The 102,522-nt window shown below is 46.8% G+C and overlaps 26 protein-coding genes across 26 annotated transcripts; 11 read left to right on the top strand and 15 right to left on the bottom strand.

Moving 5' to 3' along the window:
- Positions 1-3,205: 3,205 nt before the first annotated feature.
- On the bottom strand, positions 3,206-3,517 carry N7446_005634 (uncharacterized protein; the record flags this gene model as incomplete). The annotated part of the gene is made up of 1 exon (XM_058514382.1): positions 3,206-3,517. The coding sequence occupies one exon, from the start codon at positions 3,515-3,517 to the stop codon at positions 3,206-3,208; it is 312 nt and encodes a 103-aa protein (XP_058371560.1).
- A 4,961-nt stretch (positions 3,518-8,478) lies between these two features.
- On the bottom strand, positions 8,479-9,584 carry N7446_005633 (uncharacterized protein; the record flags this gene model as incomplete). The annotated part of the gene is made up of 4 exons (XM_058514381.1): positions 8,479-8,730; positions 8,798-9,019; positions 9,088-9,387; positions 9,432-9,584. The coding sequence occupies 4 exons, from the start codon at positions 9,582-9,584 to the stop codon at positions 8,479-8,481; spliced, it is 927 nt and encodes a 308-aa protein (XP_058371559.1).
- Positions 9,585-10,830: 1,246 nt separating this feature from the next.
- Positions 10,831-11,103, top strand: N7446_005632 (oxidoreductase; the record flags this gene model as incomplete). The annotated part of the gene is made up of 1 exon (XM_058514380.1): positions 10,831-11,103. One exon carries the CDS (start codon positions 10,831-10,833, stop codon positions 11,101-11,103), a length of 273 nt encoding a protein of 90 aa, XP_058371558.1.
- A 2,953-nt stretch (positions 11,104-14,056) lies between these two features.
- N7446_005631 (kinase domain-containing protein) lies at positions 14,057-14,541 on the bottom strand (the record flags this gene model as incomplete). The annotated part of the gene is made up of 2 exons (XM_058514379.1): positions 14,057-14,394; positions 14,454-14,541. 2 exons carry the CDS (start codon positions 14,539-14,541, stop codon positions 14,057-14,059), a joined length of 426 nt encoding a protein of 141 aa, XP_058371557.1.
- Positions 14,542-19,531: 4,990 nt separating this feature from the next.
- On the top strand, positions 19,532-19,931 carry N7446_005630 (uncharacterized protein; the record flags this gene model as incomplete). Its single annotated transcript, XM_058514378.1, has 2 exons — positions 19,532-19,802; positions 19,876-19,931. 2 exons carry the CDS (start codon positions 19,532-19,534, stop codon positions 19,929-19,931), a joined length of 327 nt encoding a protein of 108 aa, XP_058371556.1.
- A 50-nt stretch (positions 19,932-19,981) lies between these two features.
- Positions 19,982-20,437, top strand: N7446_005629 (uncharacterized protein; the record flags this gene model as incomplete). Its single annotated transcript, XM_058514377.1, has 2 exons — positions 19,982-20,128; positions 20,168-20,437. 2 exons carry the CDS (start codon positions 19,982-19,984, stop codon positions 20,435-20,437), a joined length of 417 nt encoding a protein of 138 aa, XP_058371555.1.
- Positions 20,438-28,594: 8,157 nt separating this feature from the next.
- Positions 28,595-29,064, top strand: N7446_005628 (uncharacterized protein; the record flags this gene model as incomplete). The annotated part of the gene is made up of 3 exons (XM_058514376.1): positions 28,595-28,605; positions 28,667-28,808; positions 28,960-29,064. 3 exons carry the CDS (start codon positions 28,595-28,597, stop codon positions 29,062-29,064), a joined length of 258 nt encoding a protein of 85 aa, XP_058371554.1.
- Positions 29,065-35,135: 6,071 nt separating this feature from the next.
- Positions 35,136-38,164, bottom strand: N7446_005627 (uncharacterized protein; the record flags this gene model as incomplete). The annotated part of the gene is made up of 3 exons (XM_058514375.1): positions 35,136-37,102; positions 37,167-37,287; positions 37,343-38,164. 3 exons carry the CDS (start codon positions 38,162-38,164, stop codon positions 35,136-35,138), a joined length of 2,910 nt encoding a protein of 969 aa, XP_058371553.1.
- Positions 38,165-43,202: 5,038 nt separating this feature from the next.
- Positions 43,203-43,601, bottom strand: N7446_005626 (cupin domain-containing protein; the record flags this gene model as incomplete). The annotated part of the gene is made up of 1 exon (XM_058514374.1): positions 43,203-43,601. One exon carries the CDS (start codon positions 43,599-43,601, stop codon positions 43,203-43,205), a length of 399 nt encoding a protein of 132 aa, XP_058371552.1.
- A 3,386-nt stretch (positions 43,602-46,987) lies between these two features.
- Positions 46,988-48,428, bottom strand: N7446_005625 (alpha/beta hydrolase; the record flags this gene model as incomplete). Its single annotated transcript, XM_058514373.1, has 2 exons — positions 46,988-47,939; positions 48,415-48,428. The coding sequence occupies 2 exons, from the start codon at positions 48,426-48,428 to the stop codon at positions 46,988-46,990; spliced, it is 966 nt and encodes a 321-aa protein (XP_058371551.1).
- A 6,923-nt stretch (positions 48,429-55,351) lies between these two features.
- N7446_005624 (uncharacterized protein) lies at positions 55,352-58,010 on the bottom strand (the record flags this gene model as incomplete). The annotated part of the gene is made up of 2 exons (XM_058514372.1): positions 55,352-57,852; positions 57,911-58,010. The coding sequence occupies 2 exons, from the start codon at positions 58,008-58,010 to the stop codon at positions 55,352-55,354; spliced, it is 2,601 nt and encodes an 866-aa protein (XP_058371550.1).
- An 824-nt stretch (positions 58,011-58,834) lies between these two features.
- Positions 58,835-59,234, top strand: N7446_005623 (uncharacterized protein; the record flags this gene model as incomplete). Its single annotated transcript, XM_058514371.1, has 3 exons — positions 58,835-59,029; positions 59,065-59,130; positions 59,178-59,234. 3 exons carry the CDS (start codon positions 58,835-58,837, stop codon positions 59,232-59,234), a joined length of 318 nt encoding a protein of 105 aa, XP_058371549.1.
- Positions 59,235-59,258: 24 nt separating this feature from the next.
- Positions 59,259-59,864, top strand: N7446_005622 (uncharacterized protein; the record flags this gene model as incomplete). The annotated part of the gene is made up of 2 exons (XM_058514370.1): positions 59,259-59,348; positions 59,421-59,864. The coding sequence occupies 2 exons, from the start codon at positions 59,259-59,261 to the stop codon at positions 59,862-59,864; spliced, it is 534 nt and encodes a 177-aa protein (XP_058371548.1).
- Positions 59,865-59,948: 84 nt separating this feature from the next.
- Positions 59,949-60,706, top strand: N7446_005621 (uncharacterized protein; the record flags this gene model as incomplete). Its single annotated transcript, XM_058514369.1, has 2 exons — positions 59,949-60,263; positions 60,353-60,706. The coding sequence occupies 2 exons, from the start codon at positions 59,949-59,951 to the stop codon at positions 60,704-60,706; spliced, it is 669 nt and encodes a 222-aa protein (XP_058371547.1).
- A 1,020-nt stretch (positions 60,707-61,726) lies between these two features.
- On the bottom strand, positions 61,727-62,017 carry N7446_005620 (uncharacterized protein; the record flags this gene model as incomplete). Its single annotated transcript, XM_058514368.1, has 1 exon — positions 61,727-62,017. The coding sequence occupies one exon, from the start codon at positions 62,015-62,017 to the stop codon at positions 61,727-61,729; it is 291 nt and encodes a 96-aa protein (XP_058371546.1).
- A 283-nt stretch (positions 62,018-62,300) lies between these two features.
- N7446_005619 (J domain-containing protein) lies at positions 62,301-62,964 on the bottom strand (the record flags this gene model as incomplete). Its single annotated transcript, XM_058514367.1, has 2 exons — positions 62,301-62,695; positions 62,742-62,964. The coding sequence occupies 2 exons, from the start codon at positions 62,962-62,964 to the stop codon at positions 62,301-62,303; spliced, it is 618 nt and encodes a 205-aa protein (XP_058371545.1).
- A 4,207-nt stretch (positions 62,965-67,171) lies between these two features.
- Positions 67,172-67,750, bottom strand: N7446_005618 (uncharacterized protein; the record flags this gene model as incomplete). The annotated part of the gene is made up of 2 exons (XM_058514366.1): positions 67,172-67,690; positions 67,742-67,750. 2 exons carry the CDS (start codon positions 67,748-67,750, stop codon positions 67,172-67,174), a joined length of 528 nt encoding a protein of 175 aa, XP_058371544.1.
- Positions 67,751-71,463: 3,713 nt separating this feature from the next.
- Positions 71,464-72,585, bottom strand: N7446_005617 (FPP/GGPP synthase family protein; the record flags this gene model as incomplete). Its single annotated transcript, XM_058514365.1, has 2 exons — positions 71,464-72,411; positions 72,469-72,585. The coding sequence occupies 2 exons, from the start codon at positions 72,583-72,585 to the stop codon at positions 71,464-71,466; spliced, it is 1,065 nt and encodes a 354-aa protein (XP_058371543.1).
- A 944-nt stretch (positions 72,586-73,529) lies between these two features.
- On the top strand, positions 73,530-74,473 carry N7446_005616 (tyrosine-protein phosphatase; the record flags this gene model as incomplete). Its single annotated transcript, XM_058514364.1, has 3 exons — positions 73,530-73,895; positions 73,952-74,259; positions 74,329-74,473. 3 exons carry the CDS (start codon positions 73,530-73,532, stop codon positions 74,471-74,473), a joined length of 819 nt encoding a protein of 272 aa, XP_058371542.1.
- Positions 74,474-75,855: 1,382 nt separating this feature from the next.
- N7446_005615 (cytochrome P450) lies at positions 75,856-77,807 on the bottom strand (the record flags this gene model as incomplete). Its single annotated transcript, XM_058514363.1, has 7 exons — positions 75,856-76,043; positions 76,095-76,196; positions 76,250-76,533; positions 76,586-76,707; positions 76,766-77,100; positions 77,159-77,341; positions 77,399-77,807. The coding sequence occupies 7 exons, from the start codon at positions 77,805-77,807 to the stop codon at positions 75,856-75,858; spliced, it is 1,623 nt and encodes a 540-aa protein (XP_058371541.1).
- A 598-nt stretch (positions 77,808-78,405) lies between these two features.
- Positions 78,406-80,009, top strand: N7446_005614 (uncharacterized protein; the record flags this gene model as incomplete). The annotated part of the gene is made up of 4 exons (XM_058514362.1): positions 78,406-78,462; positions 78,512-78,815; positions 78,869-79,608; positions 79,656-80,009. 4 exons carry the CDS (start codon positions 78,406-78,408, stop codon positions 80,007-80,009), a joined length of 1,455 nt encoding a protein of 484 aa, XP_058371540.1.
- Positions 80,010-82,888: 2,879 nt separating this feature from the next.
- Positions 82,889-84,022, bottom strand: N7446_005613 (uncharacterized protein; the record flags this gene model as incomplete). Its single annotated transcript, XM_058514361.1, has 1 exon — positions 82,889-84,022. The coding sequence occupies one exon, from the start codon at positions 84,020-84,022 to the stop codon at positions 82,889-82,891; it is 1,134 nt and encodes a 377-aa protein (XP_058371539.1).
- Positions 84,023-85,242: 1,220 nt separating this feature from the next.
- On the top strand, positions 85,243-85,721 carry N7446_005612 (uncharacterized protein; the record flags this gene model as incomplete). Its single annotated transcript, XM_058514360.1, has 2 exons — positions 85,243-85,299; positions 85,350-85,721. The coding sequence occupies 2 exons, from the start codon at positions 85,243-85,245 to the stop codon at positions 85,719-85,721; spliced, it is 429 nt and encodes a 142-aa protein (XP_058371538.1).
- Positions 85,722-86,758: 1,037 nt separating this feature from the next.
- N7446_005611 (uncharacterized protein) lies at positions 86,759-88,689 on the bottom strand (the record flags this gene model as incomplete). The annotated part of the gene is made up of 3 exons (XM_058514359.1): positions 86,759-88,337; positions 88,386-88,536; positions 88,602-88,689. 3 exons carry the CDS (start codon positions 88,687-88,689, stop codon positions 86,759-86,761), a joined length of 1,818 nt encoding a protein of 605 aa, XP_058371537.1.
- Positions 88,690-98,740: 10,051 nt separating this feature from the next.
- On the bottom strand, positions 98,741-99,843 carry N7446_005610 (uncharacterized protein; the record flags this gene model as incomplete). The annotated part of the gene is made up of 2 exons (XM_058514358.1): positions 98,741-99,286; positions 99,337-99,843. 2 exons carry the CDS (start codon positions 99,841-99,843, stop codon positions 98,741-98,743), a joined length of 1,053 nt encoding a protein of 350 aa, XP_058371536.1.
- Positions 99,844-101,105: 1,262 nt separating this feature from the next.
- On the top strand, positions 101,106-101,702 carry N7446_005609 (uncharacterized protein; the record flags this gene model as incomplete). Its single annotated transcript, XM_058514357.1, has 1 exon — positions 101,106-101,702. One exon carries the CDS (start codon positions 101,106-101,108, stop codon positions 101,700-101,702), a length of 597 nt encoding a protein of 198 aa, XP_058371535.1.
- Between the last annotated feature and the right edge of the window lie 820 nt (positions 101,703-102,522).

Here is a 102,522-nt window from a genome sequence, read left to right as displayed (position 1 = left end):
GTTGGTCGGATGACATGGTACAGTGCCGCCCGTTATTGCCTTCCATATCTAGAGACAGAGAGATGCTCTTTTAAACCCTAATCACGTGATGAGATAAACCCAATATGGAATCGATTAAATTACGCGTTTTGACTATACGTAGTACTGGTACCTGATTTGAACCCATAGTTGTACCGATACAAGTCTCTACTAGAAGGCTCCCCGCAAACTAAGCAAACCAGCGACCATTAGTAATCTAGCAACTTCCCTCCTCAATCCCTCAGCTGCCTCACTGCACGGGTTTGACGCTGCCTTTAGTGTCAATCTCTGGTCAAGTTGGTAGGCAAGGCTTGACAGTGGGATTTGTTTCGTGATTACCATTGCTTATCGCCATGTGGCGGATTCCGATGTTCATTGGGCATCAGGCATACCTGGCTAACCCCTTACGAGTACAGCTCTAGCCCTCCTCTGGACATATTCGACATAGCCTATAGCTCTTTTGATGACGATACAGATCAATCTCGGATAATCGACCCATTGGAAACAATTTGGCACGACGCCCCCACTCCTGGTTTGTATAAATGCCTGCAATAGATACCGATGATCACTGTGTTAAACAAAGTGCAAATTGCAGCGTCTCCCGGTCACCCAATCAATACATCGCGCTAAGGTCTTGGCAGTGAGACCAGGAAAGAATTTCTGTGTTCTGCTTCAGGCGACTTCGAGAATCACACCACATACAACTAAAGTACCAAGTAAATCTCTGCGTGTTCTCAGTGTTAGGTTCTGTTATGTATCAATGGACACTGAGGTAGATGTCGTTTTAGCTCCCAGTGCGTTCTGGCAGCTATCATTGGGAAAAAAAAGCTAGAGAAAGCGCTTCGACGGAAAACTGCCCCCCATCGCCGGGTAACATCTGATGATGTTATGCCTCCATGGATGCTGCCTTTACAATAAATAGTGTAGATACACGTTGATCCAAGTCTCATCGATGTATCGCTTCTGCCTCTTCATATTACCCATACCTGGGGAGCACAATGCCAAGGTTATTAACAGCAGTGAGCGTGTCAGGGTATTCGCGTCCAAGCACATTCTCTCGTGCTTTGGACAACGGCGACAAGCTGCGTCCTACGAATGTCGTGCCTAACGATAGCCAAGGTTCAAGGAATCGTGCATACCTGCCTCGCACAGCCTCTGTTCATTACATAAATAAGAGAGTCTACTTCCCATTTAGCCCTTTGTTTAGCAGTGACTTCACGTATAGCCTCAGGAGTGGGATCCTGAGTGTTTGCAAAATATGGTCGATTGAAAAATGAGTATTGATTAGCCATTTTGTAAGACGCGTAGCATTTAGGAGAAATAGGGGTAAATATGGACAAAATGAAATAAAGGAGGTTTCTGCATAAATTTATTATATAATCCTACTAACCACAGGGTGATGGCTAATAGGGAGACTTAGCGAGGTAAAAAACGTCCGAAGGGCCCATATATAGCTTTCCGTTTGCTCGTCTAGCATAAAGCATAATGCAACTGTGAAGGATAAATTCGAGGGTGTGATGCCAATTATATGCAATAAAGGCATCTTAAAACGATTCGTTTTATATGTGCAATCAAGTACGAAAACCCTATTATATTTGTTAGCCAACTCGATTGACGTAGGGTGGGCAAACATAAGATAGGTCATATGGCCTGTAGTGTCCTGTACAAATTCATGCTTCCATTGACGCTGGATTAGCTGCTCTCGGAGATATTCCATAGACGATTTATCACCGAGCTTCACCTGGTTATAGATATCACGAGGGATCACAAGCTGCGTTGGGGTATCCTTTTTGATAAGACCAATGATATTGCGTGGATTTGCACGGGTAGAAGCAAGGTGTTTAATCGTTTGCACCTGCTGGGGGGTCAATTGCCGTGCTGTAGGGTGTGCTATCATATTGGCGTCGGCCGGGTGGTTGTGGGTGGAGTTTTTGACCTGTAGATACCATAGATTATCCTTCTTTTTGGCTGCATATAGAGAAAAGGGGCATCCAACTCGCCTGGTGCTGGTTTTGCGGCGTTTTGATCCCTCGGGAGCATCGACGTGATCACGATATTGCCCCCCCCTATCGCACTGGATATAGACGTATTTATCCTTCCTGGACCCTCCAATGCACGTGGCATAGCCCTGGGTAAGGGCATGCTCTAGCACTGAAGCAAGTAGCTGCTCTCGGGTGCTGAATGTGCCTTCAGGTGGGGGCAGCATCGCTGCAGCACTGGCCGAAGGAGCTGCACTGGAGCCAGTACCGGGTATCGCAGTGGGCATGGTGGTGGGTGAAGCAGTAGACATGGTAAATTCGAAGCCAGCAATCTTGGTAGTAGATGGGATAAAAATCCAACGGAATTTGATGCCTATCTAGATACTATAGCAACCGGTTGCTATAGTACCGTACTGTGGAATTGAGTGGTTAGGTAAGCCGGGCGCTGACATAACCTTTTGCTCTGTCTGTATCAATTTTTCTGCTGTCTGTATCAATTCCCCAAGCTCCACTGCTGATATAATCACCACCTGGCAGATTGAATGATCGCATGGCATGGGTTCTGAGTCACGTGCAATATCCCAATTCCCTGTCACAGAGCAAATGGAGCCCTGTAAGAAGGGGCATGTACAGTACAGAGGAAAATAGAGAGGTGGCATTAAGATGATGTGAAAGTCAGGAACGGATTCTCTGGTTCCAGGGAACCAGTAAATCCACTTTTGGGAGCACCCGTAGTGACCTGCACGACATACATCGCCGAAGTCTACTGGAATGTACAGTATGAATGGCAGGGTGCCCCTTTGTGTACATGTCGATGAATACTACAGAGCCTGTGGAATAAGGCATGCAAATAGCTAGTTAGTTACGTACACGCCTATTCACTCCTCTGCTTACCCCATCCTCAGTTCCACCCATCCTCAGGTTCCCCAAGCATCAGCCCCTGTTATTTTTGCCCGCAGAACGATTGGCTGTCAAGATTTGGCCCTATTGCGACTATCGCCTTCCATATTCCCTACTTCGCTGCCACATTTTGTGTACCGTGTCCCGCCAAGTAGGGTCATGAAGATAAAGGGCCTCCATGATTCGATCTTCCATCACTTTTGCAAAACCATCGTAGCCAGAGTGACCCTCCTTCTTCAAACCCTTCTCTGTCCGCTCGCACATGTCCCGTAATGTGTGGACAACATTTTCTCCAGAGTATCCTAATATTAAAGTACTGCCAAATATGTAATAAATGTTGGAATCGTCCTTCCTGTAACCAGCGGCATCTGCGGCACCAGCGGTATGCGGCACCCCCAGCCATTGCCCCAGCTTTTGTTCACATGAGTTGCCTCGCGACCATATACAGCCAAAGCATAGCAGACTTCAGCGGGGACACCAATGATGACATAGTAACCTTCGCGATTAAACCAGAGACGGACGCCGTTAAGGTCGCAGTTGGTTCCCTTTGGACGACAGTCCACGGTGGCAATTCTCCATCCATTGTAAGTGTCAATTTGCGGAGGTTTATGGTGTGCCATTTCGTCGGAGAAAAAGGTCAAGCAGCAGTGAATCAATGGAATAAGGGGATCAAATAAATCCTTTGAGAGAGGCAGAAAAACAATCGGTCGTACAACATTGAGGAGACCGGGCCTCTCTTTATAGTCAGCATTGGTGAATCAGCTAGAGAACGGTCTAGTTCAAGCGCAGCTTTTCAGCTGCCAAGTCTTCATTTAACCACCTACCCCTTTTTCTTTAGCCATGCAGCCAAGCCAATGACGTTTGCTTTTGCGTTTCATCTGGCTTTAGGAGAAGCAAGAACAAAGAAAATTTAGATTGTTTCCCCACAAGACGCCACTCCTGTAAGAGCTATCACAGCCCTCAAGCGATCCATTCGCTAGCAAATGAGGGACTAGCACCACTACCCCACATAGCAGTTGGTGGTCACATAGATTGTAACTTTGGGAGACGCACACCATGCTGAGCATGAAGGCAGCCGAACTACCTTCACCCTATCTCGATTATACCAAAAAGCCGACGCAGTAATTTTTTTAGCTAAGAATTTGCACGCTACAATTTCTTTCAGAATAGATAAATGGTAGTCTCATATCTGTTCTGTCATGAATGTGGTTTTCTTCCTTTTTTTTTGGCCTAGTTTGCTGACAGCCTATAAACAGCCAGCTAACGGTGAGGCCCTCGCTACAGGGTAGACCGTTTCTGATGATGCGTCACAGACTCTTTATTAGGAGGTATCAAAACCTAGTGGCGCAAACAGCCCCCTCGCCCACCACCGTTCTCCACTACAGAGCACTGATTTTGGTATCCAAGAGAGGCCCACGAACCTTCGAACCCCACTTAGTAGTACATCTTGGCAGGCTGAGGATCTGACACAAACGAGCTGATTAGCGCCACTACTCACGTAACATGCAGACATGTCGTCATTTTCAGCTGGCTCTGGCCGCTGGAAATCATGTGGGGGCCCCCATTACGGATGACTCCGCGTTTACAATGTCTATCTCTACGGAGTACATGGGATAATGTCTGCCAAGTGGGTCGCTCACCCTGGTGCTCAGTGATTGCTCAGTGATCAGGGTTGAATCGTTTTGGTCGGTACACCTGGGGGGTCGCGAGGTATACCGTCTGCACGTGACTCCGGAGCTAATGCACAGTTGGCCCTCGGTGGCCGTCAAGAAGTGGGTGATTGCAGGATCCGTAATAAGGAAATTGTCATGGGGGAAAATTTATCAATCATTGCCTGGTTGGTTTCTGTGATACGGGATAGGGCCGAACGTCTTTAGCTTAGCCATCCGGTGTCAGCGTTGTTGACAGTAGAGCGCAGAGTCAATGGGAGTATTTTTACGGAGACAACAACAGGGTGGAATGATCATGCACGAGTCAAATAGCAACAAGTAGTGGTGGTGGCTATTTGACTCCTGACCCACAACCTTGGCGATCATAAATAGGTGCGAGAGGCCCAAGTTGAGGAACAGAGTGGATTCACTAAAAATCTCTCCAAATCAAAGAGGGTAAAAAGCAGGAGAACTGGGGATACGCATTGAGTAGGGAATGGCAGGTAGCAGACCAATATCTTCGGACATCGTGATCTTGGATGGAGACGGACGGGAGGCGGGCTACACCTCCCGACATATGTACACATACCCTCGTATGGGCTCCACACAAACGTGGGGTTATGCGTGCCAAGATTTTCAGGCCTTTTTGGCATTCGTATCCGTAAACTAGTCTTCCCTGAATGGTGTGACCCGCAGGGGTGATGCACATCGGAGTTCATCATGAGCGGACGAGCGGGCCGGGCAGGGCCGATCCTACTAGTGAGAACAGACACCGGTGGGGATGCAGATCCCCATATCATTGATGGATCGATCATCTGGCCAAGACTCCGGTTCATAGACCCTTCTCCGTCCATATCGCATTCTGCGTCCGCAGATCGGAAAGGGGGATCTCCACCCCTGCTGCGAATGGTCTGCAGTGCTCTCTCCACTACATCCCGGTGGATGCCCATATGCCCATCCAGAGAGCAGGTCTGTGCGAGACCATTAAGGAAGGACAGGTGTCAGACTGCAACACACCCCAGCGAGGATGGGACCTGCCCAGCGGAGCATCCCTTTCACCGCATGTCTAAGGCCATGCCTGTGGAGCTTCTCCCCGCTCGATGCGCCGGATGATCTCATGCTACCATTCTCAGCTCTGCCTTCTCCGCGCCACTTTCGATCATGGTGACTATCACGAGGGGGACCACCAACAGGATTAACCACCTTTTGCATACGCTATCACTCCATCTGTCCCCCACCCCCAAGGTGATTCTGTTAGTATGGCTCAGCTGAAGCCGATCGAATCTTTTCAAAGTCACTACGGCGAGTATGATGTATCACAACCAATACTTAATACACTTCCATCGAGGAAAGGACACTGATAGGACCAAATCATGTCATCTAATTGGTTAGCTCAACGAAAGTGATGGTTGATCAGTACTCGTACGCTTTAGTTCGGCAGTGTATGCTTAGAGGTAATAAAGGTAAGAGGCAAGGGATCTCTTACTCAAGTTGACCCGTGGAGATGGAGCTGCTGAGTGAACTCCAGTACGGCAATCCACTGATTGCCTAAATTAATACTACTTCTGTTTTAGTCCTCGATGCGGAAACAAGGTATTCAGTCCATACTGCACCTCTGGACAACATAGGAAGGTTCCCGCCTCATGGCCATCGCATACATGCTGGGTGTGAAAACACCTCATAAATGTGAGATTCATTGCACCAATTCCATTCAGCAAGGAGTTGAAGCCAATCGGTAGAGCTAGGCTCCAAATCCATACTTGTCAAGGCCCACATCACCAGTGCTAAAATCGGCCACTCCTGCTGGGAATCCGAAAAACATATCTTGACTCCACAAGAGACGAGCGGCGGTCGAACTCAGAACATGGCCAGGGTGATTCAATATTGGCCGAAAGCCTAGAGACGGTGTTAAATAGCTGAGGAGAAGGGTGGGATAGCTATCAATATTTTCCCTGTGGATTAGGTCAACTCCAAATAAAGGGCTGACTGCATGTGGAGCTCTCTGTATTTTGCTGCAACTGTCAGCCGATTATGAAGTTTTCTTTCATTGCTGTTGGGGGGAATAATAGAGCTCTCGATGTAAACGATACATGGACGGAGGAGTGCGATGTAATCCTGTGTGATAGGGCAGGAGACAGTCGTAAAACTGATCTGACCTGGTCTATGAAGAGGGGCAGCTGAACTGAAGTAGCTAGCTGAAGTGTGGGCCGTATAATGGGGATCCCCAAACTTGCGTAAGGGGTCAAATATACATTTATGAGAGCTATATCCTCGACTGCGAACATAGATCCAAATCTTCCATAATTCCCACGCTTTCCAGGCCATGATCCCCGGACGGAAGATGAATTTTTCTAACTCTCTACACCTCTTCAGCGTGCTGATAGCAACGGCCACAGCCGTCAGCGAGCCTTTGGGAGATCAGAACCCAATCACTCCGCCTCCTACGGCTGAAGCCAGTGCCCAAGTTAACTACGCAACCACTGAACTGCGAGTCAACGACAACCTTCACCACTGTTTCTACTGTTCCAACTACAACTACTCTTCCTCCGATCACACTCCCTCCAAGTACATGTATAGGCGTCTCCGAACAGCGTGTCAAAGTTGTCATCGCATATGTACGAGGGGTCAACAAGCGTTGGCGATGAAACAGGGGCATCAACGACGTCCATAAGATACGTGTTGCTGGAATCTGCCGGGTTCAACAGAAAGTCAACAGATAAGTGAATAGTTACTAGGTTGCTGCGTTCGACCCTTGGCCTTTGGTGGGAAAATAGTTGATCAAACGGGAAAGTGTGTGTGCCGGACGTTGTTGATTAGTGGAGAGGCACAAAATCGAGGGTAGGGAAAGGCATGGTCAATGGGAGGGACTAAAGTGGTGACAGACGAAAAAGTAACCTCTGATAGGAATAACCATCCGGATTAATACGTAGCAGATACTGTATCCACACAGGTGGTTGTGGGTGAAGAGGCGTGAATTCCATGGTCAATAGCGATGAACGATTGAGATGCTGACGAGAATGCCAGTGAAGAAGCAACTGCTCGCAAGGTCAAAAACAGAGGACCCAAAAACAGATGAACACAAATCTGCTGTTTAACCACTGCCCTCCGAAAAGGGAGGACAGTGAGGGTTGAAATCGATTGACGCTATGCAATAGAGGAGGGCTTAATACGGGTCTTGGCATGCTGCATAGCTGACTAACACAAATCGATCACGGGACGCAAAATATAGTCATACAGAATTATAGCCAAGTAGGCCCCGCCGATCTATCCGTGAACACATAGCAGTGCCTTGTGTTTCGTGTTAGTCTGCGTCCGAGGAAAGCTGCTCCGGGTGAGGGCATAAAGATGTCACATATATTGAATTTACAAGTTAATGCATACTTGAAACTATTATTTAATTTACTCACGAAAGAAATACCCGCGCAACTGTCGGAATAGCTCTCAATATAGACTAAGATTTCTTGGCAGTGGGGCTAAATAATCACTTAAAGAGTGTTGGCTGTTGCACCAGTTTCGGGACGTGCTGTACCTTCCTGCAACAAGTGAACACCTGACCACTTTACCGTTCCGATAGCAGTTTTATGCCCTTCACACTCACTTCGCAGTTTGAGAGGCGATGAATTTTTCGTTGTCGAAACTAAGTTTCCTTATTGGCCTCAATATACCCAATGAGATCGTCGTCTTGGAACGAAGAATAAATACGGTCGAAGATCATGCATTGATAAGTGCATGTGAACAGGGACTCTCTTGATTCTCTACATAGGAGGCGCCTCGTAGTACCTATCGCATCAATTGGGGGCGGCCAGCCTGAGACAAAAGAAGGGTAACTAAGCTCAAAGATTACGAAACATGGGACCAACAATGAATAAATGAACGCCTCCAAACAATATAGTTTAGTCACCAACACAAGCGTTTCTCCGGACTGTATTCGCTTAGATATTCCTTGTGATTCCTGGTTGAATATTCTCCAAGATGGCCATCAATTCCTTGTGCACACGTTCTTGAGTCTCTGCGCCCTGCTTGCTTCTGACAAAAGCACTCGGCTCTCTGACTCTGCACTCGCTCATATACTGTCCATGGCTTTCATCTCCAGCGGCTGCGCTGTGGACGAGTGTACGTCCACCAACCTCCGTCGTTCGCGCAACTAGTGCCTTGGCGAATGCGAGTAGATAGCTAGCAAGTCCCTATAACTTGACTAAGCAATTTATCCGAGAAACGGAATAAAAAGGTTGCAAGGAATTGTGATCATACCTTGACATCTTTGTCGAGCTCTGACTCGCACAGGCCGGGGTGGACATTATTAAGAATTATGGGCTCCGCGGCGTGGGGACTATCCTTCATTGCTGCAGCAATCGAACGGACAAGCATAACCTCCAACAACTTCGACACGTTGTATCGATCGTTCATGTTGGATTTCTTCTTATTACTCAAGGCGTCGAAGATTGAGTCCTCATGCCGTTCGCGGAATTTGGCCTTCGGGTCGTTAGATTCGAAAATAAGAACTGATAATCACACGCGAGGGAAGAAGGCGGGGTTCTTACATTATAATGGACAAAGGAGCTGGTAATAACTAGTCTCGATATTTGTCCAGTCCTTGCTTGCGACCTCCGCAGGATTGGGAATAGATTCAGCGCTAGTAAGAAGGTCCCGATGACGTTGACCTTAATGCTGATCTCAGTTCCTTCAGACTCCTCATAAGTATTGCTTAGAATACCAGCATTTTCCACCACGACATCCAGCCTATCCAATGAATTGCACCTGGAAGCGAAGGCTTTGATTGAATCGTACTTATCCATTTCTAGCTGCCATACCTCGATGACGTTTTTTCGACCCGAGGAAGCCTCAATAGAGGCTTTAGCAGCTTCACCCTTTTTACCGATCTCACCGCGAGAATGACTTGTCCCGCATCGAGTCGCACGAAGTGCCGCACCGCTTCATATCCCAGGCCGGTGTTCGAGCCTGTCACAATGATGGTCTGGCCTGCAAAAGAGGTTTGGGGAATAGGGATTGATTCCAATTGCCCGCGAAAGGCCTCCATAATGTAGTACGGAATATCCGGAGTATTCGATGTTGAACGTTGATGTAGAAGTAGAATCTCCCCAAATTTCTGGGGGACGAAACAGTTATATACCATCAATTCTACGAAGGGATTTGTCATAAAAGGCTGACCTTGGCGTGAATACGGGGAGCTACCGAATATTACGAATTTGGAAGGCGGGTTCCAGAGTGCTAGGCATTCTGAACCACCAGTTCATGAACTTTAAGTCTCGTAATTATCACACACTAAGGGCCAATACTGGATCGTGACCGGAGTCGGGGGAACTCATTTCTCAGCATTCTCGGTTTGGCCGATCTCGTTCAAATTAAACAGTCAATCGTGAATTGTTCCTATTTATCAATTATTGCCACTCCCATATTACTGGGAAGGAATTAACATGCCCCCCTAAAACACAGCCCACGCTCCTCGGCCTCGGGCCAATTATCTATCCTATCTCCCCTCTCCTCCCCCCCGGCGCTGCCACTACACTAGGCCAGGTTATAACTGTACGGTACAGTGACTACGCATAAATTTCTAACGCGCTAGTTCCTCCACCCGACATCATTGTTAGGATAAGTCATTGCTCTGTTCGGAGAGATCACGTAATCTTCCTGAGCCAAGGTTCAACTTCAATGCCTTTGGCCCATTCACGTATGTACGCACGTTCATCATGGAGCTGTAAGATCGACACATTTGTGGATCAGATATTGAGTACAGTTGAAAGTGGCATTAGCATACGCCGTGAATAGACTTTACCCGTCTAAAAGACCAGCCTCGACTCGGACAAGTCTAGGGTCTCCCATAAAAAGGGAAGCAAAATAAGCAGATGTTTTGTGCTGCTTTTTCGGGGGCTACGCGTCGAACAGGGCTGATTCCGCTATTCGGAGACCCGGACTCGGAGCGTGGAGGTGTGGATAGCGTCGCGATCCGACATTTATACCTCCGAATCCTACCTATCCTAATAGCCAACGAGGACTGCATTTTTCAGCATGATAAGGCGCCAACGCACACAGCACATATTGTCCGAGACGCCCTATAAGGTCTAGAGATTGAAGTCATGGAATAGCCTCCACATTCGCCTAATTTGAACCCTATTGAGAACCTATAGGCGTTGAAGAAAGCTGAGATTTACAAAATTCGGCTTGACCTAATTCATATAAAGAATAATGAGAAGGGGGTCTCCACGCAGATAGTCGAAAATGTTGAAGCTGGCAAGGCGCGTTCTATCGGCGTTAGCAACTACGGTATGCTCCACGTGGATGAGCTGGAAAAACACATTAGAGAGCTTGAAGAGCAGCGAGGTGGTAATGGCAATGGAGGTATCATTAGCATCAACCAAGTCGAGCCACACCCGTGGCTGTGCCGAAAGGACATCGTCGAGTGGTGTGTGCGCGCGGCATCGTCATGCAAGCGTACTGCCCTGTTGTGCGCGGCAGCCGCTTCGAGGAATCCTCGGTCAAGAATCTGGCAGACAAGTACAACAAGACCCCGGCCCAGATACTCATTCGCTGGAGTCTAGACAGGGGTTTCATTCCATTACCCAAGAGCGTCACACCGTCACGCATCATTGAGAACGCCAATTGGAGACGACTGAGTACAGTCCTGTTGCATGGGATTTTACCTCATCTAAGCTGGAGGATTAGGTTTGAAGTGAAACGGATATCATGAAGCACACAGGCTATTTAAGTACCGACTTATCCACCTCACAATGAAAAGAAGCAATCAATCCAGGGGCGATTAGTCAAATTATTTCAAAAAATAATTCATTAAACTTTGAATCTTCACCTTGCTACTAATAATCTCTGCTAAACCTTGTGAGAAAATAACATCGACTCACCTTAAAACGAAGGCAGGCAGGACACAAAAGCCATGAAACCAGACACACAGGCTCATGAACTGGCCGGGTATATGAGGGTAGTAGACTGCTGCTGATAAGCCGCATCGATCGTATCTTCGAAAAGAACGGAGTCCACAACTGGAAGGAGCCGCTGCATCGCCCGCGAACTTTTGTAGGCCGCGAAATGCAATTTCACATCTTCCCGATCAGGTAATTCAAATAGATTTTGAGCATGCAGGCGCATCGATCTAGGCCTTTCTCTCTCCCATGGTACCCGGTGCAGGCAAAGCTTATCAACTGAGAAGAGAAGTTCTTCCGGTTCGGGCTTTGACCCATTCATAGCCTGGCCCCAAGAAACAGGATTCCTTTGAGAAGACTGGTGACTCCCGACTCTTTACCAGCAAAGTGCACAGGCACAGGTGAAGTATCTAGGTATCCACTGATGGTACTGGACGAACTGCTCGTTGCGGCGTAGTGACCGAGTCTCTATGACGCGTGCACACACTATTTTTCGCAGTCAGTAGTTGCTTAGTGAGCAGGTCAGAGCGCTTATGTAATGCTCAGTGAGCGAATCAGGGCGCTCAGGGGCGTGCTTAGATCTACTCAGTGAGTAAAAAGCGGCAAGGTCTGAGCACTAATACGGAAAGAGAGCGCTAAAAAATGGCAGAGGAAATCAAGTACATAGATTGATCTCTCAGAATCAGTTTCAATTATTACTTAGAATTAACCGTCATACAGTACAATAGCGTGTGTCAAGCAAAAGTGCGCAAAGACGCTAATCGAGCAGCTTGGATTAATTATAACTACAGGTGCTTGCTCGCTTCGTAAGGTACTACGTATTTGTTCCGACCTTAGCATGCTCATGACTAGATTCTCGGGAACTATATCATATAAACGCGAGCTCTAATTAGTCGTGTTCTCGGGCGCCCGATCATAGTACGTTTCATGATATAATCTATGTAATTGCTAGTGCATATCTAGTACTGATGGGAAGAATATATTTCAGGTAAAACTGGCACAGTAATTTCCCAAACTACTGACTTTCAGCTTGGTCTATGATAAGTAGTCAGATTATGTATCCGATACAGAATTGCCCCAATCATTCTCTCCGGTGGCTTTCACTGCCCAAGGGACAAAGTTTACTGCACCACTAACTGAACGATTCATACGTTCGAGCGGCACTTTATCACATGCTTTTAAACCTGGTAAGTGTGATTCTGAAGAGATGTTGCCTGACCATAGTGTTACAATGAGGGGGGCTCTGTCATTGAATTCGACCATTGCAATCGGAATTGGGGGCGGTATGCCAGCTTCACCATGTGGTCAAGCTAGGGACAAGAAATAGTTCGCGAACTGGAAAGAACGTAGATTGATATATCTATCAGTTGAGCGAGCCAAATTAATCATCTTCTTCGTAGATACATTAATACTATATAGCCAACATCACCGCAATCGCTAAAACCCAGCCACCCACAGCAGCCCCCAAGGACTTCGTCAGCGTAAAAATGTGAGAGACGGACATGTTGAAATATCCTATTCTGATTGCCACATAACATTTACTATAATACAGTACTCATTACTGTACTTAGCCATGCTACTTTTAGTACTCAACGTAGGCTGTATTTTAACGTCAGAGTCAATTCATGGCTGAAAAAATGAACACCATACACACCTATCATTATTGCGGCAGTTGCGAAGGAGCTTTTGTTAGTAAGCATTAGAGGATTAGGTTGTGTTGTCCACGGAGGAAGTAGAAAACTAATAGATTAGTCCCTATAACCTAGTCAATCGCCCTGAGAAAAACGGCCCCACCTGACTGTCAATAGAAATGGATAAAGATGTTTGCTGAGGCCCAATGAAACAAACAGAAGACTGTTCCGAGGCACTTTGTGACGTGCTATATAACAGGACTTTGCCCCGCATCAGCTTTGCAGACGTGTAATTGCCAGTTCTCGGCCATCTTGGGGCGTAAGCGCAGAAATCTTGTTATACGCATATATTCATACAAAAGTTCAGAGACTATCTTTGACAATGGCCTTAGAAAACGGCTTACATTTAAGATAGACGGGCGCCCGTTAATATCAAGTATAACGACACTCACACTATCTTGGCTGCTCGGGTTTTAGGACAAAGCATATCCGTCGGCGCTTCTTCTGTCTACATGGGCGCGAGCAGCCTAATGCTCCTCATCTGTAGGTTGGGCACTTTCCTGCTTTTTCTGCCTTTCCCACGCGGGCAACGCCCACTTCACCATATACTCATACCTTAGGAGTTAGTCTGCTGTAGGTCGTTCTGCCGGCTCAAACGCCATCATAGCTCTTAGCAAGTCATCCAACGTATTTAGTTCCCCGCCTACAACGTCCTATTCGCACGTCTGCTCTGTCTCACCACGGCCCATGTCCTAGAGGCGCTGGCGTAGAGGCCGGAAAACGGGAGTGCCGATACGGCGGAAGTCATCGACCCATGACCCATCCTCCTTGAAGAATTCGGAACGTTTATGCCAAGAGTTCCACCATCTCTAGGGCGGTTAGCCCAGCGTATTGATCATTTCGGCGACAATATCATCTCGGTCCTAGGAAAATGTTTCGAAGAGTGGACGCTCGCCTAAGACCTCGTACAAGTTGACACCTAGGGTCTATATATCAGCTGCGGTGGGCTGGATAATAGGTTCGTCGAAAAAGTCTTCTGGTGGAGAGTAGAGAGCTAGGGTATGGAGAGTCGGTGTGGGTGTGTCTGCCACAATAAAGGACGTTCCGTAGTCCGAGATGATGATTTCCGGATTATGCACCTCGTTGGCAGGCATGCTCAAAACCATGGAATAGATGGCATACGGCGGTGCGTGTGGTTCACCAGGCTTCCCATCCACTCGGCGGATAGGAACCTCGTAGGGTTTACCGAAGCGCTTGTATAGCTTATCTACGCTTAGGCTGTCAAAGTCTGGTACGCGTAAGAGAAAGTTGCGTAAGTGGAGATCTGCCTGCGGTTAGTATGTGGCATTAGTAAAGGTATATGCACAGCATAATTATCCTCACCTCCGTGGCATATGCCGTTTGCATGCAAGTAAGACAACCCTAAGAGGAGCTGCGCGGCAGTGGATCTAGCAGCGTCCGGTGGAAACATGAAATTTGTGCTGTCCTCCTTGGACTAGGCAATACTACCACCAGCAGGCTCTCCGACCAAGCACCGATGATGTCCGTTTGGACCATAAAACGAGAATTAGTCCAATAGCGGCGGGATGAATCGCTTTCCAGGATGAGTACGATCGCACTTCGTCAGGTAATACAGGACTTCACCCTCGTGACTATCTATCGATGCTCTCGCAGTCAGTATCTTTAGCGATACGTAGCGCCCGCGTTGCTGATCCCGGGCTAGCCAAATTGTTAAATATCCACCAAAACCAAGCTTGTGAACGACGGTGTAGCGGCCACTACAAAAAGTATCCCCGATGAGAGTTGGGTGGTATCCACCGGGCACATAGTCCTCGAAATATTCAACATCTACCTTAGGATGGTATATATCTTCTATTGGTAGGGCTGACGAGTCAGCCATGGCATAAAGGCATCGAAAAGGGTGTGGCGACGGAAAGGCTTTGTGATAATGGCTGATCTTTGGTGTGAATGGAAATTGGCGCCTGAAGATATTCTGATTTCGTCGACGAAGTATTGCGAGCTGGCAGAATAAGCGAGAGAGTCTCTAGCCAGGGTTCATGTTCATGTTCTTGTCCTTATGAGAGTTAATCGAGTGACGCGCTGTTACTAGCAGTACTAAAAGGCGGTGTGGGACGGATGACCTCGCTGCCAAGGCCGCCAAAACTCTCGATCATCTGCTTCGCCTCTTCCGAGTGGACTGCTTCACCGTGGCACCTACATGGCCAACATTGAATTCTCTGATTGATTAGCTGTAGCCAGGTCTTGTGGCAAGCGGAGGCGGCTAATGATAGGCCAAACCTGCTCCTCCTCACTGATCCTTATCGACTCTGAAACTCCACTACGTAGTCTTCTCTAGCAGGAGTATAGCGTAGATGATACAGCTCAAGCCAAAAGAAAGTATCGGCGGCTAAGAAAACAACGAACTTGAATCTTAGAGAGGTCTGAATGGCTTATAAGGGATATGCTGACTGCTCTATCTTCTGTCCCATCATTTCTCTATTTCTATATCTTACCTCTTCTGGGGCATATCCTTCCGTATATAAATTTGGCCCCATCAGCCACACTGCTGCCATGGCTACACAGACAATCGAGTATATCTAGAAGATCGCACGGCCAAAGAATGAAGCCATTGCTCGGGCACTGATGTATGCCGCTTATACGACGGCGATTTAGACAGACCCTAACACAACGAGAGTCTTGATTCGGTAAAGTCAACTCTTTTTGGTGTCATAATCCGGCTGACATGCCGGGCTTTTAGCTCTTACATTCATCCCACGACTCGAACCGGAGGCGTTTACGTCAAGGACAAATCACATATCACGGTGTCCGTGAAGAATCCACAGACGATACAATCAGGACAACACCAGTCAAGCCATGGCTACACACCACACTTAAACTCTTTCGACGTAAATAGAGTCTCTCCGAGCAGCATTATCAAGAGCGACAGCACGGGTGCGTCATGGCCAGCTTCGATGGAAACAAGACCAAAAGAGTCTTTCTCAGGACCACCTGCTCTTCTTAGTCCGAAAAGTGCATTCATCGTTTGGCCTTCCGAAGAAACGGGTGAATGAAATCATGATCGAGAGGGTTGACGCTTCTCGGCTTAGAGGGCTATACTGGGCTATCAGCATGCTAGGTTGGTTTCATAACCAAGTAGCTGTGCTTAGCAGAATAAACCTGACCTCCTGCTTGGTATGTACTGTGGTATATTTGTGGGGCTTCTCTCTCTCACTCAGATAGTCTTTCCCTTCTGCATCCATTTACACATCCACATGCACTCGCTTCTCCTCTTCCGTACAGCTACTCCGTACACGGTAACGCAAGATATGTCCTTTCAAGCGCCTGTTCCGCCAGAACAACTTTGTATATAGGGCATAACCTAACCCCACCACCCTGCAGGAATTACAGCCAATCACTCCCTGTAGAGGCCCCAGACATTGTGACTGCGACGTTAAAAAGGAGGTACTTGATAGACTAAAACGCTACATCCTCGCATTTTACGCAACTGGGTATCGGTTTCTGACGCGCGGAGGCCCGCCTGGTGCCTAGCTCATGTCGGGTTGTTTGGCTCCGGGATAAACGTCGAAATCAACAGAATCGAATGTTCGTACGGTATCGTCGAGTGTACATACAAGATAATTTCCTTTTGGATATCTAGGTCTTTACTGACCTAAGCCCGCAAAGTGTATGAAAGTTTGGGGTTGGATAAGTATTAGAGAAACCTGTAAATCAGAATCCCTAGAGTTAACAAGCGCTGTACTGTAGTACTTAGGTTCGTAAACCTACACCGATTTCTTTTGCTCGCTTCCTATCTGAGGCCCTGTATTGAACGCCTTGAAATCGAACTCAGGCCCGCTATGTCGTCAATGAGCCAGAGCAGGGCCAATCGTAGATTTTCTTACAATAGCAACATAAAATTACATCTTATGGTTTTACCGTTGGATGATAATCTCAATCGCGACTGTACTACATGGGGCATAATACTGCGGCCCTCGATTTGGTGCAGCTTGTTCAATACTCATCCGCGCTAAGCTTTGGCGATGGGGCCAGCAAGAATTACTCAGTGTGCATTAGTCAAGCCGATTTCAAGAATCACTATAGCTCGTTGTTTGTTAGACATCAACTTCTGTCCATTGCGCCGGGCAAATCTCAGAAATCTCTAACGAGCAAAGTTGCTGCTGCACCATCACACCATTAATTGGCCAATTTTGTGTGTTAAGTCTACAATGTAGTCGGGTTTGCTTGCTATTGTTGCATGGAACGCTGTTGATCTAAGGGATGTTAAGTATGTGGATGGCATATTTCGCTTGACTATGCAGCCTGTCAGGCGTATAATGCCCCGCGGAAATTTGACTAAGGTCGCGCTTGTAGTCGTCGAGCTTTAGATGAAGACACCGCAAACCATGGACGGTTTGATGGTTGCAAGGAGTTAAACAGGCCTCCTCGCAATTGGTGGATTGCGGTGAACATTTACAGTAAGCTAGTCGGAGGTAATTAATCCAAAGATTGTCTTTTCATCGCGAACAATTATTCATCTCCACTTCTAGCACAAACATTTCTAGACAGGGACCTACGTCGTCATCAGGAACCCTACCAAGTAGCCTGGTATATATGACCACAAAAGACTGTTTCCCCTTTCATCTATCCTAGTTATAAACGTCTACCGCCAAAACTCTACGGCGGTTATATTTTTCTCATTGAAACAGTCACCACTTGAGTCATCAACTTCGCAAAGGCACGGTATTTTCACAAACGAACACGCTACATTCTTCGATTCCGTCCACCCACTTTATGATGGAGAGCATTGAGGAAGAATTCGTCTATTCCCGATATGGCCAGGGATACTCTGCGGATACGGATACCATCCGTGAACATGAGTATCCTCTTCTCAATGGTATGGCCTAGCATATGATATTACTTGATTATCTGTACTGACTACCCTTTTTTCACGGGTTGTAGGAACAACTTATCTAGACCACGCCGGAACAACACTCTATGCCAAATCATTTATCGAGTCATTCTCGGATGATATGATATCCAGTCTCTTCGGAAATCCCTATTCGATGTCTGTATCATCACGACTGTCTACAGAGCGGACAGACGACGTGCGACTCCGAGTCCTCTAGTTCTTCAATGCAAGCCCCGATGAGTTTGATGTGGTTTTTGTGGCAAATGCGACAGCAGCTATTAAGTTTATTAGAGAATCTTTTCGAGATGACCCTAGGGGATTTTGGTATAGGTACCACGTTGATGCCCACACTAGCGTGGTTGGTGTTCGGGAACTCGCGGATATAGGCTATCAATGTTTCGATGATACCGATGTAGACGCTTAGATCTCTGAGCTAGACACAGCTTAGTCGAAAATTCCCAAGCTGTTTGCCTTTCTAGCTTAATCAAACATAAACGGTCGACGTCTCCCACTTTAGTGGTGCGGGCAAATCCGTTCCGCTGCTAACGAAGGAAGGAATATATTCACCTTGCTTAATGCCGCCTCGTTTCTATCAACTACTCCTCTTAACCTAAGTGATACAGCTACCGCTCCGGATTTTACGGCGCTTAGCTTTTACAAAATCTTTGGATTCCCTGATTTAGGGGCTTTGGTTGTCCGGAAAAGCACTGTATCCGCACTTAAGCGACGAAAGTTTTTCGGCGGGGGTACCGTGGATATGGTGATAGTATCCGGAGCATAATGGCATGCCAAAAAAGAAACCTCAATCTATGAGCGGCTTGAGGATGGCACCCTTCTATTTCACAGCATTATTGCACTTAATGCCGCCCTAAAGACGCACAAACGTCTGTACGGGTTAATAACGAATATTTCTTCCTATACTAGGTTCCTCGCTCAGAGAGTCTATAATCGACTCTCTATATTGAGACACTTCAATAGCATAAAGGTCTATGAGATATACCAATCGAGTTATAGGAACCTAACCCTCCAAGGCCCGATCATCGCTTTTAATATGAGGAACAGTCACGGCGAGTGGATCCCTAAGTCCGAGGTAGAAAAACTAGCAACGGCACACAACATCTAACTACGTTCTAGTTCTGTCTGCAACCCTAGAGGAACGGCCATGTCTCTTGGATAGGAAGGAGAAGAGCTACGTCGCCATTATGCCACTGGTTTACGCTGCGGTGATAACCATGATATGTTAGGTGGCCGACCAACTGGCATTTTGCGTGTTAGTCTAGGAGCAATGAGCAATCTAAAGGATATAGACTCACTAACAGAAGTCGTCGAGGAGTTTTATATAGAGAAAGTCCCTCCTTTGGTGTCATTGAGTCCTCCGATGGATACAAACAATACAATCGCCCCTTAGTTTTATGTTAAGAGTCTAACAATATTTCCCATCAAAGGCTATGGCCCGTTCAAGATTCCTAAAGGCAAGCGTTAGGAGGTCAAAAGAGAAGGGCTTGCATGGGACCGAGAATAGTACCTCGTTCATCAGGTGACCGGCTTTCCCATGAAGCAGAAAGAATATCCTCAGATGGCGTCTATATATCCATCTGTTGATCTAGAACGCGGCATACTCCGCATCACCTATAACCCCAAGGCCACAGATGGTCCATTCAGCCTCGAAATTCCGCTTATTTGGGATGCCAAAAGCACGAGTGTTATGAGTTCTCTAGTGCGCTCGAGTTGTCGAAAAAGAGTACCCAGTGCCTACGAGCCTAGCTCATGCCTTCGTGCCTACGCCTCGCCAGTGGTCTCGGCATTCTTTACAGAGCTCTTAGGTGTAGCTTGTACTCTCGCGCGGTTCTCTTCACTTGATACAGAACTCAATATAAAACCATCAAACCTCGCTAGTATCTAGAAGAATCGGTTCCGGAGGCTTGCTACCTTGGATTCCTCTTCGCGTGTAGACCGAATACCGCGCCAAAATTGCCAAAAATACGTGCTCGTATCAAACGAAATGTCCATTTTAATCGTATCCAGGTCATCAGTCAACCATCTCAACAAGATAATCAGAGCAAACTCCAAGCCTACCTCTGGCGTGAGCAAAGCCATTAGTGCAGATTTGTTTACGAGCAACATCGTTGTTGCTAAGCGGGCCTGTCAAGTAGCTCGTGCTGAACGCCCCTACGCCGAAGACCACTAGTCATCCATTCGTATTAGGCAAGACCAACTCCTCTTGGATACCATTGACCCTTGCCAGCGCTGTCAGATGCTATACGTTGACCAGCCTACGGGCGTAAGACGCAACGAAATATTTGCTGCGCTGCCTAAGATGCGAAAAGTCGATGGTAGAGTTCAATTTGGTAGATACGCGGTAATGTCAACAAAGGAAGGCGAGAACATTAGGAAGGGCCCGGGTAGCAGGACAATTATAGTGGGAGATGTGGTGTTACCAACAGAGCAGAACCACTGAGCGCCACAATAAGGAGCTTCCTCCATTTGCATCTTTAGTCTTTTTAGTTCGGAGACATATATTAGAACATTGGCCACTAGTATTCAAGGAATTCTGCGAAATAGTTGTGTGTATTTGCTTTGACCTTGTCATATTTCGAAGATTCCTACTGATGATAGGCAATGTGGGCCGCATTCAAGGAGAATTGTTATTGTATATATACTTCGCGAAAAGGCCAACAGAAACTGTTATGTATTCGGGAGTTTATAGTAATAGTAGGTAGCAATGGCTACCTATGTCCAAGGTATCTCTTATCGCCCCAATATAGCCGAACGCAACAGATAAGATCAGGGTACAGTCACTCCTTAAAATCGGCTTGACCAATACACACTAAGTCTTTTTAGCCCCACCACTAAGGCGTTAGCCTAGAGAAAGTATTGAGCAAGCCGCATCAAAGTGAGGCCGCAGTACTATGCCATCTGTGTTCTGCCGCTATAGTCAGTCACGAAATTGGCTTGACCGATACAGACTGACTAACTCTTCCCTGGGCCCGCCGCCAAGACTTTAGCGTAGTCAGTTGCTTGACCAAGCCGTATCAAAGTGAGGGCCGCAGTTCTATGCCATATGTGTTCTGCCGCTATATAGTACAGTGACATTAAGCTCTACCATTTAACGGTCAAAGTGTAGAATGTAACTATACGTGGCAGGATATAGGACCATACTAAAGCATTTTCCTATTTCCCTTCAGTTTTTGTGGTCTACTCAATGACTTATCTGCGCTAAAGCCTAAGTGACAGATGCAGAAGAGAGTTACTTAGTGTTATTAGTCAAGCTGATTTCGAGAATGACTGTAGGGAAAGCGTATGGTTCTCAGCAAGGCTTTTGGAATTGATATCTAATGGAAGATACGACGACAACATCCGGGTTTCTCAACCAATTAGAAACTCCTCCCGTAGTTCATCCGACATATTATGAGCGCTCAGTTTACGGGAGTGATGAATTCGAAGAAAGTGATGAATTCGAAGAAAGTGATGAATTCGAAGAAAGTGATGAATTGGACAGGGAGTATTGAATTGGACAGGGAGTGATGAATTGGATAGAGAGTGATGAACTGGATAGAGAGTGGTGGATTCGTAGGAACTGATGGATTCGTAGGAAGTAATGGGTGAGATGGAGTGAGGAATTGAGAGAGGATTACGCCATTTCAACTAGGTTTCCTTCAGCCAAGTTGCCCCGAAATTATCAGGAATACTATTCATAGCACCCCCGCAAGCTCGAGGGGTCAAGTAAGGAGAATGAACAATCGTGTTCCTAGAGCATTGGTGTCGCGAAAAATGGCGTCGGTGACAAATGAATGACAATTTGCAAGTTCGTACTTTCTACGTCATCCCTTCGCCCCCTGTGGCCCCTGCGGGTACTTAGGGAGATCACAAGCATACATGAGTAACTCGTGGTGATGACATAACAGGTGCACAAAAGAACAAGCAGAGCTTGTTTATCTAATTTTCGCTGGACATGTAGAAACCAATTCCTTTTCAACGCAGACGTTTCTTCTTAGAGTTAAGGATAGCCACACTGACCCATACGTATTCCCAAACAGCTGTTTGTCTTCCTTCTAGTTTCTAGGAGTTTATACCAAGTTCCTGGGTACTAAGGCACAACAGATGATTCAAGACCTGCTGAGCAAATCCCTCCTAGGAACTCGAGCTTCCGTTTTGAGTGATTAATACCCTATCCTGATGACTTCGCAGGATATCTTCCCCTCTATAGATATCATAACAGAGCTTCAAAATTAATGACGCAAACTGTAATTCGCTGAGAACATTTAAAGGTAACAACCTCCCATTTCTGAATGTAATTAATTTCACCCCATTCCTCCAACTACACTTGAATATTTGAACATTAGGCTCAACGGCACCAGGATGTCTTCGCAACGAAAGATTTTCCTGGATACCCCCTTACCTCAAAGCATGGATGCAGGTTGGTACTTTGGTTTTTCCTCGTGCCCTAAGGTAAATTTAGGCTAACAGGCACAAATTAAACTAGCTATACAACCTCCAAGGCCGTTACTAGACACAATTATCGCGAAGATCTATAACGAATTCACGATTGTTCAACATCATTGCTACCAAAAAGACGGCATGCTTCGGGCTTACGAAAGAGCCTACGAAAAGCAACATCTTGAATTAAACGCCCAGCTTTGCAGCATGTCCCGGTATATCGAAGAACTTGAACAGAAGAACCGGAAACTTAACGAGAAAATGAGTGGCATGGAACCTAGGAGGACAAGTATTGAACAGGCGAGTTCTGATCAGGGGAAAGGCTTCTAGGGGTAAAAGGGCTTGCTTATGACAGAGCAACATGGAATGTAAAGACATCGCTAGGTCCCACATCTTGAAAGTACAAGGTACAAATCGGATGAATCAAGCAAGGGGGGCTTTTGGCCAAATGTTTATAAGGAAGTTTTCAGGTCGCCTTAGAAAAAATCTTTGTTTAGTTGTATCGTATAAACAAGCTATTTTCAGGCAAAATTATTCAAGAGCATCTGGAGTTCCACTTGGATGTCCACTGGACGTACATGTAGCATGACAGCCTCAATAGACAATGTAACTGGTTGTAAGGGCCTAATGGGCCACCTGGCTATGAAAGCCTCTCATACATTGATTCAAGGCCATGGAGGGCCAATGTGAGGAGTTCAGCATCTTAATTCGCCGGTGATCAACTATCACAAATCCGATGGCAGTAAACTATAGCCGACTAACTGCTGTTCCAGAGCTTGCGCCAAATGGTCATGGTTAAAAGGCAGTGGCATGTGAGATAAAGGACGAAATCAAGTGGCCGTGAGCACCGGTCGCTAGTTGACGGCCAAAGAGCCCAGCTGGCCTATGAGCCACGGACCATGGGCTAGCTAGGCTCTTTGGGCGCCAACTAGCAACCGGTGGGGCTTACTAACCTAACAGGCCAGGGAACACGCGGCTACAGTGCCAATTCGATCATGAATAGGGTCTCTTAGAGCAGAAACTCATTATTAGAGCGAGGCTACATCATCCGGCACGCTTTGATCACTACCACCCGCTAGAGCACGCGAAACAGAGCCTATGTTCTCCTTATTGCGAGCCACTTCATGACCAAAAGCCACAAAGATGGTGTTCGTACCATCCTAGACAGCCGTATCAAAGCACTGCGCAGGGACAATCGTGCGAAGGTTTTGGTCATAGAAAGTTGCCGGAACTTGTTCCCTCGCTTTCTCCTTGGCGAATATTTCCACCGGTCCTAGGTCAGACGGATCGACCGTTATCTAATTAATCACGTGATCCCATCCACCCCGCCTATCTCTTCCCCTAAAAACGATACGGACTTTTTGATTCTCCCCAAGCTGTGGCTCATAATCAACAGTCTAGGCTTTAGATTGTTCAGCACGTGCGAGGTAACTTTCCTCACTATCGTCTATGTCCATGTCGTTTGACAAGGTCGACTAGTTTGTGTCGTTCCACCGTTTAGGAGCTAATAACCCCTTTTACATTGCATTCGCTTCACCAGGATCCCCGGAGTCTCCTTGTGAAGTAGCAACGTCACTCTAGTTTGTGAAATCAATTTGCGTGATTGCCCTTAGCTTCTTGACTTCTTTCCGGGGGCGTCGATGACCGAACAAGATTCCTCTCTTTCTGCCCGACGGCCCGTCTACCATCATATGATCGGAAGCTCCAGAGATACCCGTACGTTGTAGTGTTTCGTCACGGCGTCGTTTAGGAATATAAGGCGCTGCTATCGTGTCATTCTGCAGACTCTCCCTAGCCTTGCTATTATATTGAGATGCGACAACATTCTCGGATATAGGCGGCTGTTCTCCAATTACGTGTCTTTCTACCGGTTGATCGGTTAGCGTTGTTAAAGTGGGTGGCTTATAGTCCTCCCCTGCCCGGGACTCCACTAGAGCAGCCTAAACTTCGGTTAATATATTCCCTAGTATGTCGTCCGCCGGTGGCTGCTTAGATTCTGGATGCTCAAAAATCACTCCGTTTCGTTTGGATTTCTGTCCGACATACGTAGGTATTTACGACTTAGGGTCTGTTAGGCTTTCGGGAGATATCGGTGCACTTATCAGATTTTCTAACAAATTGGTCTAGTCATCCCCTACCGGGTTTGCTTCGTTTGCCAGGATATTCTTAGTTGCCATTTAGACAGTGCTTAGTTCAACAGCCTACGTCGAATAGTTGTCCCTATTCCCCGTGGACTCCCGAAATTCCTTATTCTCATCACTCCCGGGGTCAAAAATATCCGCGGAGGTCGTAATAGTTGCATCCTAAGGGGTCTAGCTTTGCGTAGATACGCCCTAGTCTTGTCCATCAGTTAAACCGGCTTCTTCCTGGTTCTGACTAGCCCTTAGCGGCTCAAAAGACATCTCTATAAAGTCTATTTAGGTCACTAGGCTGATTAGACGCTCCCGGTTAGATACCTCGCTTAGCTGCAATAGCTTATCGATCTATCGTTCTAATACGTTATATGGTTGCTTAGTAATAAAAGGCTTGTCTTGCTTTTTCCGCTATGTTATATCATAAGGACTCTATTTGGCGTCGCTTCGACTCCTAGGACGTACTACACTCTTTGTTCTAGACAGCATATAGGCAGAGGGAGAACCGACTTATTGGGGGACCACTTCTGTTGGTTCTAGTTCTCCGGTTTGTTCTATATTTGCATGCTTATATGCATCGTTTGTTGTCATTTCTTCCTCGCGTTGATTACTCTATTCTAAATGTTCTTCCGGGATGTGCTGCTTAGTAGCTATGGACGTTAAGCTTTGGCTGCCTGTGTTCTGCATCTGCTCGTGCGCAATTTTAACAGATATGAGGTCGTCGGCTGGATATTCATAATTTAGGTCCCCCGCAGACCCCGTGCCTATGTCGTCTGATATCTCCGTGTCGTTATTTATACTAAGTTCAGAGCTTTGCTACAAACGCTCACTGTAATCGACACGGCACGCTTCCTCTTCTCCTAAATGGGACGACCGATCTATACCACTTGAACTATCGTGCGCACTGCTGATTCTTACTAGAGAATTTCCTGACGCACGCCATTTTAACGGCTCTTGATAAGAGCGAGGCAATTGGTGCTTTCGGCTCTTATGTTCTCGCCGCCTCTGCTTTTTTCCTTATAGGTTTTGTCTCTCTCGCGTTTCTCGACGGCAGCCACGCCGATTTGCTTTTCTAAGCTTTTTCCGATCAATTACTCGTGAATATGCTCGGCTTTGAGATATCTCTTCTTTACTAGAACGTATGTTCGCTTCAGAGCTTTCCTCGGTGACGAAAAGCGGCGACATCGGACGCTGATCTTCGGCACTAGGGGGACTGAATTCTAACTAGTTAAAGAATGTGTAATACACATATTGTCTCATAAACAAAGTGGAGACTTTTTTGGTGGTCGATGGCCATGCAGTATAGAGCTAGTCGACGAAGAGAAACCAACGGTCTTGCCTCTAGGCCTTGGCTTACGGATTGCTATATCGAAATCTGACCTTAGTCTCTCTATCGTCAATAAGTCCCCTCTTAGGGTCGCAATCAAGTGGCGAAGCCTATTCAAAACACTCGGCTACGCGATCCACGAGGGAGTCGAAAACGTCGTTGTCATATTTGTATTTCATATAGTTTCGAGCCTTCAGAAGCGCCTCGCGTGCAATTTGTCGATCAGGGGAATGCTTTAGCAGAGCTTTGATTTGGTCAGATTGATACCCTAGCTTCCGAGCCAGAACAGCCAAGTCGTAAAGGACTCTAGGGTCTGCTTTCTCCTAACTCTTCACCACCTAATCCTGGTTCTCGGGTTCTTTAGCTATTTTGGGATAATAACGCATTGTATATAGCCAAATTTGTCGATAGGCTAGTTCGGCAAGATCGATCCTAAGGCTTTTGCAATGCTGAAATTTTGTTTCGGACATCTAGACTAAGCAGTCGCCGCCTTTAGAGGGTGGCTGCGAAAATGCATTTCGCATTGCGCGTTTGATAGTCGGTTGAAATTTGTTGAGCGAAACTAGTCGCTTTAAGCAATTTGCGGAAGACTCTAGATACCACACATTCTAGAAAAAAGTGTAAAGTGATGGAATAATGCGTTTCCTTGATTTCATTTTTTTCTAGATTGAGGCACGCTTAACCGAAGTGAATCCTAAGAAAGCCTCGCCGCCAAAAACAAGCCCTTTTGTAAGTTTTCTGTCTTTGTTTGAAACTCTAGGAGCTAAGAGCTACAATAATTGTATTGAATAGGGGTCGATTTTCAACATTTTTAAACGCTTATGCTTTACCAAAGACGCCTAGTAATCGTACAAATCATTCAGACCGTAGACTAATTCCTACATTCATTAGATTTAGAGACAAGATTCTGCACTATATAACTAACCTTATCGTAGCTAATAGCTAAAGCCCGGGAGATTGAGCAAAGTTTCATTCCCTACTTAAGTAGAGCTAGCAGTGCCAATAGAGAATTTACTATAGCGCGAACATCATCGTGGGATTCAAGTTGCTACAAACGCTTTAGTTTGTTTAGTGAAAGACGAGCCTTCTATCGTTTCTCAAAATAGGCATTTGCCTTATGTTGATATTGGCGAATCTTACGATATATTTCGCCATCTATTAGGGTTTTCTCGTTGCAGTATTCATCGATGAGAGTTGCTTTAAGCGAGGGGCTTATGTCTATAAGTTGTTAGTGCCACGTACCGCATAGAGATGCTCTATTTCAAATTCTGCAGCAGTCTAGTGTCGGCCGATTTTTGAATCCTTACAGCGATTGATAAGCTTCGAGATAGCGAAGTCCACGTACCATCTAAGTATAGATTTACTATCCACCACTAATCGCAGTCTGCTAAAAATTCTTCACCGGCCTTTAAACGATGCTGTCCATGCAGGCATTTCACTTGCCCACTAGAAAACTGTAGGTAAGGATATTCATCGGATATGTCACTCATTAGTTAGGCAGCGCTCGTTCGCGACTTTTGGAGTGCAGCATCGAGACTGCCGCTCGATACGACGGCAGTGACATGGTTAGGAACATCTAATCGTCGACACCCTTCTTTACTAAAGACTTCGCATAGTCTATCCACGTTCCTTAGATCCAATACCCGGCAAATAGAATTGTGGGGCACAATCTGGCTCAAGCTGATTAGAGCTATCCCTCGGTATTTCTTACTTCGTTCACTAGTCACACGACGTTCATGATCTGTGTACATAGACCGTTCTATGACTAGAATTCAGCTGCTAGTCAGACTCATATTAGCGGGGTAGGGGAGGGTTGTACCTATACTTATCGTTTTCCTCGGCCTCAGAAATGCGAAATAAAGTCACCCCCTTGTTTCCTTCCCCTTTATTGAGTGATTAATTCAATTCGTTACCGAGCCTAGTCGCCCCGAAAAGTGATGGCTCGGTCACATAAACTACCAAGGATTGTCTATTTATTAATTAATATACAAGTTAACTCCTCGAGCTACAACTAAGAGCTTTTCCAAACCCTTATTCTTTAGAACCCATTTATCCCGAGCAATTCTATAACAGCCATGTCTGAGCATAGCGATAAGCGTATTACAATGGTGGACTTCAGAGGAGCGGTGAAAGAGTCAGCTTAGTTGAATAGGACAATACAACAGCAGCAGCGTGATGATACAAAAAAGAAAAATTATTCTGCGCTTAGTAAGAAAACGACGAAAGTCATCAGGGGAGGCCCGAAGAATTTCGGGTTAGCTTAAATAAGTGAAAACCACCATGGTTCTCATTCTTGTATCGTGAGATATAAGTCTCCTTAGGACATATATCGGCGAGCTCTCTCTTGTATAATTGCGGGTAAGGTGACCATTGCCACCTATCGTTCTAACCTATCACGAGTGATCGCCTTTAGGGAATACAACAAGAAAGATGTGGGACAAATGGTTGAGGTGTACGACCGTCTTTATCACCAAAACATTTTGTCTGCACAAGAGTGCTTCATAAACGAAGGCTCCATGTTTGCCCTAGTGGACGACTTACCCCTCACTTTAGAACACCTTGTCGGATGCCGTACCCTTTACCCGTCTAAATGCGAATTAGCCTCAATACTTTGGCAAGTATGTCACCTTTTGTACTTCAAACACGGGAGACTTATTTATATGCGAAGACCCTTAACGGCGCTAGTTACCTTGGCGAGAATGGTTGGGAACACTAGTCAATGACATGCCGGTATGTCCTTTTGGGCCTAGATGGTGCAATCAAAATTAGTACGTTGTTCTCATTTCTCTAGAAGCTTATTACTGAGAGCTTTCCAAGCGAACCTTGAGTCCTGCCAAAAAAGAATACCTAGTGAGACACAAAGCACATATATAAAGTCTCTTGGTGGTATTTCTATAGAGCTTATGCAGAAGTATACAAAAGATAATGGGATGGTTGGAGTTGATGATTTAGATCGATAGCCCGTGGATTCTGACGCCGTTGGCTTTCTCTCGGCAATATCTACTACAACATCAATAGAAGCCTTGAAGTAGGTAATCAGTGCTTCAGTTCTATTGTTGTTATATGTCATGTGCTAATCATCAGAAGAATTCACTTTTCATCAATAAGAATCGGTCCCGGGGGAAACTGGTTCTGCTAGCGCGAATAGTTATTCTTTCTGCGAAGATCTTCTATTCATATAACACCTGATCCTATCCCGCAAGCCTATAAAGTCTCTGCCGTTTGCTATTCTGAATTCTGAATTGTAAATCCTAATGGTTATTTCCGATCTTGAGAGCTCTAAAAACGCCTCCCAGCGCAGCAATTCTAAGTGTAACTTACGAACGAAGCTAACGAATTCCGACCAATTTGTTGCCCTTTTCTATTTCTAAACTTAAAGTCCATAGGTGGGACCTTTCCGTGCCCTTGACTATAAATTAAGCAATCTTTATATGTTCTTCCCTTTCGAAACCAGAACGAAAACAGAAAAGATTCGGTTAGCTGTTCTCCAGTTAAAACTATAACTGAAAAATGGGTACAGTAGGAACATATAATTCAAGGGATATGAATACTCAAGGTTCGTAGATAGTAAAATTAAGTAGACTTGCATGGTAGCGCGCGGTTTGGCCGTAGAACACGCAAATTGTTAGAGTACTAGATTCGATGGCAACTGCTACCTACACGGATCGCACTATAAACGAAGTTTGATACAAATATCTATTTACGAACCAAAATTACCAGACAAAACCAGGCAACTGACTGGTGGGTGGTTGCGGGGGCCGGGGGGGGGGAAGAGGAGGGGAGGAATTGGAGTGGGATGTTGGATGAATTGAATATTTGCCCAATTCGCGAAGATAAAATATAGGTGGTATTTGCTCGTTTCACTACAAAATACTTAAAGAAGATCTTAGGCCTAGCGCAGGCTCGTAGAGGTACGCGTGAGGGCTGAGGAAAAATGCGTGTCTACGGAGAATATTTCCTCGTGGTATTCAGCTCGTCGCTGACAATTGCTCTTGAGGTGCTGTATATAAAACCTTGAACGCTCCCTCTCAACACGCTGTTTCGTAACATGTTGTATTAACGTGTATTTTGAGGCATAGGCTAGGTAATCATTGAATATAAACAGTGTGAAACATATAGGAGATGCGGGATAGAAGAGTCTGCGCGATCATGCCACGGCACTGAAGGAGAGAAGAAGGGGGCGCACTTAAGCGCAGCACGGCGCACTTAAGCGCAGCACTGTTAGTCTGTGAAATTTCTTTAACACTTGAATCGTCTTTTCATTAATACCTTGTATTAATAGACCGATTGGTTCTGTAGGTCTCATTTGCATAGATCAGAAATTCAATCTACATTAACATTCAACACAAGGATGATGACTGTGGCATGATATTTAAGCAGACAACTTCCCAAAAATGGACTTCAAGCCCTATCTCAATTCAAAATAAACTATGCTTATTCAAGCTAGCTAGAAGTCTGTTTCATGCAGACTTAGTTTCCGATCCAAGTGTCTACACACAACTCCTCTTAACTCGTCTCGCACTTAAGGGGAGGCGGAAACTACAAAGTCATCAATAACCTGATTTATAGATAAGGACAAGAAATGCTAACCTAAGACAAGTGTTTTGCCTTGTTCCTCACTTATGTTTAGAAGTCTGGCAATATGTTTCCTAGAGGCCTCTTCCGAAACAATATGTTCGTAATTAGGGCTAACGTTAAAGACAGACGCACGCCTATTGATGCCGAATGCGTCTCTCGTTTTGCCGAATGCTAAATAGAACGAAATTTTTAGGATCTACTACTAAGTTAATATGATACAAATTGAAACAAGGTGTTAACTCATATAGCCGTTATCCAGGACGTCATTAGCGAGAAGTTCATTTAATAGTGACTACGCGGCAACAGCAATTTCTATCGTCGAAATAAGCGCTTATGATTTGATCACAATAGAGGAGTTCTTACCTTAAGTCTGCACCTTCTAAACAAAATACACGCGACGCATATATAATGTAGATGTGTTATATCCATAAAAAAGCTTTTTTAAGTAAGGGATAACCCCGGCAATTCCAAAATCGGTCGCAATAGCTAGGACACACTCAAAGCCGTCCGTGGGTTTGCTAGTACCGTACGGTCCGCTCACAAACGCAGTATACGACGCAAATCCATTAAAAGCTGCGCAGGCTTAAAGAGACTTTGTGAGTCCTTGTTGCGATTATATAAAGAGTTCTAAGACTTCCTGTTTTTCTGGAGACTAAGACGTCACCATGAACGGATAGGACTACGCCTAGGATAGCAAGCTCACGGTAGGCATCCAGAGGTTCACATATTGACCGGCTTTTACCTACATCGGACGTGGCAGGACTACACGAATCTTAAGCGGCGTCCCCGCTTGGCCAGTACGATTCGATTCTTATCTTCTATTTTCGCGTGGTTCTCGTTTAGATTTTATGTAGGTAATATATGCACGCGGGCGGTGTCGTGATAGAAAGATTCCATTTCGAAATGCGAAGATCGCGACATACACGATTGTCGTAATAGACAGTATCCCGAGTGATATACAAAGGTATATCCGTGAATCAGAAGCCGCGATTGGTAGATAACGCCAAGTGGAGTAAATAAAAAGAGCCGCAAGCAATTGATGTGTGCGGATAAATACTTCAAAGAATCGTCGGCGGATGAAAAGCAAAGAAAGAAGCATAAGTGCGACCATTGACACAGCGCCCTGCAGTAGTTTAGCTCTTATCGGCATGTTTGTGGGGCGTAGAAGATACAAAAAGAGCAAATAAATTGCTATGATTATCTAAGTTCCATTCCCTTTGACTGACCGTCATAGCCAAGGTAATATAGAAGGCAAGGAGCATGCCTGACATCTAACCTACAACTCGATACATCCGTCTGCAAGCTACCAAAGAAACTCCAATAATGTTAGCAAGGAAGCTTAAGTGCGTGGTAGGAATTAGCAAAGCCAGGTTTATAACTGCTAGCGTTCCCGCTCGATAGCCAGCGATTTCTGCATTTGCCGTTCTGAATGAGAGGAAGAAGACATGCAGCGTGGCATATGCAAAACATAATAAGAGATTAGCTCGACTCTAAGGGCCGCAAATGCGGTGGCGATCGACTAAGTAAGGGTAAATCAAATGCTTTGAGATAAAAAGAGATACGACATCTGCAGACTCAGCGAGAAAGGACGCTAGGCGAACAAGAACGAGTATTGATAAGAAACCGCCTATGGAAATAGCACAAAATAACAAGAGCTCCATTGCCTCTCCGGTCTATGGTGTTGGATCACGGCACAATGAAGCTCGCTAGCCACCTTATAATGTTCCACTATACAAACAAAACGCATCATAAATTTGCCTGGTGTGCGCGAGAAAGCTTCTGTTGCCCTCCAGGTATCTACTAAATTAATGCTACATCAAGAAATTGTGCGACCCCTAAGCTGAACCTGAAAATTGGATTTATATTGAGGAACTGATAGTGGCACTTTCAAGTCAATGTGTACCGTTGGTGATATAACACCTATCAGCGAGGGCTGGAAGCTAATGGGTGAAAACAAATAACTGCCTTAAGCTTAGTCTAGAAACCACAGTGTACTTGCCCCCATCAATTAAGTGAATCACATAAAGAACGTCTCGTAAGTCGGGCGGCAATATCACGCATGAGATGCTATTGATTTACACGATGTGTAGGTGCATGAATTACTTATAATATCGTAACCTCTACAGTCATTGACGAAATTGGCTTGACCGATACAGACTGAGTAACTCTTCCCTGGGCCCGCCGCTTTAGCGTAGTGAATTGTGCCGACTTCAACGATTCCAAGATGGTTTGTACAGGCCCTCGCTTTTTGGACGGTTGGTCCCCCCCGACGCTCCCATAAGCCCTTCTTTTCCTCTTCTTGCCTCCCTCTCCTTTCAATAAGTCAGGCTGGCGTCCTCTCCCTGGCTACCGAAACGGCGTCTTCACGTTCTACTTCGACATTCATCACCAATCTCTGCCTCTACAGTCATTCTCGAAATCGGCTTGACCGATACACACTTAATCGCTCTTTTCTGGCCCCACTGCCAAGGCCTTAGTGCAAACCATTTATTGAGCCGGCTGCATCAAACCGAGGGGCTCAGTAAAATGCGCTGCGTATCTTACCGTAATAGGCGACATTAGATTACATTACGCGTATAAAAAGCAAGCCCATGGAAATCCATGGAATTCTATGGTGGATCTCTAAAAACAATGTGGGGAAGGCCACGTTGTGAATCGTCTCAGCTAATTTCTTTCGATTTTAACCAGTACAAATGAAAATACAGTTAATTACTACAGCGTGGATCGAATTCAGTTTCACCAAATTACTCTCATAGTATCTTTCTCGAACCCTCTTTCGAAACATGCTAATCCATTTCCGACTTAGCTCAGTTTCAGGTACTGAATCGTATTGAACTGGAAGACGCGCGCTTTGCACGCATCGGCCCTGAAACGATGAAAGTGTAGGAGATGAGCCACAGCAAATATAGATTGTTGGTGGCTTGGTTGCCTAAGCCCAACCTTTTTGCTCTTTCCGGACTTTCCTGAAGGATATATCTCTGTTCTTCCTAATTAGTAATTAGTCATCATCCATATTTATATCCCCTTTTTTGCTTCGTTGCCATAGCTTAGTAGCGCCCTACGTCTTGAGTGTCATGTCACCACTCGGGGCTCTTTGATTCTTTTTCGAACCCGAAGGCCAAGAGACCCTGTCTATAGTGGAAATACCTCCACAGCTGTATAATGTATCATGTGACCAGCATGAAGAAATCCTAGGGCGATATTAGTAGCTCACATGCCGCCTGAATCTCCAATCCTAAACGCCAGATCTCTTCCTGGGAGGGATCTTCTGTGAATCGACGACAATTACATTCTGTCGGTCCCCATGTTAGCGGGACAAGCAGTAACTAGAAGAGAATCTTCGGTAGAGCGATCAGGGTTATCCCCCGCGGGTTACCAGTCAGTTTCCTATAGATTAACACTATAGTCGGCCAGCTCATAGTGACATGTATTTCTTAAACATATAACTTATTGCTCCAAGTCAGAGGGTATAAAATCATCGGGCTAATCATCTACGGCTAACTAAATAATCAGTAACTATGTTATGGTATAGTTAAAGGATTATAATACACGAAATACCGTAGAGCCGTAATCAAATTCTCCCAGAACTCTGGTGAAGCTACGATCTCAATGCGGGCACTAGAACCAAGCTGCTCCGTCCCATCAAGGCCACAATCATCGTCAACGTGGATCACGATAGGGTTAGATGTCAGAAATATGGTGGATCTGCCTGTGGATTTCTGGGTATTTACCCAGGATATCTTACGATATCAATATCAGACACCTCACATAGAAGTGCATATTACTTCTTGTCAGCATGTCCTACAAAATTGCCAATTTCATAGTTTTTAGTTAGTTAGAGAGCTTGATATTACCGTTCTGAAACCCATACAATATTGGTCACTGATTTCTGTCATTAGATATTACGTATTACAATATATATTCATATATATTCCTGAATATGACGTCATAGATGGTACTCCTGGTAAAATAGCAGCCCATTCCCTGGATTCCTCTTATTTCACTGGACTCTACGACATCATTGACCTGACGGTCCGGAATATTCTTTCTTAAATAAAGTTGATCTCGACATGTGTCTGGACATGTCTTCGCGCAGCCTAGATTGGTCAAGAAATTGCTGAACGAAAGCAATTATTTGAATTCGAGATTGGCTATGAGTTCATTTCACACGTGCTTTTGGAAGAAGCATTACGAACATCTGGGAGGATTTGCTATAGTGACGATGAGTTGCCAGACAATAAAAGACTCGCCCTCGTCGAGGACTCGGTCTTATCAAGTATGCTTTTAAACAGATGGATATGAAAGCGGCAACAATACCGGTCCGACTTCTCCACTGACCCTAAAAGTCCGTCAAGTCAATAACTAGGTACGATTTCTTTGGTTATTTAGGAATTCGTGCAAGACTTGCTGGGATTTAGAAGATTGGGGATTTCTCTCGAGTATGCACAGCAGATGTAGGTAAAATTCTCCGCTTTCCAAAGTGGTGCGAGACACTTTGTGCTCACGACCTGACCTTGGAAGGAAATTGACTTGAAATGTTTGCGACTTCTGCGTTTCCTCGAAAATTCACCAAGAACGATAAAATTCATAGTAAGTCATAGTTCCGAGTGCTAACCATTACAGTACGAAAAACCTTACCTTGAACTTTATAATTGAAATTATATTCCCATAACTCGCAGCCCTTACACATGACTTGTGAAAATGGTCTTGGCATAATACAGTTCTTGAAAAGCCCGGTTAATGTCCATGTACCAATGTAAGACAGTTATCGTCTCAGTCTGAGCATGCTTTTCACGGGATTGAATTGCGTTGGTTAATTTTTTTAAAGCCTTTTCGGCCAGATCTTCCTCGTGTTGAATAAGATCGGCAAGGTAATGCCTCTTCAGTTGATCAGGTGAAAGATCGCGTCCATCTTCCATGCAAGGAGACTGGAACTCAGGAAAGTCCAGCACATTAAGATTAGAACTAGCACGATCCCGCTCAACGTCTGCATAATCATTCCACAGCCGGCCCCATGTTGCAGCGTGGCGGCTGAAATCTTCCAGTAGATACTTCTCGGTGGGGTTTGGACAGATCTCAGTATCCAAATGGCTTTTGACAAGACAAATCATCAATTTAAGAACAACGGCGCTGAACGTATCATCTGCACCAGATCCCTGAGTCCATCGGTAGAAGTTGAGACCTCTTTCATGGCATGAAGCCAGTGAAGCACCGACGTGGAGTTTTTCGACTTGAGCAAGGAGAGCGTAGCGTAGTTCCATAAGAAGGTTCCTACGGTCATAGTGACTTGCGGCTTCAACATGCGGATTCTCCATGATCTGCTTCGTGCCGTATTCGATTGCTTTAACAATTTTATATATCTCTATTTGACCGTGGCAAATTTCCAGGGTGATTGTCTCGCCCTGATGGCCATTGACGGGCTTTTTCGTCGGTTGGATATCTGAACCAACGGGGAGGTGTATGTCTGCAAGCACTTGATGGACCAACTTCTCAATCAACTGTAAAGTCTCTGGGGAACGATCGCTAAGCTCCTCATCAATGAGAGGATCAATAGTGTATATGAATTCCATAAGCTCAAGCATACCAAACAGGATGCGATTGCTCAGAAAGGCTCTCTTGGAATAGTTGAGGCCGATGCAAATGGCTGCCAACATTATTAAGAAGCCTTCGTCAAGATGAACACTCTTCTCAAGCCAGGTAGGTTGTCGACTTCCGCGGAAAAGGAAAACCGCTTCAAGGCAGGTTGCTTCAATAATCCAGGCGGGCAAGTCTGCAAAACATCTCATTTTCCTAAGATGCTCAGCTCGTTTCACAATCAGTTTCATGTCAAGCTGATATAATGATTCAACCTTTGGGGAATATCTCCTTGCGGGCCGTGTTTCCAATAATGCACTCAAAGCAATAGCACGAGACACAGCTAGCAGTCCATAGGCGCATTTCCCATTCCAAGTATAGTCGTTGAAAGGCGCATCTAAGTTCGCAGAGATGAAAGCTTGACCTTTCTGGATGGCCTGGCCGATCTCTTGACTGAGAGTGGCAGATATGAAGGGAAGAGACCATGCAGATTTTAAAGTGATAACTGCATGAGAGGTATCCTCACGGAGACTGATTGACCCCCAAGATCCGTCTGGGTTCTGGCGGAGAAGGATTCGTACCACCGCTTGGAAAAGAGTGAGAGGGATAAGGGCCCCGAGAAGAGTTTCCGATAAAGACTCCACTCGTTCCTCGCTTAATGCTACCAGATAGTCCACCAAGGCCTGAGTGGTGGCAAAAGTCGCGTAATACTCGGAATGATTCTGGAAAAAAAAAAACATGTTAGAAATTTCTGCATCCATCGTAGATAGTGAAGGTTGACCTGCCCATTTATCCGGAATAAGCCCGTGGGAGTTACCCCACGTTTCACAGAGATATCTAGCACACTTCTCGATAGAGGCAGTATGCTCCCGCGCCGCTGGGTTTAGTACCAAGGCTTGCAGCACGTGGGCGTTGCTACTGACACTAGGGTCACGTTCGCCACTGAAGGTAAAATAATTATCCCCACCCTCAAACGCATCAATCATATGCTGAATCGAGCGATGAGCTCCAAGAGAGTGGTAGACTGTTCTTAAGGCCATTGCCGTAGAGTCAGGCTCGGGACAAATGATTTCATCTAAATAAGGAGGGGTTAGCACGAGGGTACTCAACGAAAAGAGTTGAAAATAGGCCGATCTTACCAGCCCCAAGGATGTCATCTTGCTTTTCCAGGCACTGCAGGATCATGTTTCCTAAGGTCTTGACAGAATGGGTATCGAGATTGTTTAGACTTAACCCACTATCAACGAAGATGTTGAGGACCTCAATAAACAGTTAGTGTGAGGCATGCTAGCGATATTGAAGACAGATGACATACCCAGTCAATGTCGAAAACTGATGTTGGGAATAATTGAGGCACACAACGGTTATGCTTGACAATACTCTGTTCCACCACATGGTGCAGATAATCCTCCGCTGCAGGGTCCCATTCAGGCGATTCCATTAAATAAACAGCCGTGGATGAAGGGGAGGAAAACATAGATCCATAGACTGTCTGATGCCTCAGTTTGCTGAAATCGACAACCCCGATAAATCCTTCGAGTGTAAACAAGGGTGAAGGCTGAATCAGGCTACTGGGCCTATAGAGGACCTCTAGAGGAAACCGAGAAAGCTTCTCCAGGCGTAACTTGAGAATTCGATCCTTGCCAGGAATTGCAAATGACACTCCTTCTTTTTCCAACTGTTCAATAACAACAGGCAACCAAAGTTCCAATCCTATTGGAAGCCCTGTGTCCAATGCATTAAGCTCCCAACTTGCGAGATTCGAGTGAACAAATTCAATAGCCCGATTTGCCCGGTGCTGCAGGTCCACCTGATCCTTCACTGAAAGATTGTCCGATATACGGAGATGTTTCTTGATGGCTAAAAGACAGACAAAGGTACAGGTGATACGTTCCACCAGTGAGAAAGGGTTTCCCCATCCTCCATCTTCTGCCTGCTCCAGGCAGAGAAAGTCAAAACAAACGGGAAAGGCCCATTCAGGAGCTGTGGGCATTTCGGTTTTTCTCAGAACCATCGAGATCCACGCTGTATCATAGATACTATTGACCACTGTCGAGGAGTGATACTTTTCGTCGTAAGCGGAAAGAAGCTCATTGAGAAGGATATTAGCCTGCAAGACAACACTATTCTCGTCCATTGCAACGGAATTTAAATCGCACGCCTTCTGGATTCGTTTGGGACTGAGATCGGTCCACACAATAGAAGATTGTATCTAACTATGGGTCAATGATTGCCAACTCCAGAATTTATAGCACAACACAGGTGACAATAACCAAAGCGAGGAGGGGAAAAGGCGATCCCTACTATATCGATATTGTCTGATCACGTGTGCGGCCTGGTTCATGCACCTAATTGAAATCACGTCACGATGCATGCAAGAGGGTCTGGAATCTGCAACGTGGTTGCTCGTACGCCATTCGATATGGTAACGCAAAGCTAATAATCTCCACAATGCAAGCTGCGGGCGGCAATTAGTGCTACTCTACGTCTAGGCCAAATTTACCAAACATCATGAAGAGTACATGAATACTTCATTCACTGAATGAATGCTTGGGCACTTAAAAATTTAGCAATCTTACGATTTCAATCCCGTGCTTTGAACTATTCAATACTGGATGGCATGCCTTCCACGTCCCGCGTAGCAACAAGCAGGAGCAAAACGGGGGTACGAGATATAATTGGCAGCGCACAAGGAAGCAATTTGCTATGTGCAGATGCCAAGAGAATAAGTTGAAACGCTGCTACTAATAAAGTTTAGATTGAATTCAGTTAATGGGACAGTGTGGTGGGTGATCCGCCCGGTTGCTTTCTGTCTATTGTTGCACTCACCCTTCTCACCTGACATCGCGCGACCCTAGGGCGGCGCCCACCCATTTCTCACCCTCGCGACCGGCACCCGTCTACTGGCCGCACATAAGCCGCACGCTATATGTTCGCGCTAGTGAATAAATTAACTTAGCCCTGGAGAAACAGATGATCGCCACTTCTGGTCGCGCAATTATGGGTGAGAATGTCGCGAGATCGCCACCGAACAACTACTATTGAAACTATATGGCTCGTAACTCTTCTCTAATCAAAGTTCTCAATACTCAATAATTTTTAGTCACGGTATGGTTTGACTCAGTACAATCTATAGTAAACAACTAGGGCAGTTTGGAATGACCTATACAAAACACGGGGCGCTTAGATGTACTGTTCAATTTCCTATTGCAGATGCCAGGTCAGGAAACTGACTAAGAGGATGGAACCGTAGACGATATACACTACGCTGAACAATGTAGAATGCTACGAGAAGAGGAATACTGTAAGATGTAAATTAATGGAAATCATAGAATAGCGCAGGCCTAGTATCGATGATATTCAAGACAGCTCGACTTTACGCCGTGGCTTTCCAGTTGCTCACCAAGCTTTTAGGACTGCCCAGACCATCAACTCGGCAAATCATGCATACTTTCTCGCGTTTTTGTTAGCAGCGACTTCTGACTTAGGCGCAACGGCATTGTTTTATAAGGGAACCTGACAACAACTAGCAGGCAACTTGGAGGTCTTATATGTTGGCCAAGCCCCAGTATCCTCACCGTGTGAGAATTCTGACGTGGTTTAGTGAGATTTTGGAAAAAAAGGACAGTCAAACCACGCTCTCCGCAGTGGCTTGCATTCATCGACGTCAATAGCCCTCGGTGAACCGTTATTCGTTGAAATGGTGGTAAGCGATTGACAAAGCTTGAGTTGTGCAGTATCCTAAGAGCTCAAAGATCCATCGGAGCGTTGACCGGTTCCGATAGCTCAGGGAATCGTCATCTGTTCGATTGTACGGCGCAGGCGTACAGGGCGGATCGAAATCAGTTTCACCATTTTGTTCTCTTTGATTGTTTCTCAACCTCTATTTTTAGTGACGCCAGGCCTAATATAGTTAGTGCTTGCTTGTAGCCTTTTTCCTTTTCGACATCTCAAGTGCTCTAGGCCAGATCTAGATGAAAGTGGATCTGGCCAAGATTTAAGAAGAACCAAAGAGAATAAAGTGGTGAAACTGATTTCGAACAGACCTGTATCACAAAAAACCTGGTGCTGCGCAATATTCTGAGAGCCTGAAGGCCCAACCAAGTGATAGTCATGTATGGGGTTGGAAGCCGAGCGCAATGGAGCAGGATCATCCCCCTAGACACTTCGCCACTATTTCGATATAGAAGCACAGGGGCCAAGGAGAACATAATATGTCTAAGAGTCCCAATCCATCTAGCTGCACATGTTTCTAACATGTGGGAGGAGATATGTGTGGCAATAGTGTATAAATCGTCGCAGTAAAAGAGATTTTGAGAACAGTAAACGAAGCAATCAGGTAAAGGTAACGTGCAGGTACATTGCAGATATAGATGGCGAACCCTAAAGCCCTGATACACCAGACTCGAAAAGGAAATTCCAAGGCAAGTAAGGGAGCGAATAGGAAGCAGGCGTGGAAGTACGATCCATACATAGTTAAGCCACATCTTTCTGCACGGACTCGCGCGCACGTACATCCGTGTTGATTAGACTGGAAGACGCGCGCCGCGGCACGCTGTAAGCCCTGAAACGGCGTGGCATTAGTGCGAATTGATCTACATTCGAAATCAAATCACTGCCGTCTTTGGTGCACAAAGGGCCATTTCCGGTGACAAAAAACCGAGGGACGGATGATGTTTTGACGTTCACGTATTATATTCCCATTGCCTCTAGCTGTGCAATTAGCTGGGGTGGTGTCACATCCTCAGATGATGTCCGCAAGGGGCGGGGAATCAAAGGGCGACGCTGATGCCGAGCTATATATATATCCACTGTATCTTAGTATTTCTTTACTTTAAGAACCATGTTTCTGAGACATGGCACCATTGGCTCCCCAAGCCACATCAGAATCCACCGAGAAAGGCGTGGTCTTACCTGCTAGAATGTCATGGACAGTTTGACTTCTTATAATAGCTCGTTAGGGTATATAATGGGCAATAAGATACTCCCTAGCAACGCTCGCTTGGGCTGCTTCTGGAATAGACAACGAAAGCGCATCAACAATCTCCTCGGCGCGGAAGATAAAAAAGCCGTGAAGAGCGGCCGTATTAATCTGAAGGAGAGTGCAGTTTCTGCTGCCAAAACGCGTATGCCTTTCCAGCATCCAATTTTCAGCGTGCCTTCTCTGAGAAAAAAGCGAGATAAAAATGCTCCTATAGTCAGTGTCCCAGCTTAGATGCTGCTCTACTGCGTCGGCAAACTCTTGGAGGGTATCGTCTTGTTCCTGTTCGTCCCCTTCACCATCATATAACGTAACCGTATCATCTGCTTCGAGCCCCTCATATATATCATAGGTAGTCACAGAATCCTCATATTGGACTCGGTAGAGAGTAATAGGGACCTCGGCGGGATGGAGGCTGAATGTATTCATACCTATATGCCAATTGATCAGAGGCGTCCTACATACCGACCAGTTACACGAAGGAACGCTTACTGAGCAAGTATACTTTGCGGTACGGCACGAATAGTAGAAAGAAGAGAAGTCCCAAAAACCCGGCTCTTTGATCACTCTAAAGGATAGCACCTCCTCGAGGGGAAAACAATCTCAATATATTTCTTTTACCGCAGGGTTCCATCAAATTTGGTGGTATTCAATGTCAATGCATTGCGGCCCAACCCCGCTTCCAATCCATAAGCAAACACACTGTGCAAACGAATGGCAAGCCAATAACAACAAAATATTATGACAGTGCGTAGCAAGAGCATGCAAGCAATGAATGAGAGTGTACAACGAATAAACAGCAAATATGAAGCACAGACACTAGGGTTAACGAGTCAGCTGTTAGGGTTATGGAGGAAAGAGCCAGTAGACCAGGACGAAAAACGCCAACACTAACCCAAGATGATGAATTCTTGAAAAGGAATCAGAAGAGGGCGTGGAATGAGAGGGAACGGAGAAGTAGCGAATCAGAGGAGGACAGCGGATCGGACTAGCGAATGAGAAGTCGTAATTTGGCTAACAACAGCCAAAAAACTGGTGACGCGCGCTTCGCACGCTGATGCCCTGAAACGAAGTGAAGGGTGTGAACTAGCGGTAAAATATTCATAATAAGACGAGACGGTAAGTAGAGATATAAAAGTTTGTACAATCACGTTGTGATTGGCCGTAGAGGTGCTAGAAATGCATCCGAGAAAGTTTATATATCTGGCACGCGGTGACGTCCGTGACGAGGTATTGGCAGTAAATGAAAGCAGAATTCCTTGAGAGAGTGCCAGGGGGATGGATGGCACGAATGGAACCGGGCACAGGATAAAGTAAGCGGACGGAGTTGCAGGTATGAAAATGTACATAAAAACGCAAGACACGGGCCGTAAAAAGTAATGTAGCGATGTAGGCGGACAATAGAAGTACTCATATAAAAGAGAGGTATCAGCAATGTATACAAGGATCACGATAGCAGAAGCAAGGTCCATCCAGGATCAACGTAGGAGAGCAAGCCAATAGAGCGAAGGACGAGAGCGCTAAGCCGAAACAGGAAGTAATCGAAGGCCAATTGCAAAGGTAAGAAGCAGGAGAAAGAGGCCAATAAGGAAACAAAGTCGGCAACCAACGAGAAGCGAGAAATCGGCCTAGAATGGGCGAATCAGAGGCAAGCGAAGGTGCAAGTTTGGCAGGCCAGCTTTCGCGGCAGCAGCCACGTATCTCACGTGTAGCCGTGGCCGAAATAACCCCTTTCACTCGTTCCTCGTTTCAGGGCAATAATTTGGCTAACAACAGCCAAAAAAATAAAATTTTTGCAGAAACAGGGGTATTCCCGCGGGCGGAGAATCCCTTTCTCTCACTTCGTTCGTTTCAGGGCATTAAGCCTCTTCTTTTTTCCAGTCTCGCACACGTACATCCACGTTGATTAGAACCAGGATCCGGTCTAACCTGCGACTATTCGGTAGCATCAAAGCTCCTCCTATCAAAGCTAGATGGCCCCAGAGCATCACTCCAATTATGCTGGAAGCCCTGTGCGACTACCTCCTCGAAAAGCCGGATTTATACCTTCATAAGATGGAGCTCTTCTTTCTTGATGAATTCAATGTATTCGTACCAAATTCCACAATCATAAAATTTGCAGGCTGGTTAAATTGGAACATCTAACCCAACGCTGCTTTTTATTCAATCCCTGTTGTCTTTTTTCCAGAGAATTCTAATCCTTCTTCTCCCCGTACTGCTCATCCGTCACCGCATCGTGCCAGGTCGTCTTGCCTAAGGCGACGACAAAATGGGTCATGGTGCCACCCTTATCTGCGCCATGCCAGTGGGTTGTTCCCGGGGGAGCCCAGATCAGGTCTCCGACATTGATACGGCGGGGCTCGGCGCCCTTGTCGCAGATCCAACCTGAGCCGGCGACAACCTTCAGAAATTGTCCTTCTTCGTGAGTGTGCCAATAGGTACGCGCACAGGGAGTGAAGGTCACGTTGGTGATAGCAGTGGTGTCATCCATATGGAAAATGTCGAGATAAACATCGCCCGTGAAGGTGGTAGTGGGCTTGAGGATTGACTGGCTGCCTTGGGAGGAGCTGGGGATAATGAGTGTTTCAGGCATTCTTTCGATGTTATCAATTTGACGTCGTTTCCACTATTGAGTTTATGCATGTTAGACTGGAAGGCTAGGTGAAAGGAGCCGGAGGTAGTAAAGAAATTTTTCAGATAGCACTCCGGTGACTAACCTTGAGGACAGCAAATTGAGCACTCCGTAAATACTGTAAATGAAATCCTTGTATTGGTAAGTGCTGATTGTTAGGAAAGAGGTCTTTTATAGAGTTATTAAACCTGATCCCCCCTCAGGATATACAGGAATGATTCCTATCTAGTGGAATAAATTGTGGGGCATAACCTCATAATTCACTAGATTAAATGTAGTGTGCGAGTGGGATAGCTTATAACCAGGCACAGGTGGATAGATCTGCACTTTTCAGGCGGGGTTAGCTATACAGAAGCTTTATGTTTCACGCTAGAATTACTATAGAAAGTGGAATCAATAACATAATGGTTAGTTGGCAGATGATGGTGGATGACAACGGGCCGGAGTTAACGGGGGCACCCTTTAGCTGCAAGCTTAATGTCAGCGTTTAGATTTAGCCTTGCGAGACAGAGCGGCCAAATGCACCCAGTCAGCCCAGCCAAGCGGGGTTGTGGGCGGAGTCTTCTGCTAACACCGCAGGATGTAATGGCAATGCACACCATTCTACGGACACAGACTCGGCCAGCTTCCGCTGTACTAAAGTTACTACAATCTAACCAAATATAGATTTATGACAGTCGGTCATAACGGTCATAACACAGCAATTAGCCCTGCCACTCTACCAGGCTGACCTTGTCCATTAGTGCGCAATTACTGGCTTTATAACGTAATACCTAACAGCTAAGAATCACCAATCATTAATAGAAATGTAATATAGAGAGTTCCTTGTATGCCATTACACACCAGACTCTCTTATTAACTAAATAACAGGGTACTTATGCAGTACTATGCTCAAAAGTGATGAATCATCAGTGCCTCCGTTGCCATTCGGATTTTCTCGGCTCGGCAATTCCATCTGCCCTAAACCTAAAGTCCGATCTTGATGACAGGCTTTATACCCTTAAGGCCGAAAATACCTGCCAGATCCCACTTCTATCTCCTCATTCGTCCATTCTGCGTGTTCCTAGCACCCACGGTGCGTGCTCGTTAACAGCAACCTCTCGAACGTGAGACCATCAAGGCCTAAATATAGACCAGGCTTTATAATCTTTTACCGAACGGATCTCGAACAATCAAAGAAAAGGTCGAAGAGTAGTAAGGACGGATAGACGTTAGAGATATTAGATCCGTCATCTATGCCACTTACACTCTTTCAGTAATAAATACATTTCTCGCTATTATGATAATCCGGTAATTTACGGTACACTGCCCGAACGAATAAGGCTGACATAGATCTTCTAGGTTCAGTATTTCTTGGCACTAGGGTTCGAGAAACATGGGAAGAGTGTGGGTAGTGACACCGTTTATCGGAACTACTGTATCAGGGTAGAAACTCCGCCCTACTCCTCGGCTCTGACGTTTCTTGACAAGAGAGTTTTGAATCTCAGCTTTGAAGCAGCTTAGAATGATATCAGGGCCTTTAGCTCTAGCCATATCGGCGAAAACATTCTGTGCTTCATCGGTGATATCCTAGCGATCTTTTCCCGCGACTGTCTCATCTAGAAAAGGCATTGCATCAAATAAGCTGACATCGTCAAAACCCAACGTATAGTTGTTTACAGCAGATATAAGATCCGACACTGCATTAGTGGTTCGGCAGTTGCGTTTGCCTTCCATAAAGCCGTCCGAGTTTTCCTAATTCGAATGAGGCCGTTCCAGTACAATAAGAACACCACCCTTCAATTCCGATCGCGCCATTTCGAGTCCGAAGCTCAGGTCACATATCGGGTAGTCACTCTCGTCGACCTCTAGAGATGATCCAAAGCTATGAAGAAGCTGAATATAGTCGGAATTTTCCTTGTCCCTATCAATACGTCTTGCCTCACGAATCACTCGCCGCAGTCGAAGGTCAATAGGAACACCTAGGCACTCCATTGTGTTGCAAATATCAGTGAGCTAAGTCAAAGGTATTCAACGAGTATTCTAAGTCTCAAGGATAATTTTTGCGTAAGGCAATGTTGAGCATCGGTAGCACACTTCAGTCTCGTCAGCAGATGTGCGGGGTCTCTTTAATCTGACAATAATATCGTCGGGCGCTATATGGCAATAAGCAATAGAGCGTCCTAGTAAAAGAGGGCCCTAGAACAAAGATCGAAGCAATCACAAAGAGGACAACGTGCAGACGCAATGCATACACGCACGGCGAACCCTAAGCCCTGACACACCAGACTCGAAGAGGAAACGCAAGGGGCGAATCACGGGGGTGCGTGGCGGAACGGACCGTACATAGTTAAGCCTCTTCTTTTTTCCAGTCTCGCACATGTACATCCACGTTGATTAGAACCCTTACTCTCACTTCGTTCGTTTCAGGGCAATATGGCATCACGTGGTATTAGGTGTCGATTCCAAGAGATACGGTACGCGCTAGTTCTACAATAGACCAATTGTCGGCCTGATATCATAGAATGAGTGTAATTCCTAGGACTAGCCGATGTAGCAACTATTTATCCCAGTGAGTGCTTAGCAAGCAGGGAAATGGCTTGGCGAAATGGCCATCTATGCAGCAAATGAGTAAGCAAAATCGGTGCTGTAAAACCCGAGCAAGCTTAGTACTGTAAGGACCACTTTTCTTGACATTAGGCTCTATCAAGTACTTGTAATTTTCCTGCCAAAAATACTGGCACCTCGTAGCCCTTTAGTTCGCGCCTTTGACGACTTTCCTTCAAGCTTGCCCTTAGTCCCTTAGCAGCAATGATTACTAAAGTGGCAATGTCACAATCTCTTTTGCATAATGCGCACTAAGTTAGTCTAGATTGGAAGGATGGTTTTGGGAAGTTAACGCATGAACCAGAAATTACTATGTAAACATGTGATATCCAAATCTCTAGCTTATCGAGGCATTCGTGCTTAAGCCCTCTATTTCCCATTCCAGCAATGTTTCAGAACATGGTAATGTCCGCGCATGAGTCGCGCGGACCGCGGTGGGGAGGGCCATTCGCCAGTATTTTTCACTACTATCGCCATCACCAGCCCTTGGTGGTACACATATATAGCAGTAAGCGAGAAATTTATCTTATCTAGCCTAGGCTACGCGTCAAGCGGAACAAGGCTAGCGGCTGTCAAGCTAAATTTGTATTTTCAGAGATAGCTAAGCTATAAGGAACATAATATATACAGGATAAGCTGTTGGGTTGATCATGAATGGAAGTTGATTCATATTTTCAGAGACAAAAGCATAGACAGATACAGATGCCAAGAGTCAAAGAGGCAGAAGCAAGAGAAACCCTCCCTTGCAGTCACGACTGTATCTATTCAGCATCGCCAAGATGCTTCTTCAAGAATGGCAGAACTTTATCGAGCGCAGCCTTGACAGCCTTCGGTTCGTCATAAAGCTGATAGTGCGACACGCCGGGGAGCACAAGAAGCTCCTTCTCCTTAGAAGCGGCACGACTATAGATCTCATTACCGTCACGATAGGCGCCGAAGCCGCCAGGAATGGAACCAATAACGGCGATGAAAGGACGAGTCATAATGACCTCCGCATGACTGAAAGCATCCCATGCAAGGGCGGCGCTATTGAATGAGAAAAGGCCGCTCGTGGCACCACATGGTTTCTGGCCGCGGCTGGTCTTATAGTATTCTGTCGCCTCGACGATATCAGGATCCGAGGTCATCTTCTTAGCCTCATCGACTGTCGGGGGAAGGAATGGGAAAATATAACGATCGGCACCCTGGGCTTCGAGGGTGCGCTGTTTGGCCATTTTCTCAAGAGAACCAACCGGATCGAAGCCACTGAGGGATTCCCGTGCCAACCGGCCAAAGTTAGCTGCTGTGATGCCGGCGCAGCACTTGAGGCGGTAGTCGGTCATGGTAGCGTTAAAAGCATAGCCACCGCCGCCGCAAACGCCCAGTACGCCGATACGCTCCGGGTCGACATATGGCAGTGTTTGAATATAGTCGACCACGTAGCGGAAGTCGGAGACGCGAAATTCGGGGTTCTCTATGAACCGGGGCTCTCCGCCCGAGGCACCTTGGAAAGATGCGTCAAACGCGACAACCACAAAGCCAGCTTCAGCCATTGCCTTGCCATAGACATTGCCCGAGGTCTGCTCTTTGCACGAGCCAATCGGATGGGCCGACAAGACTGCTGGGTATTTCTTTGTCTCGTCAAAGTTTGGTGGGAAGTGTATGTCGGCGGCGATATCCCACGCAATGCCGGGGATGTTGACAGGCTTGATGGTCCGGCATGGTGGCAGTCGTCTGGGTCGAATGATAGCGTATAAAGTACGGTTAATATTTCTCAGATGGTTTTAACTGTTTTTGTTGCTATACCAATAAGCCGGCCCGTCGCACCTTATAAGTCGCTCGGAGTTAGGAGGAGGGGAGGGGAAGAGGAGGTTTATTTTGGTGGTAGAATCTCGCTGACGCAGTGGACCCCGAATAACTATGGATCAGCCGAAAGTCTTCGGTGTGGTGATATCATCAGAGCTATCCGGCTAGTAAGCGCGCGGCCGACCTCGGGTATACTTCACATGTGAGGAATCATGATGTATGATGTACTGACTCAAGAGGATCTTTAGCCAGGTCCTAGACCGGACATCTCGGGGTTAAAGCAACTCGGCCGCTCTGCTGACATTAATTACATTGAGTCAGTTACGGGAATAGCCGTTGCCTTTCATCATTGGTTGAGTTGATTATACGGTTCCGGATTCGGCCCACTTCGGGTACACTTCACCTATGAAGAACCATTATGTGTGATGTGCTGACTCCGAAGATCTTCGCTTACACTTGATCATCTCGGTGATAAAGCAATCCGCCGATTTGCTCACAATTAAACAAGTCCGTTGTTTGACTTGCCGTTGCCTCAATTGTTGGTTCGGTTCAGTTGATCATGCCGAATTGTGATGCCGGCTTTAAGCATGTGGGGACACGAGCTGACAGTTGTGCCTCTCGTTTTTTTGTGGTGCTTGTCTGTAGCGAAAAATTTTGACAAATCTCCTATATGAAACCCTCTCTACAGAAGCTTTTTTTAAGCTGTTATTTACAACTGTACTGGATTACTGCCAAGAAAGGAGTTCAGGGGTAGAGTAACCATAATAGGTATAGCATGTTTCGGGACAGGGCACGAGAAGGAATCTCTGTGTGCAAGTGGTGAAACTGATTTCGATCCTCTCTGTAGCAAGCGAGCAAGCGGGTCGACCCTATTCGGGACTTCGTGGTTGATATCATTTTCAATATAAAACTGTTGTGGTTGTGTACCGAGCGGGAACTAACCCCGGACCGATGGCGGACCCACCCGCGGGAGGGCCCGAGTCCCCTCCCACAAACACCCAAGAGACCCACGCCAGCTTTTCAGTTGAGGACTTCCAGCCTCGAGTATCGATCGACGCAGGCCAAATCATAGGAAAAAGAACGAGAAATGGCGAAGCTTATACACCCACCGAGGGTACAGGCCGGATCACCACCAGGGAGGTGTGGAAGCTCATCGACAACCTTAAGGACATCATCCATCGCCAAACCACGCTCATCGAATCCACCAAAGCCGACCTAGAGGAGGTCAGACACGACCAGAACGTCCTCCGAGATCAGAATGACAGGCTTCATGAAGAAGTTAGGGCCCTAAGAGCACAAATCGAAGCCAGCCCACAGCCAAACCCGCCTAGAACGTGGGCAGCGATAGCAGCCAGCGGTACCAGTAACCCGCAACCAAACCTCCAACAACCCGAGAAGGACAGGAACTGCGTCCGCATCAGCACGCAGAGATCATTGGTGGACCCGAGAGATAATGAGAATAGCGAAGGGAATGCTTTCGGGCGATACCTCTCTACCGACTCTGCTAACACCTATATCCGTTCAGCGCTGTTAAGCGCACCTTCGACTCAAGATGCACAAGTGGCCGGCATTGGTACCACTAAAACAGGATACTTAGTTCGCTTTAAAGACCCAGGGTCAGCCGAAGCAGCCCGCAACCATACTGAATGGTTGAATGAGCTAGGAAATAATACAAAGCTGGTTAAGCCGCGGTTCGGCATCGTCGTGCACCGCACCCCGACAGAGAACTTCGACCTAGAGAAGGCGAACCCTCAAGCCATTCAAACAATTATGGAAGAAAACGACCTAGCCGAACAAGGCTTCCAAATCGAAGAGTTAGCATGGCTTAAGCGGAAAGATAAAGTTCTGGGAAAGTTTGCGTCGCTAGGTATCTGGTTTGGCTCTGCAGAAGGAGCCGAATACATCCTTAACAATGGTCTCCTTGTTGGACAAAGATATATTGGTAGCGTGGAGCGCCGCGAGATCAAGAAAAGAGGTGCTTCCGATGCCAACGTTTCGGACACTTAGCGTGGTCGTGCAAGGAAACACCACGCTGTGGACATTGTGCGGGTCAACACGAGCGGCAACGATGCCCTACAGGAATCAGGGCCAGATGTCTGGATTGTAGCGGCGAACACCCAACTGGTGACCGACAGTGTGCTTCACCCGCAACTTCCAACCCCCATCAATGTTAGAAACGAACCTACGCATACTACAGTTGAACATCATGAAGTCGGGACCTAGGATGGAAGCACTCATCAACGACCACCAAACCCAAAACTTGGATATACTTCTGATCCAAGAACCCTCGATCACCACCTACCAAACACATGTCAACCACAGCGCCTGGCGGCTATACCGGCCAACCCTCGAGACCGGAGCAGATCGATTCCGAAGTCTAATCTACGTCAACCAGCGAATCTCAACGTCTTCACACCGGCAGATTCTTTGCGATCACCCAGATATTGCCGCCGTCAAGATCTGGACAGCCGAAACTCAACTCCTCCTCTTTTCTGTTTATATCCCATCTGTCCCGCTGGGTACGCCGGATAAGGCGTCGCCAGAACCAGCATTCACCGCCATCCAAAATACGATCACAGATGCTCTACGCGACAGTCGACGATCCACAAGTGTCGTTCTCGCAGGAGACTTTAACCGCCACCACCCAACCTGGGGCGGTAACCACATCCAACCGCGACTTATCGAAGAAGCAAGCGACCTTATCACCTTCTTCCAAGCCAATGGTCTATACAGCTGCCTCCCCCGGGGGACAGCGACATACTGGGCTCTGAATGACCCCGGGAGGAACTCCACTATCGACCAGACGGTGACGAACCGACCAGACCTACTCATCAAATGCCATCTCTACCACGACAACTACGGGTCAGACCACCGTGCCACATACTCGGAATGGAATCTCCAAGCTCAGTGTAGGCCCGCCACTAAGGCAAAGAAAGCGTTCGACCGGGCGGAATGGAACAAGATCGGCGAGGAGGTGTTGCGGCAAATCGGTCCGTGGAAGGAAATCAAAACACGACCAGCACTAGACGAGATGGTGCAGAAACTCATAGAAGCAACAAACGCAGCCGTAGATCGGTATACGCCTAATGTACGCCTGACTCCATATTCCAAGCGATGGTTTACTCCGGACCTCAAGGTTCAACAAACCAAGGCCAACCAGCTTCGCCGAAAATGGCAGGAATCCTGTGCCCAACTTGGACGAGAACATTCTTTATCTATGACCCTCTTCCGAGAGATGCAAGAAAAACGCCGGGCGTGGACCCGGGCCATTGAGAAGGCTAAAGCATCACACTGGAGACAATTCCTTGACGAGGCAGGGGAAGGGAAACTTTGGAAAGCGGCCACATACATGAAACCCCGAGATGCCTGGGGGTGTACCCCAGCGCTGCAGGTCGGTACGAACGAGCTTACTGGGAATGACGAGAAAGCGCAGGCCTTCCTGGATTCCTTCTTCCCCGAAATGAATACGCCCTGCGACAGTCTACCAACCTCAACACCACTGGAGCTCCCGTGGCAACCCATCACTGAGCTAGAGATCCAAAGATCTCTCAAAGCCGCTAAAGGACCCACCGCACCGGGAGATGATAATCTGCCGATGCTCGTGTGGAAACAACTATGGGTATACCTAAAGGGTATCATCACCAACATTTTCAACACATCTATGACTCTAGGCTACCATCCCAAGCAATGGCGGAACGCGAAGATCGTGGTGCTGAGGAAGCCCGGAAAGCCAGATTATTCAGTCCCCGGGGCCTACCGCCCGATCTCACTCCTCAACACGCTAGGCAAGCTTCTCGAGGCAGCAGTAGCCCGTCGACTTTCATATCTCACAGAAAAGCATGGCCTGCTACCGGACACCCAATTCGGTGGGCGCCCGGGAAGAACCACTGAACAAGCTTTGCTGGTGCTCTTGAACGCGATCGACCGGGCGTGGTACAAAAACAAAGTGGTTACTCTCGTGTCATTCGACCTAAAAGGAGCTTTCAACGGGGTCAATCAAACGAGTTTAGATGCTTGCCTGCGGGCTAGGAGGATCCCCGCAGTCGCAAGAAAGTGGATCGCAAGTTTTATGAGCGACCGCTATGCTAGCATAGGATTCGACGACTTCCGCACAGAGTTAGCACCACTAGCGAACGCTGGACTTGCACAAGGATCACCTCTCTCCCCGATTCTGTTTACATTCTTTAACTCCGATCTAGTCGACCAACCTGTTACCTTCCATGGTGGCGCATCAGCCTTTATCGACGACTACTTCCGCTGGCGAGTAGGACGCTCGGCAGAGGAGAACCTAGCCAAGATACAGTCCGAAGATATCCCCCGCATCGAAACGTGGGCGCGACGAACTGGGTCCTGCTTCGCGGCCGAGAAGACCGAACTCATTCACCTGACCCGAAAAAGAGGAGAACACTTGCAGGGCCATGTTATCGTGAATGGCACGACCGTCAAGCCATCGCCCGTGGCTAAGCTGCTAGGCGTGATCTTTGACCAGGAGCTGAGATGGAAGGAGCATGTGCAACAAGCTATCAAACGCGCAACCAAAGTCACTATTGCCTTGAACGGACTGCGACACCTTCGCCCAGAGCAGATGCGACAACTCTACCAGGCATGTGTTACACCAGTAGTAGACTATGCGTCAACGGTCTGGCACGACCCACTGCGAGACAAGACACACCTCCGACAGCTGAACACGATACAAAGGACCTCGCTGATCCGGATCCTGTCAGCATTCAGAACAGTAGCCACCACGACCTTGGAAGTGGAAGCACACGTTCTCCCCACCCACCTGCGTCTCCGCCACCGAGCCCAGAGGACTATCGCTAGCCTCCACACGTTACCACGGGATCACCCCATCTGGAGTGCGCTCTCACGAGCCCAGAAACGCAGGGATAATATAGGCTCGTACGCTCGCTTCCCGCTCGCGGAAGCGATGAAGACCATGAATATCGAGAGGCTAAACGAATTGGAATCCATCGATCCACGACCACTACCGCCGTGGCGTCTCGATCCCTTCGCTGAGATTGAGATCGGGTCTGATCGCGAGACAGCGGCACAGAAGGCCGAGGCCACTCGCTCTACATCCGACGTTGTTGTCTACTCTGACGACTCTGGTCGACAGGACCACCTAGGCGCCGCCGCTGTAGCATTCGACAACAACCAAGAGATACTCGAGGCGCGGCAGGTCCAAATAGGACCGATGAGCCGCTGGTCTGTTCACGTAGCGGAGCTCATAGGCATCTTCTACGCGATCAGTGTAGTGTTCAAGATCGCCCACCAACGCTTGAGGACAGCACACAGGCAACTAACAGCGACGATCCTCTGCGCCAGCCGGTCCGCCCTGCAGGCGGTTCAAAGCGCGAGAAACAGATCAGGACAACGCATCGTTCACGCAATCCTCCAGGCTGGCGCCGAGGTTCTAGCGGCGGGAATCGCACTCCGCCTTCAATGGATGCCAGGGCATTGTGACAATCCTGGAAACGACGCTGCAGATCGATTAGCAAAGGACGCCGCCAGCCCAGGCAAAACCCATCCCTTCCGCCCACTCCTCACCAGAGAGAGGGCGTTCATCCGTCGGAACATCTACTCTCAGTGGGAACAAGAATGGAAATTATCCACCAAGGGTGGTCACTTACGAAAGATCGATAACACCCTGCCAGCAAGCTACACTAGGAGACTATATGGGAACCTGCCAAGAAATCGCGCGTACCTCTTGACGCAGCTGCGCACGGGCCACAACTGGTTATCCAGCTACCGCAAGAATGTTGGTTATAGTGACGACGACCAGTGCGCATGCGGCGCACAAGAAACAGTCACCCATGTGCTGGTGGATTGCCCGAACTTGAGGGAACCTCGGAGAGAGCTAAGGAGAGAAGTTGGAGATGCGTTTAATAGCGTATCGAGCCTGCTGGGAGGCTCAAAACAAGGTGAGAAAGGTAAACCAGACACCGTCTCGCGAGCCAGGACGGTCAAGGCCGTGCTGGACTTCGCCGAGGCGTCACAACGGTTCCGGAGTCGCGCGCCACCGGGGCAGCCTAACAATGGGAACGGCAATTAGGCCACGACAGGCCTTGACGAGGCTCTAAGTTCGTTGTCAGGAAGTGGAACACTCTACATGTACGTACACGGATATATATAGTAGTCGTATCCTGCATATCGTTCGCGAGGGGTCAGGGTAAATGATTTCACACACACACACACACACACACACTCTGTAGCAAGCATAAGACTGTAAGAATTCACATTTCCTTGCTCTGAACGCTCATCAAATACAACATGTATGTTTCAATGTGACTTTCCAAACTGCAAACTGCTGAGAAAGATACTCCAAAAGAGAGAAAGCATGGAGACCATTATGGAAATTGGTATAGATGGATTTTGCAAATCCGTGCTATGCCCCTGAGGGATGATCCATACCACGAAGAACACTAGCAATGGTGTAACACAGACAAAATTGTAGAAAATAATCCAACGTAAGCTGATGATTTCGCGGGCATAGATTCCCCAGAAATCTTCTCGCTTGTCACCTGCTTCTTCGAGTTCGGTCCTTTTTTTTGGCAGCAACTTCAAAATTTCAGAGGAATGGGCTCCCAGCCTTTTACACTTGTGGTGCAGGTGAAGTAACGGTCGCGGTTTGTGACATGCATAAAAACGTTTCGTAAATTCGTGCTCGGAGATTGGGGGTATATTTTCCATCGGTTTTGGCTGATACTCGTAATCGGTGTTTGCATGGTCAGGGAAAGCATCTTTACTAATTGGTGCAAACACGTGGTCATCGAACTTCTCGAACTGTGGTTTATGTTGTCAATTTAAAGTTCTCAGAGAGCCACACAGAATCATTCACCTTATAAAAGTCACAGTGGGAGTACCTCCAAACGCTGAAGCGTCCCCGGAATAAACCTCTCAAACGGAAATATTCCTCTTTGATTGTACCGAAGAATGTATCGCAGTTTAAATTGTCCACAAAGATCTGTGCGAGTCTGTAATCTTCACCCTGTTTTGCGAGGAAGAGGACACGGTGCTGGGAAATGCTTATGTCCAAAGTATTAGCGTTAAGTCCCGATGCTGGACGATGAAGTGAAGGGTCAGAGGACGAGCCGCCCGATTGCTGAGTTCCATGATGTTGATGTGAAACCCGATTGGAACTTTGACTATTGTTTGGGGCGTTGCGAAGGACCAAGTTAGATCCAGGAGATGCCCCATGAGGCAGCATATCTCCGGTTGTTGCGGTTTCCATGGGAAGAGTCTTGATTATGGACTGAACGCGTTTGACAAAGGCATTTGGTACTTCTGCCCATCGCTCTTCACCACATGCCTATGGCACCTATCAGGACCTAATTGACACTTTATAGGGCTGGATATAAATGAGTACTCACACACTGCCATAGTAACCGTGTCTCCGATTCTCTCAGTGGTCTCAGACAACGAGGCAATGGCCACCAATCCCAACGCTCTCCGGTCCAACGCTCAACTCTATGCTGATAGTGGCTGATGAACTTGATAAATCGAGATACAGTTTGATCACAGTCAAATTGAATCTCATGGGGGTTCACGTGCTGTAACTCTGTGACAAGGTTTCGTAGTTTATACCGAACAACATCGCGATGGTTCCGATTATCTGGAATTGACCACCTCGTCACCAGATTTCGAAGCCCAGAGTACAGCGAAGGCTGAACGAATTCTTCAAGCCGACAAAGAAGGGTTTGGTAGGCGGTGCTTTCCAAAACAAAGCGTTTTATTTGATCCACGTGTTGCAAAGATCCCTCCTCATATGGCTCATCTTCGCCAGCTTCCTCGGCAACGGAGTCTTCGTCACTCTCCTCATCAAGCTCTGCTATCTTGTGAGGAGCAGGATCCGAACGTAATTTTTCAAGATAATCTTCCACTTTCCTCTCTAAGGCTGAACGTCTTTCGACTGATGCGATTTCATGTTCTATTTCCGGAACGGGAGGTTTAATGTTCTGCTTTTCGTCGATGTGGTCCATGGCAAAGAGCTCCCGGGTGATCATGGCTGAATAGGAGCTTACAAAGCTCCTGAGCTCTCGGTGCAGTTCGCCCTGGGTCTCTGCCTTGAGATCATTTGCGAAGTGTTGCAGCAATCTCCGAAAGTTGTTTCGCATCCTTTCGAATCCAATCTGTTGTTTTGATACGCCAATTGAAACTAGCGAGAGCAGAATGCCATTCTCATGCAGCAGGGTTGCAAATTCCTGAATGAGAAAGGAGTTTATTTCCCCGCTTCCAGATCCCAATGATCTGGTGCTAGGAATGGAGGCAAGGGAAAAGACTGATTCGTTTCCAGTGGATAGATCCATGGATGAATGGGAATCCACAGAATTCTCATCATCCTCCAAGTAGGGTGAATATTGCCTATTGTGCGCGACAGCCCCTGCCAACAATTCCAGCGTGTCGGCATGCTCTGGCTCTGGCACCTGCTTGCGGGCCTCCATCGCCTGCACCTGTAGCTCTTCTGCCTCCTTCCATCGTCCTTGGTTCGCATATATATCTGCGAGGTTGTTCATGCTAGTTAGGACGTCGGGATGCTCTGGCCCTAGCACCTGCTTGCGGGCCTCCATCACCTGCACCTGTAGCTCTTCTGCCTCCTTCCATCGTCCTTGGTTCGTGTAAGTATTTACAAGGTTGCCCATGCTCGTTAGAGTGCCCGGATGGTCTAGTCCTAGCACCTGATTGCGATATAGAAAATCCTTGGCCGACTGATGAATTAGAGAGACCGTGAGTCCACGGAGAGTCAAAAAAGAGCCACACAGGGCTATAATCTCTTCCAGTGACTCGTGATCGTCTGCAATGTCTTGAGGAAAGTCAATGCAAGACGCTAATTCATCCAATGTCATAGGGTAGCAAACAGTCGCGATAACACTAAGGAGAGACTTGCAGAGTTCGGCATCATCCGAGGCATTAATTTGATGTAGCATTCGCGCATAAATCTCATCAAGGCCAGAAGGAGCTTTTTGTAATGTTTTTATGACGTGTCTTTTCGGGACTCTGCTGAGACTCCCGCATACGAAGGCAACCCAAAGGAAGGTACCATGTGCGTTTGATAACAAGTGTTGTGAAACAGCATTACGGATTTCGGCAGTGTATTTCTTCGTTTCTGTCAATTTGCGAACCTTGTGTTGGATGAAAGCAGTGACGGCCTGCTCAACAGATGTCTCATTTAACTCAAGGCAGAGCTTTGTTTTCTGGGATGTAGCATCAAGAGCATTTTCGATGGCTAGCCAGTTACGGCTGGAAACGATCCATTTGACATGTGGATATGCAGATGATTTCTGGGCGATAAGTTCAAGAAGTCGATTGAGACCGATAGTACATTCATCGAGAGCATCGATAATTAAAAAGGTTTTCTGTAGCAGTGGGTCCTCGAGGATACTATTAAGGATTTCTGACAAAGCTTCCCACGCATTAATATCCTCAAAGACCTGCTTCCCGCGCTTGTCGTACTGTCGCCGTATGTGGGAGATGAGCAATGGCTGCTGATCAACCAACATAAAGATCAGGCCGCGAAGGACTGCAGTGGCTGTGTTTATCCGTATGTCGGTTGCCTGGCAAAAAAAGAAGGAGACGATAGAAGCCCCAAAGGCAGATTTAACCAGCTCGTCGATAATTCCACACAAGAGCATTGTTTTACCCTTCCCAGGGTCTCCTTTGATCCAGAGCAGCTGGCTCTGTTGCTCGTAGCGCCATCGTTTGAAATCGGCATGGTCAAGGATCCAAACATATACGTCTTTCAGTAGTCCACCATTGACCGTCTCGATACGTTCCTTGTCGTGGCGAGGGTCGGTCGTCTGTAAATCCCGGAGGCAGGCTCGGTCTAACCGATTTTCGATTTGTTCTGAGATTGGAAAACAGTATTAGTGGGAATTCCCTAGCATAGCTTCATCTCAACCTACCAGGAGAGAGATTAACGGGGTCAAACTGTAGACTGATAGTGCCATTATTAATCCCTATTTGACGTCCAGAGTTCGTGCCACTTGTAGGCGCCATAGGCATAGGGATATAGGTGAGGTGGTTTGGTACAATGTGATGTTGTTGCCAATCGCAAGCTAAAACGCTTGGCCCTCCTCTTATCAGGTGACCCTTCCTAAGCAACCTTATGTCAGAGGGGGAGTCCAAATAACAGTCTTAGTTGTGATATTCCTATATCTCACCCGCCTGACCCGAATCTAGTTGTTTCTATTGAGCATGAGCAGTGGATAATATGATTGATAAAAGGTTCACTGGCTTCCTGTTGAGTCTCGGCCCAGCTGTCTCAAGATTAATGGTGATACGCTTGCTCGGGGACACGCATCAGGGCGGATTTACTGTTTCAAGTTTTGTATAAAGACGAAAATGATTTTTTTTTTTGTTTTCCCCTCTTACCTCTTATTTTCGAGACCCACTATCGGCTTCCATGGAATTCCACTGAATTCTCGTTGCCTCGTGTAATCTTACGGTGTGACATACTATACTGTACCATACAAGGTGCATTTTATGTTGCCTCAATTTAATACAGTCAGCTCAATGAATGATCGGCGCTAACATCTTGGCGGTGGGGCCAGAAAAGAGTGATTGAGTGTATGCTGGTCAAGCCGATTTCGAGAACTACTATATCCACTCGTTCATAATACCTGATATCCCTTGTGGGCTGATCCCATGACAATGACGTCTTTCATAATCGGCCTCCAGGTATGTGTACGTCCCTTGAACGTAGTCCTGCTCTCTCACTTCTCTAAAAGGATACCTGTTCGGAGTACGGACAAGAGAGGTATGAAGGTGCTTCGCCTAGGGTGAGTTAAACACGCCCTACAGATAGATTGTGCTAATGCTGAAAATAGCTGGTAAACCGTTTTGGCAAAAGACTGGAGCAGATCGGACAATTAATCACTCTCCAGAAGGTACTACTTTTGCAGTGGGCCAAGTCAGACGGCTTTACCCGATGGCACATATTGAGTGCAACTGATAGATCGGTTATTTCATCAACACATCGAAGCAATTGCCAAATTTCGTTCTCTGTCGTGGTCAGATTTGAGGTGAGCTCTTTCTACTCGCCCATAGCGGCTGATAGCTGACCGATAAGGAATATGAGCCAGCCATAAATCCTCTTGCTTTAGATATGAACCAGCTTCGAAAAGTAAGTTTCCGGTTAAAGAGACCATATCTAGCCCTAACTTTCAATAGCTCGTTCGGGACTTCGGGCGCTATTTGGACGATCTCCGGAAGCTGACGAAGCCCTAAGTGTCCACAGTGAGTGCTGCACTCATGAATGCTGGATTCGTAAAGGAATTTTTAGTATCAGAAGTCGCTCAGGATAGTTCTGTATCATCAGGTAATACTAACTTCGATCCCGATGTTTCTCCCCTTATCTAACTGCTCACCGTCATCGAAGAGAACCCCTCCACCGACGCCATTCAATCCGCTTAGAGTCAAACATCTCATCCTCCTGTCGGTCCTTGTCCAACACCCGATGCATCATCAATCTTAGCTGTTTCTCAGTCGTGGATGGATTACCTGAATTTGCCGGAGCACACCAACATTCCTGGTTTCGATAGAAGACTTTCATGCTATCCGAAACTGCCTTCTTTTGGCGTTGATGACTTCGGTTTGAGGCAGCAATCTGTCCTTCTAGAACCCGGACGCCACGTCGCTAGCCAGCCAGAAAGCATGAATGAGCTTATCAGCACCAGAGAAGACTGTCCCGCCGTTCAGATAGCGCTCAATTCCTCGGAGCACACTTTGAAATATTTGCTATGTTCTAGCGATGCTAAGCTCGACGACAACCAAGCTCAAGGCGTTCTCGACGCGAGCGCCCATCCCCTCCTCGCAACGGATCTCGATCAAATACTACGTCCCCTATTCGACTATTAGAATTTGTATAAGTCACTTGGATTGCCGGCGCTAGGACTTCCGGTGCAATAGAGAGGCATAGATGCAGCTGCAGTTTACCTTCGAATGCTTGATAACGACGAGAATTCACCCTATTCGAACCCCATCGCAAGGCGTATTAGGCAGGTATTACTATACTTCAACTACGAAGAGCTTTGCAGACACCCTAACAAAGATATTTCCTGTATCTCGTCAAAAGCCAATACATCTCACGTATTGAATAGCATCCTCGCTGCTTACCGTGACGATCCTCGCTCTTCAAAATCACCGCAGTGCCGCCGCGATAAGATCACAGGCTACTATGTGCGCCGCGGCAGATGGTGGTGGAGGCTCGCTAGTACTCTAGGAGTCGGCATCCTTTTACTAGGCAATACTTCTTTAGTAAACGTCATGTATGTCTCTCGTTGGTTTATCGCGTGGCTCGGCTAACCTTTATGAATAGGTGCAGCAAGTCCTTCACAAATTCTTAGATCAAAGCTTTCGTCGCTTTCTCTCAGAAAACTCGTTTAGGGACCGTGCGTAAATTCGAGGCGTCGGAGTCCATGGTAAAATCTCTTATGCTTGGACAACTTACGTTTGATCCTCACGAATTTCTCTTCAATGCTGATGTCGGTCTTCTCCGCCCAGACGAACTAGCACGCATTCAGAGCGAGGACGAACAAGCATTAGCAGTTCAACTCTCACAAGATTTATGGGAAGAAGTTGATGCTGAAAAGGATGCAATGCGTAAGATGGCGGATTTTCTCGGCTGGGATTCCGACAACGTCGCACTAATCCGACCAGAAACTCCTAATGTCGTGAATCCTAAAAAAGGTACTAGATGAAGCATTAACCGTTAATTCCCCCTCATGTTCTAATGTGCCCGAGTGTTCCTATCTATAATTAAAACAATGGTGCTGCTGTGGTACAGTACGCGCGTGACTCTATCTACTTCTAAAGCTCGGTTGCAACTGCAATGAATGTCAATTTGCATGATTTCGAGTGCCTATGTAGTTATTATAAAGGGGTTCACATGTCTTTGTTTCTTAAATAGAAATGAATAACACTGCAAGCTATCATTTCAGATTGAGTTATAAGCTATCTCAAAGCTTCTGTACCACCTGCTTCCAGTATAAACGCACATCAGTACCTTCAGAAGGCTTTTAGTGCCTTAAGGTATTATAGGAACTTTGTACTCCATATTTCTGCTCACTAAGCTCATACACGTACGCCTGCAGTCTTAGTAGCAAGGTGGTTCTTTCTGAAAATGTTCATGCGACGTTAAATATCATTTGGATAGGACCAAGTCATACTGGTACACCAATATGAAGGGATAATATCAGGATTTACTTAATTGACTTGCTTGTTGCACGATTTAACTAACTTATCTAGCTGTCTGTCCAATTTGTAAAGCATGAGATAATAAAGTTCATATATTTAGCTCTATATAGATCCTGCGAGATGCCCACTAGGCGTCCTTTCGGCCATTCCGTGCTCTCTTGTGAGACTGTCCGATGTCACTATTTTATGCTTAGCTATGGCATGTTTCCCTACTAGCTATAACCAGACTGGTGCTGTTAGACAGGATATGAAAACGACGCTAGCTAGGACACGTTAGAAGCAACGCCGAGCTGTGAGGGCCTATTAGGGACGCCAGGGAGGTAGCCCGTATCTCTCGGTGCGGGAAGTCCAAAGTCGGGAAGCTATGTGGAATGTCCGCCAGACTTCAAACTTAGACCAGACAGGCCCGAGATGGCATCTTGCAGAGCGATATCAGGATCATAAGTCAAAGCCTCTAAAATTAGTCTGTCTGCTTCCTTTGGTGAGAGAATTTTTTTGAGAGCCGATCGCGAGAGGCCAACCTCCTATAACGGAGGATTTCCACCGGAGCCTTCATAGAAGAAACCAACTACGATAAATGGAGACTTATCATGCGTGGAATCTACTTCCCCAACGGCTACCCAATTCAGACCGTGTGTGCCACCAAACCCGGCTCGAATCTTTTTGCGAAGGTTGTTCACAGCCTCCTCCCCTCGGAGGATACTAGGGACTCCGGCAGACTCTGCTCCATCAATAGCCAGTTGACCTCCAGTAGCTGAGCTAGACACAAGACGAATTCTACCGTTAGCGTCCTCAACTACAAAACGCGCACCCATGAGTCCAAGGTGTTAAATCATGCGGATTCTCTCTCCGGTTAATGTATAACCGGGATTTATTGAGCGCACGACCCTTCGAGGCAATACAGCAATCGTGCGCATACGGCTCCCGGCAGATACGTGTTGTAGCTGGAAGCCTGCGCTGTTCGAGTCAGGTTACGAAATCTTCGTATGGTCTGAGTGAGGTTGCGAGTTCGGTGCTTAAGAACTATTTGTCGAGTTTTTAGTGGGGGGTTGCCCATTCGCTTAGATAATGGAATCTGTCACAGTATGCTTTTATCGCCTACATTTGGGAAGGTGCGAGTTCCGGTGACAGAAACATTAGTCTCCATATCCCCAAAAGATCCTGGTAGCGGATGATGCCGAGCTCGGATTCTTTCTGTAATTTGGAGTTTCCCTCTTGTATTTTCTTGTTGATTACGTCAAGCTTTTGAGCCGGCGTTCGGATTTCTGCGGGAATAGGTCCTTGGTAAAGGTTCACACGTAGGTCTTTCTGTAAGCCAAAGTAAAGAGATTGTATGTAAGGCGTGGCTTCTTCATAGGCTTGTTTGTGATACGAGGATAGCTCCCCTTCAACATGCGGCTCGGCATTAGATCCTGCTCCCTGAAAGAAATGATGGTTCCTGTCGAGGTCGCTAGGAAAGCGTTTTTCAATCTCCCCTTCGGCCCACGATACCCCTAAGAGCTGGTTAGCAGAATTTCGCTAACCTCTTATGTGCCTTACTTTTGAATGCTTCATCTGCGCTTGGCTTGTCTGCTGGCGACACAAACCTGTCAGGGTGGAGAATAACCTTCAGTTGCTTGTAATTTATATCGCAGTTATCAGGAATATTTTGTGCACACGCACGCATGATTGCAGTCGCATCACGGGGAACGCTAATGACATCCTGAATCAAACGCTGACGGTCGGAAATACTGATCTTATTTGATCCCCCTGCCTCTGTCATGTCTATGTCGCCTTGTACGTTCCTAGAAGTGGAAGTCGATTGCCCCGGCGGTGATGGAGCGGAAGCTTAGACCGCTACTACGGAAGCAGAGCCCTAGGTCGTTGCAGGAGGCCCTGCTAATCCTTCGACGTCCGAAGTCTGAGTCGTAGAAGGCTCAGGTGCAGCAAGCTGACCTTAGAGGTTAGTTGGGGGACTCTTAGGTCCTCTAACAGTCTCCTGCATAGCAGTCTGCTCGGTAGACATGTTGGAAAACGCTGTTTGTGGTTCAAACCACGCTAGCTTTTATTGTTAAATCTGCGCTAACCATATTAGCGCCCGCGCCTGTTGTCCATGGAGATAACTGACAGTAGTAATAGCTTCTTTGAAGCGAGTTGTATTGTAGCTTCGAGTTGTATTGTAGCTTCAACTGAAGTTAAAGCGCAAAAAGTCTAGGGGTACATAAAGATCGGTACTTTTTTGGGTTTTAAACTTGGCCTTTTTCTGAACTAGACGCGAGAGATGGATCAATTTATATTTCACGAGAAGCTGACCAGCGTGTATTTTCAAGTCCGACTAAAATGTAAAAGCCTCACTATTCAGACTTTGTTAGATAGACACAGCAAGCTAGAAATTGAGCTGAAAGTACTGTTATCTCAACTATCAATACACCCACTATTTTTAGGTGGTATATGTCGATCCACTCATAGTTCTGACTCTATATGTACTACAGCGTGGTGGTCAAGTTAACTACACGTTATCAAGCTATAGCACTAGATCAGCTTTCTCTCAGAACGAAGCCGCACGTTATTGTCTTCGTATATATTAAAAGTAACAAATAGGACATCTGTTAGCTGTTAGCACTTATTATGAGCACATCAATTTTGCGACCTATGTAACAAAAATGCCGCACTCAATATTCGCATGCATGTCGTACTAGTCACCACCCTATATGTAGGCGGCGCGCAGCGCTACTACGTGGTCGGCCATGCACTGTCGAAAGAAAGGCCTCCTGCCACTATGGTTCCAATCTAAAGCAGGTTAACTAAGGAAAGACATCAAAATTCAATTTGAGTAATTTTTTGGTATGCGTAGAAGCATTTGCGATATCTAAGATATGTTAAAAAGTGAAAATAATTTCTTGAGGCCGGATTGCTCCCTATTGCATAGCGTATTTGCTACATAGTGCTTTTGTGCTTAGCGTCTAATGGTTTCTCTATAGAGACTAGTATAATAGCGCCCGAGATCGCCTTCTACGTCGGAAATACATTGATTCTCTTTCAAACCTAAATCACATGATCCGCTAAACCAGATTTGGTTATACTCGTATTTAAATCACGTTCTAATGTTATACGGAATAAAGTTAAACGAATAAGAGCTGTATAGTGTATAATACTATCTAATTTCGGTTACACCCACTCCGTAGCGAACGAAATTAGTGTTAACGTCATAGTACTCAAGGCTTCTTAAGGGAAGGACAGTATGGAATGATTTACGGTAAATCGAGTTAAACTTGACCTACATATAGCTACATCAATCTCGGGGTTTCCAAATCTTCAACCAATCTTGCAAAGCCTTCTGGATTCAGGCAGATACTCAGACCTAACGATATCATGCGAGGGACAGAAGTTCTAGGTATATCGTGCGATTGTCTGTTCCCAATCACCCTTTTTTGACGCTACGGTCAAAGGAGGATTCAAAGTAAATGCGACAAGTTTGCCGTGATCGCTACATATAGATAACTTTTTTATAAGGAAGCTTCTCTATCACATGTTAATCTACCAGATGACGAGCTAGCAACTATTCAACGGGTTGTCTCTTTTCTATACCTCTAAGACTACGAAGACACAGATAGGTCGCACTTTCAAAATCGGAAGTGCCCTTTTGGTAATAATATAGAACCTCATGCAGCTATATAGAACAACCTCGGAGTGTTCATAGCGGCCGACAAGTTTGACATATCGTGTCTGAAAACCCTCGCGAGATCTCGAATTATGGATTGGATCGACAAAAACGCAAAAGGATTTCCATTGATTGTGCGAGAAATCTGGATCACCATTCCGCCTCTTAAGACAGAGCTTCGAGACGCCATAATTAAGTCAATTTCATGTAACGCGCAGGAGTTCCTCGCCTACTATGAAAGTATGGTGATTATGACGGGTATACCAGATGTTACGATTTCAGTGCTTAAAAGAATTGTGGAGGAAAATTCTTCACTCAAACTCAAACTTCAACAGCAAAAAAAACTGTGCGATATCCAGATGACTGGATGCGGGGTCAGATTTGACATATACGTGTACTGTATATATATTTCCACTTGCAAGACTTGTAAGACATGATCACGTCGCCTCAAATATATGTCAATTCTCGATCATCAAAAGTCCACCGGCTCTATATTGGCTCAATGTCCCTGTTTCAGTGCCCCGGACTTCATGACGGAAATCTCGCCAATTACCCATAATTGAATCGTCCATTCATGTGCCGGTATTCTTGTTTGCATAGTAAGGTTTATCGATGCCTCTCGGGGTGCGTTCAGCCCTATTTTTCGTGCACCGCTTCTGAGCTCTAGGCCTTTGGTTGGATGAACAAAGCTTCCGCCTTAATCGCATCGAGCCACTCATTGGACGATGTTCCTGGAATCTGAACAGATCCTTTGAGGAAGATTTTCCGACCCTCGACCTTTTCCGGCCATGCCCTTAACACTATAGGTACAGTGGGTGGGACAGGAAGCAAGAACGATGTGTTGAGATATGCTGTGAATGCTGGTTTACAACAATCGGCGAGAATCCGGTCCATCAAGAACGCCACGTATCCACCGAAAAGTTTACCATCATAATAGCACATGCGTTGTGAGGGGCTTAGGAGCAGTGCAGATTCTACCTCCCATCCTAATTGGTGAGGTTTGAAGACAGGCCGATAACCTTGGAATAAAGAGAGCATCATCTCCTTAGATGCCTTATTTAAGGATGGATTTTAGGGAGGCTTTACAAATCAGAAAGTTGTGTAGCACATTCATAGTGATATAACTCACCACGGACGACCTAGGCAGTTCAGCGCTGATATCACAAGATGCACCGGTTCGATATGTCTCTGCCAAGCAGTGATAGCCACGAAAGGAGCGGAGGAAAAGTGATGTTACAAAGCGAGCATTCATTTTTGAAAGTGGAAGCTGATGACAACAAGATAGGACAGAGATGACTAGAGGAGTTTAGTGCCAATGTGGATACACCTTGTTCCTATCAGATATATATATTAGCAGGAAACTTTTCCCATGTCGTGAAAACAACCGGAACGTTAATAGCATAATTGACCTAGAACCCTGTTTTACTTTTCGCAAATTCGACACAATCCAATTAACTGATTAGTGCCAAAGAAACGAGACGCGCACCAAATGCGAATTGGACACACTACGTTGCGGTCACCAACCGACTGTTAGCGATTAATCCATTCCATCTATAGCAAAAGCATTCGCTTCTTAAGTGCCGTAGTGTAACCCTCTGAATTCATAGACAACATTGAGCTTTCATTCCAAGTCATTTGAATTGTTATTTTTTCTAGAATATGCCATTCAACTAGACATTACGGAAAGCTGGTACCATCACATTTCTCAGTGATGAATAGAGACCAATGATGAATTTCGAACAATAAACGCGCACCATGGTCGAAGAGATTAAAGAAAGGAATGCTTTCTGTGTGCATCGCGGACCCAGCCAATCAGCACACTACAAAGTAAATAAGTTCAAGATGATCAATACAGTTCATAGCCAGCTTCCTATTCCTTGGGCTCAGCTTGTGTGAATATAGCCTTCCGGAGCGACTAGAGAGTCAATAGTTGAATTCACGCGCTGCTTGTGCCGAGCCCACCCGATCCATGACCCTCAAGAAGTACAAATCTCCCTTCCCCCATTAGCTACCGAAAGTCATGAAAAAAGGCGGGAAATTCAGTCTTGTCTTTGTCCAATGAATAGAATTGTTCCTGTCTAGGTGGGCCGTCCGTGACCGTGCAGTCTGTTTTAGATTTCGGCCGACATACGAAGGTCGAATAACTTGCATGCTCCCGCGTGATGTCGTGCGTCATACAATAGGAGTAATGAGGCACCGACCTTGCCAAACCTTCAGAGCTAAGGTCGCTTTGTACCACCACTTAGTACCGGCCCCGGGGAGGAGACAGGCAGAGTCTTTGTTACAGTATCTAGATTGGGAACATGCAATTGATCTCGTGTACTTCCAATTACAAACCATCTTCGGACGTCTCGCCCTCTGTTGCACTCCGAGCTCTATAGAGATTCTCCTCAATACATGGTGGTTGACGACGACAACCCCACATGGCAAAGGTTTGGCCTAAGACCCATCGCGGTAAACTACGCATCGGGAGAGATGGAGTGGAAGCTGCATCTCTTTCGCGGGGAACTAAAGTCAGAGGGCTATCTTGGGTATCATTGCATTGCCACATATTCGTCAAAATCGGGTTGTCGAGCATCCCGAACTGCTCGGACTGGTCCACGAAGGGCACTTGAGCCACATCGGAATCAGGCATGAATGTGGTCACGAATGCGTTATGAGACTCACTCAAACCCGACTCAATCATTTTGGCCACGGAAGAAGAGGCGCCAAGCAAGTCCTTCAATGTCTTCTCATGTTCTTGCCGTGATACATAACTTCTGCTGTCCAGGGTCGCCTCATCAAAGCGCTTCTCTAGATCTTGTGTCTTTTGCTTTGACTCATTGACCTCCGACGCGAGCTTCCAGACCTTCGTTTGTAGTTGCGCTTATGGTCGAAATGATTCCATGCGAAATCTCACGTTCGACATATAGTATGAAAGAGACGGCTAAAAAGTCTTCGGGATGCGGTGACTGTCGTCACTCATAGAAAGGGAAACTGGAAGAGAACAGGGAGCAGGGAACCGGGAACAGGGGACAGGGGAGGAGGAGAGTTTTAAGGGGAGTCGAATTCCAGTTTTGCTATTTTGGTGGAATTGTAGTCTCTTATAGACCATGGTTGCCTATAAGGCGGCGGAGCCCTCCTTCTACCAAGCGCAGACGATCTCGACCAGATCCTACAATCGAGGCCATTGCATCCAAGGAAGCCAGACCATTCCAGTTTCATAGGCAACAACCACGGGCTATAGTTCACTAGTAAGGATTCCCGCTACGCTCGCTGATGACCCTTACGATGCATGCCCACACTAGTCATTAGCCCATTCTAAGCCGTTTCTCTATTAGGGAAGTGATAGTATAATCATGATATAGTGTCGTAGTCGCCTGTCTAGCATTAGCCGTAAGATATAGCACCGACCGAGGTTAGGGGTGTGTGCGGTATTTTCGCTATTGGCCTATATCACCGGGCTATGCTTTCGAATATTTATCGGTTAGTGTAGAGGGAACCGGAGAGACCGACGATAACGACAACTAGGTCGAATTCGTGGCTAGGCAACTAAGAGCTATCCGTGATGCCGGGGGTGTGCAATGTAACTTCGGATAGAGCGGACGAAGCGGGGCATGCGACGTGGAGGGTACACCGGCACTTTACAGATATAAAAAAGGCCGGCGGTATCGGAGACGAATAAGGCTCACTAGCAGAGGAAAACCTAGATAGCTCCGTAGCATAGTACACAGTCACTCTTTTAGGGAAGGAGTAGGAGTATCGAACTAAAGCCACACGATGCCGCTGCGGGCTGGATCATTCCAGTGGTTCTGCTCCTATGCAATTACCATTCCAGCCCGAGGAGCGAGAACAAGCTAGGGCTCGGATCGAGCGGCATCTCCAATAAAATAAAAAGGGCAGTACGTCGGGTTACAATAAGGCGCAGTGGTCGGTGGCGGGCGAGAGGGAAAGAAAGGGGGCGGCGATGAGTGCAAGATAGAGGAGTTCCAGGGAGGGGAAGAAGGAGAAGAGAGGCTGAAAGGGCGAGGTCTGGTCTTTTATGTCGAGGCGACGTCGGGAGAGGTTACAAAGCAGCGTATTAGGGCGCTAAACGTAAACAGGCAAAACGAACCGATACAGTAATTCACAGGTCCCCATATTACATACAGCTTTTTCCTCAGTCATACCTTCCAGAAACCAAAATCATCCACACCCCACCGGGGTGTGGATGCGTATACGAATATCGACAATCTACTAGAATGTCTGTGCCGTCTTGCCTCACCGCTACTTTTATTCATACTGACTCCTCTCAGCTATTCAACGAAAATAATCGGAAATCTATATATTATCGTTGATCACCAGTGATTGAGCTTCATGACGAGCGTCTACAGGTCGCTCAAAAACGCAGAGGAACTCGTCTAATGGACTAACAGAGCAAATCACAGAAGCTGAGAGAAGGATAAAGGAATAGTTGACGTTATATCTCGATCCTGAAAAATAAAAGAGGGAGGAGAGGGAGGAGAGTAGTTATCAAGTGGGGCATCGACACCTCAGATCCCAGGCATACACGCACCCTAGTTAACAGTTAGACCACCATCACTACTACAGAGGGCACACAATGTTGAGCTCATTGACTGCTTCAAGTGAATAATTTATTAATCTGAACCCCAAAATACAGCAGTGGGGTAGGGGGTCATATAATTCCGACAGTTTGGTATTTCCGTGACTTTATACATGAGAACCCGTCATGATGGATACAGACTTCCGAGATCAACAGAAATATCAGCTTCCAGTGGCGTTTCTTGGCACAGAAACAGTGAACTGAGTAGAGCGAATGAAGCTTGTTGTTTCGGCTCATATTACGTCTTTCTTTCTCATCCGCAGACTTGGGCAGGGAATAATTACTCGACGGAACTTCAATGCTGTATATTACATTCAACATTATGTGGTACACCAATAAAATTGATAATAAGTAGAATCAGATAGAACCCCGCTAAGGCACTAGTCAAGTACTGGGGTGGAGATGCATGACGATCGGCAGAGTCAGGCCTGACTAATGCTGTCTATCCACGCAGTACCGATGATCTCCAGATCGAAATTATTGGCGCCTGATAGTCGACATACGTATTCGTGCCTTCTATGCCCCACACTTCCCTCTCGGTGTCACATAGTAACACCCCAATAAGGGCATAGATATGACCTCGGTCTGTTCATCATCACTTCAATAGTCTGAAGTGGCGTTATTTTTATGGAGCTGAAAATCTCCTTAAGATCAACATCGTAAAGTATGTCAGTAGGTACCCGGGTATATTTCATCTCAGGTTGGGGAAGGATAGAACCCAGAAAGCTCTCTTGGACTTGAATCATCTTTTCTCATCTTGTCAATTCTTGGACTTACTTGGATATCTTTCCACCACGGGCCAAGATAAATTCTTTGCTTCAACAAGGAACTCTCGAACTGGATCGAGAATCCCTGTATCTTGCTAGTGTGGCCGCTGTTGCTCGGTAACGTGCACACGTAACCGCGCCTCCCGATCTACTCCCCAGGGGTATATTAAGGAGTAGGAGCGAAGAATATGTAAGTACACTCATACATGTACTTTGTTTAGTTCTTCGTGATCGATCTTGAATTAAATTTGTTACTTAGTGTTCATCACAGTACACCCGTTCGATTATTAGTTTTATTATCACTAGACAACACCTATAATCGAGTCTATCCCATTTTCTGAACCTGGATTACACGATGAGATCAGAAATCTTTATGACCATGCGATTGAGAAGCTCTGTAATGATGATATTTTGCCATGATCAATTTTTGAATCCTGAAGATGAAAACATTGCACCTGATGATGGAACGGATGGGCTAGATATATATATTTGCCCCAACTGCACAGTTGAAGATCAGGACATCGACGATAATGGGCCTGCCCCTGAGCTTCCGTCTAATTCCGACATATTAGGTTATCTACAGTATATCCTACTATGGGTTGGCAACAAAGAAACGAGCACTCAAGCCCATGTACAACAGGTTGAGGGCTTAATCAGCGATTTTAGCTGGATCTCGAGTATAGTGGACCGCATTAGTACTAGTGTGCTCGGAGATATTCAGCTATCATGTATGCCTGATTTGTGCTTGTGTTTGTGGAGCTTACTAAGCTCAACCCCCTATTTATTCTGCACTTTCTATAGTATATAAAAATCACACTCTCAAGTACTTTGCCGTACTAGTCCGTACTGTCCCGCACAGAAGTCGACACAGGATCCAGATGGACGAGAAGCGTCAGGTGACCCTAGATGAGATGATGGGATGGAAGCAAAACTAGTCCTAAATAGGCAATATGGTATACGTCATCCTCCCGCCCATTGTACCATTCGCCTATTGTACATATCTTTTCTTGGATAGTCCAGTGTACTATAAGGGGGAGTTGACTGTATATTGTTTGTTGATGTGAGATGTGGAATTGTGTGGGGGATATGGTGAATAGCCGGGCGGCGAATATGAACATCTCAATATGCAGAGATTTTCTTTCCTAGTCACCCATGCTAAACGATAAGATGATCAGCATACGACTACTTTGACAAAGAAGAAATAGTTTATATATAATGGTAGAAATACTTGCACTTGCATTAACAACAATGATAAGTAACCGCCGATTCCAACTAATTAACTGCAACGCCGACGTGCCTCAGAGCATCTCCATCAAGTTTGGCCAAAAAGACATTGAAGACGTCTTTTTTCAGTCCCTCTGACTCGTCAATACTCTCGATCATACTAATTGTAGAAGCAATCTTCTCGTTCTCCCATTGCTCGAACACATTTTTCAAGTTGAGTTCATCAAAAATAGCGAGCACTTTGGCAACTTCCTGGTCATCTTGGCTTCCATAAAACTTCTCCAGGGTCAATCTCTGATCTTTATTACACCGATCAAGGGCCTCTAGGATGGGCCAAGTCAATTTGTTCTCCTGAATATCGGTACCAGCTTTGCCCGTTTGCTTAGGATCCCCATAGACATCCAAGTAGTCATTGCGTACCTGGTAGTACTGACCGAGGGACAAGGCCACCTTGTACACCTCTTTGAGATTCATTGGCGTGGCAAGCTGAAGATAAACAAGGGGCAGCGACATCGGGGTGTACGAAGTGTAGTATGCGGTCTTTCGCTCGATGATGAACTCGTATTTCTCTTTGGTGAACTGGCTGAGCCCTCCGTAGTGAGGGGAAGCTGTGAGGAGGTCATAAGACTGACCAATCTCAATTTGAAGGGCCGTCTCTCGAAAGACTTCGACAAGATCGTGATACGCCGGGTGATCTTTGAAATGAGTTTTCAGGACGATGAATACCGTCGAAGCGAGGAGGCAGCCGTCATTGATAGACATGAGCCCGATTTCATCGCGGCGATACCAGCAGGGTTGTCCACGGCGAGTCTCCGAGCCGTCCATAATATCATCCCAGATAAGGTAAGCCGCGTTCTGTATCTCGACTAGCCATCCCAGAACCATCAGATCTTGTGTTTGCTCGGTGGTCAACGCATCGACCTTGAGGGCCTGTGCGGTATCAAGAACTGTCCAACAACGATGAAGTTTTCCACCCTGTGTGTTGAGCAGAAGGCACTAGTAGAGATAATTGAGTTAGTTTTGAGCGCGCAACAATGTTTTCCTAGGCTGTACCTTTTTATACATCTCGACAGCCTCGGCAGGGAGCCCGATACTGAGGAAGTAATCCACAAGGGTTTGAGTGAGGGACGCCAAAGTGGCATCGAAGTCGGGGCGAGCAATTTTTGTCATTGTGACTGTATTTGGTTCAGAGATCCAGAGAATAGAATTAAGTAATTATGAATTGAAAGTGCAGCAAGGTGAAGGACACTCTATTCCAACTCATCACTCTTATATGTCATAGATTATGGATTACACAAAAAACATTGGATGATCACTACTTTTTTTAGTTTTTAAGAGCTCAACTCTTCAGCTCGCACCGTTCTCTTATGGAGCCAAACTCAGCTCGTTGGCTTTTTGGAGTGGGGGCGTGTGGGTAGCGATGGAGGGCTATAAAGTTTTACTCTCTAAGAAGGGATCTACGATATCCGGCACTTCAGAAAATGCTATAATGAGATGCGTAGAGAGAGAAGAGAGCTAAGAGCTAGAAAGCTGAGAACAATTGATGAGCTAAAGGAAGGGTCACATGATCAACATACTCCCTAGGCTAGACATGCACACATAATCTATCTATTCACTCGGTGGTGCAGGTATAGCCTTGTTCTGTGGAGCGTCAAAGCACCAAGAACGCGGCATTGGTACGATCAATCTTCCACTTATAATACCAGATCCATGAATCCGAAGTACGCGCGGTTACGGTAGTATACGAAATGACCAATTGGAGGCGTGACCATACGTTCGGGATCTACAACTACTTGACTTGATCACCTAGTATGACGAGTAGTTAGCCCCTGATGGGTCTTGTTTAGCGAGTACCAGCTCGGGATGTTTGTCTCTACTGAATCTAGCAATGCCAATGTCTATCATATCTCACTGCTGTCCAGTATTTGGACAAAACGAAAAAGCTCCGCACTATCCACAAAATGCATAGTTCAAAGGGCGGTGAGAAGTTTCAAATATACCAATGGCGTATCGTGACTTCTATTAAATCAGGTATGTTCCTCAAGATACAGGTGCAGGACCCCAACACTTTCAATCATCTACAAACCCGACATTGCCAAGGCTCTTACCGCGTCATGGATTACAACCACGGTCTTTCCAATAACCCCTTTCTTGAAGTTGATGGAGCCTTTAACTTCCGTGGCGTTGGTGGATACAGAAGCACTCTCTCCCCCGATGCAGTCATACGCGAAGGCTTGATCTACCGCACAGGTCACCTAAGTGATGTGACTAGTGCTGGCTGGCACACCGTGAAGAGTTTAGGAGTTTCGACAATTATCGACATGACCAGTCCCGGAGAAGTGGAAATTTTCACCGGGGCCCCGGACAAGACGCTCAGCCCCCTCGGCATTGAGACGCTACACTTACCTTTGAAACAGGGTGTGTTCTCTATGGCAAGACAAGTGAGGAAGTATCAGGTATATCGAAGCACCGGACCTGAGGTACGTACTTCGCATACGTTGGTGGCTGAAAGGACCAAGAGCTGAACCTATGATAGGTTATCGCAGAAGGATACCTGAACCTGCTGGAAGTAGGATCGGCCATTATCCGACGGGTCCTGGAGCATTTTCGAGACAACGCCGGTGGTTGCCTTATCCACTGCGCGATGGGGAAAGACCGGACAGGTGTTATCGTAGGCTTATTGCTTTCACTCGCAGGGGTTCCACATGATACCATCGCAGATGAATTCAGTCTAAGTGAAGCCCACCTCGAACACTTGCAACCGAGAATCGCCGATATTGTGGAGTCGATCGACCCAAACGAGGAAGACCCCTTGGGGATAGCGAAGATGGCGACGGAGTGTCGGTAAGTTGATGTCATCAGCTTAAACGCTAAGACGTCGGCAGCGAGGAAACAAAGCTAACGCCTCTTCAGGAGGGACGTTATGGCTTTGACCCTCCAATGTGTTGACGAAAGATACGGCGGTATTGGCCAATATGCACAGGATCACTGCGGTTTTTTAGCTGAGGAGATCGCCCGTATCAGGCAAAACATGCTCTGCCCAAAAATTATGCGCTAGAAAGGCTTCCGCTGATGGATATTCGGACTATAGAGAATAGAGTGTACAGATATACCGCATTCAAGTTAAATTACCGTATTTCTGGACTAACACGTTGGAATATGTAGAATAAATTATCCGAAACGCGGGCGAAATGTGGGTCAATCGGTAGTGAAGTCAATTTGGTGTCTCGGATACACTCCGTACGTGTGACGAATAATATACTATTACCGAGAATATTTTATCGCATTTTTGGAAATATGGCTGGCGGATAAGTGGACGTAGGTTTAAATACCCGTTTCTAGATATACACGCTATTATATCGTCTATGAGTGCGTTGAATTTCAGTTGATTCTTATGGTTGAACTGTTGGTTGGGGATGAGGCAGTGGTCGCATCAAAGTCCTTCACACTGTGGGCATACATGCCTAAGAACTAGGTTGTCACAGGGGCATCAATGAATATTCTGGAGACTTGTTAGCTCATATACCGTAAAACTGCTGCTTTGGTACTGTAACAGCCCGAAAAGTAGCAATACTCGCACTATCGACCATGTGGATGGAAGGTGGAGCTGTCAGCTAAACTTATACGAGGGGCCCACAAAAGCGGAGTCACTAAGATTGGCGTGATGAAGATCGGTGGGTCGATAGCTCCGATGCAGAATCTGTCGAGGTACATACTTCCTGTGGATATCAATATGTTTATTGTATTTCGCCAGCCAGTAAAACCCCATGACTGGTAAAAAATAGGGGCAATGAAAGTGACTTTTTCATACAGTGGTGTAACAAAAGTATTTGACCTCCTGTACTTCGGGGTCCCCTTTTTGCCTGACCGCCTTTAATACCGCCTACTTTGTTAGTACGTACTCTAACTCGCGTTTTAACGCGCTATAACATGTACGCTATATTTCAACGCGTTAAGGATGGCCTAGATATTGAGATATTTAAGAGTATCTGTTGGAAATTATGCCTGACAGGATAGCTAATGTTATTAAGTATAAGGATTTGCATACTAGCTATCAAATTGAATTAAATTTACGAGGTTTCTGCCTCGCAGTATTAGGAAAGTGGGTCCTAGGCCTAAGTATTCGAGGTCAAATACTTTTGTTACACCACTGTACCTTCTTATCGGTCGGTACACTGCATTATTCAACAGAATCTGAGGTGATGCGTTTGAGTCACGGATAAGGTACATATGTAACAGAGTTAAATGAACCATGTGAAGGTGTTGGGATCTGTTGTGGTTTTCTTCCTTATGCCGACTAAGGCTTTCTTGGAATTCATTATCTCACAATTAGATACTGGTGTTGACCATCAATGCCTGGATTCGTGACTGGAAATTGTATAGCAGTTTCATACCATACAAAATATGCTAGATATAGTTTTTTTAGCCTCCAATCCCAGCTTACCCTCTCTTGGTGAAATTCAAGAATAGCGGTGCAGCAGCAAGGGTAAACATGTCCTTCCCGTCTTCCAAAAAAGTCTCGTTGGGTTTATCCGGGGCAAAAGAAATGTCATATCGGAGAAGGAGCTCTGCGGTCACTCGCCGAAGCTCCATGAGCGCAAGCCGTCTACCAACACAGGCCCACGGTCCTATAATTTAATTAGCGTGCTTATAATCAATCATAATCCCCCAAAACTGACCTGTATTGAATGGAATGAACACGGATCTATCCTTGACCAGTTCAGGTTTGGTAGTCCACCGTTCAGCAATGAACTCGTTTGGACGCTCGAATGCCCGTGGGTCTGGTGAAACTGGGTTAGGACCAATAACAATTTGCGTCCCAAAATGAACTGACCTCTGAATATCGTGTACAAGGGAACTTGGACAATGGTGTTTCCGGGAACATATGTCTCGCCAATGGTCATACCCTCGGGTGGAGTGAGTCTCTGAAGGCCAGAAGGAACCACTGGATGCAACCTAAGTGTTTCGTGGATTGCGGCATCGAGGAGATCGATCTTGGAGATCGTATCATCATTCAGCTCCTGAAGAGCATCGATCTCATTCTGAAGCTTCTGAACTAGAGCCTTGTTACTGCCAAGGTGGAACCAAAGATGCGATAGAGTTGTAGAAGTCGTGTCACTGGATATGGTAAGCAAAAGTGAATATTCAAAGAAATTGATGGTTTTCTTACCTTCCCGCCACAACAATAAGATAGCCATCTCCATGGAGGTTGAGCATGTCTTGGTTTGACTGGGGGCCCTTCTTGTATGCATCAAGAATCCAAGAAAAGATATCTCGCTGCTCTGGTTCATTCTGTAAATACCGATTAGCCTAGTTTCTCTGCCGAATTACCACGCGATCGTGCACTTACTGCACTCCTTTCCAGGAATTGAGTTTCAATCCATTTCCAGAACCTCAGGTTGTTTGCGTTGAGGAGCGGAATATTCATCAGAATAGGGAATATCCACGGCATATGTTTGAGATAGCCAATGTTTGTCATATCCGTCCTAATGGTCTTTAGGAAGTAGGCCTCTTTGCCGTCGGCAATCATATTGAATGATTTTCCAAAGGCAAGATTTCCCATCACGTCAAATGCATAGTAGCTGAACCACCGCGTCATATCAATTGGACTGGCAATGTCTCGCTCCACGACTCCCACGAGTTGCTGGGCGTACTTTGTAACGATTGGTTCATAGGCGCGGATTGCTATGGAAGGGTTAATGTTAGTGTATATTCTTTGTTGTACAGTCCAAATAAATATTACCTCTGGTGCTGAAGCCGTGATCCCAAACTCTCCGACGACGCGCATGTTCTTGCTTGTCTCTGGTGAATGATAGGCACACTCGCGGGTCGAGCAACGTATACCAAGGACCTTTCGTGGTCTTTGACTGGGTACCGTAAATAGACTGGACAGCTGCTGGGTCTGCGATTGAGAGCTCGGTAGGACCTGAATTCGAGGAATAGTTAGAAACATCACTGTGCCAAAAAGGATTTGTCACATTACCTGTCCGAACATAGTCTCCATATGTCTCATGATGCCTGTCAATCTCCTTGTAGAGATGAAGTTTGGAAGACATCATTGTCAGATAGAAGTTGGAAAACCGAGCAAAGAAAGGACCAGGGAATTTGCCCAGTCTGTGGAAGAATCCTCGGTAGGCCAGCATGCTGCTGTACACACCGAGGATGTGATAGAGCCAAAGCTTTTGGAACTCATTTGGTGAGAAAGGGATGACAGCTTTTGTTTGGCTGTTCAAAAACCAAATGCTAACACTCCCAGCGGCAAAAACAAAGATATACGAAGTCAACAGGGACAGAGATCTAGTATCCCACTCGCTCAAGCGGTAGAACAGATGGTGAAGAGTAATACCACTACCCAAGGCTAAGAGAGCATGGGAGTTCTGAGTAAGGTCCATGGCAACACACTTTCTTTGCTCTTAAGCTTGAAAAAGCCTTGAAAAAGAGCGGTATGAGAGTATATTACTGACCTTGGGAGGGGCTGCAGATTAGACCAAAAATAACAAAGTAATTGTAAGCAAAAACCGTGACCCTTGCTGAAAGCCGAGAAGGTTGATCAATGATAATCGAGATTTCGTTCGTTTAGGACATTCTCCAATCAACGCAAAAATCAGTGTGGCTGCCCCCATGACCCACACGCACGGGAGTGGATCTTCGACAGCAAATACGAACTATCTCCACCCAAAATCTTGGTTTCCACAGTGTTTTGTGGCTGACTGGCCTTGTGAATCTTGGTCTAGATGCTAAGGTTCAAGCTAGTTCTACAGTATGGACAACAGGCCCGCTTTGGAGCCACCTTCACCGTCATTCCCTGGCCCGTCTTTGACGCAATACTATGACTGAAGCATAACCACGTATTCTTAAAGCCTAACAGTCTCTTCTTCATTTCTCTCGACACAACCATTCTGCTACCGCAGAAACCAAGACTTTGGAGCCCGCCTTCTGACCCCTAACCTTTTTTCCTTTATAGCTGGCATTGCGCTGTAAGCTCTCACTATGACGCACAGTACTACGACCGAGTCGTTTGAGACCAGACTGTTTGTCCAAGGAGCAGTATGTAGCCTCCGACTACGAGCGAGATACGGAGCTGACTATGTCTTAGTATGTCGATGCTCAAACACCTGCCCGGTTCAACTGCCGCAGCACTGTCGACGGTTCGATTGTCACCTCAAATGTGCACGAAGCAGTTCAGCAGGATGTCGACGGCGCCGTCACTGCTGCAAGGGCAGCATTTCCAAGCTGGGCCGCTTTTCCCCACGAGAAGAGGGCGAGTATCTTACACAAATTCGCTGATCTCTTGGAGCGGGATGCCGACAAGATCGCCCATTTGGAAGCAGTGTGCAACGTTAAGCCCGTTAAACTGTTCCGTGGGTATGAGCTACCACAAGCAGTCAGCATCTTTAGATGTAAGAAAACCCCCCGTAAAAAGATTCGAAGGCAGGAATACTGATCCGAGCAGATTATGCTGGATGGTGCGGTAAGATACATGGAGAATCGTTTCCTACTAGCAATGGTTTCCTCAACATCGTTCAGCGGGAGCCATTGGGCGTATGTGCGGCTATCACGGCGTTCAACGCTCCTATTATGGGAATGGCTATGAAGGCTGCACCGTGCCTGGCTACTGGTAATACCCTGATCATGAAGTCTAGCGAAAAGACTCCGCTGTCAACACTTTATCTCGGAATGCTGGCGAACGAAGCAGGGTTACCTCCTGGTGTTTTCAATATCATCTCTGGTGGAGAACTCGCTGGTAGTCTCCTTGCGAAGCACATGGGTATTGATCAAATTTCCTTCACTGGTAGTGTTGGTGTCGGAAAGCGGATTGCTCAAGCTGCATCCCAAAGCAATTTGAAGCGTGTTGCGTTGGAATTGGGAGGGAAAAGTCCGAGCATTATTTTCCCCGATGCAAAACTAGATGTGGCCATCCCCTGGTGCGTGAACGGTGTTCTGGTACTATCTGGCCAGATCTGCTTTGCTAGCTCTCGGGTTTATGTTCACGAGAGCATTAAGAAGCAGGTGGTCGAACAGATGAAAGCGTCGTTTGAAAGCATGGATAAATCATTTGGCGATCCACTTGACGAAGATGTTGATTTCCCACCTCTCGTCGACCAGGGCCACTTTGATAGGGTAAAAGGCTTCATTGATCGCGGCAAAGAGGAGGCAACCCTCGTTACTGGCGGGCAAGCTATGTTTGCTAAGGTATGTATTGTCCGATAAAGAGGCTGATCATGGGCTGACTAGATCAGGGTCATTGGATGCGGCCAACAATTTTTGTGGACCCAACTCCAAATGCTGAAATCAGCCGAGAGGAAGTCTTCGGTCCTGTGGTTGCCATCATTGGGTTTACTGATGAAGAAGAAGTCATTTCCCAAGCCAACAATACGCAATTTGGATTGGCTGGTGCTGTTTTTACCCAAGATATCAATCGCGGAATTCGTATCGCCAGCGCGATTTCCAGTGGGACGGTTGGTATTAACTGCTGCGGTGTGCTCGACACAAGCGTGCCTTTTGGAGGATTTAAACAGAGTGGGTTGGGGCGAGAGCTGGGTCAGGACGCGCTCGCAGAGTACACCCAGACGAAAACTATCACGGTCAAGTGAGTCGATCATTCCAAAAGCTCAATACCCTAAGGCGATTCTGACTTTTTTCTCCCAGCATGACATATTGAGGAACGTTACTTTCATGCATGCATATTCGGCCCAATGAGCGAGCTGATACACGCTATCGATCACTCTAGGTCTACCACTCCGCCTTTGACCCCGGACGATCAGCCTGGGATCCAGGGAAGTGTAGTATTGAATTCTAAATACACACTAAATATGTTGAACGCTAGGCCTCAGATTTTGCAGTGCTCTGACTGTCCATTCACGGACCCCCACTGGTGATAAGCCTTACTTATGTCAGCACCAGGGCTGTCAGAAAGCATTTGCGGACGTGAGCAACCCTGTTCGGCCTCGGTTTTGAATACATTATCTGACATACCGCAGTCCTCCAGTCTAGCCCGTCATCGTAGAACTCATACGCGAGACTGACCACCCTCATCACCCGCACTCGGAAGCTCCATTCCTTAACGACTGTTACACAATGGAAGATCTCACGTTGGACTTGGAGGCGGCCGATGAACGCATGGTTCTAGTTTCAATGCAGGATATCCCCAATTGGTTGTTAAATCTGCAACCCGCTGCTCCGCAGACACTTTACCACCCGCCTTACTTTCCTTGGAACCAGTTGCCTGATGCACATGCCCCAACGATGGGAGATTATCTCAGCTCCCAGTTCAGTGCCCAAACAGGCATCTCAGGTCAAGTGGGTGATATCTACAGTGGAGTGTTTTTCTGAGTTTGAAAAGAGATTGTCCATCGTACGTGTAAACGAAACGTTCCTTCCACTCCTCCTCCTAACCATAGGTTTTCAACCATGTCCGTACTGTTAGCTGCACAAGCCGATGCATCGTGAACACCATGCTATGTTCACCTGAAGTAATAAAGGAATAGTCTCTTAGAATCGCAATATCGCTCTCAAAATCGTCATCTACGTCGGGTTCAGACGAGCAATCCGTATCCTCATCACTTGATCTATTCCCAACGTCTTGCGGAAAACCCAAATGGTCATGGTTTCTGTCTATGTCTTGCACCCGTAGAAGATCCTCCGGGATCCCCTGCCAGTCGAAAAAGCTCATGAGAGAAAGTAAATCAGCGGTAGACTGCCTAATCCGTCGAATATAGTCGAACGAAATTTGTTAAGTCAGTAGGATCGAGTTTTTTCCCCTCCTAGTCTTGATCGACGTGTTTTCCCTCGTGATTAAGAAGTTCAGAGTTCCCCCTCCGCGTAGCATCCGTGGCCTCCCTTAGTTGTGATGTGAGCTGTCGACGATCTTGGTCAGCCTTCTTGAAAATAGTATTGCAATTGGCGTGGACAACGTCAGACTCGTCGTCCTGCGGATGCTTTTCCGGGCCACGCGGGGGAAGTATCTGGCAATGGTTAGCGCAATCTGAATTTATCTGATAATGGCAGCTGCATACCGCTGGCCACTGCTGCGTTCTTTGGTTTGAGGATCGAGGTTGATTGTTGGTACGCGGGGGAAACGCTCGAGTTGGCTGAACAGAAGACGCCCCGGCCCGTGCCTTCGGGGCAGAAGTCGCCGTCCGGGTCCGGGGGACAGTGGGGTCTTTTGGCATGATGTATTCCAGGGACAAGTCAAGAGAGTTTGGGGAAATTGTGCCAGCTGGCCAAAGTGAACGGGAAAGCCGTGGCTTCAAACTCTTTTCGTACGTAGAAAATTGTAGTGGTGCAATCAGAATTTATGGGTTGAAATGAAAAGGCTGTCATTAATACGCTTGCAAATCCGGGATCGTGTAAAATGCTGGCAAAGCCTTTGATTCAGCAATTGAGCAATCGTGGACGGTATTACTAAAGAATGCTGGGTTGCAGATCATAGTGACTGCGCATATCACTTGGGACTGAGCTGTTCGAAGTACTGTAACGGGATTTGATTGATTGGGGCTGAGTAATTCGGATTGAGTAATTCCAAGTGAGTAGTAGTTAATAAACTGAATCGGAATTATCCATCAGCCCCAAAACATAATCAGCAGCTAATTCTTGCGCTTACAATTATAAGAAATGCAATATGTAGATTAATATCGCATTGGCACATATCCGCTCCGCCGAGCGCAAAAATTTTCTTCATTTTTAGGATTAAGTGGCCACTGTCATTCAGGAAGCCGAGGAAGAACTTTGAAGCTCTGAACGCAGCCTTTTGATTGAGTCCAAAAGAAGAAGTTTAAAGTGAATTGCCTCATGTAACTGAATCCCTCACATTTAGTCACGATGGGGAAGGCCTTGGAGTATGACATCCTAGTCGGAGTAAATAAGTCACTCATTTCATTCGCGGATCTCTAGGCGGTGAAGCCGGTTAATTGACGCGATTGCCCACCTGTCGAATCTCCACTCCAATTTTTCGAATATTGTTCCCGATGGCAGTTTTATCTATGTAATGCGTCTGTGGACCAAGCTTCGCGGTTCCCACAAGAGTTTGGCGGTTAATGGCAACAGACAAAGGATTAATATGGTGATGAGATCTATGGGTCGCGCTGGTATGCGAACCTTGATGGCTGGCCTAGAGCTGAACTTTGTGATGATTTCTGCTGGTTGTATCTGGAAATGGACGACTCTGGAACCAAGGCTGCCAGATGTCTTGAGATCCGTTCACCTCGGTGCTGCACGATCATTAGATATACAATTTTTCCACTTATTTATGTTACCATATGTACTGATCGCATCCGCTATATTGTACAGTAGCAGTCCCAGAGATATAACGACGACTTGCAGGTGAAAGTAACCGGTAAACGCGACCCAGCATCAAGCATACGGAACATTACTTCCAATCCATTTCGCGTTAAATAATGATAATGCTGAGACACAGATGTGCTTTTCTTGAACAGGTAGATAGGGTGAGGAACTCGCAAAAGTACAACACGTTTCAAGGTCCACTGACTAGAACTAGAATAAATTCATCGTTATCCAACTTTTGCGCGGTATTTATTACGTTCTGAATCGCGTGCGCCGTGTCAAGTCCCGCTGGAATACCCTCGGTATCCTCCAATATTCGCTGTCCTTCCAGCGCCTCTTCCCTTGTTGCGAATGCGCACTTGAGTTGACCATCTTGTTTCCAGCGGGAAAGCTCTGGCCCGCTCGCAGGAGAGTTCATTTCCGGTGATAGTGTGTCGATCTGAAGGATTTGGCCATCATCATTCTGTATGACGTTCGTAAAAGCTCCACTGTACACCCCATGGGATCCAAAGCAGAGCGCTGCCGCGCCAAAAGCTTCCACTGCAAGAAGCTTGACGGAGCTATATCTCGAAAAAGGATAGAAAAATCCAACTGCTGTACCATTTCCCGTGATCGGCGCAGCAACCCAAGTTGGAAACTTTCCACAAGACTCTCCCAATTGACTCATTGCTTGGCTCCCAATGATGGACTGAAAAGTGCGAACAATCCATGGATATGGATGTGGCCCAATATCGGATATTGAAACATAGAAGGCGATTTTGAAGCGAACCGTGGAAGATTGTAGGGCTTCGCCCCTGGCCTCACGAAGTGACATGTTGCCTTTGTTGACTATGATCACTGTGGCGCCCATTCTTTTCATTTCTTGGATCTCGGCATGCCCACTAAGGGCATCTTTTGCGCCCATGTAGATGCTGCAGGCCATTCCCAATGTCGCACACAAAGTAGCGCACTCAATCCCATGATACATGGACGTACAAGCGGTGATAATCTCTGTTTTGTTCATCCTACGCGCCAACAGGATCTGGCCAACAATGTTGTATCTGCTCGGACTTGTGTAGCCATTAAGGTCTTCGCGTTTGAGCCAGACATCGCCACCCCCCGCCAACTGCGTCAACGCAGGAGCCCGATGCAAGGGGCTCGGCTCGTTTGGCAAGAAGGTCCAGTATTCATTCCAGAACTCAACTTCATCCAAGGAGTTCTGGAACAAAGTTGTGAGATTTTGTAGAAATTCAATCTGGCTCTCGGGTGCGTAACGACCTCCAAAGCCACCAAATCGACCACTGATAATGATTTTGTCCTCGTATGAAGATTGACACTGGTCCATTTTGATTTTTAAAGGGGATGAAGATCTAATCGGAGAAACCTTTGGTGGCAACCTGGCTATGAAGTAGTATTCTTTTGTCATGCCTTCATGCTACATGGTAAGGTTGAGCGTTACTCTACCTGCAATCGAAAATTCAGAGCACATGTGATTAACCCACCGATATCACTTATTAGAATTCAGCATGCACGTTCATTAACTTAACTCTTCCTCAATGTGTTCTGGACCTTCAATTGATTTCCCAGTTGCGGCTCGCGACACAACTCAAGTTTAGCAATCTAATATCTCCCTCTGTGGTAACGCCGTAGACGGTGTCACCGCCATTGAGAAGGGACAGGTATCCTCCGTTTTGTCTGTTCGGACTCTAAATTTCATATGGATAGAGACTGGGAGGGGGTTTGAACCAATTTGAATATAGAGTGGAACTCAAGCTTCGTTTCAAACACGCTGGAGCCAATATACTTGAGCACCAAATGCATCAACTGACGCTCAAAACTTTATTCACCAGCATAGCTATATGTGCACCCCAGGTGTGATTGCCTTGATCGATGAACTAGAACCATGGAATCCTTTGCTTCGATATCTTGTCTTCATTATCATCTCGAAGTATCAACGTGATTGTCTTTTCCACTTTTAGTTTTGGTAGCGCTAGATATTAGCCACACTTGCTGTCTGATGTCCTGGTTGGAATGCAGATTTGAGAAATCGATGGCAGTGGCTATTGAGAACCAGCAGGGAGCCTGGGGAATGTCTTCGGCGTGCCGTAGATCTAAATGGTTGTGCCCACCACATGTTAAGCTTAGTTGCCAAGATGAAGCCTGGCGGGTGATTAATCCATAACTGTAGCAGACGTGAGTATAGCATGGTGAAGTGCGATTATTGCTGGGTGCTCTGAGTTAAAGGGAGAAAAAAAAGCATGGTATGTCAATACATTCACTTGTTAACTGGACGGATAAACTACTAAGCAGTTATTTGATTCCTGAAACAGAATCGTCATGCAAGCCCATGCACCAAAATTAGGGGCACATTGCGGATGCAGGTTTTTTCTTGGCCAAACAATCAAACTTTCAAGTGAAATTGCGCAAATATGCTGTCCTAGTGATTAACAGAGTCGCGACATATTCTCCATTTGTCTATAAGTATGGATGCGGTCGTCTAGTGTAAAGAACACACTTTCTTCGAAATCAACCAACTCAGTACATCCGTAAGCGACTGTACACTCAATGGCCAGCTATCGACCTCCTACCCCAAGCCCCAGGACTGTGGAGATGGATCACCCGGTATTGCCCTTATGATATAGCTTATTATGGCCTTAGCTGACCGCTTACAGGAAATCCTTCGCACGATTGCGACTCTCAATGCGCGTAGTGTTCGCGCGGAAAAGATCATCGCGAAGTATGAGCGTGAGCTGGCCATAGAGCGACAGTCACACCGTGAGACCAACAAAGAACTTTATGAGACTTCAAAGGTCGCCGAGCTTCTATACAACGTCAATCGTAAGCTTGGGTCTGCCACGGACTACATCCTGAAACAACAAGGAATGTCGCTGGATGACTTGGAACCCAAATCTGTCGAAGCGTTGATCAACTCGCTGGTACAGCAAGGTGAAGACGTAGCGCGGCCAACTTCCGAGGCTAATGGCGAACGTCTTGCTGGAAGTGCTGGTACCTGTCCAGGAGAAATGAACAGTACAACCATGTGACACTAAAGGGTTGTGGAGCCTGAGACAAAGATCACACGTAATCGGAGGAGAGTTGATAGTACAATATGTAACGGGGGAAATCACGATGACGCTTTACTCGCAATTTCCAATTAACCGGGTAAAACTTATGATACTTTCTAAATAAACCAAAAAGAATATACTATAGGCGCTTTTCTAACAACACTCTTGCGTATTTGAACAACTGGATTTCTAATTTGTTTGTTGCGCTATTACTGTACAGTAGAATTCGAAAACAGTTTACCCCCGGATATTCACGCTTTGTTTCTCGGCCCGTACCCGAAACCACGCTAATCCCTTCTAAGATAAGGTGTAAAATACTGGAAGACGCGCGCGTTGCACGCATCGGCCCTGAAACGAAAACCAGGGGGAATAGGAATTGGAAGCGAAAAGCAGCGTTGAAGTGTTTTGCATGAAGCTGAAATGCGACTGAAATCCAAATGAGCCAATGAAAAAAGAGCTCTCGAGATGACTAATACAGGATGGATAGAAAATCAGTTTCACCACTTTAATGGACTCTTTCTCGAACCTTCTTTCGCATCACGCTAACTTATTACTGATACTCTACCCCTTACCCCTGCTTTTGGCTGTATTCCATTACGGCTGTATATAAAACAAAAATATACCTTCCGTATTAGTCTTGTATGGTCTATAGCGTTGTCTAGAGCCATTTCTTTTGTAAACAAGGCAACAGCGGGGAGTTATGCCTAGTCAGTCTCGGTACTTGGCCAGAATTCAAATTCTTTCCCTCTGTCAACACGCATCCCCCACAGGAGTGACCACTATGGACGAGGTGTATAGAAACAGTACTAGTGGGCTGAACACTTTCCTATGTGTTGTGTAACAATGCTGGCCTTCTGATTGGGGACCAATATCCGACAGACTCTGCATGTTCGAAATTGCACTGACGTTTGAACTGGTATGTAGAACTTAAAGGACGATGGTTGACAACTCATACCGCAAAGGCGATGTATGTTGACCTGGATATCTCCGGACTAAAGGAATATTGGCCACTCTCGTCACAGTGTCGGGGTCGGTCTCGCCAAGCTTTGTCTGTCGAGAGTTTCCATCACTTGCATCTCGAGCTTTTCGGCCTCTTCTAACCGACCCTGATTCCTATATGTCGACGCTAGGTTGAGCTTACTCGTTAATGTGTCAGGATGATCCTCGCCGAGCTTCATCTTGCGAGTCTCCATCACCTGTACAGAAAGCATCTCAGCCTCTTTCCACCTCGCTTCCACCCAGTATGCCGTCGCTAACATTTCGGTGCTATTAAGGGTGGCGTCATCTGTAATGCCAAATAACCTTACCCTTTGTTCCCTTGAATTTGATGCCATTTCCTTCATGTCTGCGATCTTTCCGCTTTCCCTCGCATACCAAGCACCTCTGTAGAGTAGCGTAGCCCATTCTTTAAGAGATTCTTGGGATTCTGGCCGTTGTAACAATGCTGATTTGACATGTGGAAATAGCGACTGGTACTTCCCCCAATCCTCATATTCACCAGTCGGAAACTCTTGGCATAGCTTATTGACAAACTGTTCTCTCCAGTGCTCGGTTTGTCCATGAGCTTTTAGCCATACGCGCGTAGTCAGTTGCACTAGTCGATGCATTGTGAATACTGTTCTATCCTCATAGAAGGATATGAATGAGTGATCTCTTAGAGTTGCAATGTCGTCCTCAAAGTCCTGATCCGCGTCAAATTCAGACGCAGTATCCATCTCCTCCTCACTTGATTCATTCACCACTTCCCCTGAATTTGAAGGGTCATTCCTTCTCTGGTGTTGAACGCGGATCATGTTCTCTGGAATTGCATGTCGGTCGAAAAAGCTCATGAGAGAAAGTATGTCTGCCGCGAATGGTCTTATACGTCGAATATGATCAAAAGATATTTGCCATGTAGCCAAAATAGCATTCTTTGCCTCCCAGTCTCGGTAGAGATGACCGCCCTCATAATTAAGAAGCCTTATCGCCACGCCATCACTCTTCCGCAGCTTTTCTAGATACTGCGATATTGAGCAACGGGGTGCTCGATGTCTGATATACGCGGCTGCTTGAACGATCGCAAGCGGCATAAACTCGAGTTCTTCCACCAACTCTAGGATCTCTTGACTCGCCTCGAAAAGGTCAAGCTTTTTTTGGATAAGGTTGAGTGCCTCGGGCCTTGCCATTGGTTCGACCTTAATAAGGTCTTTGTGCTCGACAATTTTAAGCGCGACCTCTTTCGTGCGGGTTGTTATAATGATCGAACCATTCGAACTTCTAGGGAGGTAGTCCAACAGTGGCCGTGTTGAGGCATTAATTCGGCCGTTTGCCGGCCCCTCCCGACCGGTCGCAAGAAATTCGGCGACAAACCAATCATCATCTATATTATCCAGAATAAGAGTCCATTTACCTTTCTTCTCATCGCGGAGCCAGTTTTCAGTCAATTTGAATATATCGGCGCCAGGATCTTGACGCCCAGGGATCTTAGCGTAGTCTGCAATATCCCGGAAGCTTTGCTCGAACCGAGCCGCGTTACTCGCATGGACCCAGAAAACCCAGATCTCCGGCGATTGGTATCGAATCTGGTAGGAGTATTCGATGGCTAGTTGTGATTTCCTTTAGATGTATCAGTAATAAACCACCCGCTGGGCGCTTTGCACTGACCCGACGACGCCGAGACCGACAAGCGCTACCCTGGACCCAGCGATGGAACCTTTCTCGTGGATCTGATCAAGCAGCGTGTCGCGACTAACAAAGTCTGGATCACGACGAAATGGGACTGTCGAGACAGGGCTTGGTGGAGTATCCGGTCGCTCTAGGGTGAGAAGCGGCTATTAGTTTAAGTTGACGTTGACCTGATTAGATCCTTCCTAGACTTACCCGTCGGAAGACGGAATTCTGCAGTAAATGTGCCATAGTTATTCCCTATCTGGGCCCCATAGTTGATGCCAGTATATGTTGTTGCCATAATTAAAGCAACACGATTCCGTAGTTTGCGCAAGAGGAAATCGCAGGTCACTCAGCTGAAGAGGGGCACAATCTTAGTTTCATAATTATCAGGTGACTTTAAAGCGCTGGATCACGCAAACATATAAAAGAAACTCGAGCCTAAAACAGCTACCATATTTTCCTCTTTAGCTACCAGACCTAAGATCTCTACCCTCCATGAAGGTAAATGCCCTCAATATCAAAGCGATGAGTGGCATTGGGGTGCCCCGTATTAATGGTATGAGTATTTCCAGTAAATTACGCAGCCATTCACCATGTGATTCTCTAATGCAATAGCTTTCGATACTTTGAAACAAGATAAATCAAAGATAGGTTAGTATGTTTCAAAATAGTGTTCGAGAACGAATTCATAAGAGTAAAGCGGTGAAACTGATTTCGATCCATCCTGTATCCGCAACACGAGAGATGGCGTAAGTATTCGAATCCTTATAGTAACCACATTCTTATTTTGACAGTGCAAGTATATCGGCGTATGAAGTCTTTCTTGGCCTTTGTGAACGTTGCTCTAGCGTAGGGGTGCTTGCTTGTGGTGATCTCTCGGGTTCGTCTAACGTGTCAGCCCACGTAATCTGAGTGCCTTCCTCGTCTTCGTCAATAGGAGTATTCGCTGTTATGGGCTTTGTAAGCTGTGGGTTATGAGATTCCGACGTGGATTTGGACGGTGTTGTTGGTCCAGCCCTTTGGGACCAGCGGTTAACGCGTTTTCTTTTTCCGGACGTAGAAGAAGGCGTTGGCGGAAGACTATTTGTTGCTGTTGGCAGGAAATGGATGTTATGTCTTTCTAATACTGGGGCTGGAGGTAAAGACCTCCGAAATTTGGGTTAAGGGGTCTGTATAGGAGCACTTATCGGTTGAAATGAATTTAAAGTAGGATTGAAAGAAACACCAGTAGTTTGGCGACCACACTTGATCTCCTTAATCTACAGCTACGACAGCGTATGACACCCGGTCGAACTAGAAAGGGAACTCGGCAGTCATAGCATGGAGTATAACAAGGTTCCGGATAGCGTGCAGCTTCACAACGCACGCAGCGGATATTTGGAGAGTCCGCGGGAATTGGTACGTAGTAACGCAAGCAGGGGCGCGTTTCCGGCATAGGGGGGAGCAAGGAGAATCGACAAGCAGGATATCTCGGTGATTGAATTGCCGTAGCCAGACGTACTTGACGACCACAGCCAGAACAAATTCGATTAGATAACATTCCGAGGGTTACCGAGACCAAAGTAAGGGGAGGGGCAAATAGGAGAACAAACGCACTAAACGCACTAAGAGGGCAGTATAGTGGCGATAGAATTCCTGCGTTGCAATAAAATGGATGGCGACAAGCAGATGATGAAGCAATCAAGGCAACACAACCTGCATGAATATGCACAAATAAACCTACAACCCTAAGCCAAGACTATCTAATCCGAAAACAGCGAAAATAAGGCAGGTACCCGGAGCTGCGAAGGCGAATGGGAAGTGTGCGTGGCAGAACAGTCCATATACTGGTGACGCGCGCTCCACAAGCTCCGCACGCCGATGCCCTGAAACGACAAATAAATGCCCTGAAACGAACGAAGTGAGAGGAAGGGTTTACCTTCGCCCGCAGGGATACCCTTGTAGTCAAAACTTTATCTATGATGTTGCTGTTAGCCAAATCCTGGCTTCTCATTCGCTACTTGGACCCACCGTCCTCCTCTGATTTGCTGTCTCCTCGTTCCACGCCCTCTTCTGATTGCTGCTCAAGATTTTCGCGGTTCGGTTTAGTGTTGGCGGTTTTAGTCCTTATTTACTGGCTCTTTCCTCTATAACCCTAACGACTGCCTCCCTAACCCTAGTGTCCGTGCTTCATACTTGTTGTTTATTCGTTATACCCTCACGTTCATTGCTTGCATGCTTTTGCTACGCATTTCTGTAAGTTCTTCTTCTGGTTGGCTGCGCACCTGTGTCGTGTTCAGTTACACCGCTTCTTATTTCCTATGTTCTTCTGTCTGAAAAACTTTCTGCTCTAACCGTCAATGAAAGCTTTGGAACGCTCTATAGCCTACTGGTTCCTCCTGTAACGCTTGTCAGCTATATATTCTGGAGCTCATGATCGCCCTGCTATTTGATATGCCTTCCTAGAAATGGTTCCAAGCATGCCATTCGACTACTTTCGCAATTCTTTCCCTTCTTCCTCACCATTTTCCCCATCACATTGCAGTTCCGTTCCTATCCATCCTGTTTCCCCGCCACCTACGTGTCCACCACCCTCTATAACGTTCCCACGCTCTTGTCCTTTCCCTCCACCCTTGTACGATTCGCCAAGAGGTCGTAATGATAACCCTGAAGGTACTAATCTTGTGTCTACTCCAATGCTGCCATCCCCATTGACCCGACCCGTTACTCATTTCCCTCCACCCTCCTACAATACCCCGCCAAGTGTTCATTCCGTCATGGTACAACCTGGCATACTGTCTGCTATAACACCGTCATCCCTTCCAGTACCCCCCTCCGAAACACCCTCTGGACTCCACTCCAACCTCCCTAGGCAACGCGTTTCGTCACGTCCTCGTCCTATTGCTCCAAGACCGACCCTCGATACGTTTGTATCTACGAGACCCTGTCTCCCCACAGTCTCAGGATCTAGCGGACAACTTCCCCCTAACCCATCTAGCGCTGCATTTGATTTGTTTGTTCAGTCTGGAATGTTCCCACTCTCACAGATCCACTCTACGCCTGGCCCTTCAACAAATGAACTCCCGGAAACCGTCCCTCACGGACAACGGTCAATTTCTTACTTACCTGGCTTAGTCCAATCCACCACCCCGACGAAGAGGCCAGGCCCGTCTCAAACGCTTCCACAGCCCAAAAGACGTGTGCGGGACACTGATACTGACTCTGTCCACATCGTCCATCACGCTTTAAAATTATTGCGGGATGATCTTGAATCGAGACTATCAGCCTCTGCGGCTTTTCCGCCAGTCCTATCTGAATCCCAAATACGAGCTTCCGTTGCCCGATATCAGGTTCATATAGAAAATGCCTCGCAACAAGGTGTGTGTTCCTCCTGTGGGACATTTGTGCCTGTTTCGGAGATAGTAGAAATGGAGAACGGCGACCCTTTGCTTGAACCACTGGCTGGCCATCTTGACTACTGTGGGAAACATGATGACGAGTGGGATGTCTGTTTGACCTGCCTTAAGTCTCTGTCTCAAAACACCCTTCCAAAGTTTTCTGCCTTGAACCGTGTGAACATGACAATGTGTCAGAACTATCCGGCAGTGCTTGAAAGTCTCACCCCAGTCGAGGAGTGTTTGATTGCTAGGTGCCATCCCCTTGGGATTGTCTTGAAGCTGCGCCCCGGCGGCCGCACGTCTCCGGTATCTTACCGTGCTCTGCGCGGCCACTTTATCGTCATCCCACAAGACCCGGAGCCGCTCCTTGAAATTCTCCCGAGTCCAGCATTAACGCTGCACGATGTATTTAGGGTCTTCTGGTTGGGAAAACAACCTGCCACCTACGCGGATCTATCACCGTTTCTGTTAGTACGGAAACATAGGGTGATTGCGGCTCTCCAGTATTTGACACGACATAATCATGCTTATTATAATGTGACCATCAACCACGATATGATCGGCACGTGGGATGACGACTTCATTCCAGCCGATCTTCAAGAAAATATCATTTCTGTTGATCTGCCAGATGGTCATGAACGAGAAGGTTACTCAGTTCACTTGGATACAGGTAACTACGAGAATGATTTCCAGGCTGCACAAGCTAGTGATCTGCACATAGATAGCAATGCGCCACTAATGACTGCATCCGTCTCCACCGATATTAATGGTGAATGTCAAAATCCCGACAGGCGCCTCTTGAATGCTTTGTTGAGCGTGGTTTCAAGCCCTTCCGCATCGTCCACCAAACGTAGGCTTAGGCACGGCCAGCAGCGGATCCCTACGCTTTCTTACAGAATTCAGGGCCAGGCCACACTCGTAGATCATTGGGAAGATCCAACATACTTCACTGCCGCCTTTCCAGCTTTGTTTCCGCTAGGTATTGGTGGCCACCTGGACGACCGTCCACTTAATGTTTCCTTGTCCTCTTTCGCCAAATGGGCACTGAAGCACCATAGCAGGAGGTATGCTTTAACGCTATCCCCTGTGAGCTACCGACTCTGACTAGAGCAGGTTCGCGCGCCACAAAACCTTCATGTATCTTATATACGACGTGCTACAAATTCGGAAATCTTCTCTCGCGAATAAATTGGTCCTTCAACGTCGTCACTGGCCATCAACTATCTACGATATTTCTTCTCTTACAGAAGATCGGCTTCGCAATGCGCTGCAAGATCTAGAGACCAGCCATGAAGTCAAAGATCCAGTCATTTCCCGTCTACTACATGTTATGAAAGCCATTGCCATGTGGGTCCCCGGGTCTTTCGCTCAAAAACTGAGAATGCGATCTGAAATCCGAGGTCTCATTGTCCGTTTTGGAATGCCCGCTTTTTGGATTACCATCAACCCCTCAGATTTACGTAGTCCACTTGTTATCATCTTGGCGGGTGTGGAGTACTCTGACGATATCCTATCTGCCTCAAATTCAGCTGTTCGAGGTGCGACCGCCACATCCAACCCAGTGGCGGTTGCCTCATTTTTCCATTATATCTGCACCGCTGTTTTGGAAGGGTTATTCGCCAGCGGGCGCCATCATACTGGCATCCTCGGAGATGTTTCAAATCATTATGGTGTGGTCGAGACCAACGGCAGAGGGATGTTACATTGACACGCAATGGTGTGGCTCAAAGGCAATCTTGCATTTGCTAATCTACGAAGCCGCGTTCTCGCCGACACTGGCTTTGCTACACGTGTGCTCCACTACCTCGAGAGCGTCATCATCCAGAGCGTAGATGAGAGTATTCCTCTTGATCCCGAAACCAATCTTTCGCCAACCTGCCCCTCTGCTTCCGAACCAGAGTCGGATCAAGATTTCCACCTCAGACTCGCCAGTGACAGCAATCTTGTCGCTCGGTCTAAACAATTGCACTCTAAAAGACATTTCGCCACGTGTTTCAAATACCGCCCGACCGACCCATCTAAAAGCACTTGTCGTTTTGGTATGCCCCGTGAAATTTTGCATTCCTCTAAAGTCGACGATCTTGGTGTGATTCACTTGGCTCGAAACCACCCCTGGGTTAACCCGTGGAATCCCTCTATTGCCAGCTGTCTCCGCTCAAATCACGACATCTCTTGGATCCCGACCGTCTCAAAATCGTTGGCTCTAGTCTACTATATCACCAACTACGCCACTAAAGATGATGTGTCTCCATGGCAGATGATAGCAAAAGGAGCGCTCTTGAAGCAAGCAATTGAAAAAGCAAAAACGGCCGACTCACCAACCGCCACTGATCTGCGTCTTCGGGAAAGAGACATGGATAATTTCGCGCTCCGGTGCTTCAATAGTCTGGCGCACGACCGAGAAGTGAGTGGTGTTCAGGTCGCCAGTACCCTGCTCCATCTTCCGAGCTACTACACTGTCAGCTCAAAATTCGTCCGTGTCAATCTGTGGTGGCTAAGACATTACGTGCGCGATCTTCGACGTCAGACCGGTACAGACACTGATGGTTGCGCTGGAATTGCTGATGAGCCCTGTACGTTCCAAGCTAGGGATGCAGTTCCAGTGAGCCTGTTTGACAACTATAAATGGCGCGGGTTCGACCTTGCCGCTTTGTCATTCTTTGAGTACTGTATGCTAGTCCAGATAAGGACCAAGCAAAGAAATAGTCCTGGCTGCTTTGACTTTGACCCGTGTCACCCGAAAGGTAGCGACTGCGTCCAGCATGTCGCCTGTTCACAGTCCCAGATAGCCACCGTTACATTCAATGGGCAACTCACGCAACATCAAACAGCGGAAGACTCCATCCGTGGAGGACATCCAATGACCGATGCCATTGCGAATGATCTCGCGGAGATACTTCTCGGTCTATTTGTCCCCTAGGAGAAACTACGCGATATATTTCTTTGTGAACCTCATGAAACAGATCTCTTCTCGCGCGTCTGGTCCTCGGTCAAACCCACACTTGCGCCACACATCCAAGATTTTGCTGCTATTATCGAACTTCTTCGAAAGTCTAAAGACGACTGCCAGGTCGATGCGAGGTTACGGCAGTCTACAAACCACCACGCCGAGCTATTCGACCGCCATGTTGATCACATAGACTCGGCCGACCTCGATCCAGAAGATGCACAGGATGGCGGTAGTTTCATAACTCCTGAAGATGAAAGGTTCACAGCGGAGACTTTGATTGCCGCCTACCATACTGTAAGCAAGACCTGGGGCCGAGATTGTTTTATCGCCGCGAAGAGGGCACCCGTCCTAGCCACTGTCTGCCGAGCACACAGTTCTGCACAGATAAACCCGCTTCCTTCCAGTACTCATTCTCTCCAATCTGACCATGCCTTCGATTTAAAAATAATTTCACCCGCAGTCCTACAGGACTGGGAAACACACCTTGCTAGCCACAAAAGACCCTTTCAGGACTACGGCCCGTCTCAATCTGCTGCTGCGCAACTGCAAGACTTCGATCTAGCCGATGGAGATGGCGTGCTGCAACCTGTATTGACCAATGCAAGCTTGTCTGATGATACACAATCACGACCTGCGCTCATCGAAGATCCAACGCCAGACTCTCTCACAACGTTGGTCGGCCAAGATATCCCACTGAACACGAAGCAAGTACTTGTAGTGCGAAAGTTACTAACTGAAATCATGATGTGGGCGGACCGTCCATATGACTCATCACGGCGCAAGCAACTCCTCCTCTGCATTACAGGCGAAGGTGGCACGGGTAAAACTCAGATACCTAGAGCTATCGAAGCCGCTCTGGGTATTCTTGGTCGGAAACACGAGATTATTCTCACCGCCCCCACAGGCGCCGCAGCAGACAATTTAGGAGGCAACACCTATCATACTTCTCTTGGCATCAATCTTTCCTATAAAGCAGCCGTCAGCACTCGCGTTAGAAGACTGTGGGCACGAAAGACTATTTTGGTGATTGACGAAATGAGCATGGTAGATTTGAAAATGTTAAGCGTGATCAACGATCAATGCAAAGTCGCTCGGTCACTCCCTAGAACCTCTCCCGACCTCTTTGGCGGCATTCCCATTGTGATTCTTATGGGCGATTTCTTCCAGTTCCCTCCTGTTCGCGGTCCCCCATTATGGAAAAAACCAAGATATGGCAATGATGACGACGCCGCAGGTCGGCTGATTTGGCGTCGATTCGAAAGCGTTATCATTCTCAATGAGCAGATGAGACAATCCGAAGATCCTTCATTTCGTGACTTTTTGACGCGCACAAGAAACGCAGCATTAACCGAAGACGATGTCATCCGCCTGAATTCCAAATCCATTATCTCACTTACAGATTCCATCTCAGAAAATGCCGTTGTAATAGCCAAATTGAATGCCATCCGACATCCAATCAACCGAATCCGTATCGAGAGTTTTGCTCGGAGAAGGTCTCAGAGAATTTATGTTTTTGCCGCTATTCACTCCCGGACCAAATCAACTGGTTCCACGAACCTTCGACTCCAGGCTCATGACTTACTCCTCCAGCCAGATCACAGTGCCCAGATCCCATTCCCAGGCCTTCTCGCTTACACTAGAGATATGCCTATCGTAATGCTCACCAACGCCTGCACCCCTCTCGGTCAGGTTAATGGTGCCATGGGTACCGCAGTAGGCGTTGTTTTGGATCCAGCTGGAAAGTCTCCCGTCGGCATTCCAAAACTTAACTAACGTGCCTCTACAGCCGAAATCTTCGATCTAGATGATCTTTACACGCTCTGCACAAGGCCGCCTGCTTCCGTCATATTCAAACCAGATAGAACGCCAGCAACGCATTTTGATCAACTTCCAGCTTCCACCATGCCAATCTTCCCAATCGAACGTTCCATCACCGTGAAAGGCTTGTCCGTCAGAAGAAAGCAGGTCCCAATCTGCCCCGCTTTTTGCCTCACCGATTACAAAGTGCAAGGCTCAACTCTTTCTGCCGCAATCCTAGACCTAAAAAACGATACAGCTCGGCGAGGACAAGACTCTCATCGAAAGTACTGCTCCCTTTACGTTCAACTTTCCAGGCTACGATCTTTTCAAGGTCTCCATTTACTCCAAAAAATTACTGCAGATGATCTCCGCTTTTCTCCCGACCCCGACCTCATCGTGGAAATGGAAAGATTACGCGGTTTAGAAGCCAAAACACTTGCGGCTTGGGCTTTACCTGTCTGAATCGGCCTCTTTAGTTCTCATCTCTCATGTCTATACTGCCACGTCCTCCAGGTCTATTGCCACTAATGCCACGTCGTTTCAGGGCTTACAGCGTGCGGCAGCGCGCGTCCCCCAGTAAGAAACAAAGGGTGGCAAGTAACTTTATTTGATACACCCATAAGGGACATAAAACCGAAGGTTTATATGGTCCGATATGGAAAAGGGCAGAGTTTGTTGAAACCTTATCAGTTGAATCAGTTGAATGGTCGACACAACACCAATAACAACGCGAGGCGAGAATAAGTCTACGTTGAAAGGCGGTCATGGACTCAAGGATGTTGTGCCAACAACTTACACATGGTAACATGTCACAAGGACACGAAGAGTCTGATAAGTACTCATGCAGAAATTAGATAAACTCGTCACTACAAGTGAAGATTGCTAAGTGAAGGTAGCAGACTAAGAGTCCTTAATGGACGAAAAATTAGAGCAAGGGGCCGCTTTTACCTAGAAAAAATAGTACAGGAATCAAAATTGACAAGAGAGGGAGGCAGTTGAGGTGGGAGGAGCTCTGGCTGCACGGGTCTCAGCGCATACAGTATAAAGTTCCGCAAGACAGCAACCGAACCCGGTAGAGGTTATTCGACAACAGAGGAGCTGATTGGAACCAGAACCCCATAGACGAGAGTCGTTACCGGTATACTACTAAAGTTCCGGAAGAAACAGCCGAGCCCAATAGGAAATATTCGACAACAGAAGAACGGATTGGACACAGAACCGAATGAGTCGTTTTCGGTATAAGCCTTTCTCCAATGACAAAGTCTTCCACCAATAACACTGAAAGCTTTCCTCCAATAACACCGAAGCACACGAGCCAAACATCGCGATTTTGGACACATTTCGCCACAATTTTGTATGGGGTTTTGGCAGTCTGTCGAGTCACGAAAATATATGCTAGTACTGAGGGAACCAATTGAATGAGTTGATTGAAGAAGTAACTTCCCTTTTGAATACTACTACTACTGTATACAAGTTAGAGGTGGATCGAGCACACGCTGAATAATCATCTCCCAAACGGTGCTAGCGGTATTTGGCTGCCTCTCGGTTTGACAAGTCCTTTACTCGTAGCATTATACCATTTCAGCCTCTGAACAGGCCGTTAAATACTGTGCGCCATAACCATATCAGGATTGGCATATCATGTGACTAGGGTTTGAAAGACCGCCTCTCATATTTCCGACATGGAAGGCAGTAACGGACGACTCTGTATCACCAAACACTTTACCACAGCTCGCTAGACCGGAATTACATTTACCTTCTATTCGGTCCTAGCGCTTTAGGTTGTCGCTGATCACTCTTGCAAGTCCCACCGGACACGGGAATTAGGTTAATATTATTTCACCATCTAGTTCTTTAGTGACTCACCGGAATAGATGGATGACATAGTTATTTGACCTTTTCCCTTGGTGAAGCTCGTCCAGCTAGTTTAGTCTCCTACGAAAATCGGCCGATAAGGTAGGTCCTATGCTCTCTGAATTGCGACAAGATTTGTCCATCCGTGATTTAATGGTACTTTAAAATTGGAAGTTCGAACTGTCAGTTTTGGAAAACTGCTGCGATGTCTCTCGATGCTCTGCCCACCGTAGAGGAATTTCTCGTGCTTCCAAGGAAGTGATAGAGAAAATGAGGAAAATGAAAATGGAACGCAACAGTCCAGCTGGCTTCAAGAGGAAAGAAAAGGTAAAGTATGGATCAACAGATTATACAACAAGGTTAGCCTCTCATAAAATGTCCTCCGGAAATGTGGAAGCTCTAACCTCCGTTGGCTTCGCAGTGGTTTCCCCTCCCTTGTCATTCTTCCAGGACCCGGCATAATGGTGCTCGACCATATATGGACCGCGGTCCTTGGACCAGCCGCCCTGCTGCGCAGCAAACGCCGCATTCGGTAAGACCAGAACGTCGTGCGGGAGCACGGGCTCATGCAAGTTCGAGATATTCGGCCGTCCCACTGGCTGACGCATCTCGACGGATAGGCTTTCGAGGATCGCAAGAGTCATCGCTTGTGGGCCTGTCACGTCCACAAAATCGCTGATGGTTTGCATCGTGAGCCCGGCGATGGTCTTGTGGTACTCTCCAGCCGAGTCTTTTAGCGCCTTAGCGATGTAGCGGATCACCGCAGCGATGTGGCGGCTCTTCGGCTTTTCCATCACCGTCCAGCTGTGGAACTGCAATCCGTCGAACTCGAGGCCCACCACCAGGTTGGTCTTGTTGCGGTATTTCTCAGGAATCCAGGTGCCGATAGGTTGGTGGCAGGTCACGTGAGGTCGCTCCAGATGCCTCCGTCAGTGTAGAGGATCAATTGTCATAGAAAATCGGCTTTCAGCATGGGCATTTGCAGTGCTAGGTAGAGGTTGAGGAAATCGGGGATGTCGGCATATTGGTCACGCACGTATTGATCAGCACTGGCGCCTGTGAGGACCTCGTGGTGCAGAGCGGGGCTTCGGATTTGCCAGGACTCGATGTCTTTTTGGCGCGCTTCATCGATTCCATTAGGACCGGCTTTCTGCCAGAGTTTTGAGGGGAAGGGCGAATGGAGGAGTTGGTCGTATGGTTTCACGGGAATGTATGGCGAATGTGATGATGGAGATGCAGATTCTGGCGCTGGCAGGCCGAGTGTGATGGTTGGTGATTGGGAAGAAACGGATGCAGAGGCCGCGTCCTTTGATGAGGTTGGGGTGACGCTTCTGTCGGAACGCTGACATTCGCATGCGCCGTATGTGAGGGTTAATACCGGCGTCGAGGTCTTCAGACTTGATGATAACCAGAGAAGAGATGCCAGGGATGACAGCAGCAGAGTCAATAGATAGTAAGTCCAGCGAGCCATGGAGGCGACTTGCGCTCCCATCCTCTTTTGGCCGAGAGTGCTGGGAACGAAGGAATGAATGGCTGATGGGCGTTGGGACTTATTAAAAGGCATCCAAAAGCCCCTATAGGATGAGGGCCTGTTAGCTGAAGCAGATTGCGCTAGATATGAAAGAATAGCAGGAGCCACAGGCACGATACTTCTAGCTTGTCCGTTCAGGCTGGCGGGTGGGTGTGGAGGAATTTAGCTCATCGCCCAAATTTGCAAATTTGGGGAGAATTGATAAACATAGCATGTGCTCGTTTTGATGCGTGGTTCGTGGCTTGCTGATATTCCACCGGGCTCACGCGCATGCTTTAACCAAGAGACCTCTGTTGATTACCGCTAGGTTTCCTCGGTATTTCAAAAAGTTCACATTGACCGTGTCATCGAAAGGCAGAACGACCGATGGCGCGAAAAGAACCTTTACTCAAGCACCGTCCTTTGACTCCCCGGCAGTCTCCAACCACCCTGCGACACGAAGGGGGTTCATCGCCTTATCCTTAAGGAGATGAGAATTCGAGGAAGCTAAGACACACAGAGTATGGTATATCAGTAGTACACGGGTAGAACTTGAACTGGCTGGATTTTGAGTGCGCTATGAGAGATTTTAGAAGGATAAATTTAGCCGAGCTGAAGTCTTCGTTGAACAGAAAGCCTGTGCCTAGGGTAGAGATCGATACGCGCCGCTGTATTTGTCGAGCCGAGGGGAAGTTTGATCGATGCAGGATCTACGAAGTATGGTGGAGGAGTTTGTCATGGTGGCCGGCTATGCATCCTCCGGTCCCTATTTCCATCCGACCAGACTCATTACAGGAGACCCATTGCTATGAGAACACGGTCCGACTTTAACCAATCATTTTCTGAAGAACCAGTACAGTATATACCCAATACGATGTGGCTGATTTCACCCCGCATTGTAAAATTTTTGGGCAAGAACTGCCGACTTAGTATTGCTTTCGCTGCAACTAATTCGCCATCCCTCGGGACTGAACCTGCTGAGCGCAACGCAAAAAGAAGGCCAACTGGTTATTCTACCTGTTGTTACGCTGCTGAGTGTCCAACAACCGGGATCCCTGATCTTCAGCCCGGACTCAGCTAGCCACATCGGAGCTGATATCTAGGCCTAGATCTGAGACTCAGCGCTCTCACGCCGCTGAAGAATGGCTATATAAGCTCCGTATACTCCATACCACCACCTACAAAGAACCATCTATCCTTACTCCTAAGCAAAGGTAATCTTAATGGCCGAAATCTACTACCAAGACACAATCCGCTTCAAGACCACGGTGAACGGCGCAAACAAATACATCACCCTGGCCGTTGTCGCCCCTACCGCAACCTGCTGGCTCACCCTTACGGACGAACCAACCAAGGACAGCAACTTCCTTATCCGCGAATGGAACTACGATAATACCGGCCGCCTTCACTTCAGCGGCAACGACCGCGCCGACACCCCAGACTCCCACGGGAACTTCCGCATGCTGCACAAGGACACCCGCCCCCCAGAGCAAAACGTGGGGGACGACCACTGCGTCTCTATGGCGCCGTATGAACCTATGGTGAATATGGGGTACTGGGGTGTTCCCTGGGCCACGGCGTATGACCTCGAGACGTTTGCGCTATTCGCGACGCGGTGGCCGAGTTCTGATGGCGGAGTGTGTAGTGGGGATCCTGTGAAGATTAGGAGTTTGATTGGCGCGAAGGAGCCGCCGCCTGTGGGGAGTATTGGGCAGTTTTTGACGATTAGTTGGATTGATGGGCAGTGGAGGATTATGGGCAATGGGGATCACGCCACTTATAACGCTGGGACGGAGTTTGTTATTGAGAAGGTTGGGTAGGAATTTTATGGGGCTATACCTACGGCAGCCCTGAACGGAATTTGAGCTAGAGCCGGGTTCATCACTCCTCAGCTCACCTATAGTTTATCCAGTTATGATCACTTGATAATACCTTCTCTTCTTACTTTCTTTTCTTCCTTTCTCGGCTGAAATCGGATCAGAGCGCCGAGCTCAGGAGAGCACATGTGTAGATACCCGAACTCCAAGTTCTTATATCGCACCTGTCCATTCGACAAGGCGCAGGTCGGTATACACTGCTGTGCATAATCGATGACTAAGGCACTGCCGGGATCGCTAACTGTCAGAGCAAGCTGATACAGTACGTCATTGTATGCAAGAATGGGGCTAATCTACCAAGGGGAACCAATCCAAAAAGATGAGATGAATTAATTGGTTAGTTGATTGAAAAAAAGAAAAGAGCGGAAGATGCGAGGACACGTTAGGGTGTCCTTGCTTACTTGAGTAGGGAAAGGGGGTTGAAAGTCCCGATTCTGGGAGTGTCGAGAATCCCTAGAACAAACATAGAAATCACGACACGAATGGAACTAAACCATTCCGGGTGTATTTTACTACCCCACTTTCCTCGACATATAATTACAGGAAATACTCTGACTTTGAGCACGTTCACAGCTGCCTTCACTCTCTTGGCAGCAATGCTAGCCAGAATGATAAGGGTAAGCTCTTTCGCGTAACCTGCACAAATTCCTTTTATGATCGGAACATTATCTTATCAAGTCACACTATGAAGCAGGGCCCTCTGGGAGGGAAAGATATTATAAAGTTATCTTGCTCATCTAGGTATCATATTCAACATATCTGT

The sequence above is a fragment of the Penicillium canescens genome (genome assembly GCF_028828765.1).
Source record: "Penicillium canescens strain IBT 15451 chromosome Unknown utg000004l_segment0_segment0, whole genome shotgun sequence".
Lineage (NCBI taxonomy): Eukaryota > Fungi > Ascomycota > Eurotiomycetes > Eurotiales > Aspergillaceae > Penicillium > Penicillium canescens.
Note: the sequence above shows the minus strand (reverse complement) of the source record. Positions and strands in the feature narration are given on the sequence as shown.